The following is a 144,179-nucleotide window of genomic DNA, read 5'->3' as shown; positions in this document are numbered from 1 at the left end:
CGTGTGTTTGTGTCTGCGTGCGTGCGTGCGTTTGTATCTATACTTTGACTTCCCATGGGCATTTTTCACGTGTACATTTTATTCGAAATACATGTGTTTGTACCACCAATCGAGTAGGTTACTTTCTGTGAACACATGGTAACATGAAATCTGATGTTCATGACAATATATATAACTAATATAACTCGTATATAATGTGATATGTAGTCCTTGTTTTGTGTTTACATGAGTGTGGATACATCAGTATGCCAAGTATATTTGATACGTGGTACCAATGTATGTTGAATAGTATGTTTACTGTATCTTAAAAGAAGAAGAAAATTAAGCATATCCGTTTCCGTGTTTTATTGTAAACCACCTGACTACAATTGACAGTCAAATAATAACAACATAACAAGACTGCTGACATTATCCAAAAACAACAATGAATAAGTAAACACTATTTTTTTTGCACCTTGAAGGTAAGAAAAGTTTTATAACATTTCTTTAACTTTAAGTTTAAGCTTTCACAGAGAAATATCGTTTCGCTAATAGTTCACGAGACTACTGACTTAATAGTTTCTGCAAGCACAATCTTGTGAGAGCCACAGGAATCGGAAGTTCAAACCGAATTGAAAACCTCCAACATTTCTTGTACAGTAGGAGAGGAACCAGACCTTGGTGTAGTGAGTACCCTGGCAGTAGCTCCCGGAACACATGCATGGCTGCTTGCATCTTTTGCTGGGGTAAGAACAAAACATGACATAAGGTGGTTGCTTCGATGGAGGAGTCAAACAATCTAACCTTACTTGTACGACTTTTTCAGAACTTCTGGCTTAGTATTTCTTAATGTCGAATTATTCTTTAATTTGAAAAAGACCCTTTTGAACTAATTCCTTCAAATGCAAGAAATTCACTGGAAACAGGAAATATGAGACTGTGTAAGGTTTTCCCCATAAACCAGTTAACCCTTCTGTGAATATTAGGGCTAGATTGACGACCCGTGGGGAAACTCACCCGCAGGTTACGTATCGGACTTGCTGGGGTCTGATGACGTAGCAGCTGCCGTAGAAGCGACCCAGGAAATGAACCGTAGGGGGACATGGCTCGCATTCACTGACGGCCAGACTGACCTGAAGCAGCGGTTTGGACTTTGACCTGCAGGATTAGAAAACTTGTATTAGAAACAAGCAAGCATCGATAATGATGAATTTGGCAAATCAGGATCAATTGTCTAACTTTTTCAAGATGAGAAAGTTGTTCATCATCCATTCATAAGCATTGTGTACCTTGATGTTAGATCGGGGTTGTCGTCAGGGATTGTGCTGAGGTCCGCGCATTTACTGTTCTCAAGAGTATCGAGAAACATCTGGCCCATTCGATCAGTTGAAGACGCTGTTATCCGGCTTCTGGAAATAAATAAAAGGAAGCCTTACATGAAACCTTTGTTTCTATATCTACATCTAAACTTTCAAACATTTATCAGTACCACCTAAATACAATAAAACAAAACGTCAACATACTGGAAATAGTAGCCAAACCACAGCAAACGTGGGGTCTAAAATACATATGTAATACCCGTATATAATTATGTCGAACGAATAAACATTTCTTGATAATTTAAAAAACCACCAGACAAGGGTGTGTACTTTCTTCATAATCAGCTTTCGTTCTATTTATTGAGGACAACTACAAGAACTTTTGTCAGTCGCTGATAGTTAATGTTTTATCACTCGTACATTTAAGCGAACACCATATGTCATCCTTACTAGAGCATTATCAGTCATGGACTCACCTGATCGAAGCATATGACCGTATGACAGCGGATGAGTTGCTGGGCTCGAAATTCAAATTAATGTCATTTGGAGCCGGACACTGTGCAGCAACAGCACAGATCAGTACACATGCACTGAACACGTGTACCATCTGGAAGCAGATTAGGAAATGTAGGTACATATGCATCTCACCTTCAGATATATAATAATGGTTTCATCTCATATTTCTAAACTTTTGAATGATTTCATGAATGCTTCTATTACCGTTTTGGTTACAAAAAAACAAATCCCAACACGGAATGACAATCATTACATTATTCTTATACCAACTAACAGTCACAGAGCAATTTATTCAAAAATAACGTGTGAAATCACTCCTGTGTTTAGGCGCTTCAACAAGACAAACATATAAATGTATCAACAATATTTCTTCTAAGGCTTTTTTTTTAAGCATAGCTCTGCCAAAAGAAACTCAACAACTTGTACTCACCATTTTGATGTTCATCGTGTTGATCCTGGTTGGTAAGAGGCAAACTTCTGTCAGCTTATATGTGAGTTGGCTTGCAGTCTTGGAGATGCTTGCTGTTCCGTCTTACCCAGTTTCTTATATAGCATCCCAGAGAAGAATTCCACCAATAGCTGCAAACCTTCCTGGTTGCGACATCCGGGTAGCACGTTCCTCGGAGATCTTCCTTCCGCACAGAGCTATTTATATCTTGCGCGTTGAATAGGTGAATATTTCACAATGTATCTGCCTCACGATACCGTCAAAAGAACATGGTCAGACGTAAACACCTTTCAAGATTTACTTATAGGTTAAAGTACGCTACAGAGTTTTAGTACACGATTTGACAGTATGTAACTTTATGTCGCGTAATAAATTATACATTCGAAGGTTTTGATAAAATTAAGCTTACTTAACAATTCCATTCTAACAATAATACTATGATACTTTCATAGTTTTAGTACTTTAAAAAACATTAAAACATCTACTAATTTGGAATACCATTCAAATCATATGACTATATAAGGTGATGTTAATATATCAATACGTTATGTCATCCATATCTTACTATTTGTAAGATTGTTGTGTTGCAAAGAATGAAGTTGTGAAGAATGAAGACACAAATTAAGACTGTCCAGTGTACTGCTAATCCATATTGTTGTGTTTGTAGATGGAACCATTTATTTGAGCATTAGTTTCTTTTAAAAGTTGGGTTTAATACAGTTGTAAGTAATCTCAGTTTCTGTGGGTTTTAATGCGATTGTTATTAAGTTCTTAGGTCACACAATTCTGATCTGGAATAAATTTCATGTGTTTGAGGAAGTGAATACAGGTTGCCATGTACTGAATGATATATATTTTACATCGTTCATGGTAAAACGAATGTGTAAACAATGTGAAACCAATCTGAAAATATAAAAATCATCGCCACAGAATAATCAGTCCTATTTATCTACAGAAACAGATTTCACTGTATAAACAAACAGTGGTGGAAATTATATGTACGTATCACTAAAAGTGGTGACACCAAGTGAGCATGTCCAGAGCTGCAGTAGCACTCGCAACCCTAACAATTAGGATATAAAGAGTCATAAACACCAAGAATTAATGAGTTCTATTTCAGTTACTCTGGGGGTTTTTTCATTACTATTGCTGGTCAGAGACATGTGGAACATTATAGTACAGTATAGCTCGATACATAAAAATAATAGAGTTTTGTTAATACATCTCCCATTTTCTTATTTTAATGCACGATAGATATAAATACTTCAATGTCTTACGACTGCCACAATGTATTACTGATATTAACGATACTGAGCAACGTTCCTGTTCGTTATAGAGACATTCCAGGGAAAAACAATTTTTCGGATTGTTAAGGTCTTCATGCTTATTGATTAAAAGCCTATCCAAGAGCTCTTTGAACAAAGGCTAGCAGGTATTGAGATGTTATTTATGATTGTTGATGTATGTGTATTGACATACTGAACCACAGATATCCCGACGTCCAAAGGGATCAGTGACAGAACCTAGTTGACCACCGTCCCTTAAACTGACCCGTATCTGTAAACATTCAATTAGATACAGAGGAGCTGTGAGTTGGGACAAAAACGGGTTAGTATAACGGTTGACACAGACACAAAACAGCATTACACTTGTACTTGCAAAGAATGCGGTCAGTGAGCCAGTGAGCCGATCAGGGGCTTACAAAGAGAAACGTGACTGTCTAGCCAATCGGGAAGTTTTGCCACCCGGAATCGTCGATTGGCTGCCGACAATGTGGATTTAGACAGGAATATATCAATATACTTCAATGGTTGACCTTGATGAATCGGAGAGGTGTAATTTAACATGTTTTGTATTCATTTTTTGTCCTCCTGTTACCCACGGGGTGTCCGAATTGGATATCTTCGGACTGACAACAACGTTTGATTCAATTTTCATAAATATTGAATGTTGCGTGTTATGTAAAACGAAAGTAAAGCTACTCTCAGTGGGGTTTGGTTCACTTCACATCCATCATTTAAAAGCATATATGTTTAATTGTAAGAGCAAGATTGTATATATAGTATGCATGATAATATACTGGACAAAGACAGACAGACATAGTTTTTTTAAGTGCCACGTGTATGTAAACGAGATAAAAAGTACACACACTAAACGCCAAAAGAAACGTTACCCTCCTTCCTCAATGACGGAGGTACCTATCTTCAGCTGGCTTTGTGATGCGTGGACGTCCACTTCTTGGTCTGTCTACGGTGACACCAGTCTGTCTGAAGCCTTGAATAAGTCTTAGAACCGTGATACGGTGGCATCCGTGGGTGTTGGCAACAGCATTGTATGTCGACCCCATCTGCACCATCCCAATGGTTCTTTCTCTCCCTTCAGCTGATAATCGTGGCATATTTCTCGTACTTGTGTATCATATCATGTATTCTAGGCTCTCTTTATACCCTATAGAATCAGTCCACATGTGAAATGAATGTAAATACTGCTTGAATATGTCTTTGATAGTTTTTCAGTAATTCATAAAGGTAGGAGGGTAACGTTTCTTTTGGTGTCTAGTGTATATAATTTCAAACGGGCTTATGAGACACTATTTTCTATACATAACTAAAAGGGGGTCAAAATTATACAATCACACACACACACAGCGAGATGAATATGAGACATGTGTGTGTTTAATAGATGTGTATGTTTTATATATATTAAATAGATAAATAAAAACAGAATGCCTTTTTCTCCAACATGTTTCGTTCTTTACTCTTCAGGGAGATTGTAGCGGTTACAGTATCGTACTATATATATTATATATGCAAGCTATATCTTCTTCTATAACAGAAGTTGATCAAATATATGGTATATAAATGCTAGATATGCTACTTCTGGGAACTATCCTAAGTACAAAGAGTCCTAAGAATTGTTGATTCAAGACAGGCAGTCAAACAGTGCTGATTGTAGGTCGGTACAACATAGGCTATTGATTCACGCACAACCCGGACGGAGATGGTGTTCAGTGGTGCACGTCTGAGGCTGTAACAAAGCCATTGGCTGAATCCCCATCCAATCAAAATACTCATACTGGCTGCAACGAATTGTGGTACATGCGCAGACGAATGGTATTCCGGATCGGTGTGGTGACGTCTCAATGAGAACAGAAAGACATTATTGTTCGTTCTGTCCTTGAAGTTGAAAATGACGCCATTAAACATTTATAGGTAACATCTTACACAAACCTAAGCGTACTAAGTGCAAACACGCCCCTTTTGGAAAAGACGTCGTTAAATCAATTAATAATTATTGTTTGATCGGCAAACTCTAGAAGTAATACTTTGGAGAGCGCTCGCCCGTTCAAAACCCAGGGCAACTTGAGTGAATGCAAGTTAACTTTGTCAACACATATGAACTTATTTAAGTCATATTTCTGTTGAACTAAGCAGACAATACCTACATATTGGATGCATATTATGTATTAATTAAGCATCATTTCGAATTAGGTATCAATCAATCTTTATTTCAGTACTGAGGAGGCCACATGCCTATAGTACATTTCATACATACAATTTTCTAATCAACATTGCTTGATAAACGAAAACCGCAACATTTTTAATTATAGATTCATTTGAAGAATTCAATAGAGAGGAAAATTTATCGATAGAGGGATGAACGAAATAGAGTTCTTTAATATATTTTTTTACGTATAGCATTATATGCTGGGCATAGTAGAAGAAAATGATATTCGTCTTCTATAACAGTATTATTACAACATCTACAGATTCTATCCTCTCTTTTGATATTCATAAACCTACCTTTTTCAATTAATAAATCATGAGATGAACAACGGAAACGAGCTAAAGCTATTCTATATTTCTTGACGTTAACACATGATAAATAACGTTCAGTATAAATGTGTGTTTTAAAGATTGAGTAATAATTACATTTTGTAGCTACTGAAATTGTTTCCAACCATTTTTGCTGGTAAATATCTTTTAATCTTTGCGTGAATGTATTTAGAAACAATGACGAACATTCAACGTTTAACCATACCATAAATGATTAAATCCAGTTGAATAAAGTAGGTGTTTAACATCTGTTTTCCAATTCTTTTTACCTTCTTTGTCATATGGTAACATCATATTATAGCATTTTTTGGTAAACGGTAGAGTGGCATACTTAATAACCTTATCCAATATCTAATCGATAATATCGAATATCTAATAATTCTGCCTTTATAAAAACATTTTTCCTTTTTGGATAATTTTCTCCCATTTTTAAAAACGACTACTTTCGTTTTATCCATATTTACAGTTAGACATGAATTTTACAGTAGGTTTCTAGTTCGTTAATTTGCTTCTGTTGGCCATTAATAATACTTGAGATGAGAACAATATCATCTGCAAATAATAAAAGGAAAAGATGAAACATATCAGGATGCAACTGGATACTATGTGAACAATTATTTTCAATCTGTACTAGTACTAGTTCATTTATAAAGAAGGAACACAAACAAGACTGAGTACACAACCTTGCCATACTCCAATAAGTACATCCAAAGTTTCAAAGAGTACAGTGTTATTCCTGACACAATCTTTAACATTCTAATACATGTTACTTAACAACTTGTCATTTTGAGGCTAAGCCCATTTGTGTTACATAGTCTCTGTCAAGATCTGGTTCTTTGTGTGTGTTTTCGGCGGGAGAACGGTGCGCGGGAACGCAACCGGCTGTGCGAAGGGGTGCGTGATTTTCATGCACGGTCAGGAAGTTAAAAAGCGTGACTGTTTGGGTGATAGGGAGATACCCAGCGAATATGGCGGTGAAAGCTTCAGACGTGTATTTCAGTGGTGTTGGTCGCAGAAATGCGTTAGTGTATTTTTGTATTGCATTTTGAATATTAATTATTTCTTTGGAAGTGTGTGAATTAATTGAATATTGAGTGTTTTGTATTGCACTTCGAATGACATTTTGTGAAAAATGTGAGTTTACTATATATTTGAATAAGAAATGTAGTATTGGGTGATAATTTGACGGGTGGTGTTATACATTTGACTATTTGTGGGATAGTTGTACGGGTATTAAATTGTATTTAGAGGTAAATATATAATAGTGTTATTGATGGTATAATGGGCAACTGAACAGGTCGTGATGAAATGGCATCATATATAATCTAGGACATATTAGTAAATACAAGTGGTTTGTATTTAAGCATCCAGGATATGGTGTTACTGAGAGCCTGTCATGAAGACCTATGGTTTGCCAAGGACGGACTGTTGAACGTGATATTCTCTGAGAGGGTGATGTGCTATGACCAGAGGGCAAGCGTGAAGATCACCAGGAGAAATTGCCAAGGTTGGAGTAGTGGCTATTGTAGGCTGACGAGTCGGACAGTGGAACTACGGAGGATGGCTAACAACGCCAGTGACCTGGGATGGATGTGTGTGAACTGTTGGTTCGTACTGACAGAGGTCAGGGATTGATGCCAAACACGGACACTGTTATTCTGTTGCCACATTAACCACCAATTACTTGTTACCATGGTAATCTACAGTTGTATCGCTATAGATTGTACCCGATATCAGTTATGATCGTATGACTGTGACGGTGTTGTGCTTAGTGATGGAGGGACTGTGTGCAGGTTAAGTGGGCATCATGGTTTGAGTATATTGGGATAAGGAAGGCAAAGCTGGGGTAACTGCGTGTGAGACACACGTGGTACAGCATATGTCAATGTTTTGTATAGAATGAATGTGTGTATGATAGCGTGTTTTGTCATGTATGGTTGGGGGTTTGGGTTAATAAATTTTGGTAACCAAATCTTTTTGTTCTGTTTGTGACGTCTCCATAGCTTATGTCTTTGCACAGAATTAAATGCTTTAGAAAAAATAAAAAAACATTGCATATAACCTGCCACTTTGCGTATTTAAATCTTTGTATCACACTCTGTAATATAAACATGTTATCAATTGTTGTATATCCCTGTCTATATCCAGCCTGAGATTCGTTTAATTTATTTATTGTTTCTCCCCAAAATATTAATCTTTGGTTGATGATTGAGGTGAAAACTTTACTAAATATGCTTAAGAGTGTGATTCCCCTGTAGTTATCAACATTGTTCAAATTATTTTGCTTGTGTAAAGGAACTATATTATCCCAACAGACCAGGAGGTAGGAAGTTTCCCTCTCTAATAACAGATTGAAAACTAACTCAAGATAAGGTAGAAGATCAGATACTTTAAAATAATTCTTGAATTAAATCATCTATTCCTGGGGATTTGTTGAGTTTAAGGTTGTTTATGCTATCTAAGATCTCTTCTCTGGATATTGGAGAGTCAAGAATTTCTTTTGTAAGGTCACTGTTTGGGTCATCATTCAACAAAAGTCATGGTCATAGGCAGTATTTCTCTCAATATCTACATTTTCACCAGAAAACGGTGTTCTAAAGTGGTGAAACCACTCTTGGGTTTGGATATTGCTTTTTGGAACTTGCTTTCGATTTAAATATACTAGCCACATAAAGAAACTGTGCATTGTCAAAATATTATCCCAGTTGATAAGTACGATAACAATGTCAAAGGTACATATAAACTTTAATGGAGGGATCATGAGACCATAACAAGTTGAAAGCATTATTATATACTAGGCACATAAAGAAACTGTGCATACAAAAATTTTAAATCTAAGTTTATCAAACCTGTGTAGACACATAAGAATTGAAACTCAGAGATTAGTGACGTATCCAACATGCATGCACGTGCCACGTTCCGTGACGTCAGTGGGTTCGTCCTTGAGACGTGCAATACGTTGTTGCACGTGCATTCCGGGAAAGAGAAACAGAGCAAATGAATGCCACACAATACTGTCACTTTGGAAAGCTCAACCCCTGCCCTTGCGATCGTTCAAAAAATTAAACGGCTATTGAAACGCATAGCATGCAAAGGCTCACGTCTGCACAACGTTCATGAGACCATTGGGATGGTCCGTGGGGGAATGTCTCAACGACAAGTGGCTGCACATTTCCACTGCCACCGGAACACCATTTCTGCACTGGTGAGACGCTACCAGAACACAAATGATGTCATCGATCGGCCACGTTCTGGACGTCCACGTGTAACAACGCCAAGACAGGACAGATGGATAAGGGTGACCCATCTTCGCCACAGGTTTCAGACTGCAGTGATGACTGCCCGAACCATCCCAGGACTTCGCCGTATCCACCCCAACACAGTTTGACAACGTTTACGTCATCACGGGATCAGACCACGACGTCCCGCCATACGGCCTATCCTGACACAACGTCATCGACAAGCTCGCCGGATGTGGTTCCGAAATCATGTCCGCAGACCCTTGTTTTGGTGGAGAAATGTTGTATTTACAGATGAGTCCAGGTTTAACATTTCCCATAGTGATGGACGTCAACGTGCCTAGAGACGCGTGGGAGAACGTTATGCACAGGCCTGTGTCTTGGAGAGGAATCGCTTTGGTGGTGGTTCCGTGATGATTTGGGGTGGAATAACAGCACGCAAAAGAACTCCTTTGTTGATTGTTCGGGGCAACTTAATTGGTGTTGGTTACAGGGATCAGATTCTTCGACCTGTGGCAATTCCTTTTCTGCAACGTTATGGCCCTGGGTTAACATTCCAACAGGACAATGCCCGCCCTCGTATGGCAAGGATTGCTTGGCCTGCAAATTCACCGGATCTCTCCCCGATAGAGCATGTTTGGGACGAGATGGATCGACGTCTACGCCGTCTTCCTCATCCGCCAGATAACGTCCTTGACCTTGCAACAAAACTTGAGAGAATCTGGCGTGACATCCCACAAGCCTTCCTTGCACGTTTGATAGGCTCTATGCGTCGTCGATGCACTGCTGTTCTCAATGCCGATGGTGGACATGCCCGTTGTTGAGCGTGTGACATGGTCATTTGACCCCTGTCCCGCTTGTGGACTCGTGACGTCATTGTGATTGACTTTTCAATTGAAACTCTCCCGACTTCTTATGGTCTCATGATCCCTCCATTAAAGTTTATATGTACCTTTGACATTGTTATCGTACTTATCAACTGGGATAATATATTGACAATGCACACTTTCTTTATGTGGCTAGTATATTTGTTACGTGTACATATGCATGATTCTCTAACATGAAGCGCACGTAATTTCATAGTGACCGGGACATGTGCTGATTCAGTTCGAGATAGTATCGCAAAGTCGGTTACATAATCAAACAGATGCCGAGGAGATAATATAAATAAGTTAGAAAATTAAATTTCTGTTGAACTAAGCAACCAATACCTACATATTGGATGCATATTAGTTTTTAATGTATTAATTAAGTATTATTTCGAATTAGATATCATAACGACCTTCAGGCGAATTCAGGAATTGTTTATCAGACAATAGCGAAGCATCTTAGAGTATCTTAGCTTGACAATGGTGTAAGATTCTACACCGAAGCGTCGATTTATGCAATAAACAACATAGGCGGATCCCCCCCTCCCCCCTTTTTGTGCTGAAAGTTTGTTAAATGACCATTGAAACTCGGGTAAAATTGAAGTGTGCACCCCTCCTTTTCTCAATCGTGCACCCACCACCCCTTTCTCAAAAAGCTGTATCCGCCCCTGAACAATGTGTTATCAATAAAGTCGTGTGCTTCATTTTTTAAACACCTACTTCTAGTATGAAGAATGAGGACTATTCTTATGGATATACAACTTCTTATTCTGTATAGGCGACGTTTCGACATAGATTATAATGTCGTTGTCAAGCAAGTGAATCTATGTCGAAATGTCGCCTATACAGAATAAGGAAGTTGTATATCCATAACAATGTCCTCATTCTTCATCTCCTCAACTTCTAGAGTGCTAGAATGCCAATAAATCCCATTTATCATACGCGTACCTGTCCCACTGAATACTTGAGGAATAGCGAAAAGGGTGATTGACGAACTTCGGACTTACATAATACAAATGTACTGATATCATAGTATACACAGTCATATATGTAGCTAATGGAATTGTCAGTAAAGAGGTGCATGCGGAATAAAGAGTTCACTGTAACAATGAAACAAATAAACCGTCGGTCAAAATTCAATAAATACCCATGCTTGATGTTGACTATTAAACTTATGTAAACCAGATATTTTGATACGAATGTAATATAGTTTATACCAGTGTCATAGTAGTTTTCTGGTTGTTGGTATTGTGGGAGTGTACTTTGGCAGAGACTCGGCAACTGTTCCCAGCCTAGTAACATTCTGAAACGTTTTTAAGACACTTGATATTTTTATTTATTTTATTTTTTTTTTGGGGGTTTGGGGGTTTCAAATACAGTTTTCAATGTATTCCTTCTGTATACTGTATACCAGTTTATATACTTTATTGTAGAGAGGGAAGTGACATTTGCCTGAATACGATCGCGAATCCTTGTAATCAGGAAGTGGACTCCGTGTGTCCCACTGGGACGTTTTAAACCAATAATTCTCATTGACTAGATTGGTGATATCGCTCTGTCTGAGTGAACATAGACTATTTGAACAGTAAAGACATGTCGATTTGTCACGGTGATAATCGACGACCATTTACTATTGTTAGTCAAGCTGATCTGCGAAACGTGACGGTGTGCACTAGGCCGTGAAATGATCGCACCCATAGCTAGTATTATAGCACGCTAAATATAGCGTGTAAATATAAACATACATGTGCGTTCAGTATTATCTTGCATTACAATTGCTTTGGTACAGAAAATAACAAAGACATGCTTTCACACATCACCCTTGTTGCTACTGTGATAATGTTCATATTTCTACCTGGTTATATTAGTGTTGTCTTATCGTGCCCTATATCAAATGTCATGTGTTGCTGTCAGACTGGGACTCAACAGACCTCCGTAATCGAGACTGCAAGTTGTCAGACCTGCATTTTCAGGCGCATAGCAAGCCAATGTTTTCGTGTAAGCCCGATAGGTTGCAAAGCTTTATATTTAGATAGTATTGAGGGCTTGCCCAACCGTTTTACCAACAATCATGTGTAAGCCCGGGCTTTGGTTCATAATGGTAGCTACGCCCCTGATTTTAGTGGAAGCCGCGGTGGCCAGGTGGTTTCGGTTGCTTACTTTGCTGTGATTCAGAGCCTAATCTGAGAGTGTGGGTTCGAAATTGCCTTCTGATTGTTGATGGGCTGATAATGTTTGGTTTGCGCTGATTTTGATGCTGCAGAATTCCTGAGAAATGCGACAACATTATGAGGATGCTTCACAATATCTTTTAATTTGCCAGACGTTTACGGTTATAAGATGTATTTGTTACTTCAGTAAGGACGGATATTATCTTTGAAAATTAAGCTGAAGATGTACAACCAGAAACCAGAATGTTTTATCTATTGAGTCAGTGAGTTTAGGTTTGAGCCGCTTTTAGCAATATTCCAGCAATATCACGGCGGGGGACACCAGGAATGGGCTTCACACATTGTACCCATGTGGGGAATCGAACCCGGGTCTTCGGCGTGACGAGCGAACGCTTTAGCCACTAGGCTACCCCACCGCCCCCTTATCTTTTGACTGACTGACTGACTGAGTTTTGTTTTACGCCGCTTTTAGCAATATTCCAGCAATATCACGGCGGGGGGACACCAGGAATGGGCTTCACACATTATACCCATGTGGGGAATCGAACCCGGGTCTTCGGCGTGACGAGCGAACGCTTTAGCCACTAGGCTACCCCACCGCCCCCTTATCTTTTGACTGACTGACTGACTGACTTAGTTTGGTTTTACGCCGCTTTTAGCAATATTCCAGCAATATCACGGCGGGGGACACCAGAAATGGGCTTCACACATTATACCCTTTTGGGGAATCGAACCCGGGTCTTCGGCGTGACGAGCGAACGCTTTAGCCCCTAGGCTACCCTTTAGCCCTAGGCTACAACAACCCCCCACACACACCCACACACACACACACACACACACCCTTATCTTTTGAAGTGGGTAGTGATGTAATGTTTCTCTGATACTTTAGTTATTAACTTATGACACACAAGTGATAACTATTAATTACACTTTATAGATTGTTGGATATTTATTTATTGATGAAGCTTTTAGATTGTGTATGTACATACATGTGTAAACTATATATTATCGCCCCCACCCCATTCCGGCGAATGTTAATCAAAGCCATTGAGGAACAAATATTATTTAATCACATGATATGAAATATTTATTTCATTAATTTTAGGAAGGATTTCAATATATGGACGAGCAAAGTCTTTATTACAAGAGCTACATTTCTTCGTTTGTTCTAACACCGCTATCAAGCAAGTGATGAAAAGAGCATCGATTGAGAGATAGATAGCTCTATGCAAATATATTGATAATCTAGGTGGTTTGTGTTTTTGGGAGGTATTTGTTTTATTTGTTTCATATTCATTGACACACGCTCATGATTTACTTGAAATCGTACACTCAAGTCTGCTCTTGGCAGATGTTTTTGAGGATGTGACAACGGTTTTGCAGTCTGGTTCCCTGTGTCTGCTGCGCTGGCGCTTCACCAGTGATCCACTCTGAGGGCTTTGTACTGTATATTTACGACCGCTTCTATGTCACACAAACAAGGGCGGGTAACTCTAATTTACCGTCGCCTTCAAGATGTCTGCGCCCAATGCTTCACAACAATATCAGGAGCAACGACAGGGCCAGCGGCCACGGGTGGTACGTATCTGGTTCATGATTTCAAGACGTGAGATTACCTTTGTACTCAAGGTTCAATGATTGTGCCCAAGTCGTTGTTCGTCTTGATTACTTGACCGAAACAACGATAGGTCATATCTGAAAACTGTTCCCGTCACGGTTCGTATGGTCTCTCCTAAAAATGACATTGAGCATTTGGAAATCAATTCTCCTCTGAATTCACGACCTTGTCCGCCTTGTCATTGCCTCTGGTTGTTGGTCAGAATCCCAACATTTTAACAAGGACGTGTCCACAAATTTTCTGTATTTATGAACAGGAAAATCAGGAAATATGCACAGATGACTGAGATGTACCGTTAGGTAAGTGATGAAATGATTCATAAAGTTGCACTAGTGTTCCAGTATCACAGTTCACTGATCTATTCCAGGTAAGACCCTAACTTATAACGATGAGCAAATATTTGTTTGAGTGACATTTTTAGAAGCTGGAAATGGCTTTCCCTAGTTTCAGTATGTTCAGTGACAAATATAAAGAAACATTTCATTTGGGGTGTCATAGATCTTTCTGTAACAGAAACATGTTGCCATGTTTAATTGCAGTCATTCTGATCTTGCTGGAATTTGATGAAAAAAATCAGTTAAATCAGATTATGATTGATAAAGTAAGTCGGTATATCTCATCAAAGTAATTTGCCCATCTTAGAAGTTGTAGACTCTGTAACTGCATTCAGAGTAGACAAATGTTTTTTTGAGATATCATTTTGTCCATGTACATTTTGACTTCATTTTTTATCGGTGCTGTTTTGTGTAGAAAATTGTAAAATATATTCAGATTGATCTCTTGAATTACAGCGCCATGCCTTGACGGAGGAAGAACAAGAAGTGATCAATGAATGCAATAGAGAAAGTTTTTATTACCGATGTAAGTGTACCCTACTAGAGAGAGATCACAAACAAAAAATATACAATGAAAATATATTTGTTTCATAGTGATAGACATCTATGTTACTACTCTAACACCAGAATCACATTTAATCAAGTTAAAGTTAAAAATGTTTTTATGAAACCAACAGGTATCTTTTTCAACAAACTCAAGTTTAATCTTGTTAATATAATGAATATTTGTTGCATTACTCTTCCAAATTCCCACATCCTAACAATAATCCAGTAATATCACAGCGGTGTGTAGGAAGACACATGAAAGCTTTGAAAATCATTATTATCAATACTATCAATAACAAAATAACTTAAATGGTATATTTGCCACAATTCAGTTATGAGTAATGCAGTTTGCCAGTCTAAGTAAACCTAGGCTCAGTATTATTCATTACACTGCTGTACTGAGTCTAACAAAATCTTGTGGAAGGTCGCCTTAGGTATCCTTTCCAATTGACCAATCAGAACACAGCTTACCAACACGAAAGTGGACATTCGCACATACCTTTGGAACTTTTACCTCGAAAAAGTTTGTACCCGAACGGTTCCGAATGCTATTTTCCGTACGATCAGTTCCTAGTGATGCATGCCACAGCAGTGAGTAAACATTCGCTGAAAATAGCGTTTTGTCAGTATTAAAGCATGTCAAATTGCGGAAATATTAGATGATTATAACCATGTCAACAGGAACCCAAAAGCGTATATACTACAGGTCAAATCTGTGTTTTATGCGGATTTTCATTTGTTGGGAGATATCAGTGTTGACGACCGAGGATGAGAAAATCCATTTTGTAAGTCCTGCCAAACCCTAAATAGTAGCCGTTGTCTTATTGGTTAAATTCGTTCGTCCGTCTCGCCTTTGATTGGACAGACCTTCCACAAGGTTTTGTTAGACTCAATATAGCAGTGTAACGAATAATTACTGAGCCTAAGTTTACTTAGACTGGCACTGATCTGAAAGGTCATCACATAACTAAATATGATATTGATGCTATGTTTTTCCAGTTCACCAATGTACAATGTTACTGTTAAAATAGTCTTCTTGAAATACACTAGTCACAAGATGATTTACAATATCTCATGCTGTTTGGTGTCACTCTGGAGTTATAATTTGTCATCAGCAATTCATGCTTGTTGTGAAAGGCGACTAACAGGATCAGATGTCAGACTTGTTCATTTGGACAATATATGTCATATCCCAGGTACTCATGATGTCAATCATTGGATTGTGTGGTCTCAACCACCATGCAGTTGGAATATTGTTGAGTGCTGCATAGAACTTCAAAGAAAGAAAAGATCTTGCAAATATATATTTTAAACAAATTGTAATATTCAAGAATATCTTAGAAATATCATTTCAATTATTCAAGGATTTGTTGATGAAGGACAGTGGATGAAAAGTACATTGGACATGAGAAAGTAGTCATTAATTATTATCATATATAATAAACATAAAGTGCTAAAAATACTAGACAAAAATGAATGTAAATCTTTGTGTTGGGCAGTATGCTCTTAAGGTGAACCTGTTCAGTCTGTTTTTCACATTCTCACACTCAAATGTTAAAGTTTGTAATATGTTGTACCAGAGGTACTCTGGTGTGTTGCTTTGATCACAATTTTGAAAGCATCAGGAAAGTTAGGACCCTGCAGATTGCTGAACATGCTTTATTAAAATGTTCAGGGGAAAACTGAAGTAATCGCTGACATGTATTTCTGTCCTTGTTCAACTAGGCCTGCCTCTCAGTTTGAGTCTGATGGCTGGAGTCCAGCTTCTTGTAAACAGGGGTAAGTAAAAAAATATACATTTGACAGCAACAAATCATCTTAAATGGCATGAAAGTTAGTCACTTGTCCATACCAATTTGTCACTTTAATTTGAGACATTGGCATGAAGAAGGGCAAAACTCAGTGTTTGCCATGACGCAGAAAACCTGTGTATTTGACGCACAAATTATCTCAAGTATGCAGTGAATTTGAAGCTTGCGTCATTGTTGAAGCAATGCTACTGGGCCCTTAGTTCAGATAATCTAAACTTCTAAAACTAAATGTTTGCCAGTTAACTGCTCAGTGCTGATTAAATACCTGACCTGCCTTACCTTGTTTTTGTCGTTATTAAACAATCACAGTTGATTTCTTGATGATAGTTCCAAACTGAAGTTGACTCCCCAAACAGGACCATGACTCCCTTTCATGACACCAAGGAGTCAAGATGACTCCTAACTTTTTATGCGTAGGGCAAAAACTTAAAACTTGTTTAACCAACGATCATGTTATGTGATTTGTATGTTCCTTATGTAAATACATTCTGAATCAAACATGTTAACCAATTTCTGCACATAATGTTCATCTGTATGTCTTGAGATAATCCCTGCGTCTGCTTTTCTAGACTGGCCTCTTTAAGGGATCACCTCTGTGGACCTGTGGAGTGGAAAACGATAGTTCAGTCCCCTGCCATGTCACACCAAATGACATTACTTGTTCTCGTATGACAATATTATGTCACATTTTTCATGTATTTAGTTGTACCACATATTTTTCTTCTCTTCTGTCATTTCAGGTGTTTTGGGACGTTCACCATCATATGGAATTTATCCAAAACATATTGGTGAGTCATTTCCTATTTTGAATGTATGGGTTTTTATTGGCTATGCTCACTAGACAGATTTTACATCACGAGCTTAAAAATGAAGAATGTCAACAGAGTGTTATCTTTATGTGGAATGAAAGCCAGTAGTGTACATTTTGGATTTTGGATGTACATCAGTAACAGTTGCTGTTTGCTTGGCCTGAGCTTCAGACTAGTAGCTAATGATGCAGACTACCAAATGAAGCATTAAATGCTGTTGGGAACAGTAGCTCTTGCCTCACACGTAAAAATGTCGTTTTCTGACTGGCTGAGCACTCTTCTATTATTTTCAATTTTTCCCCGCTTACAAGCAAGTAATATTTTCTGTGTTACCCTCTGGGAATGCCGAACTGTGGGAATTTATTTGGTATTTGGTGTTAGTAATTCTTTATCTCGAATAGTGCAGAAATTACCAATGTTTTGTGAATTTTAATAGATGGAAGGGAGATAACTCTAAATTTGTTTTTCTTGTCATCTGCTAGATTCTATGTCATCTGAAAATCTAGTATTGGCTAATTGCCTAACTCTGGTACTCCTTATTATGATCCGATACCCGTGCTTCAAACAGTTCAAAATTAACATTGAGGTGTTCGGTGAGATAAATACGTTCACTGGTCCCTCAGGGCCCATGGGTTGATGTACCCTCTAGGGAACTTAACAAAGAAGGTACATCAACCCATGCCCCTCTCATGACCAGTGAACAACTTATAATAGTACTTCACTGGAAAACGTTGAGTACTGGCATGGCAGTAACAAACCTTCTGGAATCTAATGCATAGTTACATGATCCTGATGCACCTAGGTACATAACCACACAAAGTGTCACAAAGAAGTTTAATGTTGATGATGTGTACTTCTGTTTAATTAGGTGCCTGTTTTATGAGACCTAAGAACCTCAAACTTGCTCACCAAGGGACCCAACACTGCCTGTTATAATGCTGATGTGTTTTTGTTGATGTAGGTGCCTGTGTCTTGGGCTTCATTGTGGGCAAGATGTCTTACTTTGACCAATGTAAGAAGAAAATAATTGCTAAAATTCCTAACAGCCACATAGGCTTGGCTGCAAGAGGGCTATTAAAACCGGAGGATGAAATGTAAGTATGAGAATTATGTGTATCTGTGATGCAGCAGCCATATCCCTCACATTACTGCCTTACTCAGATCGGAAAGCTGTACTTGGAGGACACCCTTGTATATTTTGATTGTAGGTGCTGATATTTGTTCAAGTAGAAAAAAAATCACAGAGAAAAAATGTTTTACCAAATTTGTTGTAAAAATTTACTAGACTGGGTGGAGTTCCTCGAAAATTGCATGGTTCCTTGAAGGGGAGAAGATTGTATGTCTTACAGTGCTTACTGAAAAATAATTTGTCTTATGCAAAAATCCTCCCTTTCAGTGCTTGCAAAATGGTGGTTGGGACTAAAGGTTCTGAAGTGTCCCAGGCCTGAGCCTCTGAAAGTTTAATGGGATTTTTTAATGCAGATGTAGAAATTGATTAAAATATAGAAAAAAAACTGTTCTTTCCTGCAACTCAATACTACTATTACAAGTTATAAATGAAATAAATGTCCCTAACAAATCATGTTGCCGTACATAAAGTTATGCTCTTCAATCCTGTTTTGAATAGTTGCTTTGTAGTTTGTCACAAGCTGTGTTGATTGACAGATTTTGTCTACTCATGTCCAACTCTGTTTTAAGCCAGTGTAATTTGAAAGTGGCGAGTGACTTTTAAGGCTAGCTCACTGGGTGAGCAATATTTTTAAACTATTTTACACAGTGGTCTTTTTTTTAAAACTATTTTACCAGTGGTCTTATAGTTATAATAATATCCTTGGTCACCACAAAATAGCAAGTGTCCACAACAAGCTTTATTTTGGAAATATTTTGCTGATATTAATCTAAAGTTAACTGTGATGTTGTATTGTGATATAACTAGAACCCTAAGTAGACTCTCACACTTGCTCCTCTGCAGGGCTCTTTATCAGTCAGCGTCACCTGTGGAAGGGAGACAACTCTCTGATATACCAAAGGATGAGATGCGCAGCACAGATTTTGACACAGATAAGACGCCGGCACAAATACCTAAAGGGCTTGACATCAATGACAGACCCAGTGTAGATCAGGAAGGTAGGTCTGGAAGGCTATGTTTGCAAAGAAATTAGAGGAAATTACTTTTCAGCATACTCGCTCTTTCACCAAATCTCACCTCACCTCATCTCACCCGAACACCTCCTTACCACACCTCACCCCATCCCTCCTTACCTATCCTCACCTAACCCTCCTTACCACACCTCTCCCCAACCCTCCTTACCTCACCCCAACCCTCTTCGTCTCACCCGCACCGTTCTTACCACACCTCACACCAACCCTCCTTACCACACCACACCTCAACCCACACCAACCCTCCTTACCACACCTCACCCCAATCCTCCTAACCACACCTCACCTCGCCCCACACAACCCTTCTTACCACACCTCACCCCACACAACCCTTCTTACCACACCTCGTGTCACCCCAACCCTCCTTACCACACCTCACCCCACACAACCCTTCTTACCACACCTCACCTCACCCCAACCCTCCTTACCACACCTCACCTCACCCCAAACCCTTCTTACCACACCTCACCCCACACAACCCCTTCTTACCACACCTCACCTCACACCCAACCCTCTTACCACACCTCACCTCACCCCAACCCTCCTTACCACACCTCCTCACCACACAACCCTTCTTACCACACCTCACCCCACACAACCCTTCTTACCACACCTCACCCCACACAACCCTTCTTACCACACCTCACCTCAACCCAACCCTCCTACCACACCTCAACCCACACAACCCTTTCTTACTCACACCCTCACCTCACCCCAACCCTCCTACCACACCTCACTCACCCCACACAACCCTCCTTACCACACCTCACCTCACCCCAACCCTCCTTACCACACCCTCACCCCACCACAACCCTCCTACCACACCTCACCTCACCCCAACCCTCCTACCACACCTCACCCCACACAACCCTTCTACCACACCTCACCTCACCCCAACCCTCCTTACCACACCCCACACCTCACCCCAACCCTCCTTACCACACCTCACCTCACCTCACCCCAACCCTCCTTACCACACCTCACCTCACCCCAACCCTCCTTACCACACCACCCCCAACCCTTCTTACCACACCTCACCTCACCCCAACCCTTCTTACCACACCTCACCTCACCCCAACCCTTCTTACCACACCTCACCACCCCCCCAACCCTTCTTACCACACCTCCCTCACCCCTCCAACCCTTCTACCTCACACCCAACCCTCTTACAACACCTCACCCACCCAAACCCTTCTTACCACACCCTCACCTCACACCAACCCTCTCTTACCACACCTCACCTCATCCCAACCCTTCTTACCAAACCTCACCTCACCCCAACCCTCGTACACCTCACCTCACGCCTCAATTCACCTCACCTCACCCCTCCTCAGGGGTGGCAGGTAGCCTAGTGGTTAAGGCGTTCACTCGTCATGCTGAAGACCCATGTTCGATTCCCCACATGGGCACAATGTGTGAAGCCCATTTCTGGTGTTCCCCGGTGTGATATTGCTGGAATATTGCTAAAAGCGGCGTAAAACCAACTCACTCACTCACCCCTCTTCAATTCACCTCACCCACCCCTCACCTCACCCCAACTGTCCTTATCACACCCCACCCCGCCTCACCTCACCACCTCCTATCAATAGACTGATGTCATATAGCTGCAACATACATTCACTGAGGAACTTAACTCACACATTTCCTCACAGCTCACTCATCTATTCACTCACTCCCCCTGCCCAGCTCATCTGCTCAATCATTCCCTGACTCACTCCCTTGCTCAGAGGTACAGATAAGCTGCGTATCTGCGTAAATTACGCAAATATTTATGTGAAAACTCAGTTCCTATTAAGTCTATTGTGTACAAGTACGCTTGAAGTTTTGTAAATACTCAATAAATGTGATCTTACATGCGTACAGACAAAAATGTCAAATCGTAGCTTGTGCATCCAGTATATAGATAAAATAACTGAAGTATATTGAGAAGTTCCATTTCAGGACATGAACTTGGCAACTTGCAGTCTTTCTTATCGTTTCCCATATTACAGATCAAATGTAAATCACAAACACTAACATTTAAACTTTATTATATTTTTAAAATTAATGGAAAATATCAAAATACCCAATTGAGTTTGAGTGAGGTGAGCACAATTTATTTCGTTACTCAAAGGAAAATTAGGATACCCAATTGAGATGAAGACAAGGGAGTACATAACTCAATGACCCAAAAAGTTATCTGTAGCTCTGCTCGCTCCAGGTTTTCCACTGCCAACTCAGGAAAAGGCGGCACCCAGCTTCAAGTCATATGACGATCTCAGGAACCAGAACCGCATGGACTTTGAGAGGAAGATGGCGTCCAGTGACAGCCCCTTGAACCAGCCACCATGGCCAGCACCAGCACCAACACCAGCACCACCATCATCTCAGGGGAGACCGTTCACTCGGCCAACCCCACGACAGGATACAAGTAGGTTTCCCGGCTGTGTAATCATATCTCACGCCAGACATTCCAGTTATTACTTGTAGTGCTGGTTGTCTCTCACAATAAACCGAGCTCAGGAATCCATCAAGAATTGGTTGTACTTATAAACCCCACCACAAAACTCAATAGAATGAGCAATACTGGGACACAGTTATAACATTGTGCAAACGAAACATGCAGGGATTAATACCACGATCGAGAATACCTCATGTTGAGACACGCATGCAAGTATGCTGTTTACATTGTAGTTTTATGAATCGGGAAACTACATTAGTTGCTTATGTCTTGATTTAGAAACAGACTTTTTAAGGTTTCATTTGATGTTACATTTTGTATGAACATTGATTGATCTCCCAAGCTCATTGATAATAGCTGACACAAGCATGATCAATCGATTGACCAATTATTTAATTAATTGCTCCAGCACTAATCAGGTGTGCACGTTTAGTATGAATATCACCCATTCACCACAAATTTTATTGTGTCACAATGTGAGGCACTACAAGAAAATGTATTTCCAAATGTACATTTGTTGTTTAGACCAATCACATCTGAAAAACAGGGTCACATGAAAGTATCTAGTTTGGGAACTTTGACACATCACTCTTTCAAATTATGATATCAGTACTTCAGAATAATTAGTCGGCAGGTTATTTATGTGTACAATTTTGCCTTTGGTATATATCCTTTTCCCTTCTCTTAATGCTTACAAATCTCTCTGCTACAGGCAAACCCAAGAACAAATATGGAGACGAATGGGACGAGTAGATGCAAGTTACCTCCCTTTAGGAAGAGGCGTGTGTGAAGTGACAGCACCATCAACTGGACCGTTCTCCTAATGTTTCTACAAAATATGAAATATCTCTTTGTGCAAAAGATGAAAGTATAAATAAAAGTATAAATACTGTATGTTCCTATAAAGACAAAATATGGTAACATGCATTGATTTTAAGCACTTGAATTACTAATACATTATGTGAAGGGATGGTTGTTAATATTTGTCTTAGCATACTGGTTGACAATATGATATATCTAATCATGTAAGGTATGTGTGTATGTGGTTAAAGAGCCTATGGATATGGTTACAGAGCTGTGGACTGTCTTGACCTTTTTCTTGTAAATTATCCAGGATTGTGAAAATATGTTAAAACTCTGCTTTGCTTGTGTAGAATGGCAAAAATAGTTGACTGAGTTATGTATATAAAATGTGTGTATGAAAAGTGAAATAAAGTGAGTCATTTCTAAAGTGTTGTTCTCATTGATCAGTTAACATCTCCCTGTGCTATGGAATCTACTGTAGTGAGATGGCATTGGATCACTGGAGCATGGGAGTAAGTGTTAGTGAGCATCCCTTAGTCAGTCTCCAGGTGATAGAGACATCAGGAGTAGAATGGTTTGGCAAGTCTAGACTGCCTCACCTCAAGGCATTAAGGAGTGTTCAAGGCTCCATTTGGATTTCATTTTATGTTTCATTGATATATACTTGTAAAAAAACGTTATCATTTTTCTTTAATTAATGTCAATGTTAGTCCCAGCATACGCCTGTGAAAGGGGACTTAACAATTTATTATTCTGTTTGGAGTGATTGTATATACATATAGATGTAGGCCCAATGTGAGACATCGACCGTGTTGTTTTGCTTAGACGAATTGTAACCGTTGGGTTTCTTTCTGATAAAGCGCCCTGGTCTTGTTTGCGTGCATGTGTCGTTTCCTGACATGTCGGCTTCAGAGAGCTACCTCATTATACCATGATACCAGGTTAACACAGATAGCCCGCTCATTATACCAACTTTCGAGTCGACAAATCCTTATGCCAAATACCAGACAGGCTAACATACCACTACCAAAACTACCGTTCGAATCCCGGATGGGACTCAACCCCCACCCCCCAAAGTACTAGAATCTGTACTTTACTTAGAAAGTGTAATCTCAAATACAATATATGTTATATTTGACCACTTTCTAAAATGGCATTGTGTATTTCATACCATATTTAACGTGTTTGGGTATGGTGCGGACATAATTATATTTCATTGGACGAATAAGGAAACTAAATGGGCGGCAATCTTGTGTCACACGAGATAAGCACGGTCAATATGACTGAAGAATCAGAAAAGAAATACGAGCACTCCTAGACAGAATAGGTCAGCAGCAATATATGCATGTATGAGAGGATTTTATCAGTGTATGAAATAAGGCCCGTCCGAGGCGGTCTAGATTTCTGACGGACGGTCTAAATTTACCGCTAGCCAGCCCGATGGTCTGGTAAATTTTTTAGATGTTCCATACATCTGAGTAAATTTATCATATTTCGTCAAGTTAAATCCATTCAGGGCTGGTAACATTTTGAGTGAGTGAGTGAGTATGGTTTTACGCCGCTTTTAGCAATATTCCAGCAATATCACGGCGGGGGACACCAGAAATAGGCTTCACACATTGTACCCATGTGGGGAATCGAACCCTGGTCTTCGGAGTGACGAGCGAACGCTTTAACCACTAGGCTACCCCACCGCCCCGGCAACATTTTGAAGTCTGGCTGAATTTTTGGCTTATTTCATACACTGATTTTATGCATCGGGTGGTCTGACATGGTACTCCGACGGCGATCGCTGCTTATAATGTAACTCCCTGATTTGTCTGGTGCAGAGTCTTATTTATAGACCTCTGCCATAGATGATGTACATTGCCACTACGAAGTTAAACAACAAACAATAACGCATGGTTAACATTTCCATGTTGTAAAGTAATGATGAGGTTATGTAAACATGTTGATCGATGGAGATGATATACAAATTTACAAATGTCTGGCATAAACTGTTATTGACATACGGACGACTCTTCCGTGTGTTTCGGCCATGGACCCAGTTCGAAAAGGCTATGAACCCGTGTTTCCGTCACAGCTGACAAGGCAATCTTGGTGCTAAGACTATCTCCCATACATGGATGAAATCTATCTCTCCCCCGCCGTGGTGTTGCTGGAATATTGCTAAAAGCGGCGTAAAACCAAACTCAGTCAGTCAATACTCTACACACCAACCCAGTGGGCGTTCAATACTCTACACACCAACCCAGTGGGCGTTCATACCAGACACAAAACAGCATATTGCTCATAACGCAATGCACTAGTAAGGATACACACTCGATACAATCCAGACATCACCCCAGGGGGCGTTTATACAATGTACATTCTACAACAGTCACTAAACAACATCGTGTTTGCACGTAATGCTATAGTTAGGATACCGACACACTCTATGCAATCCAGACATCACCCCAGGGGGCGTTTATACAATGTACATTCTACAACAGTCACTAAACAACATCGTGTTTGCACGTAATGCTATAGTTAGGATACCCGACACACTCTATACAATCTACAATAGCCACAAGACAACGTAGAGTTAATCATTATCAAATAAACAATCCTAAACAGTAATACAGAGTAATTGTGAGATATATTAACGACGCCACGTTCCGCATAGACCTAACGGTTGCGCCAAGGGTAACACATAGTAAAGAGATAGATTAAAGTTCCAATAGATTAAAGTTAACATAGAATAGCAATGGTAAAGATTTATCGAACTTGAAGAAAATAAAGCTACACACCTGAGTGAATGTACTAGACAGCCACCCCTGATTTGTGACTGTCATCCATAATATATATATATTCTAGCTATCGCAAATAATCGCGTTTACAGATAAAACTTACGATAACGTTGTTATTGTGAACGTGAGATTATGTCATTTAGTTGGACCGAAGCATCTATGGCCAGTCGCCAGTATGCCACGGTATATGTGGCACGCACGCAACGTGATTTGACCAACGTGGAATACAAACCGCCGTAAAGACAGATAAACGTGATGCACCTTGGTTCTATAAGCTTTAGAGATACTGGTCGAACCCGGGCCTTCGGCCGTATTAAGTCCGATGCTCGTTATCAATGTGACCCTTGACAGGTTTAAGATTGAGGAACGTGGTCAGATAATCTGTAATATTCCCAGTTTTCAATAACACATATCGGTATAAAATATTGGTAAACCTTTGTCCATTTTTTCCGTGTTAATAGTATCCCCCTGTTCTTTTAAAATATCGTCCCGAAATTTCAATAAACAAAAATGACATCATACAGTACATTGTTTGAACATATTTTATTCAGTGTTGAAATGGATTGGGCACAAGTTATGTAACTTATTACCGCCCGCTCCCATCAGAAACATGAACAATAATGATTGGACGTAATGGATGGACATAATAATATTGAGACATATTATTGATTAATTGAAGCGCTTACTTCGTACAATGTATTTATGCACATGTCTAAAGATATTTTCATTGATAGTATTTGGCAGAGCAGGGTTGCCGTAAAGAATGGTATCAATGTCTAACTGAACTTTTGATAGTTCAAAGTCTTTCTTCAGATCAAAACGGCAACTGACAAATTTTGGACATTTTAAGAAGAAATGGTTAGCATGTACATGACGAGTGATGGGTACATTGTGGTAAGGAAACAACTGGTACCGCGTACCCATGATGGCTGACGAGAACATGTGTACAGGCATTGATCATAAGTCAAATGATCGTAATGGTGTTAGATCAGATATACACGGACGTACAAATAAATGCATAAATCGAATTGCCAACATCGGCGCAGCAAAATATTACAATAAGTTCAACGGAATGTCTGACGTGTACACACAAAACACAAGTGAGCGGCTGTCCAGCTCGTACAAACAAAACAATGGACATTTCCACCGAGCGGCAAAATCTTGCTCGCGGCTGACCATATAGTCGGAATACCTGACTGATAAGTACATATATGACATATAGAAACAGAAACATAATGTGCGCAATGCGTCGTCGGTTGCATATGAATGTAATATTTTCATGGAAACAGTAAGATCCTTGAAATTGGGAGTCTTATATTGTGAGCCTAGACTCGGCAAGGCTAGCAGATATTGTGATCTGCTCTAAACAAAGTAAGGACGTGAAGAGAAGGGAACCTAACCAACTTCAAAAGCCTAAACTGACATATAATGAAAAAATCATTCAAATGAATTTGGCTTGACGATATTTCTACGAATCGCATATTGTGAGACAGGGACCCGAAGATACTTACTTCCGCCGGTATCATAGTTAAGAGTAAACTCACAGTGGCGAAACAAAGTAATACAATACATACTGGGTATACAGTCTCCACTAAATAGCGCGGTGAATATGCCTAGCAATGGGTCTCCATAACATAGGTATACTCTTACAATAGCTGTTTCGACAGGGAACGACTATATCATATCTTTCCCAATGAGTACTTGTATATTTGATGCTCACATGTTCAAAAAGGATGACATGAAAATGTAAGCAGGAAATCATATTGTATTGAATAGCTTATGGAAAGCTATTATCTATAGTGACGGTTATAGACCTACAAAGTATGAGAAAATCCCTAAAACCGGGAGTCTGGTTTGTATGGGAAGACTCGGATCCCGCAGATAACGTTGATCTGCACTAAATGCGTACATGTGTAGGGCGTAGGATGTGACCAGATCGTACCGTAGAGTAAGAACCTAGCCGATTTCAACAACTTAATCTGATAAACATGTATGTCTGATAACATCACATAGATTACAATACATACTGTATATATGAAAACATGACAAACATCAACACAAGGAAACAATGACCGGAGAACATACAACATACCTCACATAAACAAGAACGTCCTTGAGAAGTTCACGTACACAGTTCACGGTGAGAGTCAGAACCAAAGTTCACAGATATTGTCACACACATCGGAAGAAACTTGCAGATGATTCGTGATGTATGCCTAGGTTGACTTGTTCTTGAAAGTTGGTTCACTCACATGAATGTTGGGTTACCGATGATGTCCTGATTGTTGATTATCGGCTGACATCTTGATGATGACCGGGTTGTCTGGGCTTCTGCCTCCAGTCATCTTCTTCTGTGATCCATGATGACGACCGCCATGACGCTGCCTTTGTCGTCCATCATGTCAACTACCGGTGCTTTACTGCGATATGGACCGTGTAGGAAGTGGGACCCCATATATAGTGACTGGAGGAGTACCTGTAGTGTTGGCACCCGGGGCATTGGTTTGTGGGATATCCTCCAGTTGCTCGTCTGTTCCGCCCGGTTCTGTGGTGGAGTCTTGGGTTGTCTGTGGATGGGTCGTCTCGGTCCTGCGTCCGGTGTTGCCATGTGTGTGGGTTGATGTGTCGCCATGGCCTATTTTGGTCCTCTGCCACCTATTACGAACGAGCTGAAGTTTCAGCTCGCTCAGCAGAGGTACCAATGTGACCCTTGACAGATTTAAGATTGAGGAACGTGGTCAGTTAGTCTGTTTTCAATAACACATACTGGTATAAAATATTGGTAAACCTTTGTCCATTTCTACCGTGTTAATATCTTGGTGCTAAGACGATCTCCCATACATGGATGAAATCTCTCTCTCTCTCTCTCTCTCTCTCTCTCTCTCTCTCTCTCTCTCTCTCTCTCTCTCTCTCTCTCTCTCTCTCTCTCTCTCTCTCTCTCTCTCTCTCTCTCTCATTTCGTCTTGCGCTGATCTGGAGATGTTACAATACCATTAGACTGTTATATAACTTCCGGGGTATTGTCACGTGACTAGCCGGGGATCGTCATCCCGGGAATCTGTTTCCGTTTCAGGGTGTTCAGTATTCTGCAAAAAGAATATAAATCAATGACGTCTTGTTTACCCTTTTTCAACAACAAATAATTAAAATTATTTCCCCCCACACGTTTCATCGGCTAATGTTTAATATGATACTGAGGAAATGAACGATGGCTTTATATCCGCACTTACTTAGACACCCGCATGCCACGTGCTACCTGATAATAAACAGAAAATCTAATGACATTAATAGTGGACCAAGGCACATCAAGTCCAAGGTGATCTGATGATCACATTAACGAAAGAAAAACGATGTACTTTTTGTATACAAGGTGTAATCAGGAAGGCTAGAAACTAATCCAAGATATTCCTTAATCCGCACTTTGCCGGAACTTCTGAAGCCCGGTGTCAAATCAACGTCGGCCTGTGGCAGAATAAGGCGTGCATTGTTTGCTGTCCATACAGGAGGTGACTGATACTAAACGCCTGGCATAACGTACTGCACACCGTTTTCCACCTGGAAACAATTCTCATCTTGAGGACTAACTACAGTCCGTGTGATTTCATTTGAGACTGATTAATTGCTGACTAACACAAAATATTATAATTGCAACAAAACCATAGTTTGCACAGTCACATGAAATCGACAGACCAACTCTAATCATTTGTCTCATAATCAACAAGCGTGTGTTGTGAAATTTCAATTTCACACGTGCAACTCGCACACCTGGCTGTTCTACCAGCAAGTGGTACCCCCTCGTATAAAATAGCGAAAAGTGACGACAAAATAATGATCGTTTGTTAAACAACTTTTTTATTCGGGTGTCCAAAATTATGAGACAAATCATCAGAGTTGGTCTGTCGATTTCACGTAACTGTGCAACATTTGATTCTGTTGCAATTATTAGATTTTGTGTTTCTGAGCAATTCATCGGTCTCCAATGAAATCAAACGGGCTGTGATCAGCAATGCTCGTACTCTCCCACTGTATTGCATTTCGTTACATTTCATTGTGATACACAAGAATCTGATACAAGAGGGAGCCTCCAAGCAAAAATAATATAACAGCATTAATAAGATCTGCTATGAGATAAAATGCTAAGCTAACAACTCCAAATAGTTCCACGATGATCGCAAACGAGCAAATCCTGACTCCAGTGGTCCGTGGAAGTCCCTGCACATGTGATTCAAAACCTTTGGAAACATATGTTTGAAAACTGTTCAATGTATGTGTATATCAGTCTTGAATTAACGAAGGGCGGTGGGGTAGCCTAGTGGTTAAAGCGTTCGCTCGTCACAACGAAGACCCGGGTTCGACTCCCCACATGGGTACAACGTGTGAAGCCCATTTCTGGTGTCCGCCGCCGTGATACTGCTTGAATATTGCTAAAAGCGGCGTCAAACCATACTCACTCACTCACTGAATTAACGAATTAACCAACTCTACGAAATTCCCAGGTTTGAAATGTGTCAATAGTGTCAAATGTTTAGAGTGAGTGAGTGAATGAATTTCGCGCCGCTTTGATCATTATTACATCTACATCACGGCATGTCAGCATGGTACTTGAGGACAAGCCTAAGTGATGCACCTCCCAGACGCTGGTGCCTTCGAACCCACAATCTAAAGAACGTGCGGTGCTTTCGACACCAAGTCCACCAGTGCCCCAAACAGTATTCAGGCCCAGATTGGGAATAGGCACCAAGCCATGGATCATGCAACCCCTATAGGACTGTGAGCATGTTTTACACTTCTTTTAGCAATATTCCAGCAATATCGCCACGGGGACACCAGAAATGGGCTTCACACATTGTACCCATGTATGGAATATAACCCGGGTCTTCGGCGTGACGAGCGAACGCTGTAACCTCTAGGCTACCCCACCGCCCCGTAACCCGTATAATAACTCGAGATTTAGTTCCTCACCTTTCTTTGACGTTTCCGTCTGTGCAGTGTATACACGACACAGATAAGGACCACCACCGCCCCAACACAGGGCAACACATAATGTAGCACAGACACGGCCTGGACAACCTCCACCAACTCCGTCCGTAGCCGACCAGCTAGGTCATCTGTTATGACAGTGCTCTGAAAACAAACAAACAATGTTTGCTGGTCTATTTCTTTGGAAATTTCTTTAGCATGGACATGAATGCATAGCAGATCCGCATTGGCACGATGGTTTTGTATCGTTTGTCTCTACAGGACCCGTGAACATCCGGGTTATAATGTGTCTTCAGCAACCCATGCTTGTCCCAAGAGGCGACTAGCGGAATCGTTTGTCTCTACAGGACCCGTGAACATCCGGGTTAAAATGTGTCTTCAGCAACCCATGCTTGTCCCAAGAGGCGACTAGCGGAATCGTTTGTCTCTACAGGACCCGTGAACATCCGGGTTAAAATGTGTCTTCAGCAACATATGCTTGTCCCAAGAGGCGACTAGCGGGATCGGGTGCGGCGTTAAACAGAACACAAACTCGAACTACGGATTGTTCCATATATTATAGGAACGGGTATATTGTGTTATTATTTTTGTGAGAATTAAATCTGTACGATGAGTACGGGCGGTTCAATCTTCTAGTTACCAATTTGTGTCATTTGGGCACGGCAGAACCCTATGATCATGAGTTCGAATCCCGATTTGACCCAATTATGTTTCCAGGTTTGTTGGCATCGTATCAGTGTAAGTGGGTTCCAACAAAATGGTAAATCTCTGAGAATTGTTTGGGGCTTTCCACCTACATTAAGCTGAAATACGGGAATACTGTTCAGAGCCTGAACCCAGCCAGTTGCTATGACTTGAACAGCATTTCCGTCTTATGTAGATCACCGCATATCAGATTTACGTTAGAGTGATGGAAGACTTGGACGTTAACCATTTCGTGAAAGCCATGATCACAGTTATGGTTCTACCAAAACAACGACAAACCCAACATTCGAATCTACTATCACAGGGTCCTCACACCAACAAGGGAGGCAACTCAGCTTAGAGAGCTGTTGTCTAAAGACGTCTCGTACTTGCCTATCACGATGAGAAAACATACATGACCACACTGGTGCGATGTAAAGGAAAAGATAAAACAGACTGCCAGCACGTACAGTGCTGTGTGAGTAATTTGAACAGCGCCACAGCACAGAAGGAAGGAAGGTAAATATCCCATACCTCATTAAACCAAAATATCGGGTGAAAGTAGGTCCTCGTGTGCTCCAGCTGTCTGCAAAATCAAAGTATTGATACCAGTGTCTACCTTGCATGGGTTCCTAAACATTTAGTAGTAGTACTCGTAGTAGTAGTAGTAGTAGTAGTAGTAGTAATAGTAGTATGTCTGTGTGCATAAAGATTAGATGCTACGTTCTGAAAAGATATTAACGTTCTCTTATTTGAGTGAAATGCTACCTTAAGTCTCTGTGTCTTATATAGCACTGAAGTTGTAAGGGTAATACAAGAGAAAGATAATCTAAAAAACGAAATTATTGTAAAATATAATTGTATTAATCAGGAATATTCATATTTGTATACTACTCTCTTTTTACCTTATGTTCGAAAAATTCGAAACGTATACTCCTATCTGTAGGCGCATCGCAACCTCCATAGGTACTGCGGACGTCTAAACATTTAAAATGAATTTCATGAGAGGAAGATAGATATACAGCAGAATTGTCTCCAACTCCTGTGGCAGAGACACAATGTTGGAGACTTCAAACTCATGTATGATATACAGTGAAAACATAGGGTTTTACTAGGATAGATACGATTATGGAAATAATCAAACATGACATTTCCTTAAAACCATGTGAAATCTGGAAAGCAAACAGATTTACAGTTTACCATTTGTCTATTCCTGCACGAAAACATACCGGTTCCAAATCCAGAATAGATGCATGGTGCAATGGGTCAGGATGTAGGCCGTTGACCCCGTTAATAACTTCCGGGTCACCGCCAAGGAAATGAGGGTAGGACATGATGGCTGGTGATGCTGTGTACAGAGAGAACCGTGTATGATTATACAGAATACGTCAAAAAAGGATACATGCATGTATATCAAAAAAAGGATCATTATACAGCTATGGCACTAGATGTCTTAACTTGTTAAGCGTCACAGAAGCGTTTCACGGATGATGCATGGCAGGATCCGGTAATCGCTGGTTTGAATCCTGGTGAAGATACTTGGTTTGTTATCACCAAACATATGGTAGTGTGTGTTACCAAAGAGGCAAATCCCAAACCCCTGTATAACTTTCCTTTCTCACACATTAAGCGGACACATCGTGTAAATGAATACTATCCCTCGAGAAGCGTTCCACAGATGGTGAGGTGAGGTGAGGTGAAATTGGGTTTAACGTCGTGCTTGAGAATATTTCGCTCATATGACGAAGTGCATGCGTGTGTATGTGTATGTGCGGCTGCTTGTACTAGCCCAGACTGAGATACCATGCCGCAGTGAAGCAGGAATACCCCACTCAGACACATTATACTGACTCCGAGCCGACCAGTCCTTGTTGTACCCATTAATGCCGAGCGCCAGGCAGGGACCAACAAGTATCATATATTAACGTCCTTTGGTATGACGCGGTCGGGGATCGTATGACGCGGTCGGACCCGCGACCTTCCGCTCTCCGGGCGGACGCTCTAACCACTACACCACGGAGGCGGTTTTCCACAGATGGGGCATTGCAGGAGCCTGTAATTGTTGGTTTGGATCCATAATCCGTAGTTGCCCTGATGAAGATACTTGGTTTATCATCACCATATACATGATGGCGTGTTACCAAAGTGGCAGGTAAATCAGCGTATTAATTTGCTTTCCCCCACATGTAGCTGTGTAAATGTAATGGAAACAACCCTCTTTCCATAACCCTAACTAGTCCCTGCTAAAAGTCAATTGTACATTACAGTAATACGTTTCAATGCATTTGTTAAGTCGATCCAGTCAGATGTAATAATTCACATTAACCAAGTAATGTGTTTCGCATATGTTGGCGTTGTGTGTTTTTGTTAAACCCTTACCCATTCTACAGCCGCTGACGTTTAGCACCCCCGACGGCATACAGAAATGGGCGTTGGGGGTGCAGAACCCCACGTTGTTGGAGTTGACTCTACCGCTCTCCAGCAGGGAGACGGGGAGGGTGTACCTATAGGTACCGACATCCTTCACAGTGTTCTCTCGATCAAAGTCCATGTACAATGTCCTGAAACAATTCGAACGCATATAAATTGTCTGGGGTATTATATCTCAATTTAATACCCCATTCTACAAAACGACTTTACCGCTAAGAGTGAGTGAGTATGGTTTTGCGCAGCTTTCAGCAATGTTCCAGCAACATTACGGCGGGCGGACACCTGGTATATCGACAATATATCTTTTAAAAATGATCAAATAGTCACTTTCCTACTGATTTACGGATCCAGGAACTATGAAAGATTCAGGCTTGCAAAAGTCTCCACATGATAGCATGGCGAGAGACATGAGTTCAGCTTTCCAACAATTTGCTATATTCCACTAGCACTAGCCTTTGGTTCCCATTTCACAACTTTTGAAGTTCAGTCATGTATGCTCTCTCTATAACATTCACCTTTACTAAAAAGGTTTTTGATCAATGTACATAAGTCAGCATGAGTGACAGAATGATGTCAGATACAATTTTCTAATTTGACTTGTACCATAATGTTCCCTTCTATAGATGAACAATTGACATGTCTTTGTGTGTGTTTAGGAATGCGACAGGCTATGATAGTCTCACCTTTTCGCTACCATATAGTCGGAATCGTACAAGGGACTCTTTGACTTCTTATGATTAAGGAAAGATTCCATTTATGTGCATGGCCAAGTTCTGTTTCAAAAATGGTTACGTGTCTTGGCGTTATAACGAGGATGGAAAGCAATTTGGGTAACCTGCAAGCATCCGGGGAGTAGAAGAAGAGTGGCTTTTGTTTGTCCAGGAATGGAGGGAAAAAAGTTCCATCTGTGAAAAAAATAAAGATTATTACACGAGCAAGTGTATCGCCATATGGTAATAATCTCTATTCATTACCCATATGGTGAACATAACCAGTGTCATATATATGTGCATATCACGTTTGCCTAGCAACCGTTGTTTCTGTACTTCGTCGTCTGTGACGTCAGTATACAATTGAACGTGATGTCAGTGAAGAGGGCCGTCGCACTTGCTTACCATGTTTTACTGCACAAATGTACATGAATAAAATGGATAATAAAGAAATTACTACGCTCGAGCAAAGTGTGCCATACGACTTATACGAAACCAGTGTGAAATTTTGTATTGCCCAAATACAAATTTCACACTCGTTTCGTATAAATGGTATGGCACTCCTGCTTTTGTAATAATCTCTACATATTTTAATTATACGCTTCTTTTACTATATACAGCAACTGAAATACTGAGAACCAAAAGAATAACTCCCACGCATTTCGTGGACGTGGCGAATGGAATTCGAAGTAAGATCTTTACTGTGATCATCAAATGCTAGCGCTGGTTACCCAAATGGCAATGTTAATGAAAACATGAACACGGAAACTATATCAGTCCTATTGAGTAGAACACGGTAGTATGATATTCACAATGAATGGATCAGTGAATTGGGTTTAACGTCGTTTTTAATAGTACTTCAGTTGCTTCACGGATAAGAAGGAAATGCAAAGGCAGCGCCGAGCTTAAATGTTAACCACTTTGAAGAAACCAACGAGCATTGGTATGGAGACAAATCTGGAAACAATATCAGGCCGAACGGAGATTCGAACCCGAGATTATAGGTTTCTGGCAACACATGTAAGGAACCACTCACCCGTGCCGTTCAACATCCGGGCGTATGGAGTACTCCAGAACGGCGCGTCTCTGCAGCATAGTGGAATGAGTGATTATTGTTTAACGCCGCATACAGATTTCAATAAATACTTTTGCAAGGACAAAAAATAAAACTTTTTGCGCATATGTTCAAAGAGAAAGATTGTTTACGTGCAACTGGCAGTTCTATGAAAATAACTTAAGGTGCGCCTTATGATTTATGCCAACTAGTGCTCCACGATTCAATTTGGTTAATCATAGCTATCTCAGTATGAAGCAATAAATTTCTTTTGGTTGCCAAAAGTAAGAAGTCAGGATTATCAGGTAAATACGCTTCGTTGCAAATAAATTCAAACTGAAGGTAACAGACAATGCAAATGAAAGTGTATTAACACGTTACTCACGTTAATCCGTTAAATGTATCGACCTTGCTTAACCTCGCCAGATCTTCTGCACCAGTGAAGACTGTAAACTGCCCGTCATCCGAGCCGTTCCACTGAAACACGCACATGGCAATAAACATGTTTTCAAATTGCGCTGCACTTCTGGGGTAATCAATCGCAGATTTAGACAGCGTGTACATCAGATTTTACGTCTGTAAATCAATTAACGCCAAAATATATAACAGTCAATTCATGGCAAAACTTACAATGATAACTTCACATGTGTTTTTATGACACAAAATGTAACATTACATGGAAAAAGTGTTCATTGATAATGATATTTTGTGTGTTTTCGCAATTTCGACCGTGGGAAACAATTGTAATGTTAGATATGAATACGAGCGAAAACGGAAAACAGGACAAGCTGTGGTTTCAAGTCCTGTATATTTTACCTCAGAGTTCATGAGATTGCGAAAATGCTAGTAATCCATACATAATCCATACATACATAAATATGGTCCAAGATGTCACTATGAAATATAGAACGTCAGCGCTAAAGAATAAACAAAAGTCTAGCATGACTTCAGTAAATATTGGATTGTGATTGGTTAATTAAAGTCATTCAGAGGTATATAATCACGTTATATACCTCTGATTATCCAACACAGTATATATATTTTTAAATCTTAATAACGCGGTCAAGGTAGAATGGAGATAAACGTACTAAGTATTAGACGCGATTATTTAGACAGCCGCCATATTGGTGGAGTATTGCTGAATGAGGTGTTAACCCATTCAACACCGTGATTATATACCTCTGAATGACTTAAACCCATTCAACACCGTAGGCCGGAAAACCGGCCAAGACGTCACGAGCCCCCAGACACGGTAGGCCGGTAAACCGGCCAGGCAGTAGTCGCATCAAAATTATATATAATTTTAGGAACCTAACTAACATATGATTCTTTTATCAAATCTATCACTTTTCACAATGTCTGAAAACACTTATTAAATTTCAAATGACCATATATTATCGACAGGATTAGAATTATAAACTATTTTTTGCAATGTTATTGAAAAAACAATTCCGGCCTACGGTGTTGAATGGGTTAAAGTCATTCAGAGGTATATAATCACGTTATATACCTCTGATTTTCCAACACAGTATTTAAACAACAAACAAATAAACAAGCAAACAAACAAAAGCCTATCTTCAGAAATAACTACCCCTTGATGTAAAGGGAAGAATATCTGTGAAAAATTATATGAATGGGTCACTGAAAACCAGAGACTGAAGCACTTGCTTTGTAAAAGAAGCCAAAATGGTCATCAAGAGTATAGCTGAGGTTGAATGCCCCGAGGATGTCGTCCTTGATGATCTTCAGCAGTGGGTCCTCGTAACCCCATACCATATCCCGAACAGTGTACGTCTCGTACAGGTTGCCCCCAAGAGATTCAAGCAAAAGTTTCGTGAGTTCTTTGATGATGGGGTACTCGAACCGGGTCATGTAGGCTGCACCCTGGTGAAAATGAAAACAGAATAACCATCAAAGATAATTCAAGCACAAGTTTCGTGAGTTCTTTGATGATTGGGTACTCGAACCGGGTCATGTAGGCTGCACCCTGGTGAAAATGAAAACAGAATAACCATCAAAGATAATTCAAGCAATAGTTTCGTGAGTTCTTTGATGATGGGGTACTCGAACCGGGTCATGTAGGCTGCACCCTGGTGAAAATGAAAACAGAATAACCATCAAAGATAATTCTCATTAAGATACAATACCACAGCCCGGCTGGGATTCCAGTTTAGAATTGGTTCACAGCAGTACAATCTGCATATGGTTTTATATTGTCAGAATTGTAAGTTTACTTTGCCTTTAACAGAAATTTTTTAATGGGTGCGGAAAGGGTTTTGTCGCATCTACTTTAAACAATCTTTATTGGTCGTAGGAGCTGATGTTGCTCACCAGTAGGATGTTGTTGATGGTGGTAAAGGTGTCGTTCTCGTCCCCCACTGACAGCTCCCTGTCGAAGTAGTACCACGACACCTGCCGGAACGTCACAGTGGAGTTGGCGTGGAAGGTGATATTCTCTTTCTTCTTCTTTAATCTGAGTCAGAACCGAGGTAGAACTCAGTTATCATTTACTTTGGATTTTGTATCGTCCTCAGAGTTTCTTACACACCTACTGTCACAGAAACTCCTATGGTCCATGTTAAAACTTCATGAGGTACCATGCAGCAATGTTCCCATTGGGGCGTTGGGGTAGCCTAGTGGTTAAAGAGTTCACTCGTCACGCCGAAGACCCGAGTTCAATTCCCCACATGGTTACAATATGTGAAGCCCATTTCTGGTGTCCCCGCCGTGATATTGCTAAAAGCGGCGTAAAACTAAACTCACTCGCCATCCTGGTCCCTTCACGTAATCGCAGGATTGCTTACCGTGATCAAAGCGTTTTGACCGTAATAATTTTCTCATTACTAGGAAATGTCTCCGCGTTCCCTAACTATACCATAGAGATCCAAACTATTGAGATGAATAGTTTAGTGTAGTGAGACAACGCTATGGTGTGTCTGGCTCGGTTGTGTTTTCACCGTGGCAGATAGGACCTTCGCTTCGTCATTCAGACATCAAGAATATAAAGTCTTAACTACTGACGAAGTTCACAGCCCAAAGGTTAGTCGAAACGATCTAATTATCAACATCTGCCGGGGTAATAGCAGGTTAAAATACCGTTTCATAACTGTAAATGCAGCTGCGTGGGGGCGGTGCTTTACCACCTCAAAGTGAGTGGGGGCGGTGGGGTAGCCTAATGGTTAAAGCGTTGGCTCGTCACGCCGATGACCCGGGTTCGAATCCCCACATGGGCACAATTTGTGAAGCCCATTTCTGGTGTCCCCCGCCGTGATGTTGCTGGAATATTGCTAAAAGCGGCGTAAAAACCAAACTCAGTTAGTCAGTCAGTCAAAGTGAGTGAGTTTAGTTTTACGCCGCTTGTACATTGAACTTATGTGGGGAATCGAACCCGGGTCTTTGGCGTGACGACCGAACGCTTTAACCATAAGGCTACTCCACCGCGCCACCACCACAGAGACCTTCTAGAGGAGTGTAACAAATATCTTCAGTACAGCAGTACTACAGGCGTTGGTATTTGTTGATCAGTTGGCGGCCATTTACCTGTGCTTGCTTTGTGCGACCTGACACTCATCCCTACCTGTAGGAGTATGGCCCCTTTTCAACAACATAAGGTTTGACGCCGTGGTCCATGACTTCATCGGCGTTGATTACATCGAATACCCACAACTGAATTTGCATCGGTACTGGCAAATCTCGCCACAACTCGTACGTCGTAGTACCCTCCACCAAAGGCAGCATCTGGAAGTCAAGCACCGCAAATACAATGTGTTGTCATATCTTTTAGTCCAAATGAATAGATTTAGTCACACATTGTCAGCTTATACATCGCGGTTACATCCACAGAACAAGGAGTGAGTGAGTGAGTTTAGTTTTACGCCGCTTTTAGCAATATTCCAGCAATATCACGGCGGGGGACACCAGAAATGGGCTTCACATATAGTACCCATGTGGGAAATTCAACCCGGGTCTTCGGCGTGACCAAGTCTTGAATACAAGATACGCTGGCAGTGTACACAAGATGTGCTAGTTCTGTATTCTGGTCTGTTATTAATGTGCACATGATGTGCTAATAGTGGATACAAGAGGTACTAGCAGTGTGTACAAGACGTGCAAATAGTGTACATACAAGATGTGCTAGTTGCATGGTTGCCAGTTCAACAATCACCTACCAAATTCTTGTACTGACTCATCGAGCCCTCCACAGGGAAAAACAGCCCTCTCAACCTGAAAGAGCTAATCAGTGGCTACAGACCATCGAGCCCTCCACAGGGAAAAACAGCCCTCTCTACCTGAAAGAGGTAATCAGTGGCTACAGACCATCGAGCCCTCCACAGGGAAAACAGCCCTCTCTACCTGTAAAGAGCTACGCCGCTACAGCAATATTCCAGCAATAACCACGGCCGGGGACACCAGAAATGGGTTTCACAAATTGTACCCAGTGGCTAATCGACCATCAGGCCTCCACAGGACGGGCAGCCCGCTCTACCTAACCACTCAGGCTACCCCATCAGTGACTACCCCCTCCACAGGGAAAACAGCCCTCTCTACCTGAAAGAGCTAATCAGTGGCTACAGACCATCGAGCCCTCCACAGGAAAACAGCCCTCTACCTGAAAAAACAGCCCTCTCAACCTGGAAAAAGAGCTAATCAGTGGCTACAGACCATCGAGCCCCCTCCACGGGAAAACAGCCCTCTCTACCTGAAAGAGCTAATCAGTGGCTACAGACCATCGAGCCCTCCACAGGGAAAACAGCCCTCTCTACCTGAAAGAGCTAATCAGTGGCTACAGACCATCGAGCCCTCCACAGGGAAAACAGCCCTCTCTACCTGAAAGAGCTAATCAGTGACTACAGACCATCGAGCCCTCCACAGGGAAAACAGCCCTCTCTACCTGAAAGAGCTAATCAGTGGCTACAGACCATCGAGCCCTCCACAGGGGAAAACAGCCCTCTCTACCTGAAAGAGCTAATCAGTGACTACAGACCATCGAGCCCTCCACAGGGAAAACAGCCCTCTCTACCTGAAAGAGCTAATCAGTGGCTACAGACCAAGAGCTAATCAGTGGCTACAGACCATCAGAGCTACCTCCACAGGGACAACAGCCCTCTCTACCTGCTAAAAGAGCTAATCAGGGTGGCTACAGACCATCGAGCCCTCCACAGGGAAAACAGCCCCTCTCTACCTGAAAGAGCTAATCAGTAGCTACAGACCATCGAGCCCTCCACAGGGGAAAACAGCCCTCTCAACCTGAAAGAGCTAATCAGTGACTACAGACCATCGAGCCCTCCACAGGGAAAACAGCCCTCTACCTGAAAGAGCTAATCAGTGGCTACAGACCATCGAGCCCTCCACAGGGAAAACAGCCCTCTCTACCTGAAAGAGCTAATCAGTGGCTACAGACCATCGAGCCCCCTCCACAGGACTAAAACAGCCTCTCTACCTGAAAGAGCTAATCAGTGGCTCAGGGAGCCCTCCACAGGAAAACACCATCGAGCTAATCAGTGGCTACAGACCATCGAGCCCTCCACAGGGAAAACAGCCCTCTCTACCTGAAAGAGCTAATCAGTGAGCTACAGACCATCGAGCCCTCCACAGGGAAAACAGCCCTCTCTACCTGAAAGAGCTAATCAGTGGCTACAGACCCATCGGAAAACAGCCCCTCGAAAGAGCTAATCAGGACAAACAGCCCTCCTCTCTACCTGAAAGAGCTAATCAGTGGCTACAGACCATCGAGCCCTCCACAGGAAAACAGCCCTCTACCTGAAAGAGCTAATCAGTGGCTACAGACATCATCGAGCCCTCCACAGGGAAAACAGCCCTCTCTACCTGAAAGAGCTAATCAGTGGCTACAGACCATCGAGCCCTCCACAGGGAAAACAGCCCTCTCTACCTGAAAGAGCTAATCAGTGGCTACAGACCATCGAGCCCTCCACAGGAAAACAGCCCTCTCTACCTGAAAGAGCTAATCAGTGGCTACAGACCATCGAGCCTCCACAGGGAAAAACAGCCCTCTCTACCTGAAAGAGCTAATCAGTGGCTACAGACCATCGAGCCCTCCACAGGAAAACAGCCCTCTCTACCTGAAAGAGCTAATCAGTGGCTACAGACCATCGAGCCCTCCACAGGAAAACAGCCCTCTCTACCTGAAAGAGCTAATCAGTGGCTACAGACCATCGAGCCCTCCACAGGGAAAACAGCCCTCTCTACCTGAAAGAGCTAATCAGTGGCTACAGACCATCGACCCCCCACTAGAATTATTCAGCCTCTGTTCATATGTGGCTAATTTATTGAATCATGTCAGTTTTATTGTGTATATGTGTGTAACCAGCATTCATGTTGCGCATGTAATTATTGTGTGCATTTTTGCGAATTGTGTGTATATTCATTTTAAGACCGTTTTGATGCAAACAGAATTTCCTCCGGGATAATAGAGCTATATCTTATCTTATCTTATCTTAGGTATGCTGGTATACAGTGACAAGCTCGTTGCTCATGCCATTCATCATGATATACCTTACTATGAAAAGCATCTTAAATAATTACTCACTCCGTTATCGAGACAACATACACCCTCTACACGTGGAAGGTACTTTGGGCCAGTGATAAGATGCTTGTGTAAGTGCTTGTATAACTGTATTGTCCTCAGTGTTGATATTTATGTGATAAGATGCTTGTGTAAGTGCTTGTATAACTGTATTGTCCTTCACAGTGTTGATATGTAAGGGATATTTAGGTACAACCTGATTAAACAGACCACCCTGATACGATCATGTAACCAGTTATCGAATCAACAGTTTATATAACACCTGTCTGTACCTGCTGTGTAATAACGTTCCCCATACATCCCTTCGACTCAGTAATCGAGTATATATCTACATGTCTACCCTATTTGTCAAAACACTGCAGATGCTGCGAATAAGCCTGTCAAACAACCCCCCGAGAACTTAAAACTGTGACTTCGTGTTCTCTGTTTACGTGCAAAATATGGTAGGGACAATATTTCAGATGTGAATTCTAAGTTACGTTGATTGATAGATGATTTACAGGAATACGTTGAGCAAGAACCGCTTAATCTCTGTTTTTATTCTGCCCTAAAATAAGCATGACACTTGAGATTGTTTTCTAGGGGACGCTTTAATTTGTGTGATAATAATAGTACCACGAAAAGGTCTCGTGGTTTATGCCTCCAGACACAGGGGGGTCTTTATTCAGACCTGATTGTTTACAAGACTTTCAGTGATATAACTGGGATATTGCTGGTGGCGTTACACAACATGCACTCTTTCATCCATTCGCTCGAGGAAAATTTCAATTCTAATAAAAACTATTTGTATGTATTCACAATCATCCCATAACTCTACTTTTATTTTACGAAACCTGGACATCCTCATCAAAGAGGCTTTTCGTGTCATAACGTTGACAAAGGACTCTGTATCTCACCATGCTGCCTTTCTGCTACTTGTTATGGATACAATGAACGTATACAAATCAAAGCCATAAGCACGTGAAAATTGAGTTAGGAGTGTCATGCTATGCGTAAGGACCCCTTACATTGAAACGTTAAACCGATATGCAGTTATCACTTCATTGTGGCATTGTTCAATGTTTTCACATATACTGTTAGCTCCAGTAGCTATTGATGGGAACCCTCTTTCACGTCTCAACTGATGATTAGGGCGACATCATCGATCATCCAGGGTGTAATATTGTCATAATGGCATTTGCAGATGGAGTGAGTGAGTTTGGTTTTACGCCGTTTTTAGCAATATTCCAGCAATATCACGGCGGGGGATACCAGAAATTGGCCTCACACATGTGGGGCATTTGTAGATGGAACACTTAACTACACATAGTGGATAAGGAAAAATAGAATTTAAGGTCCCGTTTAGTGTTATTGCTCTTGGCGATTAGTTCATTTTTATCACTTTAGCACTGAGCACCAGTCAGGGTAACAACACGCACTATTGTTTTACGTTTTAAACCACCGACATTTCCGGGCAAATGCCAGGTGTTTAGCCTTTGTAGTAATTAGATAAATGGAAGTAGTATATCAAAACATCATCAAGTCAATGAAGAACTTTTTAATGACTATATGTGCCCGTGTCATCACTATATGTATCCATGCCATCAATATATGTCCATGCCCATCACTATGTGTCCGCAAGCATCACTATATGTGTCCACATCCATCACTATATGTGTCCGTACCCATCACTATATACGTGTCATGTCATCACTATATATGTCCATGCCATCACTACATATGTCTCATGCCATCAATATGTGTCCATACCCATCACTATATATGTGCCATGCCATCACTGTATGTGTCCATGCCATCACTATATATGTGTCCATGCCATCACTATATATGTGTCCATGTCATCACTATATATGTGTCTATACTCATCACTATATATGTGTCCTTGCCATCACAATAGATGTCATGCCATCACTATATATGACTATACCCATCACTATATATGTGTCTATACCCATCACTATATATGTGTCCATGCCATCACTATATATGTGTCTATACCCATCACTATATATGTGTGCATGCCATCACTATATATGTGTCTATACCATCACTATATGTGTCCATACCATCACTATATATGTGTCCATGTCATCACTATATATGTGTCATGACACCACTATATATGTGTCTATACCATAACTATATGTCATCACATCACAATATATGTGTCCATGCCATCACTATATATGTGTCATGACATCACTATATATGTGTCTATACCATCACTATATATGTGTCATGTCATCACTATATGTGTCCATGTCATCATAATATATGTCATGACATCACTATATGCGTCCATGTCATCACTATATATGTGTCCATGCCATCACTATATATGTGTCATGATATCACTATATATGTGTCTATACCATCACTATATATGTGTCATGCCTAACTATATGTGTCCATGTCAGCACTATATATGTGTCCATGCCATTACTATATATGTGTCCATGTCATCACTATATATGTGTTTATACCATCACTATATATGTGTCCATGTCATCACTACATATGTGTCCATGTCATCACTATATATGTGTTTATACCATCACTATATATGTGTCATGCCATCACTATATATGTGTTTATACCATCACTATATATGTGTCCATGTCATCACTATATATGTGTTTATACCATCACTATATAGGTGTCATGCCATCACTATATATGTGTCCATGTCATCACTATATATGTGTTTATACCATCACTATATATGTGTCATGCCATCACTATATATGTGTCATGACATCACTATATATGTGTTTATACCATCACTATATATGTGTCATGACATCACTATATATGTGTCATGCCATCACTATATATGTGTCGATGTCATCACTATATATGTGTTTATACCATCACTATATATGTGTTATGCCATCACTATATATGTGTTTATACCATCACTATATATGTGTCCATGTCATCACTATATATGTCTATACCATCACTATATATGTCATGCCATCACTATATATGTGTCCATGTCATCACTATATATGTGTTTATACCATCACTATATATGTGTCATGCCATCACTATATATGTGTCATGACATCACTATATATGTGTTTATACCATCACTATATATGTGTCATGCCATCACTATATATGTGTTTATACCATCACTATATATGTGTCATGCCATCCATCACTATATATGTGTCACTATATATGTGTTTCTATAACATCACTATATACCATCACTATATATGTGTCATGTCCATCACATCACTACATATGTGTCCATGTCATCACTATATATGTGTGTTTATATACCATCACTATATATGTCCATGTCATCACTATATATGTGTCACGCCATCACTATATATGTGTCATGATATCACTATATATGTGTTTATACCATCACTATATATGTGTCATGCCATCACTATATATGTGTCATGCCATCACTATATATGTGTCCATGTCATCACTATATATGTGTTTATACCATCATTATATATGTGTCATGACATCACTATATATGTGTTTATACCATCACTATATATGTGTCATGCCATCACTATATATGTGTCCATGTCATCACTATATATGTCTATACCATCACTATATATGTGTCATGCCATCACAATATATGTGTCCATGTCATCACTATATATGTGTCCATGTCATCACTATATGTCTATACCATCACAATATATGTGTCCATGTCATCACTATATATGTGTCCATGTCATCACTATATATGTGTCCATGTCATCACTATATATGTGTCCATGTCATCACTATATATGTGTCATGCCATCACTATATATGTGTCTATACCCATCACTGTATATGTCTATACCCATCACTGTATATGTGTCCATGCCATCACTATATATGTGTCCAAGCCATCACTATATATATGTCCATGCCATCACTATATATGTGTCTATACCCATCACTATATATGTGTCCATGCCATCACTGTATATGTGTCTATACCCAATATGGTACATGTACCCCAGCCCCATGCCGAAAACGAAACGTGTTTAAGTCCTAACTGATTGATTCTCCTTGTAAACCGCAGTATCCAAGAGACATGTCGATTGACTGAAATTCGAAGCTGTGCCATCGTAGGCACAATATTGCATCTGACTAACAAGAAACGCTGTGTTATATGAAGGTAGAATTCAATGTACCTGATTGACACAAACAACTTTATTAGTTTCAATTGCTGAAACTTAACCGAAGTATTATAGGAGGTCTCCAGAGCAGCAACTACTTACACGAAACGATACAGTAACCCAGGAACTGGTGGATATGACGAAGTGTCGTTTTTTGTTCCGGCAAATATTATAGTCGAAATATGTACAACGAACTATGCTTATAACGAACTAAATATAGTGGTCCGTTTGAGTTCTTTATAATCGTATTTTACAGTATTGCCATTATTTTCTGAACGTTTGACTCTGAATTCTATGTTTACAGGCAAATGTCTGGTGACGCTGATGGGTCAGGGTGCCTCAACCAGTGCAGACTTCCTACAGATCAATAGGTCTAGCGAGTTGAGTGCAGCAAGGAAACAATAGGCAAGGGCTGACTCATGGACTCACTGCAAACAACGTTAACCCTTGTAGGTTTAATTAATAATGTAAATTTACATCATCTCGTCATGGGGCGGTGGGGTAGCCTGGTGGTTAAAGCGTTCGCTCGTCACGCCGAAGGCCCGGGTTCGATTCCCCACATGGGTACAATTTGTGAAGCCCATTTCTGGTGTCCCCCACCGTGATATTGCTAAAACGGCGTAAAACCATACTCAGTCAGTCGGTCAGTCATCTCGTCATTTGTATTATAATCATATCAAATCATAAGGTTAGATCATCACCAACTTGGTCTCTACGCGTGTTATCCGTCCTCGTCAGAGGTCACACGTTGTCATCACTGTGTCATTTCAGACTGAATCAAAATATTTATATGTGTGTGTCACCTGGTGTCAGACCTGTCATCACTCACGGGGTATTATGGATATACTCTGGCTCGGACGGGAAATCGTCGGTATAGAGTGAGTGAGTTTTTAAGCAATATTCCAGCAATACACCAGAAATGGGCTTCACACATTGTGCCCATGTGGGGGATCGAACCCGGGCCTTCGGCGTGACGAGCGAACGCTTAACTACTAGGCTCCCCCACCCCCACGTCGGTATAGAAGTTTTGGTTTGGAAGTTTTTATTTGCCATTGCATACAATAGTTTCAGAAAATATTCATATCACAGTACAAATATATCTTCCTAAAACGTAATGTCTCCATACAAAGTTCTCTCCCTTGTATAGATCACAGAAGACGTTGATGAGAATATTGCAATAAACAAGACTCGGATTCAAAACAATTATGAATTTGGTACATCTGTATCAGGACTAAAATAATCTTTAGACAGTGAGTATTATCTATATACACTCACCGTGTTGTGGTCAACCTTTGTGTTGTTATGAATTGCAGAACTGCCAGTATGATATAGTAGAACAAAACACGTGATCACAACTCTGTAAATTGTGTATTATGAAACCACCTTATATTTGTATAGTAATATGTGGGGGAATTGGCGTAAGCTTCATGTAGTCTTTACAAAATAACCTGGGTGAATGAGAGTGAGAACGTTTTCTTTTCCTCTTTCAATAATACTCTTGCAATATCACCAGAAAAGGGCTTCACACATTCTGTCCATGTGGGAAATTGAACCCGGGTCTTCAGCGTGACGAGCGAACGCTTTAACCACTAGGCTCCCCACCGCCCCAACACCTTAAAAGAATAACCCAGTGAGAAAACAAATATAAACAATTATATGATCATCACACCCCATTCACGTCCACACCTATTTATCATAAGTAATTATTCTGATTACAGTAATGAAGCCGTATATTTTACTGCCAAACAACTCTACTTTCTTAGTAGACAAATAGTGGCGGTGGGGTAGCCTAGTGGGTATAGCGTTCGCTCGTCACGACGGAGTCCCAGTTTCGATTCCCCACAAGGGTACAATGTGTGAAGCCGATTCTGGTGTCCCCCGCCATGACATTGCTGGAATATTTCTAAAAGCTGCGTAAAACTAAACTCATTCACTCTCTCACTCATAGACAAATACTGTTGTTTCACTGTATAAATCACATCAAATGTCATTATTTCAATGAAAACATCGATCTGATGTGTTTGCAAGTGCCCGTTGTAGTTGAACATACCTTTCTCATTTCCTGGTGTAGGATTATGTTAAACACCGTGGGTGTTATGATGCCAAATATCAGCACCACGAGTCCGACGAAACCCCAGAGAATGGCGCACTTCTGTCCCATGTCGTGACGTTCAGTCCCGCACTGAAACACACCAGCGCTGAAACATTCTTTATAACAGCGTGTGTTATCACCGTATCTATGTTAACATGTTATCGCATGGTATCAGTGCGACGGTCCTCATACACGTGCGTCTTGATATACAGTCCGTTGTACTTTGAAAGCAATAATGTTATTGTATTGTGCTTACATTCTTTATCTTCTAAGTTGGATTAATCAGTTTCACTTGAGTCAGTTACATGTGACATGTGAGTGCGTGCGCGTGTGGGAGCGTGCCACATCCATTCGGCAGCTGTACGATGAAGAGTTGTCCGAGGTTGCTGACCCAGCGTCTGTACGATCGTTCTCGAGTGTAAAGTCCTCCCTCTACCGGCACAGAAGCAAAGTTCTACCAAACCTACCCAAGTCTCTAGCTGCTGTTCAACTCGAAGGATCATGGACTCAGACAAAAGATGGACAGCAATTCTTGTGCTTTGATGATGGTGACGACGACAAGATACTGGCTTTTGCTTCAGAGGACATGCTAACCATGCTCCACAGTGCCGACAAGTGGTATATGGATGGAACTTTCTATGTTGCCATGGGACCAGCTGTATGTCATTCACTGTATGGTGAATGGGGATACGTATCCATGTGTGCATGCGCTGTTGCCAAATCGTACGAGGGCTACCTATGTCAGACTATTCACGTTGTTGAATGATGTTGTTAGGGACAAAGTAGGGGTTGAACTTGCGCCTAGTGAAATCCAGATAGACTTTGAGGTGTCAGCCATCAGGGCAGTGGAGGAAATCTATGAGGATTGTGAAGTGTGTGGATGCTTCTTCCACTTCACTCAGGCTGTGTGGCGAAATGTGGCTGGGAAAGGACTGACAAACGACTACAAGGACATCCCACATGTGCAGACCCATGTCAGGAGAGCAGCTGCCCTTCCACTACTTCCACGGGACATGGTGCAGGACACTTGGATCGCTGCCATGGACGAAGGCCCGGAGACAGAGAAGGTCAGGAACTTCAACGACTACGTCACGAGTACATGGGTGGACTATGAGGCACGTTTTCCGGTGCGGATCTGGAGGCAGTATGGAAATATTGGCCCGCGGACTAACGACCACCTTGAGGGGTGGCACCTGAAGCTGAAAAACTTATTGCCAAAGCCCACCCAAACATCTACCTCTTCATCTGCAACATCAAGAAAATCGAAGCCGTAGACAAAGCTAAACGTGCTCAGCTCGACTGTTGTGCCCTCCCCAAGTCACGCAAGCGTGTTTACAGAGAGCTCGATGCAAGACTTCTGAGACGGAAGGAGCACCTCCAGAGCGGCAGAAAACGCCTCTTCAGTACCTTGATACTGCTGGACATGTCATCAAGTTTGCAAAGTGATTGTCAGTTGTGTGTAATTGTGAAACAAGTAAAAGACTGTAAAACCAGTGAAAGACTGTAAAACCACTGAAAGACTGTAAAACCTATCAGCTTTTCATGATAAATCCAAGATTCCAAGCAAAGTCTGAGAATTCTCAGAATGAATAAAGATGTCCTACCAACCAACACTTGTCATTTTTTTAAACTTCTGTAGGCAGAGTCGGAAGACACCATAGAATTAACCAGCTAACTAGTCAAGTTCATTTTAACAGGGGTAGAACAGGTCAGATCGGTGTATTCACTTCCTGATCACTGGACCGTATCATGTTGTCTTAACATGTAGGCAGTTTGGAACTGTAGGCAGTATGGGAATACACCCTTTGCATACGCGTGTGTGTATGTGTTTCTCTGTGTACGCGCGTGGGTGGGTGTGGTTCTATAAAAGTGTGTCTACATTTCTGTCTACAAATATATGCAGACCCGTGCCAGTTATATGGGGCCACTTGACGTAATTTCCATAGACTTACATGTCAATTTAGTGTAGCATAAATATGTTTCATGAATTTAATATTCGAAAGATACAAATCAAATTTTGCACATTTGTGAGGAACCATCTTACCTACAATCAAATCATTTCTGTTTAATTTTCCGTTGCATATTTATCAAATGGTAACCATTTAATCAACATAAGTACAGTGCCGTGAACTCCTCTAACATGGCGGCCTATGGGATTGTGCATTGTGGAACCATACTTAAGTTGATAAATGTGATGTCATAAGTTAAATAGTGTTCGGAAAATTGAACTAAAATTATGTGCGCAGAGCAGAGATGATTTCACATTTGCACGTCAAATTTTACAAAGATCCATTCTAAACTCACTTCATGAAAATTATTTATGCTACACTGAAATAACATGTAAGTCTATGGACATTACGTCAAGTGGCCCAATATAGCTGGCATGAGACCTGTTACATGCCACTACCTTGTCTGTATGTATAGCAGGCTACAGCTGCATCGCTTACAGCATGTCACATCAACTGGCAACAGGTATGGTGATATTTTCCTAGCAATGCACATGGTCGAATGCAAACCGCTTGTCTGTATGAGTTTAAACATCAAGCGTTCACTGAGACTCATTACTTACTTTCATTCGATTATGAAGCAGATGTCACCTACATTCGTTACAATCGCCGTGGACCCTGTTGTAGCCGTGAAGCGGTGGGCTTGTTTCGTGTTTAAAAATATCGTTGTTATAGCAAGCACTTCCTGCCTGTTACATCGCTGCGCATAAGCGATGACGCGGACTTTCAGAGTTATTTTTAGAAGCTGCTCCATGGCAGTAATGCCGTATTATCGCCGTCACCTGTCATATCCGTTGTGAAGCAGCCAATAGTTTAATCGCCTGTTCAGCAATATTTCAATGTAGGCAAGCTCATCGTTATCTGAGCGTTAATGTGAAAACTGTCTCTAAAGACGTCAGGCAGGTAATGGATTCGTTTTAAAGTTTCAGCAGTCACTCGCGCCGCTGAGCGGCAGATGTGCCACTCCAAAGACCCAGTGACCTGACACATATTACGGCATTATTGTTTATGTCCTTTTTCAGCAACATATGTTGCGGCAAGACTGGCCTATATCTAATAGAACTGATGTCAAAGACTTACACAGGCTCTTTCAAATACTCATTGAGTGGCATTTAGAAGCTGGTAAATGCTGAAACTGAAAAGTATAACAATTGTACTTAAATGAAGGTGGAGGAGAGAGTGGATGTGGACAGGGTGATGTGTATTTGCTACGATTTAAGAGGAACAGGAACGATTTTTATGGATAGACAATTTCTTTATTGCAATGGATGCGACGTTTCGGTGTAGATGCTAACCCCGTTATCAAGCTAGAGATGAACATTGAGGTTCACTAATGCACTGGTTCACCCTAATAAACGGACGTGTTTATAGCCATATGCTAAACTGAACAACATTCACAGTTTGACGCCAAGTTAACTTTACCAAAACTTTCTGCATGAAGCAACATTTTTAACAGCTCTGTGCGTAACGACAATCATGCACTCTCAAGAGCTTGAACCAATAAATGTCTTGTATACAAGGGATAACATCCGTTGATGTTCGACGTTGCATGCCACAGTATGAATAACATTAATTTCATCATTTTGATATAGACCCCCTATTTCCGAGCCATAAAGCAAAACCGGACCTATTTTCATGTCGAATATTTAAACAATACAACTGGATTGAGAGTAGATATAGTTTTAGACAGCGACTTTAAAGTTCCAAACATCACCTGTTTTCCTTGCAAAGTCGCATTTTAGAAATGGCTATGCTAAGACAAACCTCTTGTAACACCTAGATATATATTTATAGGCAGAGATACCCATTCTAATTTTGCATCCCTATAAAACAATTGTTCCTTTCTTGACGACATTCCACATTTTTCAGAATCCATCAAGGTTTTTGTTTTGTACAGTATTATTCTAACACATCTATGAGCTCCTGGAACCCCCTATGTTATCTGCAAATGGAACAAGGTTGGCTGCAAACAATAGACGGCATAAAGCTGTATTTCTGGTCCATATTTCTGTTCTACTTTGATAAACTACTTCCTTCAATAAACACCGAAAATAAGATAAGGCTTAAGACACAGCCCTGGCAGACTCCTCGCCGTCTCTGAAATAGTTCAGAAAATGAATGTTTGAATTTGACACTAGCCTTGACAGAAAAACCACAATTTAATACGATTTACACCACCGAATACTTTAGAAGTATCTACAAAGGTTTCCTTATATCTGCAGGTATTACTCTGGATAACAAACTGCAATATAAATCTATTTTCTATGGTGGGATATTCATGACTCGCACTACCTTGAGACTCCACGACGTCTTCATAATTTTTTCGCCAATAACGTAACCTTCTCTGTTCAAAATGGAAAAACGTAACTTACTCATTACACTAGGACTGACTGACTGACTGAGTTTGGTTTTACGCCGCTTTTAGCAATATTCCAGCAACATCACGGCGGGGGACACCAGAAATGGGCTTCACACATTGTACCCATGTGGGGATTCGAACCCGGGTCTTCGGCGTGACGAGCCAACGCTTTAACCATTAGGCTACCCCACCGCCCCATTTCACTAGGAACACGTATGGCAGTAATGTTTATGTCTCCACGCTTAAATACTGAGAGAAACAAATAAAGTAACAAAGGAAAATTCAAGCGTTCTTTTAATATTTTCCCGTTTCCATCACCACCTTTGAATAGCGCTGTTGGAGGAAATCTGAGAAATACATAAAGAACACTGTCATGAAGTGATGTTCCCTTATTTGTTTCCCTCAGTATATATTGGAGCAATAAACTGCCAGAGACCAAGACTCAGGAATGTAAGGGTGATCAAACAACATACTGAATAACATTGTGAGGTCGGGAACAAAGATGCCATGAGCACATTCGAATAATTCTGAAATGAGAAGATCATTACCTGATGATTTACCCAATAGTAAAGAGACACATCGCACTTCTTGCGAGACTGACATGTCCAAAATAGATAAAAATGTATACGGAATACCTAAGTGATGAGATACACCAAGTAAAGGCCGTTACTTATACCACCGATGCACATAGAGGTCATCATGCATTCAAACAATACTTACAGGTTTGCTGAACTACAGTGCTGAATATATGAATTGTGAAAGCCTTGAGTTGACTCAGTTACCTAACAGTTTTCTCGAAGAGCTGTATTTACACTTTAGTAAAGAAGCTGAGAGCACCATCTCTTCATCGGCTTCTTGATACAATACCATAGTGAATAATACAGGACATAGGTGCCCAATGTGTACAGTCACCTATTCCTAGATCGGCACCACAACGGCTGTTTCTAATTCACCAGGAGCGTCACACATATGTACAAGATACTTCCCAGAACTGTTGACAACATTATCACATAACACTCTATCGATGTAGATAGAGCAAGCACTGCAAGCAAAAGCAGCAGAGAACAAAGATTGGATGAAATATTACTATCGCAGAGTCAGCCCCCTCGATCATTAAAAGGTTTCTTTACTCTTTAATATACTACCCATCAAAAGTTTAGACTCAGTTAAAGCACTCACTATATGTTATGTATATATATATGGTTACATCGAAGACGATGTTTCTCCACTAACTTGGGAGAACCAACTGCAAACCTTATGCAGATGAATTGCACGAGGATCATGCATCAAGTTGGTGAAAAGCATGTGCCAATATCGTGCATGTGAACAGCTGCGTTTTGGTGTAAAGTATTGTTAAGAATTCGCCAATTTTCACTGAGTTTCATCATTTATTGAACTCATGTCAATAATCTTTTCAAAGTTACGAATATTTTACAATACATCAGTTCATGTGTAAACAGTACATTTAAACAGTGTGGAATATTTGCAAAATCTAGGTAAGGACAGTTGAATGAAGTAAGTGGCTACATTTACACTAGTGAGTCTAAACTTTTGATGGATAGTATATATGGTAGTGTAGTAATCAATGAAATGTAAAGAAAGAAGAATGTTAATACCTAGTGCTTAGCCTTCTTGCACTTCACTTGGTACTTGTTGGTCCCTGCCTGGCGCTCGGCATTAATGGGTACAACAAGGACTGGTCGGCTAGCACTATAAAACCAGCTTAAGTCTGGGCTAGTACAAGCAGCCGCACATACACATACACACGCATGCACGTCGTCATATGAGCGAAATATTCTCAAGCACGACGTAAAACCCAATTTCACCTCACCTCACCTCTTGCACTTCACTTGCACTTACGCAGGAAGGAAGCCATTGATCAGTCGATAGCTCCTGATTTCGAGTTGGCAGAAATATTATTTTCGGGTGGGCGGCCATAATACAGTCGGTCGGGCATTGAGAAACCCAGAAAAAATGTTAACCTGCGTGAACTTTTGGTTAGTTTATTGTTGTATCAGCTTCACCCGGAAGGATCGACATGTACACAGGATATCAGGATGTCTTTGCCTGGATTAACTTTTGTCTGCTTTTGTCAGAATATAGCATTGTCAGCAATGATGGACCATATCACGTGTTTATTGATTGTTTGACAAGATTACTCCTGAGAATCTTCCTCTATCAAACTCTTTAGCTGTCTTTAGACTATATGCTGCATGACTGTGAATAACTGATCAACTGGGAAATCAACCGATCCAACTTGAAAGCATGGCATTTTAAGAGATATTAATGATTTCAGATTTAGATAATAGCTTTTGTAACCAACAGACATTTTCAAGTCCTGAGCATTGCCATCAGCATCATGATGTTCTAAAAGTCAGTATTCCTGGTTGTTGATGTCGAAACAAATTTATGTACACATAGGTATAACAGTTACAGCGCAGTGTCCCTTAACATTCAAAAGTGGTCGCTCGAGAATGGTTCTAAATTTTCAATGACAAAGAAAATTGCATACATCATTGTAGAAACTATACCCCACAAAAAGACCTGGAACTATTGTCAAATGGATCCCCTATTTAGGTGGGACCAATTGCTTCGGTCTTATTTCTTACCTCAAATTAAATATATTTTAATTCTACGTGCTGTTGATCTCCTAAACGTTATTGTTGATTACAAGCGTTGATCGACAACAGCCCTTCACCTATACCCAGCCCTTACTCGTTTAAACTAGGCTACGTTTCAGTTGTACATGCCGGGGCTTCCAAAAGAAATATAGAGAGCTCACATAGCATACACCACCAAGGACTGAGTTTGTACCTGGGGACAGAAGAGCATTCTTGCGTTGTGTAAACGTGTTCTATCTATATATCTTCACTCTGTGCACTGACTCAGCATTCACCTGATGGAGGAGCAAGAATTAGCTCTGAAACTTCGTATAAAGAAAAAATAGAAGTTGTTGTCCATAAAAACGTGTTATGTATTCAAGGAGAGCCTTCATTAACACAACGCCGAGAAATGTTAAACTTCAATATATAACCAAATTTTGTTCAAGCCCCTCCAAATCCAGCACAATATCGTGTCTTTCATCCGCTTTTTGACGAACTGTTTCTAACAAGCTCGGACAACCATCTGGTATTCGATTAAGCCTCACATTACTTAGATATATCTCCATCCGACGTCTGCCTCCTTCCCCTTGGCAGTTAGTCAGACCTTCAGTAGACGTTTCTCTCACTAGGTTCAACAATATGGCTCAAAGCAACATGTAATACTTTATCAGTAGGAATCACTCCTCCCTCATAAGGTGAGTGAGTGAGTTGAGTTTTACGCCGCACTCAGCAATTTTCCAGCTTTATGGCGGCGGCCTGTAAATAATCGAGTCTGGGCCAGACAATCCAGTGATCAACAGCATGAGCACCATTCTACGCAGTTGGGAACCGATGACATGTGTCAACCAAGTCAGCGAGCCTGACCACCCGATCCCGTTAGTCGCCTCTTACGACAAGCATGGGCTACTGAAGGTAGCCCGGACCGTCACGGATCCCCTCATAAGGGATACCTATCAACATTCATCTTTATTATATTTATTGTCAATATTTTTTTTTTTTTGGGGGGGGGGTCTCAAAAATACAAATACTTATTTAACAATTTTGTATTGTGTTAGATACGATGTTATCACCAACTTTATTGCGGAGCCGGCTAGGAGGTTAAAGTAGTACACAACTACAATGAGTCCCAGGCACTGTCCGCCATGTACGAGAGGGTTTCAGCAACATTTGAGTCTGTCATATCTTTGTTGATGTGTTGACCTGTGTTTGCATATGTTTATGATTAGTGCCATCAGTCGGACAGGAGCCACTCATGACACATAATATCATCGGAATTTTAATAGTTATTCATCAACACATGCTCGTGGTATAGGTGGAATTGCACTATCGAATTCTTATAGACAAGGAAAGGTGGTTTATTTATTCATGAGCCATCTTTCACAATTTGGAAATTAGTCCAGGGACGTACTAATGCGTGAGTCGGAGGTAGCCAACTCATTTCCACTGAAATGGATAAAATGGGGTTAAACAGTTTAAACGGTTTACCTAGACTTGCACAAGTCCCTAAGGTAAAAATTTAAATGATTATTTCTATAAAAAAAATATAGATAACAGACTGTACTGTCCGCTTATCTTTACTTGCCTCTTTAAAGAACAGCATTACTATACATCCATGATGGACTCAGCATTTAGTACAGCCTTGGAGCAAGCCTACGGTTTACCCAACATGAACAGTTACCGCACAATGGTGATGAACTGTGAAAAGGGTCAACGGGGTTGGAATATCCTCACACTGGTGAACCCAACACTGACAACACGTGCTCACAACGTGGAATTTCATATCATTTGGTCAAATGTTTGCATGTATGCCAAGTATGGACATGCTCTATACGTGCACGTACACTTCAATGACCATACTCGTCCAGTATCCTGGCAGGTGTGTTATATATCAATGGGGAGCGACACAAAACCAAATTGATAACATTTACGTGTGTGCACACACTTTTTGGAATAATTTGGACAGTGTATTGTTTATCAAACGTTAGAAATAAAACATCCCTCTGAAATGTCCATACAGAAATTATTTGTAAATTGTAATTGTAGTTTCTTTCATCCATTCATTCACTTTATTTGCACAAATGTAAGCCATCGACCCATGGTACAATATTGGTCTGTATAAAAAGATAAATAAATCACACAATATCAAACAAGGATGTATCATCAAACCATACTTGAAGCAATCATATTGCATAGAAGTACATGTTGCATTATTTCCATACAATTGGTTTATAGTTATAAGAGTGAGTGAAGTTTTACGCCGCACTCAGCAAAATTGCAGCTATATGGCGGCGGTCTGTAAATAATCGAGTCTGGACCAGACAATCCAGTGCTCAACAGCATGAGCATTGATCTGCGCAATTGGGAACCGATGACATGTGTCAACCAAGTCAGCGAGCTTGACCACCCGATCTCGTTAGTCGCCTCTTACGACAAGCATGGGTTACTGAAGATCAATTCAAGCCCGGATCTTCATGGGTCTGTTTACTGATGAGTCCTTTTGATGTCATCATTTATTTTCTTCAAAAGCAGGTCCACTAGATGTGCCACTGTTCCAATGTCTCGAGACGAACATGATTATGTGTGCGCACACAGCACCAGTTGGCACCAATGGTTGGTCTTATCGTTTATCCATCATCTATTGTTTTGGGGTTCCAGTGAGGAGGAATAAGGCATAAACTCCCCTGACAATAGATGTCACAAAAAAGTTTATCCCTGTGAAATATGATCCGAATAACCAGTTGTGAAATGCTCACTAAGTCTTCGGCTGTGAATGTGTCCAGCCGGTTGACACATGGTTGTCTTCATCACAGGAGAGCGTGATGATGGCATCTCTAGTGCTGTCATTGGCATTGCACGTGTTCTAGTATCAGTCCCAGCTGATAAATGTACCGCTTCTCCTCTTGATAGTAGGAAAGGGCTCCGTTTTGGGGCCTGTTTTGTACTGTCTGTATTCAAAGCCGATGGGCAACATCTGCCAACAACATGATCTCTCCTATATGGTTTATGCGGATGATCAGCAGATGTACAGAGTTGTTCAACCTGGGATTTCTTGGACGCCCACTTCGAAAGCATTGGAAGCCTGTGTGTCAGATGTCATCGACTGGACAAGCAACAATATGCTTAAAGTCAATCAGGAAAAAAACTGAATTTATTATTTTCAGTCCCAAGAACCCTAAAGGTGACACCAGTGACATGCAAGTACAAGTTGGAGACAGCTCTGTTAAATCAGCTGTTTCTGTGAAGAACCTTGGTGTTCACTTCGACCACAAACTGACAATGGAGAGACAAGTCAATGCCATCGCCAAGTCATGCTACTTCCAGATCAGAAGTATTTCAGCCATACGCAGATACATCACAGAAGACTGTTGTAAGACTCTAGTACATGCTTTAGTAACATCTAGACTAGATTATGGAAATGGTCTTCTCTGTGGACTACCTGAAACTCTCACCAGTCGTCTACAGAAGGTGCAGAACTGTGCGGCTAGACTCATTACCAAAACTGGCCGACGTGAGGAGATTACGCCTGTGAGAGAGAAGCTACACTGGCTTCCAGTCAGACAGAGATGCCAGTATAAGATCTTGATGTATGCTTATAAATGTATCCACGGTTTGGCCCCATACTATCCTCAGGAACTTGTTGTGCCATATCATCAAGCCAGGTCACTCAGATCAGAATCTGAATCCCGACTCTGTCAACCAAAGACACGTACAGTAACGTATGGCCACAGATGTTTTGACAGCATTTCAGCTAATCTTTGGAACAGTCTACCAATGAGCCTACGGAATTCATCCTCACTGGACATTTTTAAGAAAGCTCTTAAAACTCATCTTTTTAAAGCTGCTTATTCCACATAATGTATCACTGGTTTTATCACTGCGTACAATGTTACTCCTTGTATGTGTTTTTTACCATGTGTTAGATGTTTCATCTTTTAGCATCACTTGTATACCACCTGTATATCACCATACAGTATTTTATATGTTAAGCGCCTTAGAGTGTTTTTTAAATAAGCAAATAAGGCGCTATACAAATCTTGTGTATTATTATTATTATTAAGGTAATTAATTATTATTATTATTAGCTTTTGAGTGTACAGTGAACTGACATAAAGTGGTGTAGATGACATGAGATGATTCTGGATCATAAGTAGCTGTATCTGGATGTGTGTCACACTTGAAAACTATGATGTAGTGGCCGAACGTGCCGCCGTGCATATATTCATTAGGAACACTACGGTAATAATTGGGCTGGTAATCTCATATCGGCTCTAGGGTTGAGTCTAAAGGGAAGGCTCTGGGAGATTGCCAGTTCTGGCAAGTTTCATTCCGGTTTTCCAATGCTCACTTTGTGTGTCTGTTAATTTTACCACGAATAACAGTACGTGACTTAAGTTTAAAACGGCTTTGGACAAAAATCCAGTTTTGTCGCGTCCTTACACAGACGTGATCATAATAACTATAGAGAGATGTCAGGACGCTTAAAGTGATAATATAAGATTTTCAATCTCAAGAAAAGGGAACCGGATGATGATTGCGATGACGATAATGATGATGATGACGACGCGTGACACGTATGGAGCGTGACAACAGTCACAATTAAATGACTGAATGATAGGTCCTTGGGCAGGTGCATTCCCCAAATGGCAGCTGTCATATAGCAATGCAAAAACTGGATATGAAGTCACCTGTACAAGGTAACTCATCTAGGAGGCATTTACGGCGGCCACGAAACAGTGCAAAGACTGACTGAGAGGACACATGCCCAAATTAGATCATTTCAAAGACACTCCGAACATGACAACAGCCATCACAAATTGAATGAGAGTTAGTGAGTGAGTTGGGTTTTACGCCGCTTTTGGCAACAATCCGGCAGTATCACGGCGGGGGACACCAGAAATGGGCTTTAGAAATTGTACCCGTGTGGGGAATGGAACCCGGGTCTTAAGCGTAATGTGCGAACGCTTTAACCACAAGACTACCCAACCGCCCAAAATTGAATGAGAAGGCGTGTGCTTAACTAAACTTCTTTGCCTTCTTTAAGGGATTTATGTAGCTTAATTTCAGATCAGTAAAGATGAAGAGATAGTTGATGCACATGCATGGTCAACCTATGTCCTGTATAAATGTTCAATCCACAGATTTCACACAAATATATCTGTTGGTTGCTTTGTTGTTTGACGCCGCAACATTCCAGCTCTATTGCTGTGGTCTGTAAATACTCGAGTCTGGACCAGACAATCCAGTGATCAACAGCATGAGCATCGATCTACGCAGTTTGGATACAATGACATGTGTTAACCAAGTCAGCGAGCCTGCCCACCCGATCCCGTTAGTCGCCTCTTACGACAAGCATGGGTTGCTGAAGATCAATTGCTGAAGGTACTTTTTTCTATAGGGAATTCCAGCAAATATGCTTTTTTATCAGTGAGAGGACCAGTTTATGACTACAGGGTTCTTATTTTTCTTCGGCTAAACCCGGGCTTAGTGGTTAATTTGCAATTGCCTCTCAGTCGAAGGGCAGTATTCATGGTTCACAGTTGGTAAAATGGCCTTCTTTGGCCTAGATTAAATATGCTTGAAAGGATTATTTATTTGCCTATTTTTTCAACGGACTTCCAGACCCGGTGCTTATAAGGGGCCCGGCGCTCATTGTATTGGAGACCCGGCGCGTATTGCGCTAACTGGGTATTCCGTAATTAATTGTTAGTGAGCGTTAGTTCAAAGTTAGGGACCATTCCTTAATAAATATATTTTTGGAACAAGGAATACATTTAATAAAATACGTACCGGTGCTTATTAGAGACTCAGCGTTTATTAGAGGCCCAGTGCTTATTTCTTAAACCGCTACTTTATCCCCGGCGCTTTAGAGGCCCTGCGCTTATTAGAGACCCGGCCGCTCATTAGAGTCTTATGTCAGCAATGTTCTCAGAGTTCTGGGCCTAGATTCTCGAAGCTCTCTTAGCGCTAAGATAGTCATAATTTACTGTTAATGTATGGCGCTTACGACTATCATAGCGCTAAGAGGGCTTCGAAAATCTAGGCCCTGGTCGGGTGTTAAAGAGGATAATCAGGCTGAAGTTGATGCACGTCTCAACTTTTCACAACAGTTAGAGTTGAGGAAATTAGAATAAGAGGAATATTTTATTTTTTTGATTATTGCTTAACGCTATTAAAACAATAAGACATACGGCTGTCTGTAAATAACCGAGTTAGGACCAAACAATCCAGTGATCAAGAGCATGGGGAATTAGGAACCATTTGTCAAACATGTCAATGAGCATGACTATCTGATCCCGTTCGTCGCATCTTACGCCAAGCATAGGTTGCTGGAGACCAGTTAGAACAAGCAAGGGTTGAGTCTCGGTTCCTTTGCCGCGATAACAAGTCTCTTACTGCTACAGTGGTTGTACTGCCAGTCTCAGTTGTTGTCAAAACAAACAAACCCATTCTCCACTAAGTGGGTCGATTTTAGTTTTTGTCTTTCCAATGACGACATTGTAAACATCCAAAGATTAAAAGTTGCAATTGCACTGTTATACTACACTTAGGTTTGAGCTGAAACAACATTACTTTAATCACAAATAAACACAAAAGTCTAAGTTATCTGACTTTTAAATGTCCAAATTTGTCATTTTTCTGGTTTCCACTTCTCAAGTCACAGAAAAAGCGCTGCTCTATTCTCTTACCAACGCCAGGTAGTGTTTAAAAAACATGCTTCATTTGTAGCATATATATAGTTCTGTCAAAACATAACAAAGTCAGTTGAATTCAAAACAATATTTGTTAATTAATTAACATCAGATACGTTAAGCATTTCTGAAGACATAGTGAAAGTATTAGAATGCCCCCCTAACAATGTAAGTGTACAAGGTGATCGGGCTAATCATCAAAGTCAAGCAACTGAAATCTGTTTCCAATTTGCTACTTGCACCGTGTCGTGGTAATTGAAACGATTAAAGGCATGTGACATTCAGTTTTCATCAGATACGTTAACTGAACCTAGTTAATAACACACCAACCATTGCAATAGGGTTTAGGGTCTCATGGAGGACAGTATCAAATACTTATCAAGAAAATTCATACTTGCCTCCATCATCCCCAGTATATAAAACATGACCTGGAGTTTACGTTTGTGGTCATCAGATACGTTTTCGTCAGATACCTTAACCACAAACCAGGGTGACTTTATTTTCATTCGGATTACATCGACATATACATGATAATCTTTACTTTCTACTCATAATTATTCGTGTATTCGTGTATTCGTGTATTTATGTGTATTTCAGGTTTGAGCACATGGTTGGAACTTGGGGCCATTGTGTGTGTAGACTAGGGAGGAATATTGCCTTCTTTTCTAGTGAGTATCCTAGGAAATATGAACTGTTCTTATCGGACCAGCTAGGTAATTGTTTGTGTACATGTAGAATCGTATTTTCATTGAATGTGCCTTAGAAAGCCTTAGACTGAACCCGCTCTCTGACAAACGCTGACAAAAATGTTTAACGTATCTTACTGTATGTTAACGTATTTGATGTAATTTGGTATTATTCATTTGTTTGTTAGATCATGTTTATAAAATATTTACATTTATCAATGAGTGTTATTGTGGTCATGCTCTGATCTCCTTTCCATAAATCAAACGGTGATTAATGTAACTCTTGACAAGTTAGCGAAACTCTATTCCACGTATCTGATAATGCTGTTAACGTATCTGATGATGATCTCTTTGTCTTATGTTTTGGTAAAATAATGGTTATATATGCTTATATTGTCCAGTCGCACTACAATGTTAATGGTTGTTTGAGTTAATATTGCGTTAAGGTACTATCCGACAATAAATTTTGAGTTGATTTTGTTGTTTTAAAACAATGAGAGATGTCCATCAGATACGTCATGCATCTTCTTCCTCAGTGTCGCAGGTGTAAAGGATATCTCTTCTCATAACATGTATTTTGTTCCAAGTAGTTTAGTTATCTCATGGAAACATTTTTGAGGGCATTTTGAATAATACAATACAATGCCAATGAAAAATACATCAGATACGTTAACTTTTGAATCAGTTTTATATTTTCATAATCCGCTCCTTAGACTGTCCGGGGACAGTCAAGTTGTGATTCTTAATTAGTCTTAAATTTTATGTCTTCTTCATATTTACCGTACATCAGGAACTCTTTCAATCCTGGACATGATGTGTGGTGAAATATGATTAACAACACATTCACAAACACAACACTAATGCTAAAAAGAACATATTGTTTACATTTTCAAAGCAGTATGTTTTCTTAATTTATGTACCATGTTAACGTATCTGATTTTCTGAATTTGACATACATTATTTAAGGCATTGATTAAAATAATCTAAGTCAGATTTGGGTCATCAAGTTATTGTTCCGGATATCTCGTGTCTTCTTCTAGACAAAAAGTTATAAAGCGAATAATATTCGAAAGAAACATTTTGAAATGTTACAAATCCAAAATCGTCCCACTTAGTGGAGAATGGGTAGGTTACACAACAGTCTCGTTTCCTGCTGACTGGGTTCCGTCCTATTGCGCAACTTAGTACAATAACCAGTCCAGAAATTTTAGACTTAGGGCCTGTTCGATTATGCTAAACCGGTTTTGGTTTCTGGAAAAAAATGCACTCGATTATGTCGAAACCTAAAACTGGGTTCTGAAACTTCGAAACCATCTCCGAGGCCGGTTTCGCTGTTTCGGTTTCGCGTTCCCTCACAACAAACATGGCGGAAACGAAGTTCAGCTGGTCTTGGATGCAAAATAGAGCAGCAGTTTCTGTAACCAAAACAATGATAAAAATCAACTGAGAACTAGGAAAATATTATTTAAAACCCCAGTCTATTGAACATGACTATTTTATGTAACTTGTATACATATAATTGCTTGTTACAGTATAATTACATATACGCAAATATTTACTTCCAAAAGCATCTCATCTCTTTATTATTTGTTCATTCCCTGACAAAAAGACAAAAAATATTACCTTCGGCAATGCTGTCATCCAATTCCTTCCACATATATAGTAGCTGAGACATTTTTTGTATTCATTTTGAAACCGGATGGTGACTCGGAAGCCATCAACTTGTTTATAAAACTAGAAACTAGTTTCACTTTGAAACCATGTATCCGAAACTAGACACTCGTTTATAACAGGAGAAACCAGTTTCAGAAACCAAAACCAGTTTCGCAATAATCGAACAGGTCCTAACTCATTCAACTGGATATATAAATATTAATCAGTATTATTTGATACATCTAATCACTTGTATATTGCAACAATACGCTTCTTCTAATCCTTGCAAACACGTCGTGCTCTGACAAACGGAAGTCTGGAAATAGAGGAAATCTCAAAAAAAAAGGCTCGGCCGCTAATACAGTTTGGCGGTCTGGTACGGACTTGATATTATATCAATCACATTAAACATTACAAAAATACACTTAATAAGCGCAAAGAATAGACACAACAGGTGTAACCAGTGAGCAAGATGAATTGTGAATCATTGAATCAAACAGGGGCAGTCAGTGACGTCTTAGTTAACGACATACTGCCTAAACCTCGACATGAAACATAGAAATACGATTTTCTTAAACTTTAAAATTAAAATTAATTTGTAAATACCATTTTCTTATGAAACAAGGAATTAGAATTTAGTGTAACCATAGTTGTTTGTAGTGTCTCTTTTCACTTTCACACGAGAAATTTCGGATCGGTTGAAAAGATCATTGCCTGAAGTGGTTAATGAGACTCGTGTTTCGCTTCGCGGAGTGCTAGGCGCCGACTCAATACATGAATTGGATGCAATCAGATCTTATTGGTCAGCAAGTTTCCTGTTATGACCAGTTCCTGTAATCCGGATATTTTGACTATGATGTCCGTTAGCTTTCTCTGAAAATTAACTGACTCTAGTAGGTGTTCCAGCAGTCTAATCTCTGGTCACAAACACAACATTTTGTAATAGTCATGGGCCACTTGACCTCCATGGACAGTGCGTGCAATGAGTGACATGCACAAATGGGAGTAGACCGTCTTCAGAACTAGTGATAGTGTACTTACTTGGTTGTTTCAAAAGCGGGGCGGTGGGGTAGCCTAGTGGTTAAAGCGTTGGCTCGTCACGCCGAAGACCCGGGTTCGATTCCCCACATGGGCACAACGTGTGAAGCCCATTTCTGGTGTCCCCCGCCGTGATATTGCTGGAATATTGCTAAAAGCGGCGTAAAACTAAACTCACTCACTCTTTCAAAAGCAAAACATCCATGCCAGGCCATACATCCATCAGTTGCTACCAGCGAATCCCGTTCTGTTCTCACTGATGAATCGAACACCTTGATACCGATCGTCATCACAATCATGTCTCGCCTGCAGAGGTGGTTTTAATTGTGAGATGGGCTACAAGACTCTGAGGGTGTGGGTTCGAATCCCGAATGGGACTCAACCCAACAAAAGTACTAGAATCTGTACTTTACTAAGAAGGTGTAATCACACATATAGCATATGTTACATAATGAAGATGTTCTATAACGAATGTACCCGTGAAGGTCCGGGTTACAATATATTGATCTTCTCATGCTTGTCGTAAGAGGCGACTAACGGGATCGGGTGGTCAGGCACGCTGACTTGGTTGACACGTGTCATCGGTTCCCAAATGCGCAGATCTATGCTCATGCTGTTGATCACTGGATTGTCTGGTCCAGGCTCGATTATTTACAGACCGCCGCCATATAGCTGGAATATTGCTGAGTGCGGCGTAACACTAAACTCATTCACTCTATAACGAATGCACTCGGTCTCCCCCCTCTACACAACACTTGTGACCCGACAAAGGAATCCGTGGTTCTTCTAATTATACATTATCGTTCATGTATTAGGGAAGATTTAATGAATAACTTCTCATTTGTTTTTCACATAGGTTTAAGTGCTCCTTGCTGTCCTTTCAGGAGAATGTTTTAAGTTCTTCAAACTACACAAATGCACTTAATACATGTTCGCATCGATCGATGTAAGTGTTGTATGCGTAGCATTAGATGAATTTACTGACAATACAACTGGCGTGACTCCAGTTGATGTGTTTACGACATGAAGCTGTTTTTTAATAAACAATGATTGCCCTCGACCTTCTATTGGTACCTTTGAAGGACAGCAGGATAAAAGTGTCTTGTTTGTCAACGAATCTCCAGAGAGTCTTTGTACTTCGAGATCCGGACTAACGCTGGTTCAAGTAACCGATCCATACATACCGTCACGTCATCGCCTTGTCTTGTCACGTCATTACGCTGCAGTGCATTCATCTTCGTGACAATCAAGTGATTTTTCCGTTATTCTCGGGGCGGTGGGGTAGCCTAATGGGATTATGGTTTGTTTTCATCAAGTTAGAAAAATAAAACTACTTTCTACTCGTAGTTAAATATGTATTGGAATCATAACCAAAAGGATTTTGCATGACACAACGTATAACATAACGATTTCTTCCACGGAAGCGAGGTGGGGGTCGAAGTGACAATACTGCGCGATAAATTTCTTGCTACATTCACATGGTTAATGTCCACTCACCAGTATGTAGATACTGGTCAATGTGCGTCTTTATATTTGGTCTTATAATCCTAATTAGTTTATTATCATACTTGTATGCATTTTGAAACTAAATAAAAAGCAGACGATCTGCTGATACTTATAGTGAATTTATAACAGAACTGTAATATCTAGACATTTTATAGTTAGCCAATATGAATCATAATTCGCACACACACCCTAGTGTATGTTGTCTGTCTCATTACACTTCACGGCGAAAACAATGATTCTGTTGAATGCTACGACAAATTAATAAAAACAAAATGCAAATATTAAAATTAAAACAGATTAAAGTTATAGGAACAATGTCAGGCTATTACCTTGTTCGAGGAATGTATCCATCAATATCCACAAAAACGAGTGATATGCCATTCATCTGCAGCTGTTCCAAGTGATGTGTCTGTCTTTTAACAGTTTAATATACGAAAAAGTGATAAATCTTTTCAGGTATTTCACATTGGTGTATAGTCTCATTGGTCACCCAAGATAGCACACCTGGCAACTAATTGCATAATGTCCGCCTTTCTTTAAAAACAGTAATTTAGTTAGCCAATAATGGGCAATCAATCAATGTATTGCCGGTTAATCCTTTGAAAGAAGGACGTTGTTTTACGCAGACACCGACACGACAGAGTGTACTCAGTATAGATTAGTAAATCTACATACATAAACACTACCTTTTGACAAATCCGCTGTGTAAGATAAAAGTAATTAATCAATCAGCGTGTTATCGGTTAATCCTTTGATCGATGTTTATAATGTTGAATATTTACCCCAGACACAAGAAATGCCAAATGGGAACCTTTGTCGGGTAATCTAAGTGTGTTACCACTAATTATACCTGTTATAAATTCATTAACTGACCATCAAGTGAATGATGACAAATAACATGTGTAGGTTTATACCACCTAACACGGGTTACAACAAAGGAGTATTAATTGCTGTATATGCATGTGAAAACTTATGGGCCGACACTGTTTTGAGAATACAAACAGATTTTTACATGATATGATTAAATATCGAGGTAAAAAAACACAGAAATGGGATCAATTTGGATCAGTCATTATACAAATAATGCCTAACGACACCAAGCAATTTTGACAGAATCGTCTATGAAAACAAGTTGTAACTCGGAAACTTGGCAAAGCAGGAGACAAAAGTAATGACACTAGATTGTGAAAACATATAGCTTTCATTTTCCACAACAGTTGTCACGATTTCAGGTTTATACAAACCTGTAAACAAGATAATTTACCCCCTGAAATGTAGATGAATTCTGCATCGGCCCTCATAGCTATTCCTCATATGACGTCACAGAGACGCCCCGCTCTGATTGGTTGAAATTTCGTTCGCGGGTGAGAATTGTGCACTGTTGTCAAAAAGGTCGATTTTAGTTAATTAAAGACCGAAGTGAGTAGTTTTAATGACGGGGTTTCATTTATAGCGATGCCAGTTAGTGATTTATGTATTTGTACCCCCTAGAGTATATGTGATCTTTAAAGCGTTCGCTCGTCACACCGAAGCCCCGGGTTCGATTCCCCACTTGGGTACAATGTGTGAAGCCCATTTCTTAAAAGCGGCGTAAAACCAAACTCACCCACTCACTTCGTTATTCTCGGTGGTGTAGTAGATGCGAGCTGGGATATTGTGTTGCGTGAGGGTCCAGGACATTTTGGATACAGTGATGTCTCGTGTTCTTGCATTTTGAGAAATCCAGACAACGTATAGAAAGAGGTCGTTCCAACAAATTTTGAAAAGTAGAAATTTAACGAACATGACTTGGAAAAGCCTCTCTCATTATAGATGCACGGTGAACTTTTCGACGGTGTTTAGGAAGTACATGTATTTGGTAAACTATTCAGGTATCTATAAGCCCTAAAATCAATTCATTTTTCATTTAAATATTTATCTAAATTATAAATGATTAATGCTCACAACGACGTTTATCACATACACCTATCAAAAATAAAGTCAGCATAACTCAGATTAATAAAGATGTGTTAGACATCGATATAAATATATTCTACCAGAATCCTCGGGAAGTATTTTTCATAGATACTTGACAAGGTAAAGAAAGTGTCAGTTTTATTGGATAAATAATGTATGTGTTATTGGATATATATTTATTAATAATCAGTCAGAGGCGGATCAAGGATTGTTCAAACGTATTACTGTGTGACAATGAGCTGTTATAGGGGCAGACAATAAGAATGTGTCCAACAATTTTCAGTTTAATTTCATTTATTTGTGTTTAAATACTTTTTCTGTTCATTTCTCTTTTGGTTTGTGTTTGTTAGTGTATCTCTCTTATAAATGGTGTCCGGGATATAATGACTTTATAAAAGTGTTTATTGTGAGCTATATACCAGCCACAAAGATCCCTCACTTTATCAATAAAGTATATGGGGGCGGTGGGGTAGCCTAGTGGTTAAAGCGTTGGCTCGTCACGCCAAAGGCCCGGGTTCGATTCCCCACATGGGCACAATGTGTTAAGCCCATTTCTGGTGTCCCCCGCCGTGATATTGCTGGAATATTGCTAAAAGCGGCGTAAAACTAAACTCAGTCAGTCAGTCAATAAAATATGCTACAACTGCTAAACGGCAGCTATAACTAATCCAGCCATATAGCCATTTAGTTCCTATCTATCGATACATGCACACCCTCACATGTGTATACAATTTTGTATATTAACCTGATGGTGTAATTGTCCACACATGCCACTCTTCTGTCTGTACATGCAACTTGAAATGGAATTAAAAAAAATATTTTAAAAAGTTCAAAGCTAATATTTTTACATCAAAAGCAACAGTGTTTTGACAATGGAAAGCATCACTCTACATCATGCACATTTCACATACAACATAACACATAACAACTAACCTAAATAAAGTTTACTTCCACAATCCAAATGAATGCTATATGTTGCAAATCAACAAATTTGTGTTGTCTAGTTTTTTCCGTAGTGACATCAGATTGATAGTCTTTCTAATTTTTCTTGCTGCTGTCAAGACTATTTCAATGAACCACACGCACATATTGATATGTTCGAATATGTAAAAGGTCATTATGCAAAAACATTAATTTTCCTCGGTGTTATTGTCTGTCGATGCCATTGAAACTGCTAGTTAGCTACTGGTCACTATACAGAATCAGCGACCGACTGCTAGTCAACTCTCCACTATGACGTCAGATCACGTGATGGCACCTCTGCTCATCTAACTCTCGGTAGTTTCAGGAATTGTTTTACGTTTTCGGTTACAAATGTTGGCTTTAGAAACAGATTTCTTCGTTAGGATACTTGTTTTATAGGCTTTATAAGTGTTTTGATTTCAGATTTTACTGTATATCTCCTCTAACGTTTTGGTACTTTGGTAAACGTGAATGTATTCAACGTTACTTGAAGGTACTTCCATAATTGTTAAATAGAATTCACATTAACATGATGGTGCATCGGGAAAACATCCCCTGATACTTTCACATAACGCCATACTTCTACAAAACAAGAATCTCCAGCATAAAATAATGCTTTGACATCACTCCAAAGTTCGACAAAACATGACACTCCTGCAGTCTCGTACTTTGGCATAACGCCATACTTTGACAAAGCTTTACTCTACTACATTTCCTAGTACTTTGATACACATTTTGTAAACACTCGACTTGATTAATCACAAAACAACCTAACCATTACACACAGAACCCGTCCCATGCTTTTGACAGTGTATGCATCGCCTACATCTCGGAGAACACATCCCAAACTTGTATATCGAGCAGTACACAACTCCAACACTTGGTCCCTGGAAGCCCCACAATTGTCCCATGCTGTCGGCTCCGGAAATAGCCACAATTCCCTACAGATTGTGTACATCATAACAATGGATAACGATGAGCCAGCGTGGGTGCTTTAATCAAATATGCATAATCAAATACAGATCAATCAGCAGCTAATGTGATATCTGTGGGTATTAATCCTCTATTAATATAGAAGGATGTTAGTGTGGATACAGTTAACACAGGGCAGCAGAGGCGGAGGGTGCGCTTCACACGTAGAACATGGTACGTTTTCTCCCTTTTGTTCAACTTCATCGTCTGACAAAAAATAGCATTTTGAGCTGATTCTAACATATGAGCACGGGTAATCTACAAACAGTTCTGGGTTTATGTTACTAGTATTCATTTACTGCTTGTTTCAGTGTCCTTAGCGTGAACTGTTTATCTTTTCCAATGTCAGTGTTGATAATATCTTGAAGGAAGTACGCATATTGGATGGACATATTTCTATGGCATGCGCATGTACTGTTACTTATATTGTTGAAGAATTCTCAATACTAAGTACTAGTGTTGGGAATTGGTTAAAATCTCATATTTGATGATTGGTTCATTACAACCGATCAATCATCGAAAATAATTGGTAGTAATTTGGTTTTGCAAATTGCACAAAATCCATTCACAAATTTCGCATATATAAAGGATGATTAGTATGTTAGGAACACAGATTTCCTGGATTCTTTAAGATAAAATTCAATCATGACTGGGGACCGAGCTTGTAGTGCTTATGAAATGTAAATTTAATGACACAGACAAAACCAGTGTTACGACGTAAATTGTTACGACGTAAATTGTAATAAAACCGCAAATTGTAATACTTGCAGCAAATTGTAATAAACTTGACGTAAATTGTAATAAAACGTAAATTGTAATAAAATTGACGTAAATTGTAATACGCAAATTGTAATAAAAATTGACGTAAATTGTAATAATTTTCGTTGCGGTAAAATGTAATAAATATTTACGTAAATTGTAATAACAGTTTTAATCACTCGTAAATACGCGGGTGTTTGTTTTTCGTTGCATTTTTTTCATACATCAAGTAAGCTTCTTAGGGCGATAACTCAAGAAAGAAATGATGGATTTTGTTCAAATTTGGTACCAAGGTATATTGGCGAGATTCACCGACACAAGTGAAATGGAGTGACCTTGAGATAATTTTCAAGGTCACAGCAAAAATCTGAGGGTTTTGCCAATATAAAGATTGTTAGCGCGATAACCCAAGAAAGAATTGACAAATCTTAGCCAAATGACGAAAATGATATTCTTCCTGATATATACTCTCCCCAAAAAAGAAACGCATCATGAAAATAGCAATTTCATGTAGCAATGAATTAAAACGTGATTCATTTTACAAAAGGTTTTGCTCTGTTTATGAGTCCTATGGTGTTTATGTTTTGAAACATCACAACAAAACGCACCATCCGTAATAATATATGTAACAGCATGATTTTCAATTTCGACGTGTAGTGTCACAGAATACACAATTTACATGCAATGCACGTGAAAGTTGGGGATCAGATAGTCTCAATGATGGGTATAAAAGGTTGATCGCTGTCTGTCGATTATTCACTGTATTTGGAATATTGTTGACGAACGCAAAATGCCACGTCTAAGTGAAGCCAACCGTCATATCGCCATTGGTTTGCTTGAAGCTGGCCAGTCTCAACGTGCAGTTGCCCGACGCATGAATGTTCACCAAAGCACCATTTCACGGCTCTGGGAGAGATATGGCCGGCAGAATGCGGTAGCAGATGCCCCTCGTAGTGGGCGACCTCGAGCGACCACTGCGGCGCAGGATCGCTACATCCAGGTACATCACCTGCGTCATCGAACAGCTACGGTGACCAGTACCGCTCGACAAATACACGGATTGATGGGGCTTTCTGCACAGACCGTCAAAACAGGTTGAGAGAGGCTGATGTACGTGCCCGAAGACCTTATTTTGTCCCTGTGCTTCGACAACAACATCGTCGACATCGAGTTCAATGGTGCACCAACGTTCAGGCCTGGAACCTACCGAATTGGCGTAGAATCTGGTTCAGTGATGAATAAAGATTTCTATTGGAACGACGAGATGGAAGAATGCGGGTGTACAGACGTCGACGTGAACGTTTCGCCGACGCTTGCGTTCCCCAGGTGGACAGATTCGGCCGGGAAAGTGTTATGATGTGGGGAGCGATCACCTGCCGTAGGAGAAGTGATTTGGTGATTATCCAGGGCAACCTGACAGCTCAACGGTACTGTGACGAAATCCTACGCCCACACCTCCTTCCAATCATTGATCGCCAGAGGGAGTTGTTTCAACAGGACAATGCCAGGCCCCACACAGCACGTCACATTAGAGACTTCCTCCAGAACCACAACATCAATGTGCTCCCCTGGCCCTCAAGATCACCGGACTTAAACCCGATCGAACATCTGTGGATGCCCTGGACAGACGGGTGCGATGCCGTAACCCTCAGCCCCAGACACTTCAGCAACTCGCAGAGTGGGCTGCGATTGGGCAACACGAGATTCTGAGACTTATTCGTTCGATGCCGAGGCGATGCCGTGCAGTTCTGGATGCCCACGGTGGTCACACGGGGTATTGACTTCAGCGCCACCACACGTCTCCATGTGACACTCAAACTGACTTTCCTCGAGTTGGTGCCAAAGACGGATAAGTCTGCATTCCCAGTGTGCAATTTCGCTATATTTCATTGACTCATAAATCATACAAGATGTTTCAAAATAAACATAAAAAATACAGGTGAAATTCATATATGCGTTTCTTTTTGGGAGAGTATATAATCGATATAAAATCTCCTACTGTCCTCTGTATCATGTCTTTTCGCAAATATCTTTTGAGGTTTTGATATGTACAAATATAAAGTGGGGTGGGGTGGGGTGGGTTTCTAACGGGTATATCAAATCAAATCAAATTAGACATTTGTATAGCGCTACATATCCAGAGTCCTGCTCATGTGCGCTTAGTCGAATGCTCGTTTGAAGAGGATGGTTTTGCGACAAGATCGGAAACTGTTGATATTTTCCGATTTTCTGACATTTTCAGGTAATCAATTCCAGAGTACAGCACCCGGTCTGCTAAATGATCTGTCTCCGTATGTTGTGGTTCGGACAAATGGAATAGCCTAGCTGACTAGCAATAAAATGCATCACAAATTAAACTTCAGGAAACAAAATATGCAAGAAACATTTTTGTATGTTTGAGATTGGTAGAGGTCGGCTAGAATCAAACTTAGATATTAAACTGCACAAAAGGCAATTTGAAACTACAATCGCTTGTTCAAATGACTCAAATTTGGTACCAAGGTTTATTGACGAGATTTACCGACACCACTTGAATTTAGTGACCTTGAGGTCATTTTAAAGGTCACAGCGAAGGTGTAACAGTTTTGCACATGCCAAGCTTGGTAGCCGCGAACTTAGGAAAGAATTAATAGATTTTGATCCAATTTTATATCAAGGTGTATTGGCGGGAATCCCCCTACACCAATTGAAACAAAATATGCAAAAAACATGTTGTATGTTGGTAAAAGTCAAACTTAGATATTAAACTGCACAAAAAGGCAATTTTAAACTATAATCGCTTGTTCAAGTGACTCCCCCTTCATGTTTACTGAAAGGGCTTGTTTTGGAGACACTACCCACCCCCTTTCAGTTGACGTCATCATAAGGATATAACTCATCCTAAAGTTTTCACTTATTCATACATGATGTCAAGGGTTCAAACTAAATACTGAATGGTCACACAAGTGTCAGCTCTCAATATGTTGTATATCTGGACACAATGTTTTGAAAATTTAAAATGAGGGTGTCCTAAAAAACAGTCCCCGTCTAAATGTAAATCAAGCAATCCAAATCTTTGAATGTTGATGATGACGGGAAGTCATCCAATACTATGCTGAACATATTTTATATGATATTATCTGAGGGTATACCATTATCCAAGAGATAGCGCAATAGTGCAGTTGTAAGGCGTCTGCCTATCACGCTGAAGGTCTGGTTTCGAGGAGGCACCGAGGTTCGGTTCCCGAGATGGGCACATTGTATCCTTGGACAAGATACTTAGATCTACACTGTCTCAGTTCACCCAGCTGTAAAATGGGTACCCGTGAGTATGTGCTGGCAATGTGAGTGTTTAGTTCATTGCGCCAAACAGGCAGCATGGCTGTACAGTCCCAGGGGAGTTGAAAGGTATCGGAAACTACGATAGTGTCCTATGACCGGGGATAGTAATGTACGTAGCGCCGTGAGCAGGCAATGTGCCTGGATGTGAGCGCCATATAAGCGGACGATTACTATTACTAGATACCAAATGGGAGATCGTTTTCCATTTTCTGCAAATTTGCAAGAAACATAATACCCCAATGTTGTGATGACTAATATCTCGTTAACCACATTACCCACATGAAATTTTGGATATGACTTTGCTAACGATTCCTTCAAAATAAAATGGAAGCTTTTTTTCAAACATTGGACATCGAGAATATAGTTAGTTTGACTACTTTTTCAACGCCCCTCGTAAAATAATTTAAAAAGAAGAGAACGTCTAAGGAAAAAGCATTTCGATCTTTGAATACTTCTGAGCTATTTAAGTACAAAAGAAAAGGAATAAAGTAACTAATCTAAAAAAGAATAGCCAAGGGAAACGTTTAATCTATTTTGATAACTATTTATCACCTCAGTCTACTCAATCAGGTGGTTACTACTTCATCGGGACCCATTCCCCTTCTTGTCACTGATGATTCTGGGATACCTTCAGTTTTTACAGATTTGGATAAAGCTCAAACATTAAATGAATATTTTGTATCTGTTTCAAATGTTACTGATGGCGGCAAGACCTTGCCACCTGTTAGCCATCGCTGTGTTAACAGTATAACAAATGTCATTGTAACCGAAAAGGAGGTATCTGATAAGACCTTACCAGCAAACAAATCTAGTGGACCTGATGGCATTAACATGAGAGTGTTAAAACGAATTTGTACATCTATAGCTGAACCTCTTTGTTTGTTGTATAATATATCACTGAGTGACTGTATTTCCTACATTGTGGAAAACGGGTAATGTTACTCCTACTTTGAAAGAAGGAGATGCATCCCTGCCAACTAATTACAGACCTAATAGTTTATTACCTGTCCTTTGGCAAATCCTTGAAAGAATAATGGTAAAGCATGTGCACAACCATTTCCATGAACATAACAATTTAAGTAAATTCCAGTCAGGTTTTACTGCTAGTCATTCTACTACATCTCAACATAGACATTTATCATAATATATGCTCAGTGTTAGATAATCACCACCTTTACTGTATGCTGTTTTGTGATATTTCAAAAGCCTTTTACAGGGCATGGCATAAAGGTTTATTGCACAAATTAGAAAAATGATGGTGTTCGTGGAAACGTACTTAGTTGGTTAAGTACTTACAGTATCTATCTATCTGGTCCCGGTTGTTCAATACTCGGTTATTTTAACCGTTGGTTAACTCCTAACGGCCGGTTAAATCCTTAACCGGTCGTTAGGTAAACCGAACGTTAAATATGCGTTGTTCAAAACATGGTTAGTCATGCCGTTAGCTAACGTCGCCGTCAAAGTTTAAGTGTGGTTAACGTCAATGGTTAGCTTCCATATATCCCATAGTTCCGTTTTCTGTTTACTTCCGGTTTACCAAAAATGGAAACGCAAAATGTCGCCTGCACCCCAAGGAAAAGAGAAGTCGAAATTTCTCTGCTGACGAAGAGAATGTAATCCAGTCAATGGTTGAGGCCAACTCTATAGTTTATCATAGGAATGCGAATGTCGTAGCGTTACGAACGTTTTGTATTGGAACACAAGGTTCCAGCCGTTTGCATAATTTATATTTCAAAGACATTATATGATCCCAGCTCTGTGTAGGACTTACTTCAATTCCAGCAACAGAAAAGACATTTTAATGAAAAACTATAGCACAGCTATAGATAAAATATGATGAATCCATGAAAATAATATTAATATTAGAAGCATGTTGTCCGTGGATAGAAAATGTATAAATATTACACACAGAGTTACGCTTAGACGGCTACAGTCTTAATGAATCTTTGAATTCCCACAAGACCTATCGCTCACTTTTCACTCCTTAAATTGTCATGACTGTATGGCCAAGTCGTGAAGATGCTATCAATATCATTTATTAATTATTTGCCAAGTCTGTCAAAAATTGTAATGTATGAACACACATTGCCAAATCTTTTAACATCAAACAATATAGATGTTGTGAAATTTATACCATAGCTTTTATCTGAAATATGCATTCAATACCAATAGAAACTTAATATGTTACTAGCACCACGTGCAAGTAATCAAACTGTAATCGTACTATAGGCCCCAGGGCCAACACTGCTGAATAAAGTCGATCTATTATCAGACCTTACTTTGACAGGAATCTCATGAATAATACTGTGCAATATCATCATTATCTGAACGCCTTCACAGACGCATATTCCGGAAAGATGTCTTGAAAAACATGAAGCTGCGTCTAATTTATAGATGAACATAATTCCTCGATACTCATTAATCAGATGAACCTTCATTTAGTTCAATTCACAAGTGACTGCAGAAAATGCATAATTCTTGTTAATGACTTCACGGTCGGAAAACATATATTATATTTCATACGTGCATTATAGAACGCTGCAACGATTCGACAGAGAAATACATGTATATGGACACTATTGGGACGCTGGTAACTGTCATCACACATTATTTGACGACATTTCTCATGGTTTGAATATAGCCGACTTTATAGAAGATAAATATCAGTTTACAACACAACTGCCTAAATCTTGGTATTTTCGGAACCAGAGAAGGGATATGCCGATATTTAGGTCGTTAACCTAGCATATTATGGTCACGAATATAATTTTCTATTTATTACCGAAGTCTTTAATTGCGGAAATTACGCGATAATCTACTTTCCAACAAAGGCAGGCTCCCCGTCATCGTTGTATTTAGAAGGCGGCTTTTAGAAGCAACGTGAAGTCATAACATTGTTCATGATGTCATGTCACCATGACAAAGTGATATTTTACCCGGTGCATATCGCATCAAAACAAATTATCCCCGTAATGTTTGCCCTCGTAGGTTATAAGCATTTCTATGATCATTCTTTTGAGGTTAATGCCACCCGTTGAATTCTTTGTTGTATTTTGAGCGGTGAAACTAAATAAATGATTTCTTTAGTATACCCATAACAATTAAGGTGTCAACATCCACTGTATACCTTACAGAAAGAAGTTTTGACTTTACTTTGATAACGAGCACATCTGATCGATTCCTTGAAGCAAATGATGCAATTCAATATCATTTCTACATTTTATTTTAAATGCATCAATCAAATACAACAAATGAGTCTAGACAGATTGACTGCTATGTGGCAAGGAATAACCAGGCGCCAGCGATTTATGATATCCTTAGTAAAAGTCACTTTAAAATTCCCTCTCATAAAAATACAATAATATGTAGTAATATGATGAAGAAAATAATACGAACCAGGTTAAACTATGACAACGCAATATATTAATGTATGATCGAAACATAAATCATAATAAATCACATATGATTAAAACATTAAATTAACTTCAAATATGTCATTGCGTCAACATTGAAAATAATTCGAAAATGAAGAAAAAGAAATGTACATTTCAAAGCGTAAACAAACAATGTCCTGTTATTTTGGGATATTCAAAATGTAGTAGAAATAACATTAAATTATTGAAAGCTATTGCTCGTAAAATATGTCCTTGCGTCAACATCGAAAATAACTCCATAATGAAAACAATTAACTTTAATTTGCGAAACATACACAAATAATCTCTGGCTTTTTAAGACGTGTCACGAATAATTTCACAGCTGGTAGAATTAACATGAAATTATAGAAACCATATGCCAACAAAAATTTGAAAATTAGTAATGACAAAGCGTTTGTCACAAACATAACTATTACCCCTGCCACATGTCGATATCTGAATGTCGCAATTATCCTCTGTCTGACCCTGAAAATTATGTAAACGTTACCGAAACTGTCATCTGATGCCTTGATACAAAATGCGAACAAATTCCATCCATTAGGTTTGGAGATATCGCAACAATACTCGCTGTGACCTTGAAAATAATCCGAAGGTCACTGAATTCGACTGGCGTTAGACGATACTTCCAACGCATGTTGGTACTCCCTTTAAGCAAAACATATTAATTCTGTCTTGTATTTTGGCACTAAAAAAGTTAGACATATGCAAAACACTTTTCACTGTGAACTTAAAATGAGCACAAGTTTCCCAATCAATTGGTGTTGGGGGAATCCCGCCAATACACCTTGATATAAAATTGGATCAAAATCTATTAATACTTTCCTAAGTTCGCGGCTACCAAGCTTGGCATGTGCAAAACTGTTACACCTTCGCTGTGACCTTTAAAATGACCTCAAGGTCACTAAATTCAAGTGGTGTCGGTAAATCTCGTCAATAAACCTTGGTACCAAATTTGAGTCATTTGAACAAGCGATTGTAGTTTCAAATTGCCTTTGTGCAGTTTAATATCTAAGTTTGATTCTAGCCGACCTCTACCAATCTCAAACATACAAAAATGTTTCTTGCATATTTTGTTTCCTGAAGTTTAATTTGTGATGCATTTTATTGCTAGTCAGCTAGGCTATTCCATTTGTCCGAACCACAACATACGGAGACAGATCATTTAGCAGACCGGGTGCTGTACTCTGGAATTGATTACCTGAAAATGTCAGAAAATCGGAAAATATCAACAGTTTCCGATCTTGTCGCAAAACCATCCTCTTCAAACGAGCATCTCGACTAAGCGCACATGAGCAGGACTCTGGATATGTAGCGCTATACAACACACCGCCAATACCGCCAATACCGCCAATACACCTTGATATAAAATTGGATCAAAATCTATTAATACTTTCTTTCCTGAGTTCGCGGCTACCAAACTTGGCATGTGCAAAACTGTTACACCTTCGCTGTGACCTTTAAAATGACCTCAAGGTCACTAAATTCAAGTGGTGTCGGTAAATCTCCAGTCTCCAGTCAATAAACCTTGGTACCAAATTTGAACAAAATCTATCATTTCTTTCTCGAGTTCTTTCAGTAAACAGAATGGGGAGTCATTTGAACAAGCGATTGTAGTTTTGAAATTGCTTTTTTTGTGCAGTTTAATATCTATGTTTGATTCTAGCCGACTTCTACCAATCTCAAACATAGCATATTTTGTTTCCTGAAGTTTGTGATGCATTTTATTGCAGATTTTACGTTTTTTTGGAGTACCAAGCCAAGATACAAAGTCTCACAAAATGGGGATCGTGAGGCTGCAACATAGCAAAACCAATTTGCTTTAGGCTGACAGATAATGTTTAGAAAAATAAAACATAAAACAGCTGCATTTGTATCATATTCTAGGTGAGGCTGACTACTATTTGAACGTCCCTCGTAGTTATACCCGTTAGAACACCCACCCACCTCTCCGACTCTACATGCATGCAAGTGTGTTAGATATACCCGTCAGAACACCCCACACACACACACACTATATATGTATACATATCAAAACCTCAAAAGATATTTGCGAAAGGACATGATACAGAGGACAGTTTATATCGATTATATATCAGGACGAATATCATTTTCGTTATTAGCTAAGATTTGTCAATTCATTCTTGGGTTATCGCGCTAACAATCTTTATATTGTGACCTTGAAAATTATCTCAAAATTGGATCAAAATCTATTAATACTTTCCTGAGTTCGCGGCTAATAAGCTTGGTACCAAATATATACCTTTGTACCAAATTTGAACAAAATCCATCATTCTTTCTTGAGTTATCGCCCTAACGGCCTAACAAGCTTATTTGATGTATGAAATACAACGAAAAACAAACACCCGCGTATTTACGAGTGATTAAAACTGTTATTACAATTTACGTAAATATTTATTACATTTTACCGCAACGAAAAATTATTACAATTTACGTCAATTTTTATTACAATTTGCGTATTACAATCTACGTCAATTTTATTACAATTTACGTTTTATTACAATTTACGTCAAGTTTATTACAATTTGCTGCAAGTATTACAATTAGCGTTTTTATTACAATTTACGTCGTAACCAGCCTTGTGAAAAATATTGTTAATGCAAACAAGTGTTCCAAGATTGGAAGGGGCGGTGGGGGTAGCCTAGTGGTTAAAGCGTTGGCTCGTCACGCCGAAGGCCCGGGTTCGATTCCCCACATGGGTACAATGTGTTAAGCCCATTTCTGGTGTCCCCGCCGTGATATTGCTGGAATATTGCTAAAAGCGGCGTAAAACTAAACTCAGTCAGTCAGTCAGTCCAAGATTGGTTGTGTTCGATTATGAGAAAACATGTTCGATTGCTTGGTCGTTTAGCCACTGCGACCAATCTTCGATTATTCCAATTAATCGGACCACCGCGACTAAGTACCATGACACCACATCAGTGTTTAGTTGTTGGGTTTAACACCATCTGGAACAATGTTACACACTATAACATCACAGCATGTCCCTAAAGGTTGTAGGAAAAGAAACAAGAGACACATTTCTCAAATGTTTGGAAAGAATACTGAAAACGTAGCAACCCATTCAGGACATCTCTGGGATTCCGAACCCAGTACCACCACGATGCCAGACGCCATAGACCACTAGTGTGTCGACGTTAGTACACTGGGAGCAGCCCGTGAAATGACAGATGTTCAAGTTTTATCGGTAACACTGACAAAAAGAATTTATTTTTTTTTAAACTGCTCATGCGATATATGTTAATAATGATAAAATATCATGCAGGAAATCGATCGGAACAATACTTATTTCATTGCTACAATTGCAGTGTCCTTGGTTCATCTACGTGATTGGATTTGTGGTCGCAGGTAAGTGATTCAAGGTGTTTAGCACCAGTGATTTGTTAATAGTAGAACTTAGTCAGCATGGAATATATTTTCACCAGGGTCAAGGTCATATGTGTGGTACCTATACATCTATCATAAAACGTGACACCCGTCACATCTGTTTAATCCGAATTGGAAATATTAAACTGCCGGGCTAATGATAAGATAGACTTGAACATTGTACCAGCTGGAAAAGAGCCACTGAAACACGGAGTCACTAAAATATCAGGTGCAGAATGTAACTATGATGCACGAATCACATATGTCCCCATGGAATAACCAGTGGTTGTTTGTATTCTTAGCCTCCATCAAACGGGTGTACACTTTCTTTTTGCCTGTCAGTTTATTTCCGGTTATTCCCTACCTATATAAACCTCAAGATGACCTCTGCTCCGCCAGAAATTATTTCATGGATAAGTTTGTTTCAATGGTATTTCAGATTGTTTCTTATTTGATCAACGTGGACAGCAATTTGCCTTAACGTTTTATGACGATGAGAACAGAAACATCCTAATAATGATAAACGGTGACAACAACACCGCAGTTACCGTTACCTATCAAACCAACGTCACCTACTACAACCTTGACGTCAGCGGCGCTGTGACCTTCACCCTCGACTACACCGTGTGCTACAACGACACTAACAACGTGGCAGTAAACAAAGCCGTGAGGATTGTCTCCAGCGCTCCGGTCTCTGTCTATGTCATCAAGAGCGGTGATGATGCATCTGGAGGCTACATGGCGATTCCAACAGACAAACTGTCCACTAAGTATTTCCTGGCATTTCCCGACTCTACATCTAATCGACTCCACAAGTGGTCAGTCGTGTCTACGGAAGATGACAACGTAATTACTGTCACCCTGAGGGATGGCAACGTGTCCAACTGTGCAAATCACTCAATGACGTTAACCTTAAACAAATATGACGTCTTCGGTGCCGATTGCCAATATGACATAACTGGAAGTGTTATCGAATCTAACAAGTCTATTGCTGTTTTCACAAACACACTGTTGTCCTGGGACCAGATGCTTCTTCCTGTTAAGTATTATGGAAAATATTTCGTTTTGCATAACTTTGCGGACCGGCCCGGTGGCATGACTTACAAAATCGTGGCCTCAGAAAATAACACTACCGTTAGCGTTAATCCAGGTAACGACACAACGATGATGGAGGGAGATGCAATCACATTCGATACACTCACAGCAGGTCAGTCCTGTCTACATGCCAGTGAACCCGTCCTCGTCCTGGCATTTCCGACGAACAGTACAATACCTGGCCAGACGTTCATTGTACAAGCACAACCAATTGAACGATACGTCAGCATATTCCGGCTTGACATCGCCAGTTCTCTAATGGCTACACAGTCAGATCTTTACGTGACCTTGACTTTTCACGAGCGTTATTACTCCGAGCTGCCACCTGGTTTACAACGTGTGGCGTCCAGCATGAGCTGTTGTAGATACATGACTGTTGTCCAGCCTCTCGGTGAAGTGGACCACAACATAGTTTTACCGTTTCCAGTCGGTGCTGTTGTTCACGGAGTAGACAACGTCGGAGTTGCCATAACGCTTGGAATGCAGTTCGGTAAGAAGATTTTCCATAATTATATCTGTTTATTATACCTGAACGAATTCAGAAAACTCAGTAACCCCAACAGTCTATCGGGATCCAATCTCTGTAAAATCAGCTTAATTCTTACTATATTATTCTTATCTGCGCGAATACTAGGTACATTTTCTTAATAGGCGAGCTCGAGCAGAGATTAAGAGATCACACTACATGTATATGCTATTTGTTACGGGTGTACGACATCTTCTCCTTAGTAACTAGGCTGAAAACTTTCATCCACTCCTCCAACACCATGACAGAAATGGGTGCACTTATTCTATCACTTGTAATCATTTGTCGTGGATTCGAACCAAAGATGATATGTTTCTGGTGTACCCAAGGGACGCAACTCTGCACAGCGATTTGTCGCGCTCTGACGACTGCAACCTCATGGAAGAATAGAAAATTGATGCTTTTAGGGTATTTAAATATATTTCATGTTTTGAAGAAGTGTTGGTTTGGAACACATGGTAGCAGCAGTACCATAATACTCAGCACCATTGCCATTCACTAAATACCCATTATTCTGTGTTTCATGCACACGCTCTATGCTCCAGGTGCCAGGGAGTGTCCAACGCATATGAAATTCATACCTGAGACGAACACGTGCGTTGTCTTCCCAGATGTCGGTCAGATGAAATGGTCAGATGCACGTGACTTCTGTGGTCAGCAGGGAATGCAGCTTCCCCAATTGGACACCCCCGAAAAGAACATCCTGATTAGACAGTTGTATGCACTAGTGTGTAAGTGATACAGTCGCTAAAATACGACCACCTAATTGTTAGTCCTCATGCTTATACAGAACTAGATAAGTATTTTTATAGAAGTGATTGTGTCCTTCAAGTCCATCATTAAGTGGGATAGCCAAGTGGTTAAAGCATTTACTAGTCCAATCGAAGACCCGGGTTTGATTCCTCAGATGGGTACAATATGTGAAGCCCATTTCTGGTGTTCCCCGCTGTGATAATGCTGGAATATTGCTAAAAGTACCATGAAACCATACTCACTCACTCACTCACTCACGTTTCATTGCACTCCATGGTATCCTCGGAGCTAATGACATGGACGCCCTTACTTATTCACGTTTCATTGCAGTATGGACCTTTTATATCGGAGCTAATGACATGGACGCCGATGGAGTTTTAGCCTGGCAAAATGGCGAGGTGGTCAACTACACCCATTGGGGATCGAAGTTCAACCCCACGTTGACGTTAGTGAATGCCTGTGTGTTGCTGCATCGGTTTCATGACCACACATGGGCCACTAAACAGTGTACAGTCAGCCGCAGGTTTCTTTGTCAGCTCGTCCTGGACTCCCCCGTCGCTGGGGAAGACTTCGTGTGTAATGGCAACCCTTCAGGTGAGACCTTCAGTGGAAAGTGGTCTTGAAACACAAGAATCGTCTACATTGTATACGTGTATTTTCATTGTCACCGATATAAAGGTATATTACGGCGGTCTGTAAGTAATCGAAGGTGAACCTGACAATGCCGTGATTGACATTTGAGCATTGATTTACGCTAGAGAACACGAACCAAGTTGAGCGAATCCGACCACACACATCCTGCCAGTCCCCTCTAACGAGACTGATTGGTTTCTGGAGACCAATTCTAACTAATTCTTCCCCGGGGACAGTGGTTCTGATATTAACAAGGAAATGGAAGGTCTGAGCATTTTCTCCTGTCGAGTTTTCAAAACGTGTTGTTTGTGGGTGTTTTGTTAATGTTTTCAAAGAGGACGGCAAAAGCTGATCAAAACAGAATTCGGTTTGATGGCGATTTTTAAAATCGCGTTCACATTTTTTCAAAAGAAATTGCCCGAAAAATCGCACACATAAAATGATCCGGCAGTGTATCAGTGAGTGAGTTTAGTTTTACGCCGCGATCAGCAATAATCCAGCTATATGGCGGCGGCCTGTAAATAATCCAGTCTGGACCAGACAATCCAGTGATCATCAGCATGAGCATCAATCTATGCAATTGGGAACCGATGACATGTGTGAACCAAGTCAGCGAGCCTGACCACCCGATCCCGTTAGTCGCCTCTTACGACTGGCATGTGCTACTGACGATCATTTCTAACCCGGATCTTCACGGGTACGGCAGTGTATAGAGAATCTCACCCAAGTGTCTACTGATATCAATTATATCCACACGAGCTGATAAAGTTACAAATATCCGAGGCTTGCCGAGGATATTTTTACTTTTATCAATGAGTGTTGATATAATTGATATCAGTAGACACGAGGGTGAGATTCTATTTATCATCAAAAATCATTCTTCATTAGTTTTCAAAGAAAAATGTACATCTCTCAACTCTGTACTACCATTAGATTTGCAATGCAGCGATGTCATAGCATTGTGACGTCATCAAGTTGATGATGTCATAGCATTGTTAGGGCATTGTACAAAATCTACTGTCAAAACGATATCTCCTAGGAGATATCATATGATCTCACACAAGCGATATCTCCACAGTTTTGGATGATAAATCATGTTTATCTAACGGTATATGATATTTTCTCAATTCCATATGGGTTCTGATCTTTTTAAGAAAAAGCGCATACAAAGTTGAAGTGTCTATGTAATGTTTTGCCCTCGTGGAGAATCCGAGCCAGATTTAATAGGACCGAACGCTTTTTGTGAGAGCTAACTATAACTGTGATCGGATGTTGATAAGACCCGACACTGATCATCAATCACCCCACCCTATCATCCTGTACCCACTTGCACAAAGCGAGTTTACATCTTCGACGATCTAACTCCGTTTCTCGAACACCTTGGGACGGTGGGGTAGCCTAGTGGTTAAAGCGTTCCCTCGTCACGCCGAAGACCCGGCTTCGATTCCCCACATGCCCATTTCTTGTGATATTGCTGGAGTATTGCTAAAAGCAGTGTAAAATCACTCACTCACTCTCTCGAACGCCTTATTCCCTGGTCCATTCAATATTTACTCGTGATTCATTTACTTGTGACATTTCAAAAAAACAATTAAAAAGATTTGTATCGCATGAGAATAATGCTGTTGAAACAATAACGTGTATCCCATTTTACTTCAGAGACTCCGCTCCCGTCTACAACTACATTTGGTACGCTTTCTGTAGCGCCATCTAGTGTGATAATGTCCAGTTCCTCAAGCGTGCCAAGCCACGTGACCGGAAATGGGATTCGCACGCAATCTAGCAGTGTACCCCAACCTACCATTCTGGAAGCAAGTGGAAGCAGCGTGTTTGTAACCCAGTCTTCGTCTCCAACGCCTACAGTCCAGTTTCCTTCATACGAAACCAGTCCTTACTCCATGAGTACATTCCAACCAATGTCACCAATGACGTCATCGCCAATGACGTCATCGCAGTATTTCCAGAGTCCAATATCTCCCACCAGTACGTCAGTCTGCCAATGTGCGTGTTCTTCCTCTCGTGAAGTTACGGAATCCGAGTTGAAGGAAACTGTACGGCGAATTAAACGTTATCTCACCCTTGATAAAAGGAACTTGACCAATCGTATTGGACGTTACATATGTAGGACTGATGGACGCCGAAGCGCGGCAAATATTGGCGTTAGTGGAATCACGTGTCTGGTCCTTGCTGTGATTTTTGTGATAGTTTTAGATCTTAAGACCTTGCTACAAGGATTATCAACTGTACACCCGCGACAAGGGGTTAGAAGTAAAACTGTATTTGTTTTTAAGTAATTTAGACAGTATATGAACTCGGACGATTTCCTGCATTTTGGACCATTACTGCTATATATTATTTGTTTCCTATATTGTCCATATTTATTAGATTGTTTATTAGTAATATAAATGTGTTTCACAAACGCATTTTCGAATTCATTCAAGAAACATATATAATGACAAATGAAATGTAAACATTGAAACGCAGGGGCGGATCCAGGATTTCGGAAAAGGGGGGTGTACATAAATCATGTGGTCCAAAGGTTTGGGGGAAATGCTGCTCAGGGACATGTTTTCCGGGCAAAGAAGGGGGGTTGGGGGTTTGCACACCCCCGCACTGCCCCTCCGGATCCGCCCCCGCAACGGTATTACTTTTATGTATATGTTAATGTTCGATCGTGGTATGTGAATGTAATGTTTTTTTCATAATTTAACGCGAGTCGACCTATTATAATAATGAAATTAATTGTGAGAGCGCGGTCACAAAGTACGTATTATTTATGAAACTCTTACTTTGAATGGCTCCGGAGCGAAATACTGTCACGTACAGTGAAATAAAATTATCTATAAATGGTTTCATTATTTTGTTACTATACCAGTAACGATCATTACTTCGTTACTGGTATCTCAATGCAAGATGGACCTATTATACACCATTTTATTCAAGTTTCAAATGATTGGTTGGTTGGTTGGTTTATTGTTTAACACCGCAATCTGCAATATTGAAGCTATATATGGCGGCGGTCTGTAAATAATCGAGTCTGGCCCAGACAATCCAGTGGTCAACATCATGCGCCATCATTGACATATGTCAACCAAGTCAGTGAGTCTGACCACCCGAACCCATAAGTCGCTTCTTACGACAAGCATGGGTTACTGAAGACCAATTCTAACCCGGATCTTCACAGGCCTCGAGTAACTTTGAGATGACACTGAACACAAATTTTGAACTTAGTCACAACAATGGAATACACATTAAACATAGTCACCGAGTCAATAGAATCGTAGTTTTCAATTTCCTGCTCATTAACAAATGGTTACCCCTACATGTAACACTAGAGTTCACTCAACCTGTGCACACTTTGTACATCTGTGTTGATATGTTTAAGAGGGTGGTAAACATGCTGACCTGTATCCATCAAGGTCATATGATTCACGGTCAGGTAACGTGTACTGGCGCGAACTGTTTGGCGCGCAAGAACACAAGGCGCGAAGGGGCCTTTTTGCTGGAAATCGCTTGGAATCTGCCATATTAAGTACGGTTTTGATGAGCTCTCAGCCAATCAGAATCGAGTATCACACAATGTCATGCTAGAATAAACATTTCTGAAAAAAATTCTGATCTATGTCCTGTGCAAAGTTCAAGCATTGTATTGCGATATGACGACAGGACAACGACACGACCAGATAGCAAGCTTAATTGTCACGAGTATGGCTCTAGTGTATACTTAAGTTATTCTGTCTGTGAAGTGAAGAGAATCTAACTTCTGTCGTTTGAACGATAAACGTTTAAAACCATGAGGTTCGTCATAAAAGCTTAAGTCCCTGAAATTCGTCCATAAAAGTTTAAAACCCTGAACTTCGTCCACAAAAACTGTAAGAACCTGAGGTTCGTCATTAAAGCTTAAAACCTTAGCAACATGAAGTTAGAAACGGATTCGGGATTGGGGATTCGAATCCCGAATCTGAATATTTTTTCATATTCGGGTATTACTTTGCACATTCGGCACTCGGCATTTGGCATTCGGTATTTGGTATTTGAACTCTTATTATGCATTTCTTCAACACATCTGGAATTCGGAACTTCGGCGTCCTTGTAACTATACTCTTCGCGCCTTCATCTATCAAACCTATCTATCCTCAACGTTGCCGTGCAGATAGTCAACGGTCCTGAAGCTCTTCCCTACTTGCAGGCGTCAACCTTCGATCACGATCGAGCAAAGACGAACAATGTCAATATTCATTATTTCATCCCCCCTTCTAATGCACAAGGGCTCGTTGTGTACCTGGGTAACTTAAAACATAAACAACCAAACTACAGTTTCCGATATTTGAACCTCAAATCTGAGTTTTCTTAACATTCGGGTTTCGGGATTTGAATCCCGAATCTGAATATATACTAGCCACATAAAGAAACTGTGCATTGTCAAAATATTATCCCAGTTGATAAGTACGATAACAATGTCAAAGGTACATATAAACTTTAATGGAGGGATCATGAAACCATAACAAGTCGGGAGAATTTCAATTGAAAAGTCAATCACAATGACGTCACGAGTCCACAAGCAGGACAGGGGTCAAACGACCATGTCATAAGCTCAATAACGGGTATGTCCACCATCGGCATTGAGAACAGCAGTGCATCGACGACGCATAGAGCCTATCAAACGTGCAAGGAAGGCTTGTGGGATGTCACGCAAGATTCTCTCAAGTTCTGTTGCAAGGTCAAGGACGTTATGTGGCGGATGAGGAAGACGGCGTAGACGTCGATCCATCTCGTCCCAAACATGCTCTATCGGGGAGAGATCCGGTGAATTTGCAGGCCAAGGCAGTAAGTCAATGTTGTGAAATCCATAGCAACCCTTGCCGTATGAGGGCGGGCATTGTCCTGTTGGAATGTTAACCCAGGGCCATGACGTTGCAGAAAAGGAATTGCCACAGGTCAAAGAATCTGATCCCTGTTGCCAACACCAGTTAAGTTGCCCTGAACAATCACCAAAGGAGTTCTTTGGCGTGCTGTTATTCCACCCCAAATCATCACGGAACCACCACCAAAGCGATTCCTCTCCAAGACACAGGCCGGTGCATAACGTTCTCCCACGCGTCTATAGGCACGTTGACGTCCATCACTATGGGAAATGTTAAACCTGGACTCATCTGTAAAAACAACATTTCTCCACCAAAACAAGAGTCTGCGGACATGATTTCGGCACCACATTCGGCGAGCTTGTCGATGACGTTGTGTCAGGATAGGCCATATGGCGGGACGTTGTGGTCTGATCCCGTGATGACGTTAACGTTGTCGAACTGTGTTGGGGAGGATACGGCGAAGTCCTGGGATGGTTCGGGCAGTCATCACTGCAGTCTGAAACCTGTGGCGAAGATGGGTCACCCTTATCCATCTGTCCTGTCTTGGCGTTGTTACACGTGGACATCCAGAACGTGGCCGATCGATGACGTCATTTGTGTTCTGGTAGCGTCTCACCAGTGCAGAAATGGTGTTCCGGTGGCAGTGGAAATGTGCAGCCACTTGTCGTTGAGACATTCCCCTAAGGACCATCCCAATAGCCTCATGACATTGTGCAGACGTGAGCCTTGGCATGCTATGCGTTTCAATAGCCGTTTAATTTTTTGAACGATCGCAAGGGCAGGGGTTGAGCTTTCCAAAGTGACAGTATTGTGTGGCATTCATTTGCTCTGTTTCTCTTTCCCGGAATGCACGTGCAACAACGTATTGCACGTCTCAAGGACGAACCCACTGAGGTCACGGAACGTGGCACGTGCACGCATGTTGGATACATGTCACTAATCTTTGAGTTTGAATCCTTATATTTACAGGTTTGATAAATTTAGATTTTAAATTTTTGTATGCACAGTTTCTTTATGTGCCTAGTATATTTTTTCAGATTCGGGATTTGAATACCGAATCTGAATTTTTTTGGTCATATTCGGGATTCGAATCCCGAATCTGAATTGTTTTTCATATTCGTTTTTTTGTTCTTTTGTACAATTGGCGTCCTTGTAACTATACTCTTTGTACCTTAATCTTATCTATCCCTGACGTTGCCGTGCACCCTCGTGCATTTTCTTTCATATTCGGGTTTCTTCTTTTGCACATTTGGCACTCGGCATTCGGCATTCGTATTTGGTATTTGAACTCTTATTATGCATTTCATTAACACATTTGGTTAGTGAGTGAGTTTAGTTAACGCCGCACACTGGACCAGAAAATCTGTCCTCGACGTTGCTGTGCACTGTGTAGATAGTCGAACGATCCCGAAGCTCTTCCCTGCTTGGATGTATGAGCTCTCGTTGAAGACCAAATAAAGGCCAACAAAGTCAATAATTTGAAACACACCTTTATTGAGGGCAATAATGCATGAATAGCTTTCTGAGATCAAAGGGGAATTAAGCAAGGAGGAAATATGTTTGTTTGTTTTGTAATTCTGGTAATTGTATTACACATTCCTTCTTACTGCTCATGAGAGAATTTGAGATTGACACATTTGAGGGCAATAATGCATCAATAAGGTCAAAGGGTCAATTGCAAGCTCATTTTAGAACTGAGCTCATTTAGAAACAGTATATAACAACACCCGCACCTCAGAAAGGTTCATATCCAAAATGGAGTCTGAGAGAGAGTTGCGTTTCAGACGTCACCTGTATGAATTGTACAACACCAACCAGCGAGTATTGATTCCAAGACATGAATATCAAAAGACCATAAGTGAATTGCTGGTGGTAGAGACAATGCGCTTAAAGAGGTTACGAAGAACATGCACAGGTCGATTTGACTGACATGCAATCCATGTGTCAAGGTCAATTCAAATGGATTATGCATTATCAGGACCATCTCACTCAGTTATGAGTGTTGAGACCGTTGGCCTCCAAGAAGTAGCGTATAAGTTGGTTGACATCTTGAGAGTAACAATGGTTCAGAGTTTACTGCTGCTGTCATTGAGGAGGTGTCACAGGTGTGACCTAGCACCAAGATCATACATGGTAAATCGCGCCACCCCCAATCTCAAGGTTCCGTTGAGCCTGCCAAATGTGATGTGAAGGACATGTTAACAGCCTGGGTGTCTGACAGCAATACCACTGCTTGGACCATGGGACTCAAGTTTGTTCAGTTCCAGCTACCTCAGCGGAATCAGACAAACGCCATTTGCTGCCTTTACTGGATCAGATGCACCAACTGGAATAAATTCTTCCATGCTCCCAGATGAGGTGATTGCAACACTGAAGACGGAAGAAGATCTCATCAATGCCATCATCGCCATGACACCTCCTTCAGACCAGCCAACACCAGATGCGCCACCAGTTACTGTAGCTGTTCCAGAAGCAACCATGCCAGATCCAGATCCACCTGTTGTAGCAGGTATGCCAGTACCAGATCCACCAGCTGTAGCCGCCGTTCCAGATCCGCCATCATCAGCAGAACTCCTTGTTGCAAAGAGACGTCAGCAGATCAGTATCCAGAAGAAGGGGGCAGTAGACTCTTAGTTGCAAAAAGCCGAGAGAATATTGAAAAGAAGTAGAGTACTGTCGTTGATCACGTTGATGACAACGTTACAGTTCCCATCCCATCCGCGGACAGAGGTAGAGCACAATAGCGCAGTGGTAAGGCGTCAGCCTATCACGCTGAAGGCCCGGGTTCGATTCCCGGTGGAGGCACCTATGTATGTAATATGGGATTACATATTCACTGTAACATATATATGGTACAGGAAATATGTATAAACAGTAAATGTGTATAATTACTGATAATTTCAGTAATTATGTATAATGTCTGATTCACTCAGGAATTATGCATATTTACTGAATTTTTCTGTAATTATACATAATTACTGAAATTTAAGATACAAAATTATACATATTTGCTAAAATCATTTGAATTACTGAAATATTGATATTACTTTCAAAGTCAGTCAGGTTTTCATAGATATGTCTTCATTTTTAAGAACAATTTACAGCACGTTGATTTTCAAGAATTTGTATTTCATTGTGTTCATGAACTTTTATTTCAGCTTTCGAAACTACTCGAAAGCTCACAGTTGGTTAGGACCGATGTTTGGAAACTGGATATTTGTTTGTGGCAAAATTACTACCGTTAAGAATTATCACAGACTTTGTGACCATATTTACGCCCTTTATAACATGGCTGACTTTTCCCAAATCGGTTGTTTTCATTAATGTATTTGCACATTTCAGTGATATGTGATTGTTCACAGCTTGACATTCATGTAATTAGAATAAAACATCTCTTAAAAATGAAATTTTATAAATCTTAAGGTGCACACGTCATTAACTGAGGGACAGACATTTTACATCCTAATTACAATATAAGGTATTCATAGGTGGGTTGAGACAACAGATGCATTGTTCCTCGGTCTGAATAGTGCCTCAGTATCAATTTTCGTTGTAGCTAACCATTCTTTGGATAGTGTACATTGTCTTGGTTCGCAAGTACCAATCGTAGTTTGCAGGTTTCATTGCATCACACAACCTCACTGATGGTGCAGTCGCTTCACATGCCTCCACCTCACTGATGGTGCAGTCGCTTCACATGCCTCCACCTCACTGATGGTGCAGTCGCTTCACATGCCTCCACCTCACTGATGGTGCAGTCGCTTCACATGCCTCCACCTCACTGATGGTGCAGTCGCTTCACATGACTCCACCTCACTTTAGTGATAAAAATGCAAGTTTTTTTTCAAAGCTACATTACTCTCCATTAAACCACAAACCCACATTTAGAAAAATTATGGTTAGTCGGAAAAATCCCAAACTTCATCCCTTCGTTCATTCAATAATGCATTCATTCATTGGTTCCTGTCACTGGTTCTATAATATAGGATGGGTGACTTAGTTGGACGTTTTAGCTGAATGAAGAAATAAGGTTTTTGAGGAGTCCAGAATTCGAAATGTATGAAAGAAATACATATTCAGAGTTCCAATACCGAATGCCGAGTGTCGAATATGCAAACATACCGAATATGAAAAATTCAGATTCGTGATTCAAATCCCAAATGCCCAAACCGAATCAGTTTCTGAACAAAAAAATCAGATTCGGGACTGTAGTTTTGTTGTTTATGTTTTTAAGTTACCCAGGTATACAACGAGCACCTAGTACATTAGGGGGGGGGGGAAATAATGAATATTGACATTGTTCGTCTTTGCTCGATCGTGATCGAGGGAAGAGCTTCTGGACCGTTGACTATCTGCACGGCAACGTCGAGGATAGATAGGTTTGACAGATAAAGATGCAAAGATTGTGGTTACAAGGACGCTGAAGTTCCGAATTCCAAATGTGTTAATACGCGTGAAGGTCCGGGTTGAGGATAGATAGGTTTGACAGATGAAGGTGCGAAGAGTATAGTTACAAGGACGCCGAAGTTCCGAATTCCAGATGTGTTGAAGAAATGCTTAATAAGAGTTCAAATACCAAATACCGAATGCCCAATGCCGAGTGCCGAATGTGCAAAAGAAAAACCCGAATATGAAAGAAAATTCAGATTTGGGATTCGAATCCCGAATATGAAAAAAATATCTGAATATATTTTTCATATTCGGGATTCGAATCCCAAATCCGTTTCTAACTTCATGTTCCCTAAAACTTAGGTTTTAGGGAAACTAAATAGAGGTTCGTCCATAAAAGTGTAAAACCTCGTGATGACACGAGTGTGAGATTCTATCTATCATCTTGTATGCATGGTGGGCGAGCTGGCAAGTGCTCCAGCGAGTTTAAGGCCACATAAAAAATATTCTTGTTTCTCATTACTTTTCAATAAAATATGAGGCCTGCAGGCGGATTTTATTTTTAAATTTTATTTTATTTTTAATATGTAAAAAACCCAACCTTTTCACCGACAGAAAATCAGTGTGAAACATTCATGCACACTTTGGGAGTCAAAGTTGCATTCTCTAGTTTAATTTATTTTACAAATCTTTGGGTCGGGTCGAATTTTTGGCTCGGGCGGTAATGAGAAACAAGAATATATCTATATATGGCCTAAGGTGCCGGGTGTAAAATCCTTGGAGTCAACTTTGTGTGCAGACTCTTTCAATGTTGTCACAACCCCTAGCCTTAGAAGAATTCCTGCTAACAAATTTGATCTTGTCCTTTTTGATAAAGCCAATGAATTCATTTATATCATTGAATTTTCTGTCCCTTTTGACAGCAATGTGATTGGCAAGATTCAGGAAAAGCATGCTAAGTATGCGGAACCTCGCCTTTGAAATGTCTGGCTTGCATCACAAGTACACTGTCGTCAGGCTCCCCATTGTTCTCGGTGACCTTGGTTTGGTACCTCCTGATCTCTTGGCGCAGATCAGGAGAGTGCCCGGGTTCTCCGCCGGGAGCACAGCCCTTCTGACACTCTGAGTAATGCAGAAGGCTGCAGTGTTGGGGAGTCTACATATTCTACGGAAAGTTCTTGGTGGGTTCGACTAGGCAGTGTTTCCTGGGAGAAATCCCATTCGCTGTCTGGGCTGCGTGTAGAGGAGGCAAGGGCCCTGAGCTGATGATGAGCCTTACCAGCCTGACTGTGCCAGGATCACCTGAACCCTCTCTGCTGCATTTTTCATCTTAATCTGTAAAACATAATAATAATACCCAGTGTCTTCCATGCAAAATGCACTACGAACCAGCATCAGAAGCAGAGAAAGTGATGCAAAGTACGTCATGCTCAAGCGAAGTAAGACTCGTATACGTTACTACTCGCGTTTCGTGGCTTCAACAATTGCTACGGGAGGCACCAACAAGGTTACTCATTCAGAGACAATATTCTCACAGAACTCGCCTCCTGCCTACGCGTGAAGATCCGGGTTAGAATAGATCTTCAGTGACCTATGCTTTTCGTAATCATTGAGGCGACTAACGGGATCGGGTGGTCAGGCTCGCTGACTTTGTTGACACATGTCATCGTATCCCAATTGCCTAGATCGATGCTCGTGTTGTTGATCACTGGATTGTCTGGTCCAGACTCGAATATTTACAGACCGCCGCCATATTGCTGGAATATTGCCGAGAGCGGGGTAAAACTAAACTCACTCACTCACCTCCTCAGTGACCTCAGCTTCAGTATTGCCATTAATAGCATTGGCAGCACCAGACAGACTGCTTCAGAACCCCCATCCCAATAGATGACAGCCTGTTGCCCTGGACACTGGCCATACACATCAAATGTGGCCATTCAAGGGCCATTGATCCAGAGCAATTTCCGTTGACTGGTTGTTGATTTTGTTATTGTTTTTCTCCAGTGAGTACCCAGATGATATCCCAGAATTCATGACTGGTTCGCTACCTCTGCTGCGCCACCCTCATGCGCAGTTGATAGTATAAGTATAGACTGATCAACAAAGATCAAGTCATTTTAACTCGATAATCTTACGTTGATTTTGTTGTAAATTTATGTAGACTTTGATGAATAATTTGGTTTCTTATAAAAAAAATATTCACTTTGATAAAAATGCTGATTTTGATGTAAAGTTTTGATTTCATAGTAGTAATGTTGACTTTATAAAAATGTTAACGTAAATGGATGTAGAATTTGATTTAGAAATAATTTGACCTTGAATTTGGTGAGAAGCCTGATATAATAGAATTGTTTTGAAACTATGGCTAACTAAATACATGGGGAATCTTCTGGGGAGAGTAGTGCGCTCAGGTTCACTACTAGTCAATCTGAATGTTGTATTAAATGGCATTATTTTGATAACAAATGAAAACATTTTAAGTTTAACCATCTGCCATTGGTAAAAAATGTTAGGACTGAAATAGCGAAGTCAATGTACGTCTTTATATTTTGTCTTATAATCCTAATTAGTTTATTATCATATTTGTATACAGTTGAAACTTAATAAAATGCACACGATCTGCTTATACTTAGTGAATTTATAACATGATTGTAATATCTAGACATCTTATAGATTGCCAACGTGTATCATATTTCACATACACGCCCTATGTGCAACCTAGTGTATGTTGTCTGTCTCATTGCACTTCACGGCAAAAAAAAATGATACTGTTGAATGCCATAACAAATAAATAAAACCAAAATGCCAATATTAAAATTAAAACAGACTAAAGTTATAGCAACATTATCAGGCTATTACCTTGTTCGGGGAATGTATCCATCAATATCCACATAAAGGAATGAGATGCCATTCATCTGCAGCTGACAAAGTATCCTGTTCCATGTCATGTGTCTTTTAACAGTCTAATATGCGAAAAAGTGATCTATCGTTTCAGGTTTTTCACATTGGTGTATAGTCCCATTGGTCACCCATTGGTCAGCCAAGATAGCACACCTGGCAACTAATTGCATGATGTCCGACATTCTTTAAAAAAGTAATATAGTTAGCCAATCAATCAATGTATTGGCGGTTAATCCTTTGAAGGAAGGACGTTGTTTTTATAGAGATTTTGCGACAGGGTGTATTCAGTATAGATTAGTAAATCTACATACACTGGGCTCCAGATAATTTTTCAACATCAGGAGTACATACTCCTTATTGTTTCAATATAGGAGTACTGGATAAACTTAAGAGTACATTTTGAGTACTGAATGGAATTTAATGGCGTATCAGTAATCTTGTGTTTCGTTTCATATATGCACCACAACATTGCTACTCTTGTGTAAACAGGTCAATAAACAATAAAACAACACTCTTTCAGATAAATACGTCTGTAAATGATTCCAAGACCGTACAGCATTGCTGTGGTGCGCATGTGCTACGTTTTCTAAATTATTTCCTACCGTATCGTGCATATTTTTTATCCGTACATACGCCCCTTATCTGGAGCCCTGCATACATAAACACTACCTTTTAACAAATCCGCTGTGCAGGATAAATGCAATTAATCAATCAGCGTGTTATCGGTTAATCCTTTGATCAATGTTTGTTTTGTAACTCAGCTGATAATTCCTCTTACTGCACTTCCATGCACATATTACATAAGATGTAATACATTTGCCACATCAGACATCCATTTATAATGATGAGTATTTACTCCAGACACAAGAAATGCCAAATGGGAACCTTTGTCGGGTAATCTGAGTGGTGATATCACTAATTATACCTGTTATAAATTCATTAACTGACCATCAAGTGAATGATGACAAATAACATCTGTAGGTTTACCACAAAACCTGGGTTACAGCAAGAGAGTAGTAATCGCTGTGTTGCATGCAAGTTTGATTGCCTGCAAAAAAACCTGACACTGTTTTGAGGATACGAACGGAACTTCATTGTTACATAAGAAATATATACATAAGCATTTGCTGTGTACTTAGTTAAAACTGTATATACCTATGTATCTAAGCAAAATTTCTGATTTTTTGCAATGGCAGTGTGGGGTGTTTAGTTTATGGATTCAAATATATCAAATGTGTGTTTTGATATCATAGCATACGTCATAGACATCATATTTTTACATGATTAAATATCGAGGTAAAAAACACAGAAATAGGCTCAAACTGGATCAGTCACTATACCATCAAAACATTTGAAAATCTGAAAAAGCCTACACTGCTGGGATACTTTATTACAATCAGACAAGAACCACCAGGGATATTTTCAAATAACGACATCTGATGGGCATCCACCCTTCCTATAAATGTCCTACTGATTAGGTTGAAGAAATTCTGCCAAGGTGGACAGTAGCCCAGTCCCCGTCACGGTCGAGGAAGAAGGGACTGACCATTTTGCAGCTAGGTTTCGTAATTAGACTGTTGGCTGGAAACATTGATCGCTCTGGATCAGTGGCCCTTTAACACCACAAACAGATTTGTTTGAAAAAATACCATTGAATAATGTGTGAAGTATAAAAATCGTTTTGCTTTTCATAAATTTTAATCCATTTTTAATTACACATTTTTACAACCAATGCAGTACCAAAGTTGTGAAGTAATTATCCACCCTGACATATTTCCTGGCTGCACCTCATTATCTTTGCCAGGATCACATTCTTCAATTATAAAAGTGTAAGGATGAAAGTGGGAATGTTACAAAAAGCTGCCCACACTAAAATTGAGAACTTCTCAATAATCTTAATATTATTATTCTTGGAACATCGGGCCCCGATTTCTTGAAACAAACAAAGTCTGACTTTCGACTCAGGTTAATGCATTTCCCAGAATGAACTGGAATCGATATTAAACTCAAATTTAGTAGACAATTTGAGTTTGGGATATAGATTTCTTAAGTTGTTTGGGCTTTTTTATTGGAAAAATGCAGTTGAGCTAACAATTCATCTGTTTCAAATTGTCAAACTCAGTTTGAAATTTGAGTAAAAACGTAAGTTTGTTTTCAAAAATCGGGACCAGGTCATTGAAACATCTGCCCAACAAAGTCTGTTAAAATATGATACTGGTCAGCAGTACCAAGGATTGTGACAAATATCTTTATTCCATCACACAATGGAGCATAATGGACAGGATGCATGTATTCAGGATGGTGACTATATACATATGCTGCTTGGATGATGGTTCAGTATCTCTTCTTCTTGAGAATATCAGGCCGCCAGTTGATAGGATGTGACTCTTCTGTCTGAAATACATTGAAAACAAGCTGCTGTATAATGTATGGGTTTCAAGCGAGTTCTGGAAAAGGTCTCTAGGGACCTATACTGGTTGTAAGGGGAGATTTGATTGGACAGGAGGTCAGGCTGAGTGACTTGGATGATAGCGTGTCATCGTACGGCATTGCTCCTAACACCAACCACTGGATCGACAGGTGTGCATACTTACTGAATCTGGCGGCACAAAACAAACATTGTATTTGTATGCTGTTTAATGCAAAAGTTAGCAATTTTACAGCTATATAAGAGCAGTCTGTAAATAATTAAGCCTTGACCAAACAATCCGGTTATTAAAACGCAAATATTATGGGTGACAACTTCTTTTTTATTGTATATCACAACGTTTCTGGGCTGTTCCTTGCCCCTTCGTCAGGTGAATTGTAACAAACAAGATACATCAATGAGTATATATACTAAATGTACAAGAAGCCAGTGCTGCATGTATACAGGGGTGGAAATAACCCATTGCCCGACGCCTGAGTCCAGTGTTTTTTTCTGTTGGGCAAGCAAACTTGTATATCACACTGTACCGGTGTCCAGTTGACTTTCCAATATTAATTATGTTGTTTATTTAAAAAATCAACAAGAAAACGGACGGTATAGTGGAAAAATTATCAGGGCAAGTGATTTTACATGTGCCACTGTACCGGAGTACACTAGCAATTTTAAAGTTATTTCCACCCCCGATGTATATACAATAAATTGGATAAGAAACGGGAGATGACAGAGTGAGATGTACTGATAATGGGTATTGTTTATACAAGAGAAGAGTTTATACAAGAGATTAGCAGATGTGGGTAGAAGCCAGTAATGAGCTAATTGACAATAAAGAAAAAGTTGTCATCCATAATATTTGCGTTTTACTTGAACACCAACTTCTAAATGCCTCTCAAGAACCTAATCTAGTTATTGATGTCATAAGCATCAATCTATGCAATTGGGATACGATGGCATGCAGCAACCAGGTCAGTGAGCCTGACCACCCGATCCTGTTACTCTTACAATAAGCTGACAGTTGCCGAAGATCAATTTTAACCCAGGTGGTATAGATTGAATATTTCTCATATGTGGCATAAGATACTATTTGCTGAATCCCTGATGATTCACCTGTCACTGCACATGGTGATAACTGTTTTATCAAGTTTGCACAAATGCTGACCTGGATATTCTTGGGTTTCCTAAACAAAACAACTAATGGCATAAGCCTCAAACATAGATGAAATAGGTCCCTTGAATTCTATGCTTGACATAAGCGGTAAATTAGCTTAGTGGTTAGTTTTGAGGAAGAATCATTTACACACACACAGAGATGGTTTATTTGTTTGTGAGTGAGTATGGTTTTACGCTCCTTCTACAGAAATATCACAGCTGGGGAAACCAGAAATGGGCTTCACACATTGTGCCCATATGGGGAATCGATCCTGGATGAGCCAACGCTTTAACCACAAGGCTACCCCACCGCCCGGCTATATGGTGGTGGTACACACACAGATGGTATATGCTCCAGCTATGTGGAGGTGGTACACACACAGATGGTATATACTCCAGCACAGATGGTATATACTCCAGCTATGTGGAGGTGGTACACACACAGATGGTATATACTCCAGCTATGTGGTGGTGGTACACACACAGATGGTATATACTCCAGCTATGTGGTGGTGGTACACACACAGATGGTATATACTCCAGCTATGTGGAGGTGGTACACACACAGATGGTATATACTCCAGCTATGTGGAGGTGGTACACACACAGATGGTATATACTCCAGCTATATGGTGGTGGTACACACACAGATGGTATATACTCCAGCTATGTGGTGGTGGTACACACACAGATGGTATATACTCCAGCTATATGGTGGTGGAACACACACAGATGGTATATACTCCAGCTATATGGCAGTGGTACACACACAGATGGTATATACTCCAGCTATATGGTGGTGGAACACACACAGATGGTATATACTCCAGCTATATGGTGGTGGAACACACACAGATGGTATATACTCCAGCTATATGGTGGTGGTACACACACAGATGGTATATACTCCAGCTATGTGGAGGTGGTACACACACAGATGGTGCATGGGAGGCGCAGGAAGGAAGCTGCTGCTACATACCGCTGTATCATCCTCCTTATATATCTTGATGGTCTTATCAGCTTCTGCTGTGATGAGTCGTGTTCCGCTGTGGTCAAACTGGACAGCAAATATGCCGGCCTCAGAGTCGATGGAGCCTGGCTGTACTGCGGCCTGTAGACGCTGGAAGTTGTAGCCAGTCCGCCAGTCCCAGAAGTGCATGGTACCATTATCAGCTGAAACACACAGCACACTCATGGAGACACAGTGAGATGTATATACAAATGACAACTTTACTTCACACCTAAAACACACTACAATGCCAGACTTCTAGAACCCTCAAGTTCTAGAAGCCCTAAATATTCTAAATATAGAATAACCAGTAGCTATGGGGTCATGTGGTCACAGTGCTAAAGACCAGAGTCCCGTTCCACAAAGCCATCTTAGCGCTAAGGTGATCGTAACTCCTACACTTACCCAGATTTTTCAGAGGTGTCAAAGACGTGAAGCTTTTTGTATTTGTCCAACAGACATACAAACTATTTTGTTATAGTGTCTAACATATTTCTGTCAAAAGAGTGAGTGAGTGAGTGAAATGGGTTTTACGCCGCTTTTAGCAATATTCCAGCAATATCATGGCGGGGGACACCAGAAATAGGCTTAACTCATTATACCCATGTGGGGAATCAAACCCTTTTCTTCGGCTTGACGAGCGAATGCCTTAACCACTAGGCTACCCCACCACCCCTCTGTCAAAAGAAAACATCTTGATGTGTTTATTTGCTCATTTTAAATATGAATGTGATGCTTATACAAGAATCATGAGAACCTGTAAGATTTGAAGTCAAATATTTGATTTAAATATGTGACGTTGCTATGTAGCTGATGTAAAATATCAACAAACACCTCGATGTGTTGATGTCATCACTGACCTGCTGACACCAGGATGTTGTCGGAGTTGACTGCCAGACTGTTTACAATGGCGTTGTGTCCGGACAGATTCTGTATGAAGTTGCCATCAGGGAACTTCCACTGCTTGATGTTGTCCGGCGATGCTGATGCGAAGGTGTACCTACGCAGAATTAAAACATGTTCAAGGCATATTCATTGTAAACTTCATCAAAACAAGGGTTCCACATATCATGCATTGGAAGTGAGGAGACAATTATTTGAGCGAAATATTCTTAAGCACTACGTTAAACCCTCTTTCACCTCACCTCACTACCTCAGGTCATGAGGGTATTATCCACTACTCACTGTGTAGGATGCAGGGCCAACCCCCTCACACTCTTCTTGTGGTTGGTGAGCGTCACCTTGGTACGTCCTGCCGCCAAGTCCCACAGTCTCACCGTACAGTCATGGCTGCCTGTCACCACCTGGGACAACACACAGCAAATGTCAAACTAACATGTTCAGCAATAATAAGATGTCATTATAGTTTACATTGATACACTGATGTCCAACTTGGGTAGGTGCTCAGCGGGGCTAACTATGATTGTTAACATGATCAATGGATCAGCATCCACTCAAGTTTCATTCTCAGCGTCCTGGGGACATGCAATCCTAATATTATCTGTTAACTGGTTGTTGGGAAATTTATACAAACCTGTAGAGGTTATGAATTCTTTGAAAAGTCCTCCTTGGGGTACATATAAGCATTAAAATGTCCATTTTAAAAACCTACGACAGTTGTAACAATATTTCAATAAAATATTTTACCAAACAAAAAACTCGTTATGTTTAGTGAGACCACCCCTACAGGGCCCTGCGGAGGGCCCCCTACAGCCAAGAGCAGGTAACTCTGGCTGCGTACCTCGTACCTCACTTTTCATGCTGTCGTTGACCTATTCGGTCATGCATGGTCCAGATTAAGCTGTAACAATTGTTTCACCATATACCCATATAAAAACCTGAAGCACTGTATTATACCTTACAATCATACACATGACAGGCTTCAGCTGTTGAAGAAATAGATTAGATAAAACAGCCATTTTAGCCTTGACTCAGTTAAAAGTTGCTAGCATCACCTCCCAGCAGCCATATCACAGAGTTTTGTACACCGACCTGTGGCTCTGCTGCCTGGCACTTGACGACGGCGACGGTGTTCTGGTGGCCTACCATGGTGTGTACACAGGCCTTGGTCCGCATGTCCCACACCTGACAACACACACAGTCCGTGACTAGTATTGTTACTGAAATGTCTTAATCATACATACGGTCATTTCCTCAATTCATTTGTCTACAATGTAACCATGGTTACCTAACCACACAGTGCCATTCCTTGGCCCTCAAATGTCTACAATATAACTATGAGAATCTATCCTGACAGTGATATCTCATGGCTCTAATATCTGCTCTAATATCTGCAATGAAACTATGGCAACTTATTCAGACAATGCCATCCTGTGCCTCTAATATCTACAATGTAACTATGGCAACTCACCCAGACAATGCCATCCTATGCCTCTAATATCTACAATGTAACTATGGCAACTTATTCAGACAATGCCATCCTGTGCCTCTAATATCTACAATGTAACTATGGCAACTTATTCAGACAATGCCATCCTGTGCCACTAATATCTACAATGTAACTATGGCAACTTATTCAGACAATGCCATCCTGTGCCTCTAATATCTACAATGTAACTATGGCAACTCACCCAGACAATGCCATCCTATGCCTCTAATATCTACAATGTAACTATGGCAACTTATTCAGACAATGCCATCCTGTGCCTCTAATATCCACAATGTAACTATGGCAACTCACCCAGACAATGCCATCACATGCCTCCAATATCTACAATGTAACTATGGCAACTCACCCAGACAATGCCATCATATGCCTCTAATATCTACAATGTAACTATGGCAACTCACCCAGACAGTGCCATCCCATGCCTCTAACAGTGCCATGGCACTTATTCAGACAATGCCATCCTGTGCCTCTAATATCTACAATGTAACTATGGCAACTCACCCAGACAATGCCATCCTATGCCTCTAATATCTACAATGTAGCTATGGCAACAAATTGAGACAGTGCCACCCTTTGCCTCTTATATCTACAATGTAACTATGGCAACTGACCCAGGCCGTGCCACCCTTTGCCTCTAATATCTACAATGTAGCTATGGCAACTGACCCTGACCGTGCCATCCTTTGCGTCTTATATCCACAATGTAGCTATGGCAACTCATCCAGACAGTATCTACCATAGAGGGTGCTATACCTTGACTCTTAATATCTACGATGTAACCATGGTAACCTACCCTGAACGTGCTTCATCCTTTATTATTTACAATGTAACCATAGTTACCTACCCTGACAGTGCCGTCTCTGCCGCAGGAACACAGGATGTCAATGGTGGGGTGAATGTCCAGCGAGTGGACCGCACTCAGGTGACCATGATAGTGACGGATAGCCTGAGAAATATACAAACAGTTCCTTAACATACAGAAACAGATGTAGGAGAATATAATCAGGGATGATCAGGTCACCTGAAGCCAGGGTAAGCTTCTTTAAGTGACATTTTTATAAGTTGGGAAGTACAATATAGGCAAACTTTAGGGATAACAACTTCTTAATTTCATTGGTACGATGTTTTGATACAGGTTGTTGTACCATTGTCAGGCAGGAACAAGACAACGGTACAAGAATCTGTATCAAAACAATGCACTCACAAAATAAAGAGGTTGTTATCCACAAAGTTTGTATCAAGGTAACCTTGTCAAAATCTAAACCTAACAGATTCACTGCCTAGTCATCCACCTTTCTGCAAAAAATGTATGTGAGTTAGTAATTAAGGGCTAACATGTTTAACACCATTCTAAACAGTATTTGAGTCAGATCATTGTGTGTCATGTTTGGTGTTTGATGTAGAGGACAATCAGATGTGATGCAGGTCTCCGACGTTTACCAGTCTGGTAAAGCCTATGAGCATTGGTATGGTGTTTACAGGCCTAGAAACATATGGAGGGCGGCCCTTGACACAAACTCACAAACGTAAGGTTTGGCCATTCAGGGAACACAACTCTTCTGGTGAATGTGTGAGACGCCTCAAACGACTGGGACACAAGGGCCCCTTCATAAACATATACTACCCATATACTACTAGTGTAAATGTAGCCATTTACTTCAGTCAACTGTTCTAAACTTGATTTTGCAAAATGGTCCATTCAGTTTAAAGGTACTGTTTACACATGAACTAATGTATTGTAAAACAAATTTGTAACGTTGAAAAGATTGTTGTCATGAGTTCAGTAAATGTTGAAAAGCAGTGAAAATTGGCGAATTCTTAACAAAACTTTACATCAAAACGCAACTGTTCACATGAACGATCCTCATACAATTCATCTGCATAAAGTTTGCAGTTGGTTCCCCAAAGTTAGTGGAGAAATTCTTCTTCGATGTAACCATATAATATGCATAACGTATAGTGAGTGCTTTAGGTGAGTCTAAACTTTTGATGGGTAGTATATAAAAACAATACCATGCAAAATATAGGAGTCACTAGATGTACAAGATTCTGTACCTTGACCAATAGGACATTTCACAGCTGCTTAACCATGCTTACTGTACACATAATGAAATACTTGACAATTGGAAATTTTAATATAAATTGTATATTTATATACTTATCCTATCTCATAACTTGCACCTTTCTCTCTTGCTTCGACTTTTAGTGGAACGACTGTAAACTTTTTTCCATAGGCCTCCTTGTCCATTCGCCCATGCACCCCATGCTGCTCTCCTTAATTAGCTTCCTAGTTCCTAATAAAGCTTGCAGCATGCTCCACTAATTGCCCACCTGACTACCTTGAATGATCATTCTCATCTTGGAGCCAACGTTGAAATCTGAGAAGTGGGGGAGGCCGGGCGGGCGTCCATCGCGTAAGATAAGATAAGTATATAAATAAACAATTTATATTAAAATGTCCAAATTTTTAAACTTATCCTATCTCACGACTTGCACTTATCCCACGGTTGGACGGCAGGCCGCAGATTACCCTTCTGTCTGGACAGTGCAAACAGCTGGTCTTGGAGCTGTGTGGACTGATGACAACCGTAGATAGCGATGTACAAGGGAGGCCCATTATGCATGCACGCAACTCCTGTGCTTGTAGTGGGTTCTCCGGAACCCCTTGGCTTACTAAGCACAATGAATCCCAGGGAGATGGGTGCTCCTGAGCGATGTGGTGTTCGGCCGCAACCTTGTACAAGACAAGGGACTCATCGTCGTCGAGACTAGTGCACGAGTCTCATGAGGATTGGAAGCGGCTGGAGGAGGCAACCCATCATCAGGCCCAAAACTGGTGGACAACGGGGGAAAGGTAAACATCCAGTCCGGTTGCCCTGGCAGTTGGTTTCTCGTAATGAAGTCCCAGCGGAGACCCAGGAAAGCCTTGCCATGCTTCTTCCGCTCGAACCGCACCCAACTGACATCAAGCGCATGCAGTTCAGATATACGAACAGCAGTAGCCAAAGCTACCAGGAAGAATGTCTTGAATGTCACTTGTTCGAAACCCTTGTCTTCTAAAGCTTCATAATCTGTAGAAATCATATGACGAAGGACGACGGACAGATCCCAGGCCGGAGGTCTGAACTTCCTCGACTGGTCAGAGAGTCTATAGGAGCGTAGTAGACTCTGCAACTCGGGAACAGTGAAAATCTTTGAGCCCGTGGTGGTAGCCAAAACCGAGTTGATGGCGGCTAAGTAGGTAGCTAACGTAGTACCCTTGAGTTTCTTAGTAGTGCGGAGATGCGGGAGAAACTCAGTAACGACCTGAGCCAAGGGGGAAGTGGGAGATGCAATTCCCCTAAGCTTGCAATAGTCTTCAAACTTCTTCCACTTGTTGTCATAGGAACGGGTTGAAGTACGATGCGCTGAACTGATAGCTGTGGCTACTCGGCGAGAGTAGCCCTTAGCTATGAGAGACCCGTGAAGATGCGCTAAACGTGTAGATTGAGGGTCTGAGGTGACCCGTGGCGCAGTTCTGAGTGAGGGTGAAGAAGTAGGTCGTCCCGGTTGGGAAGCGGTACTGGGTTTGGCACTGCCAGGCTTCTTAGGTTGACGAACCAACTGCTCGCTGGCCAGAAGTGTGCGACCAAAAGCAGTAGTATGTTGCTGGTGGCCAATAGTTTCTGTATTACTTTTGGTAGCAGAGCTGGAGGGGGGAACGCGTAGGCATTGAGACCCGCCCATGATATTGCCAACGCGTCGAGGTCCAACGCCAAGGAGTCTGGGATTGGTGATACGAACTTTGGAAGTTGGTTGTTGAACCTTGTGGCGGACAGATCTATTTGAGGCCGTGATAACGGGTAGATCATCAAATGAAAGATCTGGGGCAGTAACTTTCACTCTGTCAGGGACGGTCGGTTGGATCGAGACAAGGCATCGGTGATCACATTTATTACCCAGGGAATGTGTCTGGCTTGGGCTACAATGATGAGTGAGTCGATGACATGGAAGAACCTGATTGGATCAACAGACTGGTTGATTGAAGCTCTGTTGCCCAATGGGAGATGGCTTGAATTACCGCCTTGAATTCCAGCTCGTTTATATGAAGTACCCGTTCGTCGGATGACCACAGCCCGGCCACTCGGTGGTCGAGGAAGTGAGCTCCCCAACCCATGAGGGATGCATCGACGAAAAGGGCATCATAGAGACTCCGGCGCAAACATTCCATTCGTCAACCACCATTGAAGGACTGGACAAAGCAGTTCTGGGAGGCAAATTAGTTCCTTGGGATTGTCGGCCTGAAGGTACGGGCGTAGAAATCGCTGTATTGGCCGAAGTTGGAGCTGGCCTCTGTACGTTAAGGCTTGTGCTGACGTCAGAAGGCCCAGTAGCTCCTGCCACTGTCGTAAGGTTCTTGCCTGAGACAGTCCTGGAGGAATGCATTGCTGAATCTTTATCCACCTGTCATGAGGTACGAACATCATCCCCTGACGAGTGTCGAACAGTGCTCTGATGAATTAGAGTTTCTGAGTCGGTATTAGTTCCGATTTCACGATGTTCAACAGCCACCCTAACTGTCTGAGCAGCGTGGTGGTGAACTGTAGCTGGCGAAGCAATACGATCAGATCCTGTTGAGCCTGGATGCAATCGTCTATGTAGCTTTCGAAGGTGATCCTTGAAAGTGGAGGAAGCTTGTTATGGGCTTGGCAATTTGGGTAAAAAGCCACGGGGACGTGGAAATTCCAAATGGTAGACTTTCCATTGGTAGTGATTCCCGTTGAACACGAAACGAAGGTACTTCCGGTGTTCTGGATGTATCGGAACGTGAAGATAAGTATCCTGAAGATCTAGGCTGATGAGGAAGTCTCCCTTCTTCAGGATGGTGCGTAAAAGGTTGAAAAGGTTGAGGTGGTGGAAGCAGGAATCCGGCATTGAACAACTTCATATTGAAGATGAGCCGGAGTTTGTTGGAATTTTCTTTGGAACCAAGAAGATGGGGCAGTAGAATCCTGGAGTGCCGGGCGATGGACCTAGGAGCTTTATCGCGAGTTTGTCTAACAGCGTACCTATTGTGGATTGCAGAGTCTGAAGCTGGTCCACAGGATATGAGCGATGAGCCGGATGCTACGTCAGAGGTCGACTGCCAATAATGGGTAGCTGATAGCCGTGAAGTAGCAGGTTGGTGACGTACGGATCTTTGAGGATGGTCCAATTCGGGGCGAAGATCTGCAATCTCCCGCCTACCGGAGTGTTGTAAATCGGAACGACTGGGGGCAGGAGGTCCCAATCGTGCGATTGTCTCAAGCCGTCACTGCATCCCGGCGCTGGTCCCTGGGACAGAGTTGGTCCTGGGGGAGCGACGGGAGGAACCACCACGGCGAGATCTGTTTCCTCTGCCACGGCCTTGAGTGGATGCGCCACGAAAAAGATTGTGTAAATCCGGATTAGTAGGGGTGAACTGTGCAGTTCGACGCTGGTTTAATGAGTGCTGGAGCTGTGACTTCTGAATCTTTAACAGTTCAATTGAGACTTGAAAGTGGGTTTCTTTATCAACTTTATTAGATACTTCTTGGATGCTACCATTGAAGAGGGAGTCAACAAACCAAGGCTGGCGAAACAGTTCTGTTTTAAATCGCTCCTCCCATGAAGAGATGTTAAGGGGTCCACGTCGGCAAACAGCAAGAGTGTAGCCCAAAAAATGAGACAACTGATCCTGGATAATTTGGAACTGGTCCAAAGCTAAAGTCATGCATCCTCAGATGTAAGCGTCTTGATCAGAGTAAGTATGCTCCAGAGCAGTGTTAACAGTGTCGACTGCTGCAATCACGCAACTAACAGATGGCAACGTCTTTCTCACGGCTGAATCCATGTGAGCCAACTCTCGGTCCTCAATAAGGTAGGGCGAAGCAGCTCGTTTGCCACACAGGGTTCCAATATCCTCATCAACTGTTGGAGCCGTTGAGATTTTTGTTAGGGCGTGGACATGAGAGGTAGAAGGATTATACCTGGGAGTAGAGAATCCGTCCTTAATTCGTTTCAGGCTCTTTAGTGTACTCATTTAGTGTACTGGATAATTTCAGAATACAAGGTCGAGGTGGTAGGGTGATGGTAGACCAATCTCGGTTCCTAAGAGTATAAGAGTGATCCAGGTCATCTGCTGAAGTACTCAAGGGAAGTTGGAGCTTCTCAACAATCCAAAGGAGTACCTGAGGTGTCTCAACTGCTGCAAAGCTACCCCCAGGGGTAGATAACTCAGAGTGAGCGGGAGATGCAGGCATGGCTATTTGGACTGGATCAATCTCAGGAGGTGGACCAGATGAAGAGCCAGGAGCTACCGAAGACGGATGGGCTGGAGTAGACGGCTGTATTTGGTTCCAGGCTGAAGTTATGGCCCTGATCTTCATATTTAGATCCGGAGTCGCTGTAGGAGTGGAATTGTTATCAGGTTCCCATGACTCAGCGAAGATCCTAGAGTGAGTCGAAGGATTCTCAGAGCGTGTAGACGGAACATCGTAAGAGACTGTAGGCCTATAAGTGGTATCAGAGCAATGATCACCCGAACGTCGGTCAGAGGAACTGTATCGAGATCTCGACGTGGTAATTACCGAAGTAGGTTGGTAAGCCAGTGATCTGGATTCCCTAGTATGGCTAGGTGATCCGGTATGATATGAAGAACTAGTCCGGGTCGCTGTAGTTCTAGTTGGTGATCTGGTTCTGATTGGAGCTCTGGTTCGACCATCTGAATAGGATCGGCCATGAGATGTGGATCTGTAGTGTGATCCCGATTGGTCAATGGCTCTGTAAGGTGATCTAGATCGTATAGGTGACCTGGGTTGGTAAGATGATCTGGATTTGTAAAGTGATCTGGATCGATTCGATGCACTAACTGGAAACTGTGATCGTGATCTAGATCTATAAGGTGATCTGGATCGAACAGGTGATCTGGTTTCCAGTTGCGATCTGGCTTGATTTGGTGATCTGGATTGGTTAGGTGATCTACTTTGATGTTGTGATCTGGTGACCTAGATCGGTCCTAGATGATCTGATTGGAAGTTGTGATCTGGATCCATTCGGTGATCTGGATCCATTCGGTGATCTGGATCGATTAGGTGATCTGGATCGGTCCGATGATCTACTTCGATGTTGTGATCTGGATCGGTTCGGTGATCTGGATCGGTTCGGTGATCTGGATCTGTCCGGTGATCTGATTCAAAGTTGTGATCTGGATCGGTTCAGTGATCTGGATCGGCTAGGTGATCTGGATCTGTCCGGTGATCTGATTCGAAGTTGTGATCTGGACCCGTTTCGTGACTGTGATCTGGATCGATCCGGTGATCTAGATCGGGCTTGTGATGGTGATCAATGAACTGTAGGGAGACAGTTGGCTGGTTGAACAAGGTTGGCCAGGCTCCAAACAAACTGAGATAGTCGAGGGGATATGTACTGATGATCTGGATGATGATAGTGTCGATCTAAGGTCCATTGGTAGTGTAGATGGGACAGGCAACGAAGAATTGTCGATCACAACCACCCGCGAGTGATCTGACGCTATGGAAGGAGGTGATTGATGCGTACGTAATAGGTGCCGAAAGTCCTCAGATAAGTAAGAATCTGATGAAGCGTCCATAAAATCCTCTTGAACCACAGACGTCACTCTCTTGCGTGAAGGTAGAATTTCTGTCGCTGTAACTTGATACGCTTGGCGGGAGTGGGATCAGATTCTGTTGATTTCCTGTCCCTATCGGCGATTCTCCGGGGGAGCAAACACGAAGGTAGGCCTTAAAATCCTCATCTTTTAGTGAATTACACTTGTCACATCGTTAGTTCCAGTTACATTGTCCAATACAGTCACTGCAAGAAGAGTGAGGGTCGAGGGACGAATAATTCGTCTTGCATTGAGCACAAACTTTCCTTTTCCTTGACACCCCATGATGTTAGGGTGAAATAATGTCCCTAATGTACAGCACGTCCACACAGTCGTGCAACAAGAAAGAGAATGATCATTCAAGGTAGTCACGTGGGCAATTAGTGGAGCATGCTGCAAGCTTTATTAGGAACTAGGAAGCTAATTAAGGAGAGCAGCATGGAGTGCACGGGCGAATGGACAAGGAGGCCTATGGAATAAAGTTTACAGTCGTTCCACTAAAAGTCGAAGCAAGAGAGAGAGGTGCAAGTCGTGAGATAGGATAAGTTTAAAAATATGGATGACTCTAAGGCTGCCTTCCTGTACACATAATAAAATACTTGACAAATGGATGACTCCAAGGCTGCCTTCCTGTACACATAATGAAATACTTGACAAATGGATGACTCTATTACAAGGCTGCCTTACCTTATTGTACTCCAAGTCCCAGCACTTGACCTGTTTATCTTCACCACAGGAGAAGAGGTATGGTTGTCGGGGGCTGACTGCCACCCCTCGGACAGCACTGATGTGACCAGTCAGAGACAACTTCAAAGTTCCTGTTGCCAAGTCCCAGATCTAAACACAGCAGTTTCAGATATGCCATGACTTACTTCCCATCAAGTCAAATGAAAGAGGAGGATAAACGGTTAACTGGATGATGAATATTATTACACCATGCTGACCTGCATTCTCTTCCCACAGAGGTTACTTGTCATATCTTCATACGAACCTCTGTTCTAATACGGCCCTTTCATGGTGCGAGTGTTCAGGATTCGTGATTGGTTGCAATCAGATTTAGTTGTGCAATCAGCGACGTTGTTTCAAAAGTGATCATTCGCAAGGCCTCGGTTATTTCCGTATGCTTAGGGAAAACTAGAACCTCTTTCCCTGCGTAATGCGCAAACGTTTCTTATAGACAGAACTCAGTCATGTGAATAGCGGATCAATGGCGTCTCCATCACCCTCGTTGACAACGGACAAGCTAGCCATTAAATGTCTTGTGTGTCACATCAACACAAGTTCCTGGCAGAGGAGGGATATTTGTGACCCAACATTTGCTTGTATTAGTCAAGTTGATGTAACACGTGTCCTGATTGGACAGAAAGAAGGGAGATAATTGTGTTGCGATTTTTTGCCGCTAGGGGATTTTACGAGAACCGGGAAATATGACCATATTAGAACAGAGGTTCGTAGGAAGAAATGACAAGTAACCTCTGTGGGAAGAGAATGGCTGACCTGTAGTCAGCTAAATAACTCATGAAGGGAACCACTTTTTCATAGCTACCCGTGCTGACCCTGTCTCCTAATCAATATAAATTGTCAGCCTTTTGACCTTACACCTATATTGTCATACATGATCAATTTTGAGAAATTCAGCTTAACTAACCTTGGTGAATCAAAGTAATGAATGAGAACAACAGAGTTATCTGCCCACCTTGATGACTCTGTCTCCAGCTCCGGTGACGAACCATTCATTCCCTGGTTCCACAGCAATACACCTCACCCAGCCCAGGTGACCACTGATTACCTGAAACAACCACAATTACAACACTAACAAAGTTGTTTCCTGAACTCCTGAACTGAAGAGTGAGTACAGTTTAACGTTGCTTTTAGCGATCTTCCAGTAAAATCTAGGCAGGGGAACACTAGATACATTGTACCCATAAAGGAAATAGCACCAAGGTCTTCAGCATTTCAAGTGAACGCTTTAACCTCATGAGTACTCATGAATCAAGTCAGATACACAAATATTGATGCAATTGTTCCATACCTGAACAATGCTAAATTCTCAAAATTTCAGATGCTAAAATATGAGGATAGGTCAGACTAAACGTAAATCAATTTCAACTGTTAAAATATTGAAAAATACCAAGAATTACTCAAATATCTGTAAACCAGAACAAAACTGTCCTGTAGAATCTAAACACTCAGAGGGCGGTGGGGTAGCCTAATGGTTAAAGCGTTGCGCTCGTCACGCCGAAGACCCGGGTTCGAATCCCCACATGGGCACAATGTGTGAAGCCCATTTCTTGTGTCCCCCGTCGTGATGTTGCTGGAATATTGCTAAAAGTGGCGTAAAACCAAACTCAGTCAGTCAGTCAGTCTAAACACTCAGCCTTGATAAACCAAAGCACTTCAGGGTGAACTGTACAATCACAACATGGCTAACCTACATTGGGCAATAGTGACCCTACTGTCAGCCCTCAGTAAACACTGTAAGAAATGACAATCATTTTCTTCATTAAGTCTGAATGTTGTTGAGATAATGTATTCATTTGATTATTTCAGTTCAAATATATATGGCTAGCCTCCATACCCTGTAGAGTTTCCATGGGGGATGCCATTGTGGTTTGGGCATTGTGGGAGCCTTCCTTGGCACTAGCATCTGTTGTTGACCCACACTGATGTTCTGGAACACAAAGTCAGAAATATTAACATGTATCTCTTGTACAAAATTTCGCATAGGGGAGATAACCCAAAAGTTTAACACAGAGATTATGCCTATAACCTTATCAGCTTATAAGTGGGAAAATATAAACAAAACTACCAGAACAACAGTATTTTTGTTGGAAAAGAAAACTGGTGAACTATCAACAGATGCAAGGAGGAGTTACTTCCCTTTCTGCTGAGCTTTGCAGCTTACATAATAGTTATTGTTGTGTGAGCATGTCTTGTTTGTTTTGTTTGTTTGTTGTTTAAAACAGCACTCAGCAATCTTCAAACCATATGACGACGGTAGGTAAATAATCAAGCAGGGCTCCAGATAATTTTTCAACATCAGGAGTATGTACTCCTTATTTTTTCAATACAGGAGTACTGGAAAACCTTAAGAGTACATTTAGAGTACTGAATGGGATTTAATGGAGCACCAGTAATCTTGTGTTTCATTTCATATATGCACGACAACATTGCAATAATCAATAAACATTACATTTTCAGATAAATACGTCTATAAAGGATTCTAAGACCGTACACCATTGCTGTGGTGCGTATCTGCTACGTTTTCTAAATTATTTCCTACCGTATCGTGCTTATTTTATATCTGTACATACGCCGATACAACCCTTATCTGGAGCCCTGAATCAAGTATGGACCAGACATAATACGGAGACTGACATAATGAGAATCGATCTATTCAATGCATCAACCAAATCAGCAAGCCTAATCACTTGATCCCGTCAGTTTACTTCTTGAGTGCAAATCATGGCATGGTGCAGGCGAACTAAGCATTATAATCTTGGAAAAACTTTAAACCCTGGACAATAGGATCTCGCACAAACAAGGGATGTAACTCTGTACAACCGACTGTGTCTCCATGATGTTTGTGACAGTGTGAGCAGGGTGTTGTGTTAGTTGAATGTTTATGTAATGAGTTGTCATTATTGTGTAGCTGTGAGCATTGTGTGCAAGATGCTAACACTGGGAAATATGACATACTCTTGAAGTGGGATCCATTCTCTCTGAGAGACCAGCATTTTGCCGAATTTCATGAACACTTGCACCAGATGAAACACTTGTTTGTCTGAAAATACAACATTCTTTGGTTAACATGGTTAGACGTGAAGCTAAAGAACCTCCAATGTTCATGGTAACACATGTTGAATCGAAGGAGAAACTGTGACTGGAACTGATGGGCTAGGAACTTACCAAGTACACAGGTGGTATCTGGTATCTTGGCAACAGTTTTGCACTCAATAGTTACTCGATCAACAAAGACTAGATCAAAAAACATGTACATAAGAATATATAATCCTTAAAAATCATCACAAATTAATGATGATAATAACATTAGTGTATATTGACATGTGGGAACGATGCTATACTCCATACTCTATACTGCTATACTGAAAGCAGCATGCACGGCTAGATACAGTTCGTACCTTGACTGTTCGTACAGCATGATCTCTCTGCTTCCAGCACCACTGGGATCCATGTGTTGTGACGTCCCGTCTGTCAGCTGAACACCTGCAATTCCACCCAGCCTTTGAAATTTGTCTTTCTAAAGATTAGCACTAGTGAAAACCTTATTTTGCGTCTTCAGAGTATGTAGATAGTTATGTTTCAACAAGATATATTATGCTTGATAGCTTTACACCTTCTGTAAATCTTATCTGATTCAAAGCCAAGTTGGAGCATTGAAAACTCAGACCTCCATATGCTACTAGGATTGGATTTTACTTGTCTTCAGCCAAGTTTAGCCAACCATGAAGATACGAGTTAGAATTGTTCTTCAGTAACCCACACTTTTCATAAGAGGCTGACTGCCAGGATTTTCATCAGTCATTAACTTTTTCAAATCTTTATGTTCATAACCTTGCTGCTATTTAAATATGTATCAAATCAAGACCCAGAATATAGTTCAAGACCAATCAAAGACCAAACGTAATGAGCTGGGACCCATAACGCTTGTATCCCTCTATGGAAGGATCACTGACACATAGGTGGGGCATCACGCAAACCCTAAGTAGCTGAACAAAACACAAACCTGGTCCATTTGGGTAAGGATGTGTTCCAAGCACTCCTGTCTCTGAATCTGAAATAACATTAAGGAAATAGCATTTGGTTTGACCACTATCATTAAAATAGGATATACATCAAAGGCAGTGTTGTAAACTCCCCAAAATTTCGGCCAGACAACTAGTCTGGTAACTCTTAAAAGTTACCAGACCAGCTGGAAAGTTACCAGTCCAGAATTTTCAGGATTAAGATAAAATATAAAGGAGGTAAATAGGAGGAGGGAACTGTTTAATGTCAGGTTATTGTCACAATAACACGTTTTTAAATGTTTTTAGTCATTATATACATTACAAAATTATGCTGATTCAACAGCCAGACCATCGGGCGTGCAACTTTTTAAAACTGACCGTCCGGTCGCAAAACAGACCGTCCCGGACGGTCGGGCAGGTGGGAGTTTGCAACGCTGTCAAAGGTAGTAACTGATTAATTCTCTATCATGTCTATTTTCATCATAATGATATTGCTTGCATTTCCAAAAGTTTAAATTTTGACAAATATCCCTCACCATGGTAGTTACTTTCTCCGTATGGTCGAATGACATCTCTGGAATTCATCGCCTTTCTTCCTCCTTCCTTTGGCAAGTCCTTCACCTGACCATAATCTGCCCGCAGTTTACAAAGTTTCCAGTTTTTCTCACTGAAAATCAAAGTTCTTATCATGAATTCTGAACATCTATATCATGCATATGAAACCAGGTAACCAGTAAGAGGAATATTCATCATGATGTTCATGATCAATGCTTGACTAACCAAAAAACAACCAGTCAAACGACAATAATTATAAAGAATTTATACTGTTTCAGTTTTATCCTGGGGCGGTGGGGTAGCCTAGTGGTTAAAGCGTTGGCTCGTCACGCCGAAGACCCGGGTTCGAATCCCCACATGGGTACAATGTGTGAAGCCCATTTCTGGTGTTCCCCGACGTGATGTTGCCGGAATATTGCTAAAAGCGGCGTAAAACCAAACTCAGTCAGTCAGTCAGTTTTATCCTGCTTAAAGGGGCACTGATCCAGAATGATTAATGTTTCCAACCAACAGTCTAATTATGAAACCTAGCTGTAAACTGGTCAGCCCCTGCTCCCTCGACAGTGACAGACACAGGGACTCGGCTACTGTCCACCTTGGCAGAATTTCTTCAACCTAAACAGTCAGACATTTGGAAAGGTGGATGCCCGTCAGATGCTATTATTTGAAAATATCCCCGTAGTTCTTGTCTGATTGTAATGAAGTATCCCAGCAGTATAGGCTTTTTCAGATTTTCAAATGCTTGGATGGTATAGTGACTGATCCAATTTGATCTTATTTCTGTGGGTTTTTTTACCTCGATATTTAATCATGTAAATATATGATGTCTATTACCTATGCTATGATATCTAAAACACACATTTGATATATTTCAATCCATAAACTAAACAACCCCACTTTGCCATTGCTAAAAAAAATCTGAAATTTTACTTAGGTACATATAGTATGACCAGAAATTATTGAGAATTTTAGGAATATGTTTAATTGGATTTCTAGTATAAACAACCTTGACCAGCTATCAAGTGCTTGGTTTCATTCAAAAGAGACAACTCTGTTAATCCCTTTTCATTAGTTTGTGAAGAGTTATCCCCCTTTGTTTACTTGCTAGCAGATGACATTTTCAGTGATCCTCAGTATGGATGATTTAGAGAAGAGGAAGTTGATTTTAGAGTATTATAACAAGTACATCAGATCAGCTTAAGTGATTTCAAGTAGAACAGGCATCCCTTTGTCCACTGTTTATCGTGTTTTGAAAAATATTGCAAATGGATATGGCATTGAGCATCAGGGAGGCACAGGTAGGCCCAGAATATTGACTGTCGGTGACAGGAGGCGGCTTGGTATTCTTGTTTCTAAAAAACAAACGAAGGAGTTTAGAAAACTTAAGGCTGGATATGATTGATAGAGGAACTTTGGCTGTCTGTAAGGAGACAATTAGAACTGAGCTGCATGCAATGGGTTGGCAGAAAAGTCGAGGAATTCCATCACCGATCATGAAACCTGAACAAAAGGAGCGAAGGTTGAACTGGTGCTTACAGCATAGAAATTTTAACTTAGACAATGTGATTTTCTCAGATGAAAGTTCTGTGTGGCTGTTTCCTAATACACTGAAATTCGGGACAAAACAAACTCAAAAACCTTTGTATCAGCACCCAAAGTACAGTACGAAATTTAACGTGTGGGGTGGCATATCTGTGTTAGGGGCAACCCCCCTCTGTGTATTTGAAGGGAATATGAACAGTGAGCGGTACACAGATATTCTCAAGGGACATTTACTTCCATCTGCTCATGTGTTCTATGGAAATATTTGGATTTTCCAGCAGGACAACGACCCAAAACATCGTTCAAAGCATTCACAGGCCTGGTTTCGGACCCAAAATATGACATTATTAGATTGGCCAAGCTATAGCCCTGACCTCAATCCAATAGAAAATGTTTGGGGACTTATGAAGGAAATTGTCAATAAGAAGATCTGACAAATATTGCTGACATGAAAGAAGAGGTGATCCGATATTGGGACAGCATGGACCACGACTTTCTAACTTCTTTGATCAGTAGTATGCCCCGCCGCATTAAAGCCTGCATTGCTGCCCATGGTGACTTGACAAAATACTAACTGTTCACCTGTCTTTGAATCTGGAGTTATGTTCTGCTAATATTCACATTTGATACATGAGTAATGAGTGAAAAAAAATATAAAAAATTACAATCTTAAATTCTCAATAATTTCTGGTTGTACTGTAGGTATATACAGTTTTTAACTAAGTAAGCAGCAAATGCTTACATGTATTTCTTATGCAACAATGAAGTTCAGTTCGTATCCTCAAAACAGTGTCGGCCCATAGGATGTTTTTCAGGCAATCAAACTTGCATGCAATACAGAGATTACTACTCTCTTGCTGTAACCCTTGTTTAGTGGTAAACCGACACATGCTATTTGTCATCATTCACTTGATGGTCAGTTAATGAATTTATAACAGGTATAACTAGTGATAACACCACTCAGATTACCCGACAAAGGTTCCCATTTGGCATTTCTTGTGTCTGGAGTAAATACTCATCATTATAAATTTAGGTCTGATGTGGCAAATGTATTACATCTTATGTAATATGAGCATTGGACAGCAAGAGGAATTATCAACTGAGTTACAAAACTAACATCGATCAAAGGATTAACCAATAACACGCTGATTGATTAATTACCTGCACAACGGATTTGTCAAAAGGTAGTGTTTATGTATGTAGATTTACTAATCTATACTAAATACACCCTGTCGTAAAGTGTCTGTGTAAAAACAACGTCCTTCCTTCAAAGGATTAACCACCAATACATTGATTGATTGCTCATTATTGGCTAACTAAATTGCTTTTTTAAAGAATGGCGGACATCATGCAATTAGTTGCCAGGTGTGGTTGAGCAACCAATGGGACTATACACCAATGTGAAAAACCTGAAATGATAGATCACTTTTTCGCATATTAGATTGTTAAAAGACACATGACATGGAACAGGATTCTTTGTCAGCTGCAGATGCATGGCATCTCATTCCTTTATGTGGATATTGATGGATACATTCCCCGAACAAGGTAATAGCCTGATATTGTTGCTATAACTTTAGTCTGTTTTAATTTTGATATTTGCCTTTTGTTTTTATTTATTTGTTATGGTATTCAACAGAATCATTTTGTTTTTGCCGTGAAGTGTAATGAGACAGACAACATGCTCTAGGTCGCACTTAGGGCGTGTGTGTGAAATATGATAATAAACTAATCAGGATTATGAGGCAAAACATAAAGACGTACATTGACTGCGTTATTTCAGTCCTAACATTTTCTACCACTGGCAGATAGTTAAACTTCGAAATGTTTTCATTTGTTATCAAAATAATGAAGATAGAGTAAAGAAGATTTCATCTTTGTTGATCGGCCTATACTTATACTATCAATTTCGCATGAGGGTGGCGCAGCAGAGGTAACGAACCAGTCATGAATTCTGGGATATCATCCGGGTACTCACTGGGAGAAAACAATAACAAAAGCAACAACCAGTCCACGGAAATTGCTGTGGATCAGTGCACGTTTAAGTTTGATATACCAGAACAATACCTGTTTTCCTCTTTACCAGGTGCTGTCCCTTGTTCTGATAGAAACATATCATGTGTTCTCTTCAAAGATCTGAACACCAGTGTGTGGACAGAGTGCTTCTGGACCTCCTACAACAACAAAAAAGATATGAAGTCTCGATATAAACATCTCTTACCAGCAGATTACATTTAATACTGCACTAATTCAATTGTAAACAGTGCACTGTTCTTGTGTTCTCAACTTGATTCACGCATAATACACAGATTTGAAAGTATTAATCGTGATAGGTGATAAACCACATGCACATGCCGCGTATACTATCAAAGGTTACTGACTTTCTACATCTCAAAACTTCCCATCTAAAAATTGCACCTACGTCTTGAGCAAGAGTGCGCGAAAACTGGTGGTGTACAAGAAATGGACTCATATTGCTATATATCACTTTATTGGTTTAATATAGTGTAACCATTTTGTGGAATAACACCTCCAACACACACACAATGATCCTTACCTCGGTCATTTTGAAAAGAATGGAATATACAGCGATTCAAAGAAGCCGGTCAAATCGTCGTTTTCCTCACGTTTTGTTTTGTCCACCATTCGTTTGACGACTTCCGGTTACGAAGTACTACTAAAATACGGAAGACAGGTTTTTCTTACACGCCAAATTACATTGTTCAGACACATCACAACAAGCATCTCGGAAAACACAGCTTTGTACACTCGATTATACGTGAAGAAAATATTAATTACAGTAAAACTAAACACTATAAGAGAAAATATACAAGTGGAAAACATACAGGCGTAAACCATAATTATAAGATATGATCCCAGATAGCATTCAGACGTTGGCCCAACGTTGGCAATGGTTTTGCCAACATTGCCAAGGTTGGGCCAACGTCCGAATGCTATCTGGGATATAACTTTATTATCCCGGAGGAAATTTGTTTGCATCAAAACGGTCTCAAAATGAATATATTCACAAAGATATACACAATAATTACATACTCAAAATGAATGCTGTTTACACACATATACGCAAAAAAAATGACATGATTCAATACAATTAACCACATATGTAAAGAGGCAGAATAATTCCAGTAGTTACACATGATGACAGTGTGCGAAATAGCCACTTGCCCGCTAGCCCGTGGCACATAAAAATCCAGTCGGACCAGTAAACACCATAGTCACTGGCCCGACTGGCTGGCGAATATGTATGGGGTCATTTTGTAAATATATCACTCTCTCCTACTTGTTAAGTTATAACACACTTTTAAATCATGCTATCATGAAAAATGTTCATCATATTAGCAGTTTAGAGATGAAACCCGTATCTACATTCAAATTTCGAACTAATGAATTATATTTTGTGGCCTAGTATTTTTCAGGCATAGCTAGCCCGACTGGCTAGCAAATTTGGAAACTGCATGACGATGATTCAAAACATTTGCTGCATTCACGAATTCTGGATGTTATGAAAGACTGTCGAGCTCTGTTTAAGGTAAGGTAATGAAAAGCGGCGTCCAGTAGATCAAAATGGTGAGATAAAATATGGGAACTATCAATTCTAATTTCAGTTGCCTTTTTGACTATCTGGCGCTCATAGTTAAAGGGATATATTTAAAAAAACATTCCAGGAATTTTGCTGGCAGAATTAACAATTTTGAAAAGATATTTTTTGTTGCGAGCAGACAGACCCCCATACCAACATAGAAAAGTGTAGGTCCACACACTATGAATAACGGTCATTATGGTTTTGTCAATAAAAATGCTTCTTAATCGGCCAAGAAAATAAAGTCGCTGTTTGCCTTTGTTAGTAAATGTGATCGATTTGTTTTGAAAACGAAAGTTTTGAATCTAAAATGACGCCGAGATATTTGTACAGACTGTAATAGTCCACTGTTTCAATTTCTGCATTATCAATTTATAAGAGGATGTAGAGGTTCCTTATTTCTCCGAATATCAACCGTGACCATTTCCTTAGTTTACTTTACAATCAGCAAAAGAAAATTGTCTTCACACCAAGATAGAATTTGTTCACTGCCTTGACGATTATTTTCAAAATCAGACGTTAGGTCAGTAACAGTGGCGTCATCTGCGAATTTCAAAGTAAACACGTCATATAATGACAAGTAACAATCACTGGCATACACAATGAAGAGTAAGGGTGAAAGAACACAGCCCTGTAACACAAATGCAACAATATCTAATCGTATATGAGAATTGACAATTATGACATGATTTATATATATAAACCCATGATGTTTATAGAATATTTTTGAAAATTTACTAAGATATGAAATTTAGTGGTAATATTGTCTCATTGTTTGTAACGACGCACGTTTTGCCTTCTGGGTTTACTTGACCATGGATTTGATGTATCAGTCATCATTCTGTAGATGGTACAGTCAATCTGTGTAACCAGTCATTTCGCGTATGACTAAATGAATCAGTCATCGTGAAGTGCCTTAGTCTGCCATACAGACCCTGAAGTAAATAAATCCATGAAATCCCAATCAAGTCTAAAATGTAGCAAGTCCAGATTTCGAAAGTGAAGACAGTCTCAGGGCTCCTTTTTATTATATTTTGTTGGGTTTTTTTCACTATGAGCCTTTTTTTCTGTAAAATATGTTCATTTCAGGGACTAGTTGTTAGTCTAGAAGTGCCCGTGAGCACTAGGCAATACGTGTAATGACTGAAAATTCTAGTTATTACACGAAATGACTAAATATCATGGTCAGGCATTACGTGAAATGACGGAAATGCTGTCAAGAACACCAAAGTTCAATGTAAAACATTTATTGATGCTATAATAAAAATGTTTTACAAGTTTGCATCAACATAAAGTAAATTGTTATTGAACTATTTAAATTGTTTAATCTGATGCTTCAGTCTCCGACTCCGAACATCAACTTGTGAGATGAACTGGACAGATTTTTACAAGTGATTTGACAGTTCGATTGAATGACTTCTGTGATATATGATTTCAATTTTGTGATGAAAGACTCAACTATATTACTATTTTTATGCTAGCTTTTGAATTGACTGTAGGACTTTGTGGTGAATGAGATGGCACAGTATACTCAGTATACTTTAAATAGTTCAATATTTCATTTCGTGTAACAACTGGAATTTTCAGTCATTACACGTATTGCCTATAGTGCTCACAGGTACTTCACGAAATGCATGACTGATTTATTTAGTCAGTACGCGATATGACTGATTACACAGATTGACTGTAACATACATACATTGTTTCCTTTCACACATCCTCGAAACTTTATATGTGAGTCCGCAAGTGCTCACAACTATGATCTCTGAGTCCACCAACCAACAATGGTTGTCTATTTGACATTAATTGATAATACATATATGACTTGATTATTCATTTTGTTCCGCATATGGAACAGACTAACATGGGTCTCATGAATAAATCTTATTGCGGGGCCGAGTCAAGTAACCAGCAAGTGTATTTATTAAAATATATAACTTGATTCAGTTAAAATTGACTTTAACTGAAAGTGAACGGAGTCCGATCCAATACACACTGGCGCCTCTGTGGCCGAGTGGATATAGAGCGTATACAGAAGGTCGGGGTTCGATCCTCCCAATAGACGTTTAATGTGGTGCTAAATTTGTTACCCTTACTGCTGCTGGGCATTGGAGTCTGCTACAACAGGCACTGGTACTGGTTTCCGAATGCGGCATGTTATCTCAGTTTGCGCACGCACGCACGCACGCACATGCAGTCATGCACACGCACAAACACACACATGTCGCTCCATAAACATTCGTACATGGACATTAATTAAGCTTTGTCAAGAGGAGATTTGACAAATGAATGTATCCAACCATGGAAGTGTTTTAATCAGTGATAACATATAAACTTGTTATTTTGTTTTCCGGTCAAAATGTCCCGAAACACACACAAACCCCAGAAAATGCAAGGCTGATCTATATTTTCTTGAATATATACAGACTGGCTTGCAGTCCCAATAATCACTGCCCGCAAAGACTCGTCAGCAGATTTGAATTGTACTTCGCATCTACAAGAACTATTACTCCTGTTTCCGATTTTAAGGGGGGCGGTGGGTAGCCTAACGGTTAAAGGACCCGCTCGTCATGTTGAAAACCCGGGTTCGATTCCACACATAGGTACAATAAGTGCATGAAGACCATTTTCTGGTGTTCCCCGACGTGATATTGCTGGAATATTGCTAAAAGCGGCGTAAAAGCATACTCATTCACTCACTCCAAATCTAAGCCTGGTCAGCTGTCCATTGCCCACATACATGTTATATTTATAACACTTGAAGGACCCATTTTCTTGTCCTTAAATATATCACTTCAATTCAATATGTCCGAAGTAAAAACTTTATTCGTTTGAGTGCCTTCCGTTCCCACTGAATGTTCGTCCAGCGGCAAATACGAATGTTTACGCTAGCACGTGCTGACGTCCGTCTGCTGTGTTTTCCAGTGGGTTGCGGGCGTGGCTTAGCTGCTCACAGTCATCGTATTTAGGTCGTAGGCATTTTTCAAATTCTGTCATCTCTACATGTCGAATCATTTCATCGTCACATGATTCGAATAGCCAAGGTAACCGTTTTTCATCATGCTTTCAGGAGCCTGATCCATATCATAGCCAACGCTTCGCTGCTTGAACTGCTTGTTTTCTGCGGACATTCACCAGTAGTCCTGAATCGAAAGTTTCCATGACATATTTTCGGTTGAACCTATTTTCATGAGACAATAACTTGTGTCTTTTCTTACCGACATGTTGTGATATCACAAAAGGACACCGTGTTGAAATCTTGTGTCATGGAGAAACATCCATGCAGCATGATGCAATAGGTTTTAGAATTCCGATACTGTCATAGTTCAGCCATCTAAACGTCTTGTTCCTACCAAGGTACAGACCCGTGCAAAAAGTATTCGGATATATGGCAGCAGTCTGTAAATAATTGAGACTGGACCAGACCATCCAGTGATCAACAGCATGAGCATCAATTTACGCAATTGGGATACGATGACATGTGTCAACCAAGTCAGCCAGCCTGACCACCCGATCCCATTAGTCGCCTCTTACCACAAGCGTAGGTTACTGAAGATCAATTCTAACCCACATCTTCACAGCACGAAAGTGGATGAAAATAATTCTGAAAATGTAAATGGCCTTAGTCTCTAATGAAGATGCTGTCATATCTTTTTCAAACACAGTTCCTTTACTGCAAATGTACATTGATTTGATTATTATTTTTCAGTTCAGTTAATAGCAACAGTGTTTTTATGGCTAATTTCAAATGTAGTTTTATTTACCAATATAACTTTTGTTATCATCAATTTAAGGTTTTTGACATCAGAATGGAACAACACACTTGAGAAGCATGAGCACCCAGTCCACATGGAGGACCTCTGTGATCGTTTCAGCCTAGTACAGTCAGCACTGGCCTACCTTGACAATGCTGATCATCTCCAATATGTGAAAACAACTTGCTGTAAATACAGCTCAGGAGAGGTTTTCCATTAATAAAATCCGTTTTCATTGATGTAGCTGTAAAATGACAGTTTGATTACATAATCATACGTTGTATAATGTTTTCAATTTGCTGAGATTTTGTATGAAAAACTATAGATTTTGAATTAGTGTTTCATATGTGAAATTAAATCAAGTACATGTATTCAAAGCTATGATGACAGTCTTGACCTAAATTCATGCTCGAGAATATTAAGAAAAAAATGATTATCAGTACCCTACCAAGAAAGTGATCACAAACATAAAAACTGTTTATACATTTTCAGCTTTTTCTAATCTGTTGTGAGACTGTTCAGTTTCATTGCATTCTTTTCAGGAACTGTTGGTGTATCATTTTAAACTTGATGTGGACCCAGCGGAACTTACAGAATTAAACGGTATATTGTTTCCAATGACCATAAGCCTAATTTAAAACTTCATCTTGAATGACAGTTTACTGAACTGGTGAAGTACAGTTAAATACAGTAATACTATGTTATTTCACCATACCTGCTGTCAATTCTTCGTTACTTTAAAAACTGAAGATGATGTTAAAGATAACAACACCAAGAGTCGGGGGCACTTTGGTACATCTGTTGAACTCCCCTTTTAACACCTTTGTATGTAGTGGAATCCCTAACTGTGTTAGGGAAATTATCCACTGTAATCATAATATCATACCAACACTGGAGGTATTAATTTGAAAGAAATTAATGTATGATTGAGGTAAAACTTATATATTTCATGTAACATCTTATGGACCACTTTTCAGCTGCACTTGGAAATTTTGTGCTTTTGAAACCGCTGAAGTCCACTGAGATCTTTCAAGAAGTAAGTGGGATTTAGAAAATATACTGTTGTTGGCTACAGCTTTTTAAAATATTTTACTTTATATTACTTTTTCCATATTTTCACAGTAATAGTCATGTCAGTGACAGGAAAAGGGAATTCCAAAATGCTAATAATATAGTTGTTATGCTATACAAGATAGGATGTATTTTATAGAATGATTTTCAGTTTACATGTATTTAAGTATTTACTGTTCATTAAGGTGGCTTTGCACATCATCCTAAACAAGTTGAACTGTTCTGTTCCCCACATGGGTCCACTGTGTGAAGCCCATTGGTGGTATCTTCAGTCATCATTTTGTTTGTCAAAAAGCAACTACAAGTCACTGTAAATTTAATTCTGCAGATAGTGTTCCAGACTGCTCAGGAGTTGGAGCTTCTACCAAGTGATACCACCTTGTCCCAGATCTCGGTTGTGTTGAAACTGTCCAGCCTGCCAAGTCCACTAGAAGGGTAGGATGCAGAAAAGGAATAGTCTGTGTTTAAAAGTAGCCTTTTGTAATGTGTTTGACACTGTACCATGATTTCTTCAGATTTTCTACATGACTTTGTATTGATATTCCTAGTTAGCCTATATAACCCCTGGGGTAATGGTTAGAATAGGTCCCCAAGACACTATTGCTGGTTGCAGGACTTCAGTGATGTAATAAGCTGCTCATGATATCCTTTTGTTTGGCCATGGATCCATTTTTAACACTCTACCTTGATATTGTTGGAATATTGATGATTGCTAAGTAAAACAATGAACAACCTATGTGTATAAAGATATGACAATATTGTAAATGAATCTTCAACCAATGGAATGTTTCTCAGTATGTCACTTTATCCAGTTTTTAGACACCACTGTTGTTTTCGGTAGGGTTTATACACATTTTTATTATTTCGAAGTTGAACACTGTTTTTTCATTTAATTACATTTTAATGCAGTTGCAGAATCAAGTGCATGAAAGATTTATCCAGGAATATTGGCAGCTGTAACTATGTCAAGTTTGATGGGGTTGTCACTGGGATTACAGGAATTTCAAAATATACGTAAGTCAAACAAGTTTCCATGTAAAATCAAGTGAAACAGTTATGAAGTACCGTTTTTTTCCTGATTCAGTTGAGTGCCATATTTACCATGAACATAGTCTAACTATTGTAATATCCAAATGCAGTGGCTATTTTGTTTGCCGTTATGTACAATAAAGCCCTGCACCCTTTTGACCTCACATTTCTCTACAACCGACGGGGTGGTGGGTTAGCCTAGTGGTTAAAGCGTTCGCTTGTCATGCCGGTTTGATTCCCCACATGGGTACAATGTGTCTGGTGTCCTCCGCCTTGATGCTGCTGGAATATTGCTTAAAGCGGTGTACAACCATACTCACTCACTCACTCTACAACTCAACTTTAGATGAAGATATGGATGGCAAATTTGTTTCTGAGCATAGTTGTGTTTCTTTGTCACTGACCATGTGTTTGAATCCAATAGCTGTACTGTGAGTGTCGTAACATCTGTCACTTTTGACATTCCTCCCACAGTTAGCTAATATGCCAAGATCAGGGATTACATGGAGTCCTGTATTTAAGGGTCCATGGGACTCATACTCTTAATTTTCGTTGGTCAAAATGGGGGTCCAAGACACTTAAATATTATTATTAATACTGTTATTGTATAGTGTATCATGATCATCATATTGTTACAGTAATTAAGTTGCAAATAATACCATAAACCAGCTGGTAGCAAACTCAGTGATAACTTATTGTCACTTGATTGGAATTTTTTTTAAAAGTACTTGGACGTTTTCTGGGTCCTTGTGGACGCACTAATAAATTTTGTTACGTCCATTGTCAATTTTTATGAGCATAGGATGCATGGAATTCGTGTCCTGTAAATCCCTGCAAGATGCAGCTGGAATCATTACTGTTAAAACAAACTCACTCTCTGTAGTTCTGAGATGAATGTATTGTATCTGAGATGAGCTGGGCAAAGTTGATGCCTCGGTTATATGAACAGTGAAAGCAGGGAAGCCTGAAAATGTAAAGTGTAATTCACAGCCAAAACATGGTGTTAGTGACTCACTGTTATCATTATTGTAGTTTGTATTCTGCTTGAACCATGAAGGTTCATTGTCAGATGTCTTTGACATTATGTGGATGCAATAACAAAGTTTCACTGTATTTTGTAGTACGTGTGCAATGAAGAATCACTGTCCATCATTATTTATTAAGTCAAAGCACACGTTATGTGTGTCCCCACCCTGCATGCGAGGGAAATGAAGGACACAAGTTCATCCGGGTCCACATTCCTGGAGCCTCAGAGACACAGACAATAAGGTGAGACATTCTTGGTTTGAGTTAAAAGTAAATGTGTTCTTAATGGTTTAGATGTTTATAAAATATTCATCTTTTAGTCCATAAAGCATAAAAATTCAAATTACGGTGAACATAAATATGTCACAGATATGGCATGGGCCAAGGGAGACAGCTCTGTATAAATGTAAATGTGTTCTACTTTCTATTTTTTACCTATATGATACATGTATAATTCATACTAAATATCATCAAACAATTGCATTCCATCATAAATACTCATGGTCAGAGGCCTTAATCCCTGAATCCTCTTGTATGAACATCAATATAAAAAAGTTGGTTTGACTACACTTGAACTTATCATCCTTTTTTAACAGAAATGACTTCAGATGTAGTGCATGTGGTTCAGTCTTAGAGGAAGACAAGAGTTCCCGGATTATATCAGGTTAGGCTACCATTTGGTGCAAATGTTTCTGAGACTAGCAACCTCGGGGCCGGGTCTTCATGTCATTACCATTGGGTTTGGGGGTTAATATGTACATGTATTATTGTTTGACATTCTTACTACTTCAAGAAGGGTCATGGGTGGCCCAGTCAACAAAGTTGCTGCAATTTGCTTTGCGGAGTTGCATCCCTTCGACACAACAGACACCAGTGATTGTGGAATCCCAGTTTGCTCCTGTTACATATCTAGGTTCATTAGCACCATACCCATGGGTTTTACGGTGGTAAATGTCTGACATGTGGTTCACTTTCCTACCTCAGTAAGATGAGATGCCATTATATATCTGAAATGGTGTCCAAGGCAGTGGTTAAAACTCACCTTTAACTTACTCATAGTCATATCTAAGTCAGCAGGAACCTTGAACAAGTGACTGAAATTGCACCTATTAATGTCATGCATCAGAGACCAATTGATAAAAAAGTACTTCAGCATTAGATCTTTATGTATTCTTCATATTGGTGTTAGGACATTTTAATCATCAGACTAATAGAATTGCTATTTTCAACATACATCTAATAGCAGCATTCATTATCTTGTGGAATACATTAATCACCTGAAATTCTTATGTTTACCCTCCACAATTCTGGTGCTTGAAAATTGTGTATAGGTAATCCTAAGTGCAATAAAATTTCAAATTCACCAGAATGTCCCGAAAATATTGCCATTTGCAAATGTTCTGAAAACATGTATATTTTAAATTTGGTTGGAGAATCATAATTTCTATTTCAGATAAACTTTTAGCTGAGGTTGTTCATGAAGCTTGCTTCCAAGATGTCATCAGTGTCAAGAGCAGGCAGCGAGTCCAAGCTGTTCCAGTATATGTCAGAGGTCACTGTTCTGTCTGTAAATATATTCGGAACAGCTTCAGCCTGAACTCTCAGTTTAGGTTTTCATCAGACATAGTAGTATTTTGGTCCTATGTACATGATGATAAGGAGTAATCACTTAAAGGTTTTACCCAACTTTTTAAATATTTTCTCTATTTTTATTTGTGTGCTCTTTTAATTGGTCATTTTCTAATTTAAGAACCTATTAAGCCTCATACCATCCTTTATACAGACTAAATTCAACATCACTACCTATAACAACAATATATCTGGCCATTTGTTTCCTAGATGAACTCTGTGAGAAGATTCAGATAGGAAAGAAGTACCAGATAATTGGCATGGTGAGGAAAGACATCACTGGTGAGGTGGTCAGCCTTGCCCTGGAGGTTAGTGCTGGGACAATAGAAAACACAATAGAAATTGAAAAAGAAAATGTTTTTCAAGGTTTAGGGACAGGAGAGAGCTTTAGATTTTGTGTCTCCTGATGCAGACTGTGATGTGATCATTTGTGTGACATAATGAGCGATGTGACATCATACCATGGACATTGCGGAACTAAATGTTGTGAGGCTTACTTAAATTTTTTATATGTCATACCTGCTTCATGTTGTTTTTTTAAGTATATATGTTACTTTCTATTAATTCATTTGATATACATGTATGTGATTAAGAATGATGATGCTGAAGGCAGCTCAAGTACTCAGTTCAAAATTGATATGTCACCAAAGTCTTATGTGATTACAGTCATGCTACTTTGTATGTTTTATAAGAGAAATTTGTCATGTTGATGAAATTAAAGTCTATGCCTCTTTTTTGTCACTTTGCAGGCCAATAACATTATACAGGTAACAATTACTACTTCCTTCTCTCATAACTCAAAACATAAATACTTCATATATATATATTGACAGTATGGTAAAAAAAGATTGTAGGTCTTCTTTAACAATTACATGTGTCGCTTTTAAAAGTTTCCATTTTCATTCATCATCGTGCCTAATGAGAATATAGAGTTTACTATGGGACAAGCATGTCATCGGAGAAGACAAGAAAATGGTTCTCTAGCTATTTACTTAACTGAGGTATGTAGTTTTTTAATGTTGTAAACTATAGTGTCATTACAGTTGATTAGAAGTATTTCTGGAGACAAATGTTTTTTTAAGTGGAATATTTACTTTATATTTCTACAACACTTAAATTTAAGTCTTCCTCACATGACTGTTGTTTATTCAGATATCACATATTCTCCACCCCCTGATGCCATCATTTCTGCCTGAGAGTCTGTTGTGCTTGTACAGAGACAGGAGAGACTCACCCTGGAGCTTCAGCCTCAGTCTTGCCTACGTGTTTGGGGGTAAAGTTGTATTTAGTAGTTATTGCAGTGTTCACGAATAGCGTCTGACCCTCTGACAAATCTGGCAGATTCGCCAACGGTCCGATAGAAGTCTACAACCCGCCGGCCCCAGTGTCTGACTGTATATTTCACAATGACTTTGACTGAAGTTGTTATATGGGACATGTGACACTTGTTTGCTGTTTATAAATCTTTTGTTGATAATTTCAATGCCAATTATAAGAAATGTTAAATCTGAAATGTGCTTTTAATTTTATTCTGTGGGTCCTGTGAATTTTCAGTGGGTCAGACAGACATCTGAAACTTACAGGACCCAATGTCCTGTTACTTTGAAACACCATTCTAAAAACACTGTATTGTAGAATACAGACAACTTGTTTTATACTCCCTTCTTTCAGTAATGTCATGTGATGATCTAAAGTTGGGGATGTATGCTTCTTTCCTCTATGACTTTCACTACCATCTGTACCCATGAATGGCTGCATTTAGAAATAGCCCATGAAGATCCATGTTAGAATCGGCCTTTAGCAACCTATGCTTGCCAAAAGAAGATGCAAACAGAACTGGGTTTTCTGTGATGCTGACTTGGTTCATGCTTGTCATCATATCCCAATGATGTTGATCCATTCTCATGTCAGTCACTGGAACAAACAAACAAATAAAAAAGCATAATGGAATAATCACTTTCTGATATTGCATCATTTCGAGGAAATGTTGAGACACCAGCTACGATTTACATTGCCTTCTTTCAGGAGAAGTTGCTCCACCTGGATCATACCTACAGCTGAAGCTTGGACTAATGTTGAGTTTAGCAACTGTATCAGAGGTCTATATTTTATACATATTTCCTATCTAGAATGTTTATATATGATGATAACCTATAAGAACATGCCACAAAATCATATTCTCATCACTGTACTCTCAAATAACATCCTTGGTAACAGTAATCTAAGACGATTGGAAATATTGACTGTGGGAGGTTTTCACCCTCAAGCAAGGCTGAAGGCATTAGTGTTAAAAAATCATCATGGTCTTTGAAATCATGTGGGATAAGCTTGAATAATGCTCTCCTGATTTATGTTTTCTGTTTTTTGGTTTTGTTCTAGGAGAAACCACTGCACATACTTGGCATTGGCAGTGAAGTGGAGGTGATACAGAGACTCATGGACTATGGCCGCCAGTTCTGTGACAGGGGTGTGTGTCACATGGCAGGCTGTCATCTCTCTGGCAAAGTCATCAGTGACAGGCATGAGACCGCCCCATACTTCATAGAAGGTGAGTCACTGCTACATAGGCAGAACATGTTTCACTCAGAAGTAGTTTCTTATGATAATGTTCCTGCATACAATAACATCTAAATATGATTGTCCAACAAAATAAAGAAAAGGTGGATCTAATCTAATCCAATATTCTTGGTTCTGTCCAACAATGTGATCATAGCACTAAGGTGATTGTAACTCCCATACTGGAACATAGACTTAGAAAGTGTTGTAGTGCTAAGATCATTCTGTGGAAAGAGGATCAGAGACCCAAGAGGTTCTTTCTACCTTAACTGGTGATCTTATGATTTCGGTGTTTGACCTGGTTGGTGTTATTGTACCCTGAACAAGGGTAGACACCATTAGTCTTATCTACTGGTAACTAATTTGCAGATCATTTCAGACTAGCACCTTATGTAACATGACTAAATTTGGCAAGAACAACAAGTCCCTCTAAATTTTCACTAGACTTGGACAAACAAACAAGTGGCCATGTCTATCCTGCTCAAAGCAAAGATTGTTCTATCAGCAAGCCAGCAAACTTCACCACCCAATCCAATAGACACGATTCCTGACCCTCATCTTTATCAGGGTTGAGGGTTATTTGTGGATGATGCCTGCTATGACTTCTTTGATTGGCATTCTAGAAGTTGGGTAGATGAAGGATGAGGACTATTTTTATGGATATACAACTTCTTTATTCTGTATATGCGATGTTTCGACATAGATTCTAATGTCGTTGTCTAGCAAGTGATACATGAGAAGTAATTTTGGGTGATATATATACATGAGATGTTTGGGCAATAGATGAAGGATGAGGCCTGGTGTTCTTTAATCCTAATGGAGACTGGTCTTGAGGTTTCACCAATGTCAGATTCACCGCAGTCGCATTCTATCTGGTAGACGACACCTGCAGGATCTGTCTTCTGTAAGAAACAAAGACTCTAAATCCGCCATAGCTGACCACCTTAAAGCCAATCCAAACCACAACATCAGTTGGAACACAACCAAGATCATCGAGAGGAACAAAGCTGACTTCAAAACCCGCAAACTAATTGAAGCTGTCCATATAAAGAAGATTACCCCATCGATCAACAGAGATGAAGGATATTTCATCCCCCAGGCCTATCATCACTCGCTGAATTAATTTTCATGTAACCCTACCATTGTACATTATCCCATGTGTCCATCACTACTGGCTTCCCAACAGTACCTAATCACTCATGTATACACCTATGTACATCACCCCCCTTCTGGCTGCCAATCAACATCCTTAATCCCTTATGTATACAACCATGTACTTCCATCAACTGGCTTCCATCAACTTACTTAATCCTGTATACTATCTGTGTTATCAACCTCTTCTATTGTATAAACAACTCATGTTCGCCTCATCCTTCATCTCATGTATATATATCACCCAAAATTACTTCTCATGTATCACTTGCTTGACAACGACATTAGAATCTATGTCGAAACGTCGGCTATACAGAATAAAGAAGCTGTATATCCATTAAAATTTTCCTCATCCTTGATGCCTGCTATGTTTGATTACACAATGCCATTTGGAAAGTGGTCAAATGTAACATATGTTATATTTGGGATTAGACTTTCTTAGTAAAGTACAAATTCTAGTACTTTTTGAGTTGAGTCCCATCTGGGATTCCAACCCACACCCTCAGAGTCAGGCACCTAATCGCCAGCACTCAAAGTCAGTCGCCCAACCTGCTCAGCCACCACTACTTCCACACAAAGTCTGCAGTCTAGACTACCAGTTATCCGATTTCCATTTTTGTGGAAGTCGCGGTGGCTGAGAGGATTAGGCGGATGGCTTTGTGTGCTTGTGATTAGGTGCCTGACTCTGAGGGTGTGGGTTCGAATCCCAGTTGGGACTCAACTCAAAAAGTACTAGAATTTGTACTTTACTAAGAAAGTGTAATCCCAAATATAACATATGTTACGCCTGCTATCTTACCACTTAGCATGACCTTTATCGGGGAGGGCAGTGATGTGTAAATATTGCGGAGTATCTGCATGGTGTTGCTACAGGACTTATTGTGTGTTATAGGTGGTTCCTTGTTGCTGGCATCAGGAGGAGTGTGTTTCTTGGGGGAGCTGGGCAGGCTAAAGAGGAAGGTCCAGGAACAGCTGCAAGCAGGTACACATCCCACAAGGAGGTACAAGGAGGGACATTTGAAAAATCATTAAGTGTATGAATGTTGTGTTGATGGTTGGCAGTATTTGACAGTAATAAAGTGTATTGTTGGCAGTACCCAGGTGTGTTTATTGTTGGCACTTACTTGTTGTGTTTATACAATGTATTTGTAGTGCTTGGTAATAACAGGGTGTGTTGATCTTCACCAGTTTGTTACAGTATCTACTGGCAAACTAGGATAAGTTGGACCGGCACAGAGAACGCGTTTACGAGAAGTAGGCTGTGCATGGCAATGAGCGAATCCATTTGGTTTGTGAAAGGTAGAGCAGATGTAGGTTAGTGCATGTGCATTGCATGACGATGAAATTGATCTGCGAGTAGATGCACACGCCTTGCTCATAAGACTCTCACGTCGGTGTAGCAAGTCGCACTACACTTGATCGCGGACAACCTGGGGCCCCTTCACTAACAATGGTATGCGCCAGTGGGCGGCACTCATAAATGCTAATACAGGTGAATTGTCAGGTCGGTACTCAACTTATCCTTGTTTGCCAGCAAGTGTGTTGAGTGTTGGTAGTGCTGAACTAACAAGTTGCATTGATTGTTGGCAGTACTTGGCAGTGCTAAAGTGTACCTGGAGCTTGGTGCTAAACACACTGGTGGCCTCCCCCAGCGCACAGTTCAACCCCTCACATGCCAGATATGGGGATACTCAGACAACAAACCCAACAAAGGAAATACATCTGACGATCTGTTCAGTCATCAGGACACTGGAATCATTGCAAAACCAGTGCTGGAGTAAATTCACTTTTTTCTTGGCTGTATGTTTAATTATGGCAACATAAAAATTACAGTGAAGATGTTACTACACTGTACACAATATTCAGAATTAGCAGGCATTTACTAAGGGATTTAGACATGTCCTTACATGTGAGAGAAAATGTTGTTTTGTAAAGTTGTCAATATATCTAGTTGTAAGTAAATATTCATTTAGTGAATGCCTGACAAATGCCACAGAGTTTAGATGTCATCTTTGTAATGTTACTGTCAGATACACTAATGAAACAAATTTCACTAATCATGTTACTGATATTTGTGCTCTTTATCATGCCTATATGTACTTAAACCCAAGTATATCACTTGGACTGTTAAAGTACTTGAACTTATGGAATTTTGGTGTCATCTGTGCAGTGGCTTTGGGTGTGTCTGTTACGCTGATGTTGATGACAAAGTGACAAGAGAGGAGGTCGATACCCTCGCAGCCTGCCAGATTCTGGTACAGTCTATGGAATCTCAACAGCAGAAAAACAAACTACCTGTATCAGCTGACGACTTCAGACAGGTGGATCATTATATAAATTGCAGGGCATCCATCTTGAGCTGATTGTATAGATTGTATATACATTTGTTTAACCAATAACTGACCTATTTGTACTCATTATGTCTATTTCAAATGTTCATTGACTTCAAGTTGAAATGATTGCCAAATATTTCTACAGTTGCATCTATGAGCTCTATTCTTCTGATATCCTTTTAAATAGATCTTATTGTCCCATTACCGGATAGAAACTGAATTACCTTTGAAATATTTTAAAGGAAGTTGAAACCATCAAATATAATTGACCTTTATGAACTTAATGTGTTTATTATTACTTCCTAGTAAGGAGGACATGTGGGCTTTGGACTTCAGCTAGACTAACATCTAGTCTCTGAAATGAACATAATTTTAAAAAAAAAACAGTTCCTAAATTATCTTCACCAAAAATATTAAATAAGAGACCAGAAACTTTCTCAATTTTCAGAAATAGTGGATCATTCTACTCTTGTCACATATTCAACAGGTGCACTGGCTCTATTGGGTATATTTGTTTAAGGGCCTGTATGATAGGGTTGGCATTAGCTAAAGTATCGAATATCATTACTGTCCTACTCATTACATTATGTAATGGTTGTAGTGGGGAAATACGGTATTCATCTGGAAATATCAAATCAGTATATTCCTGGAGTGAAATGATTTGCACAATCTACACATGTGATTTTTAGAATAAGATATATAAGAATAAGAATATCAAATTTGTCTGTTAATAGAAGAGATAAGCATGTTATTCACAAAATGGTGTACTTGTCTTCCAATTTACAATTTTGTAATGCAGTTTTTCCAGTACCTGAGCAGCTATAGAACTAAGATGACCAGTGAAGCCCTGCACTTGTTACAGACGTACTTCCAGGCCAGTAGGAAGACACGAGCTTGTTCAGACACTGGCACAGGCGTTCCCGTCACTGCCCTGGAAACACTGTAAGTGTCAGGATCTAGCCCCCTTTATGAATGCTTCAAGCTTCACTCTGAGAGTGTGGGTTCAAACCCCAGATGGGACAGAACACATAAAAGTACCAGAATCTGTACTTTGCTAAGAAAAAGAGTAATCCCAAATACAGAATGCATTGCTTCAAGTTATTTCTTGTTTTTCACCTTGTATACTCATGAATTGTTTTTGCTATCTTTATCAAATACCTAATTCCACTAAAAAATGATATATTTATAAATCTCACAAACTGGTAGAAACATCCCATGTTGTGGCAATATGTATCAATTTAGGACAAATCTATTTGTTAGTTATATCCTTAAAGGTCACATGCAACGTAAAACACAACTTTGCAGATTCTGATACCTTTCGGTATGGACTTACCGAAACAAATCGTCAAAAATGCAAATTCAGCTTATAAAGTTGAAAAATAAGGCGATGAAAAAAACCGCGCGAAATCGGAGTTCAAACGTTTCACTAATTTTCCCCAGACTTTTTTGGGGAAATCTGGTTTGAACAGCTGGGCTGTGCTCATAGCACGTGCGCAGTAAAATAGGTTCGCGCAGCTTGGAAGCAGGTTGTCCGGTGAATACTCGGTGAAGGCTTTGGTATGAGCTATTTTTCTAATGTTTTGTTAATATCTCACAGGCACGAGCTTTTTATATGTTATGACAGTAAATTAACTGTTTATATAATTTCATTTGTCTATTTCACCACACGTTCTTCTTACCGAGTCACTTTCTCAGTTCGATACTTGAAAGCAATGTCATTATTTAGCGTTGACAGAATTTCTAACTTTGATATAGATATGTCGTTGTCACAGACAAAACTCAATGTCTTGTTTTATTGACACCTGTGTGTCTGCCTGCCTGTCTGCTAATGACAATATTCAATACACAGCTGCTATCACTGACCACATGCAATTTGAACTTAACACCAATCAGGCTATACACCATAAACAAAATGCATTGATTTATGGCCCGAGTTCGGTCTCTGTCACATTATGTAATTACACAGACAGGCAGGTGTGATACTTGAACACATGACATGTTATGATGTCTGTTGATTGTAAAATGTTATGCACAAAAAATGAGCATGTATTTACAAAACCGAACATCTCTCTATATATACACACACAATGAGCTGTGAGGGCATCTGCAAATGAACCAGCCGTTACACTTGAGTGCACACCCACCCGCTCTGACTGGGTTCGGTATCCCGGCTGCTTCGTTTCTTGGGAAGTAAACCCAAGTACACAATATTGCACTTATAATTTTGTTTATATGTTTTTTCATAACCAGCAATGTATATTATATGTCATGAATAAGTGATAATTGTGTTTTAATTATGCTTGATGTTTTGGTTGCATGTGACCTTTAAACTAACATTCTTTTGACACATAAAACAAATACACTGAAACCTTCTTTTCTCTTGTATGTATATATATATTGATTTGTTTGACTTTTATTTGTGCCCTAGTAGTTGTACCGACGTATGGTAGTGAAATATTTATAAGTTGTTCAGACATATATTTCCAGTAGGTTTTAGAACTTCAGCCAATTACCAATTCAAAGACAAAAGACCATAATGAAGTCATTGTCTCCAATTACCGCCAACAGCTTGGAATGCTTCTCTTCACACTGTAGGCGTTATACTGTTAAGTAATGACCCCATTGTTCTTACCTGTTAATTGGATAGCCGATTAGTTGTGAAAACATTGCCTTTATTATCATTCAGTGTTTTATTCCATTCTTCTTACTGGAACCAACGTGTTTGTTTTGGGTAAGGATTAGTGATAATTAATCTTTGATCTTTGTACCAATCCATGATTGTTTGTGTAGGCTAGACTTTGATCTTACTCTTTAGGTAAAACACAGACTAACATCAAAGTACCAATGTGATAGCCTATCTGTTATTGTCTGGAGATTACAATTTCATTAATATGTGTAGCTCGAGTATATATTTCGTGGAACCTGATATCATGTCATTCTGGACTCAAGGGTAGAGCAGTATATACTGCATGTAATTACACTAGTGACTTGTATTTGCTGTCAAAGTCTGAAATCTGGAACATGGATGCTGTTGCTGCTGCAGAGGAACTAAGATGTCTCCTCATCTCTCACAACACAGCCACCCGACAACTTCATTCTCTTGGTAGGTATCAACTGAAGTTAGGTTTCCTCAACCCATGTCTTGTAAAATGCTGTTCATTTGAGTAATCTTAGTCAGTTACAGTCCATATGTGTACATATTATCAATTGAAACCTGTCATAAAAGTGTAGACTTTAGGATTTGGCACACACTGAGGTACCTATGTACAAACTCAACCAAAACCAGTTCAGTTCCACCCTCCATCTCAAGGATAGAACTCATGCTCAGGTTAGCTTCATGGTTGTCAGAGGGATACAGAAGTAGTCAGATTGAGACAGTGGCTGACAATGTTTCTTTTGAAATGTGTCTTGTGCAATTCAGCAGTGTGAAATCCATGTTATTATTTGTACAGAATTTTTAACACATTGCTCTTCCATCATCAAGCTTCTAATGTAAAAAAGTATAAGGAAATGAGATTTGTCAACATTATGTATGTAAAGTGTAATTATGTATTTTCTCTAAAATCTATAACATGTAATATTTATTCTTCTTGCCTGAATTTAAAAAAACACAGCGTTATCAACCATCAACCTTTTTAAATTATGCATAATCACTTTGACAAGTATTGTTAAACATAATGATTGAATCCCATGCTGACATAATTCAGTATCTCTATAATGGTGATTACATAGTTGCTATGGTATTACTATATATATTTGCTTTTTTCACAGATAATGAGATCAGTCGATTGACCCATAAGCTTGAAACACTCCCAACGGCATGTCGTCTCCCACTGACCGAGCGTGTAACAGCCCTTGAAGGAGTACGTAGAATGTTCTCTGTGTTCTGTTCACTCAAGTGGCAGGAAGTTCAGGCATTTGTCGGTGATATCACTTCATCACTGGACCAGCAACACAGTGACCTAGAGACTGATGTCAGTTTTGAAGAAGATGCGAGAGATCTAGGCACATGGACATCTTGTGTTTCCCTCAGGGGACAGTGACCATTCCAGCATTGAGATGGCTGAATTAGCCTATTTACAAATTGACAGTGTTAACTCACAGTCTGTGTGTTCACATCTGGAGTAGGCAAATGAGATGGTCAGTTGGTACTGCTCAGACAGACAATAATCTGGAAGTGGTTTAAAAAAACCATGCAGACATGGTCAGTATTGGAAAAAAATTACACAGTCGATCGGCAACATTGAAGGATTCCGGCTGTGAAATCATTTGAGAAATACTGAAGCTGTACATGCTGAAATTGTAAATATTATTCAATAGTGCTCTGGAACAAGTTGCAATAATACTGATGAATTTAGTGCTGGAATGGAATAAACTATATTATCTTATATGAGTGTTGTTTTCATCTGCTAGAATATAACAGTTTGTGTTTTTGTAACATTTGGTAATTTAATTACTACATTGTGACAATGGTAGATGTTTAAAAAGAAGAAGAATTTAATTTAAAATATGTGTGCATCAGTTACCTTGTTGGCACATGTATCACTGCTTCAGTTGCAAACTTTCAGTGTATATAATTTGACACATGCAATACGCTAGATGTTAGGTATACAAGAACATATCATCATAGTCACTGTACTTTCTGTACAACTGCATTAGTAGTGGTTGTTACCATGCAACAATACTTAATGAACACACAAACTGAAAATTGAAGGCAATTTAAATGCATCCATCAGATCCTCAAAATCCCATTTCAAGCATCATTTAATTTTTAGGACTGGAATGGAAAAATAATAAAAAGATACTAATGCATATTGACAGTAAGTCATTAACCAGATGTTAATATTAAGCCTACAGCATCTAAATCCTACAATCACCATTTACTCTGTGTTGGAGAGTGTCCCTAATCACCATTTAAAGCCACAATCTGTGTGTATTGTGTTTTTCATAGTGTCCCTATTATAATCCGTGTGTACTTAAATGTTGCAAAGTATCTGCTCAAGACCAGGTCAGACACGGTCTGTGTGTACTTTGTGATGGAGAGTGACCCCACTCAATGCCAGGTCAGACACAAGCTGTGTGGAGTGACCATACTGAAGACCAGTCCAGACACAATCCATGTGTACAAAATGCTGCAGGGTGTTAGTGTCTTGCAACCGGGTCAGATAGTCTGTGTGGACAGTTACCCCACTGAAGGCCAGGCCAGACAACCGCCTCGGTAGTGTAGTGGTTAGAGCTTCCGCCCGAGAGCCGAAGGTCACGGGTACAATCCCAGCCACGTCATACCAAAAGACTTTAAAATATGGTGCTTGTTGGTCCCTGTCTGGCGTTCGGCATTAATGGATACAACAAGGACTGGTTGGCTCGGAGTCAGTATAATGTGTCTGAGTGGGGCATTCATACTTAAATGCGGCCTGGTATCTCGTGAGGTGGCACTATAAAACCAGCTTAAGTCTGGGCTAGTACAAGCAGCCACACATACACACGCATGTACGTTGTGATATGATTGAAATATTCTTAAGTACAACGTTAAACCGCCTTTCATTTCACTTCAATTCGCCAGGCCAGGCACAATCTGTGTGTACATATTATGCTGCAGGGTGTCGTGACACTGTGTACTCTATTGCAGGGTGTCCTTGTCTCATGGCCAGGCCAAGCTCAGTCTGCGTCATCAGGTGCTGGAGGAGGATGCTGTCATGGCCATCAGGATATATGAGGAAATTCTTACAGCAAGATTTGGTTGGTTTAACGTGATGAAATTGATTAACTGCAATGCAAGCATACTGTGGAATACTTGTGGTATTTTAAGCTCAATTTATTTAGAAGGAAATAGTATTACCACAGCCTGTGGGATTGCTCTATCCCATTTCATTGGGATCTTACTTGAGGCATCTGACATTGATATCAGGTCTTAAGTTGACCCCTCTGTGTTTTTGAAATTGTAAATATCAGATGCAAACATGTTTTCAAATCTTGATCTTAATACATTTTGTACAGGAATGTCCGTATTGAATGTGCAGCCAAGATCTCATGTGACAAGCAAGTGTTTTGAAGAGTTTATTGGACCAGAGGTATATACGATTTTTTACCACAATTTTTAATGTATAAAACCTAAGAATGTTTTGGGCTATGAAACTATTTGACAATATAATTTGACAAAAACTGTATAAAGTCAAAATGTTACAAGACTGAAAACAGTCTCCAATGCACTGCAAACATAAGGTCCAAAGCATAACTATTATACCTGCATGGAATGCACAAGCATCACATGACCAATTGTTGTTTGTTTCATTTTAAGCCACCATGAAATACATGTGTATTCTTCCTAGCAGTTTCACATCAGTAGTGTTCCATCTCATGGACAAAACTGTTGGTAAACATCTCCATTATGACATTCAAGCATAGGTAATCAATAGTTCCTTTTTTCTATGCAATGATTTCATTTGATATTTTAATCTTTACAGAATGACAGGGCCATGCACCAGTTTCATGTTCAACTGATCCGATTCTGTGGTCATACTGGAAACATGGAGGAATGATACATACACATTGCCATAGATCACTTTGGATGTTACAGCAAATATACCAAAATACAACACACAGTGGGACCATTTGATATCTATACTATATGATCACACTTGTACATGAGGCAGTGCTGCGGACTCAACAGCAATATTGGTAGCATCAGTTTCTGTATCAGAAGTATTTGTTGACTGGATCAGTGTTAATGCAAGGAAGCTACACTTTGATCTGCTGCCTTGGTAGCATCATACTCAGCATTAGAAACATTTGTTTACTGGATCAATGTTCTGCAGCAAATACTCAACTTTTAAATATAAAGGTTTTAACATCAGCACAGAATTCTAATTGAGAGTAAACTATATTTATTTCTGTATGAATGCTCAATGTTGCTTGAATTGTTCTAAAGATATTGCTAGAATCTCTTTTCATAGTTGGTGCTGGATCATCTGTCTCCGAGTATTTCTTAACGAGTTAAAATTGTCTGCATTGTATACTGTTACATTTCATTATAGTAATCTTTCAACATCTGTGATAATGCATTTATTAATATAATATTTCTTGCTCAGTTTTTGTATTTATTTTTTATTTGTATTTATTTGTAAGGGACTGTTCATAATTTATGGCTGGGGCGATGATGATGATTTTTATGGAGAAGCATGTACAATGTGAATGACCCCCCCTAAAATTTATGTACAAAATAAGTGACAAACCCTCCCCCTACATGTCATGTACAAAATCAATGGACCCCCCCTTCCCATAATTTCTAAGCATAATTTAAACATATTTTTATGTACAAAATTGCTGACCACCCCACCCCCCCGTTAGTATGTGTGTACAAGATTGCTGCCCCCCTAGCTCCCCAGAACAAAATGGGTGAACCCTCCCATGAAATCATCATCACCCCCTAGCCATAAATTATCAACTACATGTGTCTCTGAATGTGTTATCAGCCAAACAGATCACCTTACATTAGTTACACAGCTATGTACTGGAGCCAAGAGTCAGTTGGGTTGTATGCTTCTGTCAACAACTTCACAGCAATACAAGCAACAAGAATGAAGTCTGATATTCACATCTCAACCAAAGGCTTTGAATAATTCTGTTTCTGTCCTGGATACCTGGTACAAATGCACAAGTTTGAAAAAGGTAATTTGCTATTTGTAGTCATTAAGTAAAATGTGTATTGCATCGTCAGGTCCCCTTTAAGGTTTGCTTCAATAT

General features: G+C 40.1%; 5 protein-coding genes and 1 non-coding gene across 13 annotated transcripts; 4 read left to right on the top strand and 2 right to left on the bottom strand.

Annotated features, from left to right (window-relative positions):
• The first annotated feature begins 13,874 nt into the window (after window positions 1-13,874).
• Window positions 13,875-23,327, top strand: LOC124262910 (OCIA domain-containing protein 1-like). The gene is made up of 8 exons (XM_046697506.1): window positions 13,875-13,955; window positions 14,787-14,856; window positions 16,602-16,655; window positions 17,428-17,475; window positions 18,458-18,590; window positions 19,469-19,623; window positions 21,857-22,066; window positions 22,809-23,327. The coding sequence occupies exons 1-8, from the start codon at window positions 13,893-13,895 to the stop codon at window positions 22,847-22,849; spliced, it is 774 nt and encodes a 257-aa protein (XP_046553462.1). The 5' UTR covers window positions 13,875-13,892; the 3' UTR covers window positions 22,850-23,327.
• A 5,167-nt stretch (window positions 23,328-28,494) lies between these two features.
• Window positions 28,495-51,026, bottom strand: LOC124262905 (scavenger receptor class B member 1-like). 3 transcript variants are annotated; one of them, XM_046697499.1, is made up of 14 exons: window positions 50,933-51,026; window positions 48,290-48,421; window positions 39,125-39,285; window positions 37,879-38,020; window positions 37,216-37,431; window positions 35,933-36,024; window positions 35,530-35,579; window positions 34,619-34,688; window positions 33,733-33,914; window positions 32,583-32,701; window positions 32,259-32,332; window positions 31,888-31,939; window positions 30,652-30,813; window positions 28,495-28,775 (listed from the first exon to the last, which is right to left on the bottom strand). In XM_046697499.1, exons 2-14 carry the CDS (start codon window positions 48,398-48,400, stop codon window positions 28,713-28,715), a joined length of 1,494 nt encoding a protein of 497 aa, XP_046553455.1. In that variant the 5' UTR covers window positions 48,401-48,421; window positions 50,933-51,026; the 3' UTR covers window positions 28,495-28,712. The 3 variants fall into 3 exon arrangements, with proteins under 3 accessions (XP_046553455.1, XP_046553453.1, XP_046553454.1); XM_046697497.1 differs by having other exon boundaries at window positions 50,901-51,023; XM_046697498.1 differs by having other exon boundaries at window positions 48,290-48,437; window positions 50,901-51,012.
• Window positions 51,027-81,589: 30,563 nt separating this feature from the next.
• LOC124262935 lies at window positions 81,590-87,519 on the top strand. The gene is made up of 5 exons (XM_046697547.1): window positions 81,590-81,642; window positions 82,100-83,245; window positions 83,827-84,012; window positions 84,365-84,628; window positions 86,327-87,519. The coding sequence occupies exons 2-5, from the start codon at window positions 82,177-82,179 to the stop codon at window positions 86,959-86,961; spliced, it is 2,154 nt and encodes a 717-aa protein (XP_046553503.1). The 5' UTR covers window positions 81,590-81,642; window positions 82,100-82,176; the 3' UTR covers window positions 86,962-87,519.
• A 4,748-nt stretch (window positions 87,520-92,267) lies between these two features.
• Trnad-auc lies at window positions 92,268-92,337 on the top strand. The gene has a single exon. It is a non-coding gene; the product is annotated as a tRNA-Asp (tRNA).
• A 6,164-nt stretch (window positions 92,338-98,501) lies between these two features.
• LOC124262911 (pleiotropic regulator 1-like) lies at window positions 98,502-120,946 on the bottom strand. The gene is made up of 15 exons (XM_046697507.1): window positions 120,842-120,946; window positions 120,352-120,458; window positions 116,727-116,857; window positions 116,190-116,237; window positions 115,585-115,669; window positions 115,142-115,226; window positions 114,021-114,113; window positions 113,139-113,231; window positions 112,130-112,279; window positions 104,660-104,761; window positions 103,398-103,490; window positions 102,591-102,709; window positions 102,266-102,405; window positions 101,376-101,569; window positions 98,502-99,216 (listed from the first exon to the last, which is right to left on the bottom strand). Exons 1-15 carry the CDS (start codon window positions 120,848-120,850, stop codon window positions 99,157-99,159), a joined length of 1,509 nt encoding a protein of 502 aa, XP_046553463.1. The 5' UTR covers window positions 120,851-120,946; the 3' UTR covers window positions 98,502-99,156.
• A 3,840-nt stretch (window positions 120,947-124,786) lies between these two features.
• On the top strand, window positions 124,787-143,551 carry LOC124262888 (minichromosome maintenance domain-containing protein 2-like). Of its 6 annotated transcripts, none has more exons than XM_046697476.1 (21): window positions 124,787-124,929; window positions 125,680-125,848; window positions 126,183-126,243; window positions 126,618-126,676; window positions 127,040-127,146; window positions 127,621-127,725; window positions 128,905-129,009; window positions 129,363-129,430; window positions 130,220-130,318; window positions 130,606-130,703; window positions 131,145-131,162; window positions 131,548-131,668; window positions 132,421-132,494; window positions 132,775-132,943; window positions 134,996-135,085; window positions 135,694-135,880; window positions 136,274-136,424; window positions 137,299-137,378; window positions 142,066-142,175; window positions 142,434-142,507; window positions 142,901-143,551. In XM_046697476.1, the coding sequence occupies exons 2-21, from the start codon at window positions 125,735-125,737 to the stop codon at window positions 142,973-142,975; spliced, it is 1,965 nt and encodes a 654-aa protein (XP_046553432.1). In that variant the 5' UTR covers window positions 124,787-124,929; window positions 125,680-125,734; the 3' UTR covers window positions 142,976-143,551. The 6 variants fall into 6 exon arrangements, 5 of the variants coding, with proteins under 5 accessions (XP_046553432.1, XP_046553429.1, XP_046553434.1 ...); XM_046697473.1 differs by having other exon boundaries at window positions 137,236-137,378; XR_006894715.1 differs by lacking the exons at window positions 142,066-142,175; window positions 142,434-142,507; window positions 142,901-143,551 and adding exons at window positions 139,443-139,539; window positions 140,208-140,775 and having other exon boundaries at window positions 137,236-137,378.
• Window positions 143,552-144,179: the final 628 nt, after the last annotated feature.

This window comes from Haliotis rubra, unplaced genomic scaffold, assembly GCF_003918875.1.
Source record: "Haliotis rubra isolate DU_JTF1 unplaced genomic scaffold, ASM391887v1 Scf86, whole genome shotgun sequence".
Lineage (NCBI taxonomy): Eukaryota > Metazoa > Mollusca > Gastropoda > Lepetellida > Haliotidae > Haliotis > Haliotis rubra.
Note: the sequence above shows the minus strand (reverse complement) of the source record. Positions and strands in the feature narration are given on the sequence as shown.

What these genes read in the sequence shown, in the direction of transcription:
- LOC124262888 (XM_046697473.1), top strand. Translation starts at nt 125,735, where the DNA reads ATGGAGGACCTCTGTGATCGTTTCAGCCTAGTACAGTCAGCACTGGCC. An exon ending in GTTTAGCAACTGTATCAGAG is followed by an intron (nt 132,495 to 132,774) that starts GTCTATATTTTA and finishes GTTTTGTTCTAG; the next exon opens with GAGAAACCACTGCACATACT. An exon ending in AAGAGTTTATTGGACCAGAG is followed by an intron (nt 142,508 to 142,900) that starts GTATATACGATT and finishes TAATCTTTACAG; the next exon opens with AATGACAGGGCCATGCACCA.
- LOC124262905 (XM_046697497.1), bottom strand. An exon ending in CTATTCTGGATTTGGAACCG is followed by an intron (nt 32,333 to 32,582) that starts GTATGTTTTCGT and finishes TTAAATGTTTAG; the next exon opens with ACGTCCGCAGTACCTATGGA. An exon ending in CGATATTTTGGTTTAATGAG is followed by an intron (nt 30,814 to 31,887) that starts GTATGGGATATT and finishes GTTTGTTTTCAG; the next exon opens with AGCACTGTCATAACAGATGA.
- LOC124262911 (XM_046697507.1), bottom strand. An exon ending in CTGGAGACAGAGTCATCAAG is followed by an intron (nt 112,280 to 113,138) that starts GTGGGCAGATAA and finishes TGCTGTGTTTAG; the next exon opens with ATCTGGGACTTGGCAACAGG. An exon ending in GCAGAGACGGCACTGTCAGG is followed by an intron (nt 103,491 to 104,659) that starts GTAGGTAACTAT and finishes GTGTGTTGTCAG; the next exon opens with GTGTGGGACATGCGGACCAA.
- LOC124262935 (XM_046697547.1), top strand. Translation starts at nt 82,177, where the DNA reads ATGATAAACGGTGACAACAACACCGCAGTTACCGTTACCTATCAAACC. An exon ending in AACGCTTGGAATGCAGTTCG is followed by an intron (nt 83,246 to 83,826) that starts GTAAGAAGATTT and finishes TCTATGCTCCAG; the next exon opens with GTGCCAGGGAGTGTCCAACG. An exon ending in ACAGTTGTATGCACTAGTGT is followed by an intron (nt 84,013 to 84,364) that starts GTAAGTGATACA and finishes GTTTCATTGCAG; the next exon opens with TATGGACCTTTTATATCGGA.
- LOC124262910 (XM_046697506.1), top strand. Translation starts at nt 13,893, where the DNA reads ATGTCTGCGCCCAATGCTTCACAACAATATCAGGAGCAACGACAGGGC. An exon ending in CCAGCTTCTTGTAAACAGGG is followed by an intron (nt 16,656 to 17,427) that starts GTAAGTAAAAAA and finishes CTGTCATTTCAG; the next exon opens with GTGTTTTGGGACGTTCACCA. An exon ending in ACCCAGTGTAGATCAGGAAG is followed by an intron (nt 19,624 to 21,856) that starts GTAGGTCTGGAA and finishes TGCTCGCTCCAG; the next exon opens with GTTTTCCACTGCCAACTCAG.